This window comes from Ranitomeya imitator, chromosome 2 (genome assembly GCF_032444005.1).
Source record: "Ranitomeya imitator isolate aRanImi1 chromosome 2, aRanImi1.pri, whole genome shotgun sequence".
Taxonomy (NCBI): domain Eukaryota; kingdom Metazoa; phylum Chordata; class Amphibia; order Anura; family Dendrobatidae; genus Ranitomeya; species Ranitomeya imitator.
In genome coordinates this window covers 103,668,823-103,813,001 of record NC_091283.1, presented here as the reverse complement: position 1 = coordinate 103,813,001, position 144,179 = coordinate 103,668,823, and the positions used below count along the sequence as shown (strand labels likewise).

The 144,179-nt window shown below is 45.6% G+C and overlaps 2 protein-coding genes across 2 annotated transcripts; both read right to left on the bottom strand.

Annotated features, from left to right (window-relative positions):
* Nucleotides 1-62,576: 62,576 nt before the first annotated feature.
* On the bottom strand, nt 62,577-66,009 carry SLC25A5 (solute carrier family 25 member 5). The gene is made up of 4 exons (XM_069747093.1): nt 65,721-66,009; nt 63,676-64,162; nt 63,460-63,600; nt 62,577-63,087 (listed from the first exon to the last, which is right to left on the bottom strand). The coding sequence occupies exons 1-4, from the start codon at nt 65,829-65,831 to the stop codon at nt 62,930-62,932; spliced, it is 897 nt and encodes a 298-aa protein (XP_069603194.1). The 5' UTR covers nt 65,832-66,009; the 3' UTR covers nt 62,577-62,929.
* Nucleotides 66,010-75,139: 9,130 nt separating this feature from the next.
* SLC25A43 (solute carrier family 25 member 43) lies at nt 75,140-134,305 on the bottom strand. Its single transcript, XM_069747092.1, has 5 exons — nt 133,927-134,305; nt 112,413-112,654; nt 96,401-96,573; nt 79,638-79,772; nt 75,140-77,911 (listed from the first exon to the last, which is right to left on the bottom strand). Exons 1-5 carry the CDS (start codon nt 134,196-134,198, stop codon nt 77,705-77,707), a joined length of 1,029 nt encoding a protein of 342 aa, XP_069603193.1. The 5' UTR covers nt 134,199-134,305; the 3' UTR covers nt 75,140-77,704.
* Between the last annotated feature and the right edge of the window lie 9,874 nt (nt 134,306-144,179).

Sequence of the window (144,179 nt, the reverse complement as noted above, 5' to 3'; positions counted from 1 at the left end):
TGCGCGGTCGGAAAAAGCGGTCTGTCAGGAGCAAAAAATGTGACATGTAGCGTTTTTTGCTCCCGACGGTCCGCCAAAGCACGACACATCCGTCGCAATGCGTCGTCAATACAAGTCTATGGGGAAAAAACGCATCCTGCAAGCACTTTTGCAGGATGCGTTTTTTCTGCAAAACGACGCATTGTGACGGATTGCAGTTAACGCTAGTGTGAAAGTAGCCTTATATCTCAGGTCAGTTAAAATACGTATTGGCTGTCATTAAGGGGTTAAAAACATTTTATTGGTTGTAAAGAACTGAAAATGGTCATATGTTGAATTTTCAACATTAAGAGGTCAAATCTACAGAAATCAAAAGCTTTTTAGTATTAACAGGTCAAGTTTCATGTTGACAAAGAACCCTTCTTTGGTATCATCTTTACAATTCCTGCATCCATTGAACTTGAACAATATCACCCATGAGTTTATGTGAAAAACGCAAATGACATCTTTATGACACTTAAATCCATTGTACATAATAATTTAGAACATGGTGTATATCTGGCAAATAAAAGATGTGATAGGGAACTGCAGATTGGCAAAATCTAGTCAATCCTAGTCCAATGTCCATAATAGGGGGAATAGTAAGAATAGCCTCTCTAAGGGCCTTTGTGCTCTCGATGGACATCATCTAGGATAGGTGACTACTGACTACAAAAACGCCATAAATTGTGGGCTTTTGAGAACGTGTACGAAGTAATGGAGCAGAGTGTGATCTGTCAAGTTTACCGTTAACAACAAGGTTGAAATCCCTATACCAGATAAGATGTTTGTAATGTAAAAGTTCTAATAGAGAGAAAATGTTGGAAAATAAGCTAATAAGGTCCTAGTAGAGTAGGGTCACACGAGAATATAATAAATCATTCCGAGTTTCATCAAGAAAAGTGGGAGGATTTTTTTTCTCATTTGTCAGTCTGTATACAATCTGTTTTTTTCATCAGCAGCTATTAATCGCTTACATTTTCCCCATGTTACACAATTGCAATATATCCATAAAAACGGATGCTATACTGTGGTTACATATTGCATCCATTTTTTTCACACACCCATAGACTTGAAAGGGCGAGTCTTATCCAATTTACAGAATAAACTAGTGCATGCTGTGATTTTTTTCACAATCAGATTAAGTCAGTTAAAAAAAAAAATTGCTCATCTGCACTGCCCTGTGGATTAACATTGGTTCAAGTTCTATCCATTTTTTCCACGGATAGCACTCGAACTGAAAATACAGTATCGTAAATGAGCTCTAAGGCCTCATTTAGATGATCGTGTTGTTTTCGAGGGTTTTTCATAGATTCAGCACGTACTCATTATAATCTACAGGTACTTCTCACAAAATTAGAATATCATCAAAAATGTAATTTATTTCAGTTCTTCAATACAAAAGTGAAACTCATATATTATATAGAACCATCCAGGGCCGGCGTCAGCACCCGGCACTCCGGGCAAATGCCGGGGCCTTGGGAAGAAAGGGGGGCCCACTAGCAGCTGGGAGAGCAGAGCAGGAGATAACATGCTCTCTCCGCCCACAAAGTCACTGCTGGCTGCGTTCTCTTAACCCCTATGTGCCAGCTCTGACTCAAGCATCTTCTCACTCAGTCAGTGCAGCCAGGCAGGCACATAGGGGTTAAGAGAAGGCAGCCAGCGTGACTGTTTGTGGGCGGAGAGAGCAGTTCTCTGCTCTGGCCCCTGGCTGGCTGCAGACAGTGCTGCTGAGCTGAACTTATCAGGAAGATTCCGGAGGAGCTAGTCCTACCAGAGTGCAAAGGTATCCAGCAATAATTGCAGTTGGTCCTGTGGCTTAGTCTGCTGCTGTCTGTCTCTGTTGCCTAAAAATGTGGGTGATGTCTGGAGGAGCAGCTGGTGGGGTGCAGCCTGCAGCCACCCAGCTCTCCCAGAACCCCAGAATACATGCATGCTGCACCAAACCTGCACCAGTGGGGTAGGAAGAAGCTTAACCCCTTCCCATCTGTATGAAGGTTATTGCTAAACCTTAAATATAACAATCTGACCCGCATAAATGGGGTTAACCAGATGCCAGGAGGAAGGGGAGCTGCTGCCATGTGGGCTGTAGGTTGGGGCCCCGTGGCCCCATGCTGGTGACTGGAGGGACTCTGCCCAGTGCTGGCATGTGGGTGATTTCTGCTCCGGAGTCTCAGCTTCTCTCCTCCAGGTCACACTGTGCAGTCACAGCAACATTGGTTGTGTCTGTCCAGGTCCCAGCAGCTGCCACTGCTCCCACCAAGGACATGGCATCACTTAACCCTTCCCCTGCAGCCACCGGCAACAAATCCACATTATTCCTTGATTAAATCAGGTTCCAACCCAATAGAGGAGCAGACATTTCCTGCTGCCATTAGGGTCCGGGAGGGGGTGACATTGGCTGCCCTGCTACTCTGTAGTGGGGGGTGACAAGTGTAACATGGGGTAACGATGAAGGAGAAATGCACAGGATAATAGTGAGAGCGACAGAGGGCAGTGTATGGTATGGAGCAGTCACGGGTGGGCTGCAGGATCCCCCCATACTGTACATGATTGCTCGGGACAGGGAGGCGTTTAATGACCTTCTAATGACGGGGCACTAATTGGGTCATTAGGGTTTGTGGAAAGGATTCAGCATCAGGTCCCTCATTAATGCCCGAGCGATGTTACTTTGTAGCACAGATCTGTTAGGGCCGCAAAACCAAACAACGTTGTTTATGTAGAAAAGTCTTTGTTTCATAGAAAAACTCAAAACAGAAAAGATTTTCTGATACAACAACGCCCTGCTCACGACACTGCACAGCACCTCTCCTATATATATACACTGCACAGCACCTTTCCCCCTGTATATATACACTGCACAGCACCTTTCCTCCTGTATGTATACATTGCACAGCACCTCTCCTGTATATATACACTGCACAGCACCTTTCCTCCTGTATATATACACTGCACAGTACCACTCCTCCTGTCCTGTATATATACACTGCAGAATTTACAATAGCTGTCACTCATGTAAGAAGTGAAATCTGGCATTGTACTATACATTTCTCTGCCATATCTGTGCATCATAAATCGGGTATGTGTTAAAGGGGGGGGCCCACTGAGACTCTTTCGCCCGGGGCCCTCAAAAACCTGGAGCCGGCCCTGGAACCATCACAAACAGAGTGATCTATTTCAAGTGTTTATTTGTGTTAATGTTGATGATTATGGCTTACAGCCAATGAAAACCTAAAAGTCATTATCTCAGTAAATTAGAAAACTTTAAAACACCAGCTTGAAAAATGATTTTAAAATCTGAAATGTTGGCCTACTGATATGTATGTTCAGTAAATGTACTCAATACTTGGTTGGGCTCCTTTTGCATCAGTTACTGCATCAATGCGGCGTGGTATGGAAGCGATCAGCCAGTGGCACTGCTGAGGTGTTATGGAAGCCCAGGTTGCTTTGATAGCAGCCTTCAGCTCGTCTGCATTGTTGGGTCTGGTGTCTCTCATCTTCCTCTTGACAATACTCCATAGTTTCTCTATGGGGTTAAGGTCAGGCGAGTTTGCTGGCCAATCAAGCACAGTGATACTCTTGTTCTTAAACCAGGTATTGGTACTTTTGGCAGTGTGGACAGGTACCAAGTCCTGCTGGAGAATTAAATTTCCATCTCCAAAAAGCTTGTTGGCAGAGGGAAGCACAAAGTGCTCTAAAATTACCTGGTAGATGGTGTTGCTGACTTTGGTCTTGATAAAACACAGTGGACCTACACCAGCAGATGACATGGCTCCCCAAACCATCAGATTGTGGAAACTTCACACTAGACCTCAGGCAGCTTGGATTGTGGCCTCTCCACTCTTCCTCCAGACTCTGGGACCTTGATTTCCAAATGAAATGCAAAATTTACTTTCATCTGAAAACAACGCCTTGGACCACGGAGCAACAGTCCAGTCCTTTTTGTCCTTGGCCCAGGTAAGACGCTTCTGACGTTGTCTATTGGTCATGAGTGGCTTGACACAAGGAATGCGACACTTGTAGCCCATGTCCTGGATACGTCTGTGTGTGGTGGCTCTTGAAGCAATGACTCCAGCAGCTGTCCACTTCTTGTGAATCTCCCCCCAATTTTTTAATGGCCTTTTCTTAACAATCCTTTCATGGCTGCAGTTATCCCGGTTGCTTGTGCACCTTTTTCTTAAGCAGACTGAGATCTTGTCCAGGCGCGACTTCAGGAAGATGGCCACCGGAGGCAGCGCTTAAGTAGATTGAGAGCTCGTTCGGGCACAGCTTCAGGAAAATGGCCTCTGTGAAAGCAATGCATTCTGCTCTTCCTCACTGCCGACATCGGGACCACAGCATTGCACCACTTTGGCCACCACCAGCTTCGGCTTCCTGAAAAAGGGACCCTGCCTCTTTTGATCTCAATCCACCATCTCATTAATCACCTGGTAAGCTACATTCGGACTATAAGATGCACCCCCATTTCCTCAAAAGGTTTTTTGGGGGAAATGTTCTGTCCCCACATGAGGCAAACGGAGGTGTTGTTGACTAATAAGGGTTGTGAGAGAAAGAATCGTACCTTCAGTATTTTCCTCGATATGAGGCAGACAGGACCAATGCTGCTCAGCGTCCGGAGAGATGATGCACACCAGGGATTGTGCAATCCAGACTTGTTTATTTGGAAATCTGGACATACAGCGTATAACTGGTAATACAGTACTTTCTCCAGAAATGCAGGTGTAGACCAGGTACAGTAAGATGCAACACCGAGTATGACTGCAAGTGTGAGCAACAAAAGGTCGAAAGACTGATGCCTTCCTAAGCCCGGTTCAAGAGCGTCCTCTCACAACAGAATAAAAGTGAAACTGAAATGGCTGCCAGAGGAAGGGAAGACTTGACCCCTGAACCGGCAGTGAAAGACATGCCCATAAGAATAAATGAATAACAAGCTGCCATACGGAAAAAGGCCATTGGGTGGCAGCAGAGTAAAATATAACAACATACATAGAAACTGAAGAACATACATGGAACAGCATTCTCCCCATCTGAAATTCTGTAAGGGATTTCACTATATTAATGTCCTTGAAATAAAGTCCAACAACCTAGAAAATGAAACCAAACATGCATGCAATGCAATAACAACAACTTTAAACAAGATAAGACATTAATTTAAGTGAGTTCCTGAGATAATCCAAAGGAAAACCCATCTTCTGATCACTAGGCCAAACTATCTCTGACCCAACTGCAATCCAATGGGCAAGTAGTAGAGCAGTGTTCTGTTTATAGTTTATCCTACCTGAATGTCCTCAGTAGAGAGGGGTTTTTGGCAGACGTGCCAACCATGACAGTCTTTGTCTCCATGTGAATTGTGATAAGACCTCGCAATGTGGACTAATCTTGCAATAGTCTTGACAACTTTCATCCAATTGGAGAAGCATTCAAAGCACCTGTAACTGAGGGTGGAGGTTGGTTTAGCGTTCCTGGCCAGAGCACTGACCTCGGAGCGGACTTCTGGATCATCATCCGGATCCTGGATGTTGAAGACTTCCTGGAAACATTCACTTCCCTTCTGTTCCAGCAGAAACTTTGGACCTGAAAGCCAAGAAGAGTTAGCGAAAGAATTGATAGACATAGGTCTAGTGGCATGATCGGCTGGATTAAGTTCAGATGGCATATAGTGCCACTATTCAGGTTTGGAAGACCCTCTTATTCTCTCAATGCGGCTACTGACGTACACATAGAAGCACCTTGTTTGGTTGTAGATGTAACCTAAGACAACTTTACTGTCACTGTAGTATTGTACATCACCTATATGAGTGTCCAGCTCATGCTGAATAAAGTCTGCAAGTTCTACTGCAAGCACAGCCCCACAGAGTTCCAGCCTGGGAATAGTGTGGTCAGGCTTGGGAGCCAACTTAGCCATGCCGAAAACAAAACCAACGTGATCTTGATTGTCGGATCCCGTCACCTTCAGGTAGGCAACAGCTGCAATGGCCTCCGTGGATGCATAGGAAGAAAACATGTTCCGTCTTAGTGCTAGCAGCAAGTGAGATTCCAGCGTAGCATCTCGGTATATGGATTTTATCCAAGGCACACAAAAACTGCTTCCAGGTTTCCCATTTTGGCTCCTTATCAGGAGGTAGAGGGGCATCCCAGTCCTTGACGGTTTCAGAAAGCTGTCTCAGAAGGGATTTACCTTGTATGGTAATTGGTGCCACGAATCCCAGTGGGTCATATAGGCTATTTACCACTGACAGGACACCACGTTTAGTGAATGGTTTGTCTGCAGAGTTGATTTGGAAACCGAAGGTGTCAGCTGACAGGTTCCACCTCAGGCCTAAGCTTCTCTGCACAGGCGGACGGTCTGGTCCTAGGTCTATGTCCTTGAATCCAGGTGCATGGTCACTTGACTCAAAGGCTCTCATGACAGCCAGGCTGTTTGAAGCAATTTTGTGCAGTCTAAGCTTAGCTCGGTACAGCATATGTTGGGTCCTTTTAAGTAGGTCGATTGCCGCTTCTTCTGTGGGTAGAGATTTTATTCCATCATCTACGTAGAAGTCTTTCTCTACAAAGTCTCTGGTGTCTGTTCAATACTCAGACTCTCCTTCTAGTGCGGTTCTCCGCAGGCCATATGTTGCCACTGCGGTTGAAGGGCTGTTCCCGAATACGTGTACCCGCATACGATACTCCACCATCTCTTTGCTAGGGTCATTGTCCTTGTACCACAGGAACCTGAGCAAATTCCTGTGGTCCTCTGACTATGAAACAGTGGAACATCTGTTCAATGTCGGCGGTGATGGCAAAGGGCTCTTTCCTGAACCTCATCAACACTCCTACTAGGTTGTTTGTCAGATTAGGACCTGTGAGGACATCATTGAGAGATACGCCTTGATGTTTGGCGCTTGAATCAAAAACAACTCTAATTTGTTTAGGCTTCTTCGGGTGATATACTCCAAATGAGGGTAGGTACCAGCACTCCTCCTTTTCCTTTAAGGGAGGTTGTTATGGAATATTTTGCCCATAAAGGTGACAATGTGTTCTTTCATCTATGGTTTATTGCTTAATCTGCGCTGGAGAGAGTTGAATCTGGACAAGGCTTGTTCACGATTGTTCGGGAGCCTTACCCTGGTAGCTCGGAAGGGTAGGGGAAAAACCCAGTGATTAGTCTCGTCCTTAAGGAACTCATTGTCCATTATCCTGACAAATTCCTTGTCTTCCATAGACGGGGCTACTTTGTTGTTATCCTTAGTGGTATGAAACACCAATCTTCCCAGGTTGTCTGCATAGGGAGAAGGGATAACATCAGGCAGCTGTACAGGATCTGGAGGCTTTTCCTTCACCTCATAGTGATGAGGACATGGTTTGCAAAAAGTAGTGCGCCCATCTCGGCGTACGTAGGTCTTAAAGGAATGGACTCCTGTTCGGTCCAAGCATACATTTCCTATGACTACCCACCGCAAGTCAAGTCTCTGGGCATAGGGGGCATAGTCAGGACCATTACACTGTTTGTTGACTTTATGTATCCTCAAATTATCTTTGCCGAGCAAAAGTAGGATTTCAGCATCTGTGTCCAAAGGTGGGATAATGCTGGCTAGGTGCCTTAAGTGTGGTTGGTGGAAAGCAGCTTCCGGGGTAGGGATCTCATCCCTTTGGTCTGGTATTTGATCACATTCGATTAGCATAGGTAGGGGTATTTCTACGTCTCCATTGACAGGAGAAGCAATGAAACCTTGTGCTCTTCTGCCGCTAGTCTCTATGCGCCCGAGCAAGTATTCAGAGTGTAGGGTGTTGCTGGTCCCTTGGTTCCAAAGAACTTAGGTCCAGCTAGAGATCGATTGCTCTGATCGTCAATGATGGCATACATTTTTACTGCCTTCTCTGGTTGCCCTTCTGGATAAACTCTGATTAGGCATATCCTGACACAGCATTTAGCAGTTTGATTCTCCCCACATACCTCTGAGCATGAGCAGGAAACAGCTGTGGTGGACTTGGCGTGATTCTGTGGCTCGCCGCCATGGCTTGTAGAGGGACTAGAGGTAACTACGACTGCTTGATTGCTGGTGGCTGAGGCTGGGTGCAAGGCTGATGGGTGTCTGTCGCTGTGACACTCTTCACACTTAATGGCAGATTTACAGTCCTTGGCCATGTGTTCTGATGAAGCGCAGCACTTGAAACATACCCCAAGTTCGCTGAGGATTTTCTTGCGCTCCTGCATGGTTTTCGACCTGAAGCCTCTACATTTGTTCACTGAGTGTGGTCTTTTGTGAATGGGACACTCACGATTGAAAGACTTATCCCTCGACGGGATAGAGTACTGCTTATCGACAAGTACTGCAGGTGATGGCAGGTTAGTCTTTCTGACACTTACACTGTTTCTCGAGTCCTTGTGTCTATGTGCGACGCTTTCATACCTTGATGAAGGTGTTGCTGGAGCTGCAGTGTTAGACTCCAGGAAGTCGAGGCTAGGGTCGTTCCTCATTTGGGCTTGTTCGTCAATGAACTTGCAGAACTGAGTGAACGGAGGAAAGGTGACGTCATGTGACCTTTTATACCTGGAGACGCACACTGCCCACTTCTCTTGCAGACTCTGTGGCAGCTTTGAAATGATTGGGTTCACCCCATGGGCAGTGTCCAGGTAGCACAGTCCAGACAGACGAGGGTCTCTTTTAGCAAGATCCAGCTCCATAAGCAGGTCACTTAAGTCCAGAAGCTTGTGGGCTTTTTTAAGGTTGATCCTTGGAACATTCTGCAGTCTCTTGAATAGGGACTTTTCTATGGCTTCAGCGCTACTGTAGGTTCTTTCAAGTCTCTGCCAGGCCGCAGCGAGACCTGCTTCAGCCTGCCCCACATAGACAGTCCTAAGACTCTTGATACGGTTTGTGGATTCAGGACTCAACCATTTTACCATGAGGTTGAGCTCCTGCTCAGCGGATAGGTTGAGATCAGCAATGGCGGCATTGAAGGTTGCTTTCCAGGCTCTGTAGTTCTCTGCACGGTCATCAAATTTTGAGAGGCTAGTGCTGATTAGCTCCCTGCTTACCATGAACCTGGCAAACTCGGACATGTCTGATCCTTCACTCCTTGTTACCGTAGTAGCTTGTGGTGCCCCTCGGGCGTATAAGCTGTGTGGCGTGAAAGGGTGAACTGTTCCTGGGTAAAATGATGTTGCTGCAGTGTTGAGCTGTGGTTTAACCTCTGGAGATTCCGATGACTGCTGCTTGAACTGTGGAGGCAGGCTGGAGTGTGCCTTGCGATGATGACTGCTCCTGAGGGGGTGCGTCACGGCGTTGGTCTTGGGTCTCCGTAGGGGCTGTGGGCGATACTGGCACCATAGGTTGGGCTGACTTGGACGTTTCCGCAATGTTGGGTTGAACGTCACTGGAGAAGGTGTGCGCTGTAGGTATCTGTTTCTGCACGTAGTCTCTGGTACGAACAGCTGGGTCATCTTCTTCCTGTGGTGGCAGGCAAATCGGGTCGCGGTTTTGCTTCAATGCTTGCTCGAGTAGTTTTACTTTGGCTAATGCGATTTCTTCCTCCATTTCTGTTTGAAGAATCTTTGCTCGAGCCTCTGCTTCTGCTTTCTTTTCTGTGTATGAACGTCTTAGTTTGGATCGCTCCGCATTTAAACGGGCCTCTAAAATTCTGTCGCTGAGGGCTGAAGTTCTTGAGCAGGATGATTTGTATGACCGAACAGAGTGTTTAGATGAGGCTGACCTGTGCGATCTAGTTTATTGCAGATGGGCGATACGAAGCTCCGCTTTATCTTTGGCGTCTTGCACGGCGGCGTCCCTTTCTCTGTCTGTGGAATCTGCCTTGCTTAGGGCTTCGTCGATTTTAGAGTCTTTTAGGAAGGCCGCGTACTTTGCGGACAGTCTCTTGCATCTGCCGTGGGCCATGTACTGTAAACTCACTGCATCATCTTTGCGGTGTTGGATGCTTGACATGAGGGAGATGACTCGTTCCCATAGGTCATCCAGGTTGTCATTGAACTCATCCCTTGTGGAATGGTAATTCTCGAGGACCTTTAATGTTGGCTTGATGGAGCGTACAGGTCGTGCATCTGGGTCTGCTGCAGAAGCGGGCTCTGCTTCCTGGTGTTCATAATGGACCGTATCAGATTGTATTTGCTCTGTTTCAGCATTAGGGAACTGCGTAAGGTCCTTTTCGGCCATTTTGATTTAAGGTGCACTGTCTCTTTAAGAAACTGAACTTTTGAATTGGGGGCTGGAAATCATGGTGCAGCCTAGTTGCGACCCCCTGATAAGATTCCCAATGTGCTTTTGGAGAATTGTGGGGTTCTGCAGTCCGACAATCTGCAGCGATGTGGTATAATAAACAGAGAATCTTTATATACAATGCGGTCTGAAGTGACACTGCAGGAGATTTCTTAGCAGAGCAGGGCTGCAGTATGTGAGCAGGCAGAGCGTGGGCACATGGATAGGGATATAAGGATGCTCTTGAACCGGGCTTAGGAAGGCAACAGTCTTTCGACTGTTCTGTCCCCACATGAGGCGAATGGAGGTGTCGTTGACTAATAAGGGTTGTGAGAGAAAGAATCGTACCTTCAGTATTTTCCTCGATATGAGGCAGACAGGACCAATGCTGCTCTGCGTCCGAAGAGATGATGTACACCAGGGATTGTGCAATCCAGACTTGTTTATTTGGAAATCTGGACATACAGCGTATAACTGGTACTTTACTGGTACTGGTACTTTCTCCAGAAATGCAGGTGTAGGCCAGATACAGTAAGATGTAGCACCAAGTATGACTGCAAGTGTGAGCAACAAAAGGTCGAAAGACTGTTGCCTTCCTAAGGCCAGTTCAAGAGCGTCCTCTCACAACAGAATGAAACTGAAACTGAAATGGCTGCCAGAGGAAGAGAAGACTTGACCTCTGAACCGGAAGTGGAAGACATGCCCATAAGAATAAATGAATAACAAGTTGCCATACGGAAAAGGGCCATTGGGTGGCAGCAGAGTAAAATATAATAACATACATAGAAACTGAAGAACATACATGGAACAGCACAGGAAAAAAGTGCATCTTATAGTTGGAAAAATACGGTACCTTAATTTAATTGCTGCTTTGATATTCAGTATCTATCTAAAACCATTTTTTTATATAAATATATCTCACTGGGAGTGTGCCGCCATCTTGTAGATGGCTCAGCTTGTAATGAACTGAGCTGCACTATGCATGCTTCTAATGCGCATGTGCAGGCATGAGGGCCAAAAGCAGGAGGTGCGCTGAATGATTGATGTGGAGTCCTGTGGTTTAAACTTTATTAGTATTGTTTTTACTTTCTTTTCATGCTGCCTCCATGTCACATTGTTCTCTTACCTAATCAGTATAAGAAATGCTGTCAGAGCAGTGTGACATACAAACAGAGTGAAAACTGTGCTAATAACGTAAAATCACATGTAATGATGCTGCCTGGTGTAGTAGAAAGGCAGCCTAAGGGGGCGCTAACGGGAGTGCAGGGAGAGAAAGGAATGAGGCACGCAGTGCAAACAGGACCTGAACTAGGCTGGTCACGTGATCACTGCATGGACGATGGAGGCGGAGCTACAGTGCGAGAACGGAGGGTGTGCAAGAAACGCAGGACACAGAGTACTAAGACAGAGACGTGGTCAAAGGACAGGCCGGGGGTCGGGAGCCAGACGGGAGTGAGGTACCAAGGGGCAAAACAGCAAATTAGTCAGAGACAAGCCAAGAGGTCAGAAAGCCAGGACAGACAGAGAAGTACCAAACAGAAACCAGGGGCAGTAGTCAGGGGACAAACCGGGTCATACACAGCAAGGCACACACGCACAGAGGCACAACGATTACAGGAGAATTACCTGGGTCAGCTATCTCAAACCAGGCAGACGGAAGTATAACTGACTCAGAACTCAGGAACCACGAGCATTAAATAGCTGCCCCAGAACCAAAGAGAGGCGAACTAATTTAACCCAGACCTGACCAGTACGGAGCCAGAACCAGCCAATCCAGAGTCATGACATCACAGCCCTGAAAGTCATCTCTCCTCTAAGCAGTGACACTAACTGATTTTTTTTTAAATAATTTCCTCTTTTTAATGATGCTTCATTTGAGATTCTCAGTGAATGTGTTAGAAGACGAATACCCGGCTTGCACGGACGTCAATTGCGGGGTGATGTTGGTCTCTGTACACCAGCTATTCATCTTATATCACATGCACTAACAGTGCGCTCTGGTGTCAGCTCCTTACTGCTGATCTGAGCCAGTGAGAGTGTGACGCCCAGGAGACCGGGATACCCAGCACCGGACCAATGGAGTCTGTCTCTTGAGGGGGATGTCACGGGTGGCTTGACCCGGTGCTGTGGCCTCAGGCAATGCACAGTGTAAGGGGTATCATGAGGGGACAGGCACTTACTTGATCAGCAGCAGGTTCTCCCAGCGGTGACGATCCCGATCCTGGATAGATGGCTATTGTCCAAATGAAAGACTGAGGCACTGAAACGTTTAACCAGTTTACTTTAGCATAAAAGGATTTACAACCAGTCCTGTCACCGGAGTCTGTATGGGAACTCTGAGTTACTTTGACCCTGCCGGGGTCTTCGCCTCTTATTGTGCGCAATTTCTGTGTGGCCCTGCTGCTGTATGTGAACTGGCTGCCGGCCCAATCTGTCCCCTCCGGGTCCTGGTTCGACGGGCAACCCGAGTCCTTTTATCGGTTTACCCCCTCTGGGAGTACCGCTGAACTCTGTGTCTGTTGCTGCGTCCGGCCCTAGTGAAGCTGATATCACCTCACGTTTTTCCGGTTGCTGTATTATATATAATGAATACAGCCAGGGCTGCCACTAGAAATTTCGGGGCCCCATACTGGCAAAAGTTTCGGGGCCCCCTTGAAATTCCGCCCAGGCTCCACCCCAGCCCCGCCTCCAGGCTCCACCCCACGAACTGTCCACAGTCCCACCACTCTCTCTTGGAAAATCTCCACTTCTCACCTATCACACATTGACAGTTCCCATCACCAGATCACACATATAGCCGGCAGCTTTTGTTTTGGCCAAAAGATCTTTTAAGACGCCACCACAACAAGGTAGACACTTTTGGCCGGGCCCTACTCTACTGTAACCTACTAAATATTTGTTAAAATATGCAATACAATTTAGGTATATTTTTATTTATTTTTCAATTTTTAAAATGACCTATAATACTACATACAAGGAACAAATACCACAACACTATGACCAGATGACATATTACCACCACAGTGATCGAATAATATAAAATACAAGGAACAAATACCGCTACACCATGACCAGACCACATATTACCTCCACATCATGACCAGACCACATATTACCAACAATGACTGAATACTACAATACTGATCAGTAATACAAAAAAAACCCACAATACTATCACCATCAGTGCCATTATGCACAGGAGATCTGTAATTAGTAAGCAGTGTCTGTGTACAGGTAATACAGTGATCACTGGTGACATTACACACAGGAGCTCTGTATATAATGTATAGATAATACAGTGATCACTGGTGACATTGTACACAGGACCTCTGTATATAGTATACAGTGTATAGTGTAAGTGTATAGGTAACACTGACTCACCAGTGACGTCTCTAGGTGAAGTCCTTCATCTTTCATCCAGCACAGACCGCCATCACTTTATCCAGCCAGGACTCGTCTCTGCAGGAAATAAAACAGTTATCTCGAGTTCCGCTTGTAGAACACATTACTTAATTTTCCCAACTTCTACATTACACCACATGAAGAAGGCAACATAGTATCACTCTACACAGTAACAGGACCGCCCCCCCCCATTTAAAACAGTATACTCAAAAAATAAAATAAATACATCACTGCAATAATAATATCCCTTAATTAGCCCCTATGGTAATATTCGCCATCCTGGCCACCGTGTGTCTCATTTCAGGCTCCAGCCATATGTTCTCTCATCCTGCCCTCATGAGTATCCATTCTACCCCATATGATCTCCCCATCCTGCCCCATCTGTCTCCATCGTATCCATCCTGCCCCATCTGTTTCCAATCCTGCACCATCTCTGTCCAGCACTCTGCCCCATCTCTGTCCAGCACTCTGCCCCATCTCTGTCCAGCACTCTGCCCCATCTCTGTCCAGCACTCTGCCCCATCTCTGTCCAGCACTCTGCCCCATCTCTGTCCAGCACTCTGCCCCATCTCTGTCCAGCACTCTGCCCAGCACTCTGCCCCATCTCTGTCCAGCACTCTGCCCCATCTCTGTCCAGCACTCTGCCCCATCTCTGTCCAGCACTCTGCCCCATCTCTGTCCAGCACTCTGCCCCATCTCTGTCCAGCACTCTGCCCCATCTCTGTCCAGCACTCTGCCCATCTCTGTCCAGCACTCTGCCCCGTGTCCAGCCCAGCTTTCTGCCCCCCATGTGTCCAGCTTTCTGCCCCCCATGTGTCCAGCTTTCTGCCCCGCCCCCCCCTGTCCAGCTTTCTTCCCCCCCCCCCGTGTCCAGCTTTCTGCCCCCCCCGTGTCCAGCTTTCTGCCCCCCCGTGTCCAGCTTTCTGCCCCCCCCGTGTCCAGCTTTCTGCCCCCCCGTGTCCAGCTTTCTGCCCCCCCCCGTGTCCAGCTTTACTGCCCCCTCTGTGTCCAGCTTTACTGCCCCCTGTGTCCAGATTTACTGCCCCGTGTCCAGATTTACTGCCCCCTCTGTGTCCAGATTTACTGCCCCGTGTCCAGGTTTACTGCCCCCTCTGTGTCCAGATTTACTGCCCCCTCTGTGTCCAGATTTACTGCCCCCTCTGTGTCCAGATTTACTGCCCCCTCTGTGTCCAGATTTACTGCCCCCTCTGTGTCCAGATTTACTGCCCCCTCTGTGTCCAGATTTACTGCCCCCTCCGTGTCCAGATTTACTGCCCCCTCCGTGTCCAGATTTACTGCCCCCTCTGTGTCCAGATTTACTGCCCCCTCTGTGTCCAGCTTTACTGCCCCCTCTGTGTCCAGCTTTACTGCCCCCTGTGTCCAGCTTTACTGCCCCCTCTGTGTCCAGCCTTCTGCCCCCCCTGTGTCCAGCTTTACTGCCCCCCTGTGTCCAGCCTTCTGCCCCCCCGTGTCCAGCCTTCTGCCCCCCGTGTCCAGCTTTACTGCCCTTCTGTGTCCAGCGGCCTTCTGCCCCCCCCCCGTGTCCAGCTTTACTGCCCCCGTGTCCAGCGGCCTTCTGCCCCCTCTGTGTCCAGCTGCCTTCTGCCCCCTCTGTGTCCAGCTGCCTTCTGCCCCCTCTGTGTCCAGCTGCCTTCTGCCCCCTCTGTGTCCAGCTGCCTTCTGCCCCCTCTGTGTCCAGCTGCCTTCTGCCCCGTGTCCAGCTGCCTTCTGCCCCCCTGTGTCCAGCTGCCTTCTGCCCCCCTGTGTCCAGCTGCCTTCTGCCCCCTCTGTGTCCAGCTGCCTTCTGCCCCATCTGTGTCCAGCTGCCTTCTGCCCCCCTGTGTCCAGCTGCCTTCTGCCCCCTCTGTGTCCAGCTGCCTTCTGCCCCCCTGTGTCCAGCTGCCTTCTGCCCCCTCTGTGTCCAGCTGCCTTCTGCCCCCCTGTGTCCAGCTTTACTGCCCCCCTGTGTCCAGCTGCCTTCTGCCCCCTCTGTGTCCAGCTGCCTTCTGCCCCCCTGTGTCCAGCTGCCTTCTGCCCCCGTGTCCAGCTGCCTTCTGCCCCATCTGTGTCCAGCTGCCTTCTGCCCCCGTGTCCAGCTGCCTTCTGCCCCATCTGTGTCCGGCTGCCTTCTGCCCCATCTGTGTCCAGCTGCCTTCTGCCCCCCTGTGTCCAGCTGCCTTCTGCCCCCTCTGTGTCCAGCTGCCTTCTGCCCCCCTGTGTCCAGCTGCCTTCTGCCCCCTCTGTGTCCAGCTGCCTTCTGCCCCCCTGTGTCCAGCTTTACTGCCCCCCTGTGTCCAGCTGCCTTCTGCCCCCGTGTCCAGCTGCCTTCTGCCCCCTCTGTGTCCAGCTGCCTTCTGCCCCCCTGTGTCCAGCTGCCTTCTGCCCCCCTGTGTCCAGCGGCCTTCTGCCCCCTCTGTGTCCAGCGGCCTTCTGCCCCCCTGTGTCCAGCTGCCTTCTGCCCCCCTGTGTCCAGCGGCCTTCTGCCCCCCTGTGTCCAGCGGCCTTCTGCCCCCTCTGTGTCCAGCGGCCTTCTGCCCCCTCTGTGTCCAGCCTTCTGCCCAAACCCCCCCCCCCCCCGATCGCCGCTCTCCGCTCTTAATAGAAAAAAAAAAAAGTTCTACTTACCTGCCGCGCTCCTCTCTCCACGCAGCTGCACTGTGCACTCGCCGGCGACTGACAATGACGTCAGACGCCGGCGACCTGCACGCTGCGGCTGGCGGCTGTTAACTATTGACGTGCGGGCGCGGGCCCGCATGTCAATAGCGTACAGCTGCAGCGCCGGCCGCCGCTAAGGGCCCGGTTCAGCCTGCGGCTGCCGGTAGGGGCCCGGTGAGCAGGTAAGAGGGGGCCCGATGCGGGCCCCCTCTGCTCACCGGGCCCCTTACGCCAGTCACGGCTGTAATGCCCTGATGGCGGCCCTGAATACAGCCACGGATCCGGTATCCGTCTTTGCGCCTGTTCTGGGTAGTGATTAATGCTACCCGGTTCTCACAATGTCCTTTTTCTCTATCCCTCTTCTCCTCAGGCCGGTGATTTAGGCCTGGTAACAGTCACAGGGCTGTTAGAGATTCAATTGTATGACCTCTCACTATCAGCTCCTTAGCCCAACTGCCATTTCTTCTCTCAGACCAGAATGGATCAAGGGGAGTCTCTGGAGCTCCCCCTTCTGGCCGGAGGTGGTAGTGCAGTCTTGCTATTTTAGTATTTGTACTTACTGTCAGTAACTATTTTTGTGGCAAATACCCCTAGGGGTGCCACATTCCCCCTTAGTTAAGAACAGTACTCCGGGACTGTGGGACAATAACATTTTGAAATAACAATTAATATGTACAGAGTCTTAAAAATGAAAAGTTACAAAAACCACTCAAGGAAACAAAAATAGAGTTCTGTAAAAAGTCACTTCAAATAGCGTCCATTAATACAGTTCTATCCTTGAAGGTATTAGGAAAGGCACTGTACTTAGTGTCCAGGAATTTAGTTCCATTTTTCCAACGGAGTTATCAATATAAAGTCTAAAGAAAGTTCAAAAAGAGCAAAAAGCAAAGTTCAAAAAGCAGTCTTTCCGGAGCTTTGATTTAGTGCCTCCGGGCTGATAAAAAGTTCAAGAATATGCAATAAGTTCATACAGACAAGTCTCTGTAGGCACTGGGCTTAAACGTTGCAGACTGATAACAATGACTATACTACATTTTCTGTTTAACTATATATGGCATAACATATATACAATTCACATTATGAGCTTTATAGTTGGTAATCTGCATACCTGGCCGGTAATTGGCCCTGGGTACTACGCTGTGATCTACGTAATAGCGGTATCTCTTCATGTGGTGTACTACTGTCTACTGCGGATGTAGTATCTGCCCGCTCTGCTAAAGATAATTCCATGACTATGGAGTTGGCAAGTCCACCGTGAATGAGATTACTCTGATCAGGAATCTGTTCTTCCTGGCCTGGAACCTCCTGTAGTACGGGGTCAGCCTCTTCCTGTCTTGGGACTTCTGGTATTGGGTTCGGTGTTGGGTAAAAGGCCACCATGGGAACCACTACTGCACCATGGTATGTTAGTAGGGTTTTGGGAAAGTCTCCTATACAGGTGTGATACATTTCCTCTTCTTTTTCCTTTACTGGTTGAACCTGTATGGGTTGAATAACTTCTGGTTCTGGCTGGACAACTTCTGGCTCTTTCAATGCTTCCGGACACAATTTAAGATTGTCTCTTGACACTAGTACAGATGTTAAGCCTCCGTTTTTGCTAATGAGACACATTTTAGGATTATCCATTCTTGTTGGTAAAACTGTGTAGGGTACGGCTTCCCACTGATTGTCTAGTTTATTGGTTCGACGATTTCTCTTGAGCACTTGGTCACCCGGTCTTAATGGGGTCGCTAGAGCATTCTGGTTGAAAGTTCGCTCTTGTCTTTCTCTAGTTTGCTGAAGGCTTCTTTCCACACTCTCTTGCACTTGGCGATACTGCTTTTGCCGTATGATATCCCAATTGGAGTCTTGAACTTCTGCGTCTGGTTTCAGAATTCCCATTTCTAGATCGATTGGTAATTGGCCGGGTCTTGCACGCATAAGGTAAGCTGGGGTGCAGTTGGTGGAGCTCACCGGGACATGATTATACAGATCCACCAAGTCAGGCAATTTCTCTGGCCATTGATTCCTATCTGTCTCAGGTAAAGTCTTTAGTAGGTCTATTACAATATGGTTCATCTTCTCGCATAAGCCGTTTGTTTGTGGATGATAGGCCGTCGTCCGGATCTTTTTGCAACCATACATATTACAGAATTCTCTGAAGATCTCTGATTCAAAGGCTGTACCTTGGTCAGTGAGAACCTGTTCCGGATATCCATGGGGTCTACAAAAGTACGTTTGGAACGCTTTGGCTGCTGTTTTTGCTGTCAGATCTTTTACGGGTACTATTACCAAGAAACGTGAATAATGGTCCACGATGGTCAAGGCATAGACATAGCCGGACCGGCTTGGTGTCAACTTCACGTGGTCCATGGCTACAAGTTCAAGTGGTTGTTTGGTGATTATGGGCTGCAGTGGTGCTCTTTGGTTCTTTTGATCGTTTCTTCTGAGGTTGCACGGGCCACAATTTCTGCACCACTGTTCGATTGATTTTCTCATCCCGACCCAATAAAATCTTTCTCTTAGAAGTACTTCTAACTTTTTCCAACCGAAGTGACCAGCACCATTATGGTAAGCTTCGAGGACCATCTTCACATCTTGTTTAGGCACAATAATCTGCCAAACCAATTCATGTGTTTTCGGATTGGTGTATCTTCTACAGAGCTTCCCTTGATACAGGAACATTTTGCCTCTCTCTTTCCAGAGTTGATGCGTCTCTTCTGGGGCATCCTCATCGGGATATGCACTTTGCTCAGTCAACAGTTCCTTCACCAACTTCACAGCTGGATTGCTGTCTTGGGTGTCAGCCCATCTATGGTGTGCTAACGGATTAAAATTCACCTCTTGTTGTTTCTGATAGGTACTTGACTGATGATGTTTTCCCTTGGGACGATGGAAGGCTGGTAGTTCAATTTCTTCAAGCTCCCCCGTTTCCTCTTCTACATCTCTCAAGTGTGGCATCCGGGATAGGGCATCGGCATTTCCATTCTTGCGACCTGCTCGATACTTGATTATGAAGTTGTAATTAGATAACCGGGCTATCCATCACTGTTCTAACGCACCTAATTTGGCTGTGTCCAGGTGGGTCAACGGATTGTTGTCAGTATAGACAATAAATTCTGCAGCGGCCAGATAGTGCTTGAAACGCTCCGTCACAGCCCAAACTACTGCCAGTAGTTCCAATTTGAAGGAGCTGTAATTTTCTGAATTTCTTTCAGTAGGCCGGAGCTTTCTACTTGCAAAGGCGATGACTTTCTCCCGACCTTCTTGCTTTTGTGACAGCACCGCTCCTAGCCCCACATTACTGGCATCGGTGTAGAGGATGAAAGGTTGATGGTAATCTGGGTATGCCAGAACCTCTTCTCCGGTTAGTGCCTTCTTTAGTTGTTCAAAGGAGTCTTCCCTTTCGTCGTTCCACTGAAAAGGAGGGTTTCGGTTTGAAGGTTTCTTCGTCTCTTATTACCCCGGCCTGTTTCATTTCCCTCAGCATATCTTTTGCACATTGATAGTGAGCGGGCGGTATGGGTCTATATCTTTCTTTTATTGGGGGATGGTCACCTGTGGGGATTGTGTGTTCTACCCCTTCTATCCGTCCGAAGTCCAATGGGTGTTTACTGAAGACTTGTTCATATTCCGTCACTAGCCTATACACCCCTTGTTTTTGATGGGTAGGTGTTGAATTTATGCCCACGTGTAGCTGTTGGCACCAATCCTCCATTTCTCCATCTGAGCCATTGCCTTCCACCTGACAGGTTGGTTCTAAGGGCTCAATGGTTGTGATGGCATTGTTGTCAACAGTATATAGCTTTGCCATTGTAGCATACCTTGGCAAAGTGACCTCTTCCTCTCCACAGTTCAAAAGTCGTACCGGCACTCGTCCCCGGTGTACCTCGACTATCCCTCGTGCTGTGAGTATAGTGGGCCTGCTGTCGGTGTACACTGGTTCTATTAAGGCTTGATAATCTCGTCCCTTAGTACCAATGGCTGCTCTACACCATACCAGCATTTCTGTTTTTGGTGGGATTACAATAGACGTTGGATCACTTACCCTCACACTGCCGATTTCTCCACCTGCAACTTCTACCTGTTGCCTTAACATCAATACTTTTATTTCCCTCCGGAGAACTCTCTGCTGGCAGGATTGGGCAGTTTCAGCAATTTGCTGTAAGACAGAAATGACTTCGGAAAAGCAGTTCTCTAACACATTCATTCCTATCAATACAGTTGGTTCACAGTTCCGCCGGTCAACATCAACAACAATTATACCCTGTTTCTTCAGTTCTACTTTACCAATCTTTATGGTCATCTCCCTGAATCCTAGTTTCGGTACCAACTTACCATTACTGGCCCATATATCTAGTTCAACATCAGAGGGCCCTTTATCAATATCTGCATCAGCCCAGTACCTCTTATAAAGGATATACGGTATAGATGAAATCTGGGAACCTGTGTCCAGCAAAGCGTTGAGGGGAATTCCGTCCAGCACGATAGGGATAATGGGTCGTCCTCCGATGTACCTGTCGTGCCAGGGTGTTGGGCCTTGAAAGTTCATTCCTGCGAAGCGGCCCGCATTCCCAGGGGATTCCCGTTTAAATCACAATCTCGTGCAAAGTGGCCTGGCTGCTGGCAACGGCGGCAAATGGGCTGTCCATCCGGTTGGTAGCGGTCGCGGGGTCGTCCTCTCCATGTCGGGTATCTCCGGGGTCTCATCCATGGAACATCCTCTCTACAGTTTGCCAACTCCATCTTGTGTCCTCTCATCTCCTGCATGGTTTTAGCCATTGAAGCAACAACATCAGCTAAAGAGTCAAGCTTTTGTTGAAGAGCCTCATTAGTACTGGGCCCCAGGGGCTTAGCAATGGCCCCAGACATAGCTGATGTCACTGGCACTCCCTGTTGTTGAGGTGCCTCTGCCATGGGTTGCGCAGGATCCTGATCCCGAGGTGCCTCTGCCAGCTGGAGACGTATAGCGCTCTCCTTTAATTGGGCAAATGTCAATTCAGGGTTCTTAAAAACAAGCATGCTCACATGCCCCCGGTGAGAAGGGGTGTAGAGTCCCTCAATAAATTGATCTCTTAGCAGTTTATCCGCTCCGGTGTTAAAAATGGGTTCAGCCAGTGTAAGTGATTTAAGGGCTTCCTGCAGGTTTAAGGCAAAGTCTCTCACGCCCTCATTAGCTTTTTGTTTGCAATTAAAGAATCGTATTTTAGCTTTGCTGCTGGCCGTGGTTTCAAATGTAGCTTTTAATCCAGCAAATATGCGTTCAACAGTGCCTTTTAGATCAGCTGCCCATGCCGTGACTTCTCGCTTAGCATGGCCACTTAACTGCATCATCAGGAGACTAACACGCTGAACTTCACCCACAGGGAACATGTCAAAATGGGCCAGCATCTTTTCTCTGAAATCGTCAAGGGTATTAGGCTCACCTTCATACATTGGAAGCCATGGGCCACCCGGGGTATATGGCATCAGCACCGGCATGATGGGCGCCACTCCTTGCACCGCTGCGCTGCCGGACTCTCTATTGACACTCTGTCTTTCAGCTGCATTAGCGTTGCCGGGTGCTGCGGCGTCTCCGTGCTGCGACATACTGTGCCCCCTTAGTTAATCCGGACCCTTCCGGTCCTCCGCTTCCGTCGGGATAGTGTAGATTCGTTCCGCTGTGCAGCAGGATCGATTTTCCCCTTGCTCTGATGTCAGAGCGCTCAGCTTGGTGCCGCCCACAATGACACGCCCCCTGCTGCTCCCACCCACCGCGCTCTGTAATGGCGGATTCTGAAGTTTTTCAGTTAGACTGGGGCTCAGGTGATGGCGTAGCTCAATTAACAGTCTCGTGCCTAACGGTTATGAAGTGATTACCTCAGGGGATGGCGGCCATCTTTACTCCATTATAACCAATGGGGAAAAGTCACTTTCAATAGTTTTCAATGGGGAATGGATTTTTCTTTAATAAAGTCAATTTTCAAGATTTTTCATCCCAGTTTTCACAGTTTTGGGCTCCAATCACGGCACACAATACCCGGTATACGGGCTGGCTAGATCCTGTTCGTGACGCCAATTGTGACGCCCAGGAGACCGGGATACCCAGCACCGGACCAATGGAGTCTGTCTCTTGAGGGGGATGTCACGGGTGGCTTGACCCGGTGCTGTGGCCTCAGGCAATGCACAGTGTAAGGGGTATCATGAGGGGACAGGCACTTACTTGATCAGCAGCAGGTTCTCCCAGCGGTGACGATCCCGATCCTGGATAGATGGCTATTGTCCAAATGAAAGACTGAGGCACTGAAACGTTTAACCAGTTTACTTTAGCATAAAAGGATTTACAACCAGTCCTGTCACCGGAGTCTGTATGGGAACTCTGAGTTACTTTGACCCTGCCGGGGTCTTCGCCTCTTATTGTGCGCAATTTCTGTGTGGCCCTGCTGCTGTATGTGAACTGGCTGCCGGCCCAATCTGTCCCCTCCGGGTCCTGGTTCGACGGGCAACCCGAGTCCTTTTATCGGTTTACCCCCTCTGGGAGTACCGCTGAACTCTGTGTCTGTTGCTGCGTCCGGCCCTAGTGAAGCTGATATCACCTCACGTTTTTCCGGTTGCTGTATTATATATAATGAATACAGCCACGGATCCGGTATCCGTCTTTGCGCCTGTTCTGGGTAGTGATTAATGCTACCCGGTTCTCACAATGTCCTTTTTCTCTATCCCTCTTCTCCTCAGGCCGGTGATTTAGGCCTGGTAACAGTCACAGGGCTGTTAGAGATTCAATTGTATGACCTCTCACTTTCGGCTCCTTAGCCCAACTGCCATTTCTTCTCTCAGACCAGAATGGATCAAGGGGAGTCTCTGGAGCTCCCCCTTCTGGCCGGAGGTGGTAGTGCAGTCTTGCTATTTTAGTATTTGTACTTACTGTCAGTAACTATTTTTGTGGCAAATACCCCTAGGGGTGCCACAAGAGCGTGCGCTGTCATTGTGCACATTGCATAGTGCACATTGCGCAGGGGCTAGCACAGCCCTAAAATAAGTGTCACTGATGGCGCTTCGTTTCAGAGACCGCAGCCTCTGTCCACTGATGACGTTTCGTTTGAGTATCCCAAACATGTACTGGGATTCTCAAATGAAGCGTCATAAAAAGAAAGAAAAAAGCAGTTGGTATAGTTATGGAAGGATAGGGAATTTTTAATTCAAGTATATGAGAAAATAATTTACATTACGGTATTAAATAGATAGGGATTTTACGATGAAAATAAAGTTGTATTTTTGGACCATCCCTTAAAGAACCTTTAATGTCACCTATAATATGTGCAAATCCATTGAAAAATAAACTGATATATTTTCAGGTGCAAAAATTAAATAAAAAAATCCCTAAAATAATGTGTTTGCAGAAATATGCAAACCCTTAATCTAATACCTTGTTGAAGTACCCTTTGGATTTATGACAGCATTCAGTTTTTTTGGGTAGGAGTCTATCAGCATGGCACATCTAAACTTGGGCATCTCCTATGTAACGCGCCCTCTTCAGGTTATTCACAGATTTTCAAGTGGGCTTAGGTCTGGGCTCTAGCTCTGACATTCCAAAACCCTGATATTCTACTGGCAACACCATTGTTTTGTTGTTTTGGAGGTATGCTTAGGGTCAGTACTGCACTGAAAGGTGAAATTCCTCTTCATCGTCACCTTTTTATCAGAGTCCTGAAGGTTTTGTTGCAAAACTAACTTACCGTATATATGGAACTGATCATAATTCCCTCCACTTTGACCATAGCCCCAGTCCCAGTTGATGAAATACAACCCCAAAGCATAATGCTTCCTCCAACATGCTTCACTGTGGGTGTGGAGTAGTTTTGGTCATGCACAGTGTTGACTTTGCATCAATCATATCTTTTGGAATCATGGCCAAAAAGTTCAACTTTGATCCCATCAGACCATAACCCTTTTCCCCAGATGCTTGTAACAGACTTTATTTGGGTTTTGGCAAAACATAGTCAGCGTTGGATGTTTTTCTTTGAAGAAAAGGCTTCTGTCTTACCACTCTACCTCTCAGACCACAACACATATGAATAATATGAGACTTTGCTGTCAAATGCAGTGCATGAAGTTCTTGCAGCTCCTTTAATGTTGCTGTAGGCCTCTTGTCGGTTTTCCTGAACCAATTTTTTCATCTTTTCATCAATTTTTGAAGGACATCCAATTCTAAGCAATGTAAGTGTTGTGTCAAAATTAAAAAATGTCTCGATGACCATCTCCCGAGTGTTCTATAATGTATCTAATGCCTTGTAAAATTATTTTGTATCCTTCCCTGACTGATAACATTTAACAATGAGATCCTTTTGCTGTGTTGTAAGCTGTTTGCAGATCATGGCTTTTGCTGTAAAATGCAGCTAAGAAAATGTCAGGAATATCCTATTACAACAGCTAAACTTTATATGGGGATAATCAGAATCACTGTAAATGAAGGCAACTGTGTAAGGACTATTATTTGCATGAGTTTAACTGTGATTGGCTAATTCTGAGCACAACCACGTCCCCAATCATAAGAGGAAGTTTACACTTATGCACCCACATTAGTTTTGTTTTGATTTCCCCCTTCAAAATGATTTCAGTTTGTTTCTGAATGGATTTTTATAGATTATGAGTGACATTAAAGGTGGAAATAATTCTGAAATGATTCTTCTTGGTATAATTTTTTCTACATGACTAAAAATCTGGCATTTTAATTTATTTTTTAATCTTTTTTTATCGACATATTACTACACTGGTGATGCAGCGGATTTTAATTTCGTGAATTCCGATCTATGATATGTAATCCGTCCACTAGAGGTCAGGCAACCCAAACCTTAGATAGCGCTGCCTGCCCTGAAACCCAAGGTAAGGCTGATTCTAGCGCAAGCGCTTCCTGACTGCTAATCTGACCATAAATGGAAATCCAGCTGGAGACATCAGGGAGGGCGAACTATTGTCATGTGATTACTACAGTCCCGTATTTCCGTGTGACATTCACTACACTAAGGTCATATCCACCATTCGTCCTACAAGTTTCTGCAAACTTTCCACAAGACAGTTTTCCTATTAAATACATTAGTGATATGCTGTCTGCACCTTTAATAATTAATATATCATGGGTCATACACTAAAGGGTTAAACATAGCTACCAGCTGTCATTTTTCTCTAATTTATAAAAAATGTATACTTGGATTTTTAGAAATAGGATAGTGATGCCCTTTCGGATTAAAATTGTTATCCAGGGGCATAAAAGTTATTTTAACATTATGCAAATAAATATTAATTGAACTTATATACTTTAATTATGACATCTGCACTGATGTCCTGATTTCTGCCTATCTCTGAGAAATTGGGCCCTCTTTTCATGTCCCCTAACCTTTAACACCGGGGTGCACACATTGCAGTCTCAGAATCCGCACCGAGATTCCGCAGTAATTCACGCTACAATAGAAGTAAGCAGGGTTTTAATGCAGCCCCATTCGCTTAGAATTTAAAAGATCTGCTGCTGATTCAAGACTGTCTGCAAATTCTCCAATCATCCATCATGTCCGATATCTATAGGAATACAGTGGGAGATATAACTGGGAGATATATCTAACTATATGCACAACAACAGCTTCAGGTACTGCTTGTGAACCTTCAGGCTTCAGGTACCACTGGTGCAGCTTCAGAGTTCAGGTACCACTGGTGCGGCTTCAGGGTTCAGGTACCATCGGTGCAGCAACAGGGTTCAGGTACCACTGGTGCAGCTTCAGGGTTCAGGTACCGCCAGTGTGGCTTCAGGGTTCAGGTACCACTGGTGCAAGTACCGCCAGTGCAGCTTCATGGTTCAGGTACCGCCAGTGCGGGTACAGCAGTGCAGCTTCAGGGTTCAGGTACTGCCAGTGTGGCTTCAGGGTTCAGGTACCACTGGTGCAAGTACCGCCAGTGCAGCTTCACGGTTCAGGTACCGCCAGTGCGGATACAGCAGTGCAGCTTCAGGGTTCAGGTACTGCCAGTGTGGCTTCAGGCTACAGGGACCGCCAAAGTGGCTTCAGGCTACAGGGACCGCCAGGTACGGCCACAGTCTCAAAGTACAACCAGGAGTGGTTTCGGGTTTAGGCCATGGCCACATAAAGACCAAGGGTTCAGGTTCACTTTCAACTACATGGCATACTATGACGGGGCACCTGGCAACGTACAGTTGCACACACTACACAAGGAACTACAGGTGTTGCTCAGGCACCTCCCTACTGGGGAGGGTGCCATTTATACAAGGTGCCTCCCAGCCATTGGCTGGGGCAATTTCCAAACTATGTACTGCCCTTTTAAGAATAGTGAAGCGCACTCATGCACTAGTCACACCACCAGGAAGCCTGTACGGCATCACAGGAGGGAAGGGAGCAAGAGATGTGGAGGTCACCGGGCGGCTGGTGAATATGTCAGCATCCCTGCATGGAGGGGAAGGGGAACTATGTAGGGGTGCTGACATTAGTGTTACAATAATCGTGAAATGAGCGTTTTCAAGAATGCTCATTCCCGCTTATCTTGTAGTGTGGAATTAGCGGTAGTCTAGCACACAGCTATTAGTACTCCATATCTGCATGGAGCAGTTCTATCAAATTGAATTATGGTGCCACATTGGCACTTTAAGGCTGTATTGACACATAAGTACTTATTATTTTTATGCTTAAACATTTTGCTCATAAGTCTTAGTTTTTCTTGATAGATTACAAAAAATGTGAAAAGTACAGAAATAGTAGGGTCTCCATTAAGGAATATCATAATCAGTCATAGAAAGCCATAAGGTATTCACATTTTATAAGAAGTGAGGAAACTGATAGCTGATCTATTTGGCTATAACCAAGAAATAAAGTACTGCTAATAGTTGCTGAAGCTAGCAGTGGACTTCAGAGGTTGCCAGCTGTGGATCTTGCAGACTCTTTGTCATGGACTGTAGTACAATAAATCCATTAGGAATGATTACTTTTGTCTCTTTGTTTCCTTAAGAGATAGGTGGCACCAGGGGGTCTGGACAGCTGCATTTCTCTTCCTGCTCCATTAATGACTTGTATGTTGGGAGTCCACCCTCCATGGTAATGCAAAATGAGCAACTAAAGATAAGATAAACTTTGATAAAGCCATCTGCATTTGAGTGTCAGGAGAAATTGACTTTGGACTAAAGGTACCGTCACACTAGACGATATCGCTAGCGATCCGTGACGTTGCAGCGTCCTCGCTAGCGATATCGTCCAGTGTGACAGGCAGCAGCGATCAGGCCCCTGCTGTGCTGTCGCTGGTCGGGGAAGAAAGTCCAGAACTTTATTTGGTCGCTGGACTCCCCGCAGACATCGCTGAATCGGCGTGTGTGACACCGATCCAGCGATGTCTTCACTGGTAACCAGGGTAAACATCGGGTAACTAAGCGCAGGGCCGCGCTTAGTAACCCGATGTTTACCCTGGTTACCATCCTAAAAGTAAAAAAAACAAACAGTACATACTTACCTACAGCCGTCTGTCCTCCAGCGCTGTGCTCTGCTCTCCTCCTGTACTGGCTGTGAGCGCCGGTCAGCCGGAAAGCAGAGCGGTGACGTCACCGCTCTGCTTTCCGGCCGCTGTGCTCACACAGACAGTACAGGAGGAGTGCAGAGCATGTCCGATTTCAGACTGCTGATCGCATTGTTCTACAGAGATGAGCCGCCGGCCGATGTGTTAGTCAGTGGCTTTCTCATAAAGAACACAGGAGCGCTTGGCCGAGCGACACAAGCGTTCTGTACACATAAAACATAATGTCAGCAGCACATCTCCTGTCTACAAGGGAAAAAGTGCTGCCAAGAATGATGATTTTTTTTTAAACAGCTGAAATTAATTTTGTAAGGCAGGGATTTGGCCAATATCACTTTCCGCATCCCAAAACACCCTGCTACGGTACCCCTGAATGTGCTTGTGCTTTGATGGGACTTGTTTCTTATCCCTTTTCAGGCCACAAGCATTATGATGGAATGGGAACCTTAACTTCATGCAATGAATTGGGGAAACCAACAACTGTTTTAAAAAGTTACAAATATCATTAGTTGAATTGTTGGTAACATTCTGCAAAATCTGATAAATGGCATGGATTTCTTTAACTATTACTTCTGTATCAAACAGAGGCTCATATCTTGGTTTCTCTACAATCGGCATAATGATGATATTCAGTACAGTTGCAGAGTAAGAGAGTATTTCTTCTACTACTATCAATATCTCCCACTCTGGTGCCGTACCCCATGCTCCTTCCTGGTCAGATGAAATTTCCACTTAGTCCTCCAAGACCAGTTTGACATATTGTCAGTAGCCTATTCCTCATTAGCTGCCTATGAGACTCACACCTCCATAAGATCTATTTATGCCAATGCAGGTACTCACAGTCAGTGAGGAATCTTCCTTGTGTATAATAATAATAATAATAATAATAATAAAATGTGTATTAGTCACACGTGACATTGTGTGTCACTGTGACTTCCTTTCATGTCTCTGTACTCCGGCAGTTGATGGTAACAAGCCTCTGTAACAACATCCTGCACTTAAACCCTTCGATTCTTTATCACAGCACACTTTCACTTGTGGCCTGTAGCTATATAATGCTTCTTATTAGGTCAATAGCTCAACCATAACTAAACTAACATGAACTAGCTTCTTGTACAAAATTCCCAATACCTGGGCAGATACTAGCTGTTAACCCTGTCACAGCCTAACAACCTTCTGCAGAGCACAGTACATGTAAAATAACTTTTAAAACAGCAAATCCACACAATAACATTAGAGAAGTCTTCAGAGAGGACTTTGGCCAACTTCTCCACCTTTACAATTTCACACCACGAACATGCATTCTTTCTTGTTTGTTGGATGATTGCAGATCTGTTTAGACTGCATCATTCTGAGGAGATGACCATTCCTAGAAATACTCATTCCAGATTACCGGCCTATCTAAATGGGTCTGTCACTGGTTTACCACGACAGAGACAAGCCAGAAGACCGCAGTGTATGATTTCTCCTACTCCCACACTGGTTAGAAGCACCTCACCTTCATATTAAAAGGTGTAAATTTATAATAGCAGTTCAGAGGTTAATCTGCTCAGTTGAGAGCTCCTGGAAACTTTCCTGCATTAAGGCTCAGCTGTTCACTGTTAGCCTGGCTAGCACTCATTGTCAGAGATAGCCTATGCTGCACGGATGGAGGTTGTTTGTGGTTGTTATTGGAGAAGGCGTTTGGTGGATTTATCTGTGCCTGTTACAAGGTTTTGGGTGTGTGATAATTCTATTTCTTCTCCTCCTTTGGTTTAACCTCATCCTCCACTCCCCAATGCATGCCTCTGTTATATGTGTGAGTACAGTACAGACCAAAAGTTTGGACACACCTTCTCATTTAAATATTTTTCTGTATTTTCATGACTATGAAAATTGTACATTCACACTGAAGGCATCAAAACTATGAATTAACACATGTAGAATTATATACTTAACAAAAAAGTGTGAAACAACTGAAAATATGTCTTATATTCTAAGTTCTTCAAAGTAGCCACCTTTTGCTTTGATGACTGCTTTGCACACTCTTGGCATTCTCTTGATGACCTCCTAGAGATAGTCACCGGGAATGGTTTTCAATTCACAGGTGTGCCCTGTCAGGTTTAATAAGTGGAACATCTTGCCTTATAAATGGGGTTGGGACCATCAGTTGTGTTGAACAGAAGTCTGATGAATACACAGCTGATAGTCCTACTGAATAGACTGTTAGAATTTGTATTATGGCAAGAAAAAAGCAGCTAAGTAAAGAAAAAATAGAGTGGCCATCATTACTTTAAGAAATGAAGGTCAGTCAGTCTGAAAAATTGGGAAAACTTTGAAAATGTCCCCAAGTGCAGTGGCAAAAACCATCAAAAATACACCATGTTCCAAATTATTATGCAAATTATATTTTTCTCGGATTTTCCTAAATGGTCGGTGCAAATGACAGTCAGTCTAATAAAAGTCATCACCCGTTAGAATATACATTGAATTTTATTGAAGAAACCTCCCAATGATAACAGTATACTCTCCAAAATGAGTAAAAACTCAAAGTGCACTGATCCAAATTATCAGGCACAGTAGAATTTCTAAACATTTGATATGTTTTAGGGAACTGAAAATGCTCATTTGTGGAATTTGCAGCATTAGGAGGTCACATTCACTGAACAAAAAACTATTTAACTCCAAAACATCCTAACAGGCCAAGTTACATGTTAACACAGGAACCCTTCTTTGATATCACCTTCACAATTCTTGCATCCATTGAACTTGTGAGTTTTTGGAGAGTTTCTGCTTGTATTTCTTTGCATGAAGTCAGAATAGTCTCGCAGAGCTGCCGTTTTGATGTGAACTGCCTCCCACCCTCAAAGATCTTTTGCTTGATGATACTCCAAAGGTTCTCTATAGGGTTGCGGTCAGGGGAAGATGGTGGCCACACCATGGGATTATCTCCTTTCTAGCCGATAGCAGCCGATGACTCAGAGGTATTCTTTGCAGCATGAGATGGTGCATTGTCATGCATGAAGATGATTTTGCTCCTGAAGGCACGTTTCTGCTTTTTAGACCATGGAAGAAAGTTGTCAGTCAGAAACTCTATATACTTTGCAGAGGTTATTTTCAAACCTCCAGGAACCTTAACCCCTTCCCGACCCATGACGCCACGTAGGCGTCATGAAAGTCGGTGCCAATCCGACCCATGACGCCTATGTGGCGTCATGGAAAGATCGCGTCCCTGCAGATCGGGTAAAAGGGTTAACTCCCATTTCACCCGATCTGCAGGGACAGGGGGAGTGGTAGTTTAGCCCAGGGGGGGTGGCTTCACCCCCTCGTGGCTACGATCGCTCTATTTGGGTGTTGAAAGTGAAACTGCCAATCAGAGCGATTTGTAATATTTCACCTATTATAACGGGTGAAATATTACAATCCAGCCATGGCCGATGCTGCAATATCATCGGCCATGGCTGGAAATACTAATGAGGAAAGAAAAATGATTTTTTATTTTCACGGCTCTGCGTTGTAAATGTCTGTGAAGCACTTGGGGGTTCAAAGTGCTCACCACATATCTAGATAAGTTCCTTGGGGGGTCTAGTTTCTAAAATGTGGTCACTTGTGGGGGGTTTCTACTGTTTAGGCACACCAGGGGCTCTGCAAACGCAATGTGACGCCCGCAGACCATTCCATCAAAGTTTGCATTTCAAAAGTCAGTACTTCCCTTCTGAGCCCCGACATGTGCCCAAACAGTGGTTTACCCCCACACATGGGGTATCAGCGTACTCAGGAGAAACTGGACAACAACTATTGGGGTCCAATTTCTCCTGTTACCCTTGGGAAAATAAAAAATTCTGGGCTAAATAATTATTTTTGAGGAAAGAAAACGTATTTATTATTTTCACGGCTCTGCATTATAAACTTCTATGAAGCAATTGGGGGTTCAAAGTGCTCACCACACATCTAGATAAGTTCCTTTCGGGGTCTAGTTTCCAAAATGGGGTCACTTGTGGGGGGTTTCTACTGTTTAGGCACATCAGGGGCTCTGCAAACGCAACGTGACGCCCGCAGAGCATTCCATCAAAGTCTGCATTTCAAGACGTCACTACTTCACTTCCGAGCCCCAACGTGTGCCCAAACAGTGGTTTACCCCCACATATGGGGTATCACCGTACTCCGGAGAAACTGGACAACAAATATTGGGGTAAAATTTCTCCTGTTACCCTTGGGAAAATTAAAAAATTCTGGGCTAAATAATTATTTTTGAGGAAAGAAAACGTATTTATTATTTTCACGGCTCTGCATTATAAACTTCTATGAAGCACTTGGGGGTTCAAAGTGCTCACCACACATCTAGATAAGTTCCTTTCGGGGTCTAGTTTCCAAAATGGGGTCACTTGTGGGGGGTTTCTACTGTTAAGCCACATCAGGGGCTCTGCAAACGCAACGTGACGCCCACAGAGCATTCCATCAAAGTCTGCATTTCAAAACGTCACTACTTCACTTCCGAGCCTCGGCATGTGCCCAAACAGTGGTTTACCCCCACATATGGGGTATCAGCGTACTCAGGAGAAACTGGACAACAACGTATGGGGTCCAATTTCTCCTGTAACCCTTGGGAAAATAAAAAATTCTGGGCTAAATAATTATTTTTGAGGAAAGAAAACGTATTTATTATTTTCACGGCTCTGCATTATAAACTTCTATGAAGCACTTGGGGGTTCAAAGTGCTCACCACACATCTAGATAAGTTCCTTTGGGGGTCTAGTTTCCAAAATGGGGTCACTTGTGGGGGGTTTCTACTGTTAAGCCACATCAGGGGCTCTGCAAACGCAACGTGACGCCCACAGAGCATTCCATCAAAGTCTGCATTTCAAAACGTCACTACTTCACTTCCAAGCCCCGGCATGTGCCCAAACAGTGATTTACCCCCACATATGGGGTATCAGCGTACTCAGGAGAAACTGGACAACAACTTTTGGGGTCAAATTTCTCCTGTTACCCTTGGGAAAATAAAAAATTGCAGGCTAAAAGATCATTTTTGAGAAAATATTTTTTTTTTTTTATTTTCATGGCTCTGCGTTATAAACTTCTGTGAAGCACTTGGGGGTTGAAAGTCCTCACCACACATCTAGATTAGTTCCTTTGGGGGTCTAGTTTCCAAAATGGGGTCATTTCTGGGGGATCTCCAGTGTTTAGGCACACAGGGGCTCTCCAAACGTGACATGGTGTCCGCTAATGATTGGAGCTAATTTTCCATTTAAAAAGCCAAATGGCGTGCCATCCCTTCCGAGCCCTGCCGTGCGCCCAAACAGTGGTTTACCCCCACATATGGGGTATCAGTGTACTCAGGACAAACTGGACAACAATATTTGGGGTCCAATTTCTCCTATTATCCTTGGCAAAATAGGAAATTCCAGGCTAAAAAATCATTTTTGAGGAAAGAAAAATTATTTTTTATTTTCATGGCTCTGCGTTATAAACTTCTGTGAAGCACCTGGGGGTTTAAAGTGCTCAATATGCATCTAGATAAGTTCCTTGGGGGGTCTAGTTTCCAAAATGGGGTCACTTGTGGGGGAGCTCCAATGTTTAGGCACACAGGGGCTCTCCAAACGCGACATGGTGTCCGCTAACAATTGGAGCTAATTTTCCATTCAAAAAGTCAAATGGCGCGCCTTCCCTTCCGAGCCCTGCCGAGTGCCCAAACAGTGGTTTACCCCCACATATGAGGTATCGGCGTACTCGGGAGAAATTGCCCAACAAATTTTATGATCCATTTTATCCTACTGCCCATGTGAAAATGAAAAAATTGAGGCGAAGAGAATTTTTTTGTGAAAAAAAAGTACTTTTTAATTTTTACAGATCAATTTGTGAAGCACCTGAGGGTTTAAAGTGCTCACTAGGCATCTAAATAAGTTCCTTGGGGGGTCTAGTTTCCAAAATGGGGTCACTTGTGGGGGAGCGCCAATGTTTAGGCACACAGGAGCTATCCAAACGCGACATGGTGTCCGCTAACGATGGAAATAATTTTTCATTCAAAAAGTCAAATGGCGCTCCTTCCCTTCCGAGCCTTACCATGTGCCCAAACAGTGGTTTACCTCCACATGTGAAGTATCGCTGTACTCAGGAGAAATTGCCCAACACAATGGGGTCACTTGTGGGGGAGCTCCAATTTTTAGGCACACGGGTGCTCTCCAAACGTGACATGGTGTCCGCTAAAGAGTGGAGCCAATTTTTGATTCAAAAAGTCAAATGGCGCTCCTTCCCTTCCAAGCCCTGCCGTGCGCCCAAACAGTGGTTTACCCCCACATATGAGGTATCAGCATACTCAGGACAAATTGGACAACAACTTTCGTGGTTCAGTTTCTTCTTTTACCATTGGGAAAATAAAAAAATTGTTGCTAAAAGATAATTTTTGTGACTAAAAAATTAAATGTTCATTTTTTCCTTCCATGTTGCTTCTGCTGCTGTGAAGCACCTGAAGGGTTAATAAACTTCTTGAATGTGGTTTTGAGGGGTGCAGTTTTTAGAATGGTGTCACTTTTGGGTATTTTCAGCCATATAGACCCCTCAAACTGACTTCAAATGTGAGGTGGTCCCTAAAAAAAATGGTTTTGTAAATTTCGTTGTAAAAATGACAAATCGCTGGTCAAATTTTAACCCTTATAACTTCCTAACAAAAAAAAATTTTGTTTCCAAAATTGTGCTGATGTAAAGTAAACATGTGGGAAATGTTATTTATTAACTATTTTGTGTCACATATCTCTCTGGTTTAACAGAATAAAAATTCAAAATGTGAAAATTGCGAAATTTTCAAAATTTTCGCCAAATTTCCGTTTTTATCACAAATAAACGCAAAATTTATTGACCTAAATTTACCACTAACATGAAGCCCAATATGTCACGAAAAAACAATCTCAGAACCGCTAGGATCCGTTGAAGCGTTCCTGAGTTATTACCTCATAAAGGGACACTGGTCAGAATTGCAAAAACGGCAAGGTCTTTAAGGTCAAAATAGGCTGGGTCATGAAGGGGTTAAAGGGCCCCACCAGCTGTTTCCCCATGATTCTGGCCCAAAACATGACTCCTTCACCTCCTTGCTGACGTTGCAGCCTTGTTGGGACATGGTGGCCATCTACCAACCATCCACTACTCCATCCATCTGGACTATCCAGGGTTGCTCGACACTCATTAGTAAACAAGACTGAAAATTAGTCTTCACGTATGTCTAGGCCCACTGTAACCATTTCTGCTTGTGAACACTGTTTAGGGGTAGCCAAATAGTAGGTTTATGAACCAAAGCAAGCCTTTAAAGGATCCTACACCTTGAGGTTCGAGCAGCTTCAAATATCTGTTTGCTGGTTTGTAATGGTATTTTGGCAGCTGCTCTCTTAATCCGATGAACTTGCCTGGCAGAAACCTTCCTCATTGTGCCTTTATCAGCACGAACACGTCTGTGCTCATATTCAGCCACAAATCTCTTAACAGTACGATGATCACGCTTATGTTTTCGTGAAATATCTAATGTTTTCATCCCTTGACCAAGGCTTTGCACTATTTGATGCTTTTCGGCAGCAGAGAGATCCTTTTTCTTTCCCATGTTACTTGAAAACTGTGGTCTGCTTAATAATGTGGAACATCATTTTTAAGTAGTTTTCCTTTAATTAGAATCGCCTTGAAAACTAATTATCACATGTGTTTAACATTGATTTCAGTGATCCATTGAGCCCTAAGACACAATACCATCCATGAGTTTATTTGAAAAATAAAACAATTAAATCTTTATGACACTTAAATCCAATTTGCATTATAATTTGGAACACGGTGTATTTGCAGCTTTCTATAATAGGATGTGTGGGATCACGTTTGCTATTTGCAACCCTTTGATGCATGACAGCATTTCCATAAAGTACTTTCCTCTTGGTGCCAGCTCTGTATTAAAACTCCACTAACCATCTGGAAGCCAGAAAATGTCACATAATCTCTCTGGGATTGGATTATATACAGCATGGTGTGCAGTACAAATGCCCAACCAGGGGGAAATCCATGGGGAACCACAGTATTGTTGTCAGGCTACATTCACACATCCGGGTCTATTTTTATATCCGTTTAAAATCGATTTTGTTTTCACGTGTTATCCATATTGTCTGCTCTTTGCATCCATGCTGCATCTGTTTTTTTTCTCATCAGTTTTTAAAAGTTGAAGCAGGTAGACCTTCTGAGCTTGTATTTATCCATTGACTCTTACCAGTGAGAAATGGGTGAAGCTCGGATGGAACTCTCAACGACAATTTGGATGGTTTGTTTAGTGGCCACATCACAGTGATGCGACTGCTCACAAGCCAGAACACGCTGAGCGGAGAGTGAGAAGCGCTGCCTGAGACTGGCGGTAACCTTAATGACGTCACCGCCGGTCACACACAGCTGCGTTCTCAAGTTCAGTTCAGTTTGTTCCGTGTCAATGGAGGCCTTAAAGTGTGTGTGTTTTGGGCCTAAGTTGAGTACAAAAAGGGAAGGATACCTGCTGAGAGAGCAAGTGCGGCAGTCTGGGCCTAGTCAGCATCCTAGAAACACGTTGATTGGCTAACTCAGAGGCAAAAAAGTGACCAAACCTGATAACGATAAGCGGAGCCTGAACTTCTGCAGTATAATTTGGTTAATACACAGCACTCCTGGGAATGACAGGAATTCTTACACCACCTTGGGACCATTACCTTGCTTAGAAGAGGAGACCCTCTTTAAGTGCAACCTTACACCCCAAGGCCCGGATTCATCAAAGCAATTTCACCAGAATTCTGGAGTAAATCGCTTTGAAAAGTCACAAAAGTTTTGTGCAGATTTCTGCAACTTTTGTCATTTTTGAACCAGTTTCTGTTAGGTCAACAAAAATGGGTGGCAGCTGGGGTTGACGGGGACGTGGCAGGAATAAGACCCACAGTTTGTCTAATTCATGATGGGCTGTGGCGTTCCTTATGCTTGAAATCTTACTTCGGTCAAGGAGTAGAATAAGATTTCTGGCGTGGCACACATACACGCACACCACTTGTCAGGCACTCCAGATTCATTAAGAGGTGAACGCCTCTTAATGAATAAGGGGTATCTGACAACAAGATACCCATCATCAAGACCGGTGAGATAATCGCCGGCCTTCATAAATTGGGGCCCAAGTGTGTGTGTGTTGCTATAAAGCCAGTGTACTACTGAAAGTGACTGAAGCCTGATGTGCTTGTATCAGATAAAAATAAGTATTTCTTATTTTGCTACAATAAGTGTGTGTGACATTTGATAGGGACAAACCCCTGACACGCGGCATGAGTTTGTTTCTGCGGCGTGTATGTTAGTTTTACAAATTGTATTAAAATTAATGCAAGATATTTCATTTTAAGAAATGTCTGCTACATAAAACTGCCCTGCAAGACTCATTGACCTGAGCTGGTCCACTCAGAGATGTACGCGTGGACTCGAGGATGGAGCAAGTGATGGTAGAGACCCAGAAGTGTGGGAGAAGTAGAGGCCGGAGAGCTGTCCCAAAAGTGCATAGGCTATGTGCACACGTTGCAGAATAGTGTGTGGATTTTTCTGCACTGTTTTTGCAAAATCCGCAGGTAAGCCGCACTGCGGATTACCCGCGGGTTTGCTGTGGTTTTTGTGTTGATTCCACCTGCAGTTTTACACCTGCGGATTCCTATTATGGAGCAGGTGTAAACTGCTGCGGAATCCGCACAAAGAATTGACATGCTGCGGAAAAAACACCGCTGCGTTTCTGTGCGTTTTTTTCTGCAGCATGTGCACTGCGGATTTTGTTTTCCATAGGTTTACATGGTACTGTACAACGCATGGAAAACAGTTGCAGATCCACAGCGTCAAATCTGCTGCGGATCCGCAGCAAAATCCGCAACGTGTGCATATAGCCTAACGGTGATATGACGTGGTGGAGGAACTCTATTAGATTGTGTGGGCTGTGTGGGCCTCCAGCCCTGGAGGGAGTCAGCTGTGGGAGACTGCATGGGTTGTGTGAGACTTAGGCTACTTTCACACTAGCGTCGTGCACTGCACGTCGCAATGCGTTTTTTGGAGCAAAAACGCATCCTGTAAAATTGCTTAGAAACCAAAAAACATGAAGTATTTAACTCATAACTTGTTTAATAAAAAATAATATATTTATTAATACACTTACAAAAACTTATAAATAATACAACATAACTCCAGACACATAAACAAAATAATAATAAACAGAGTCAATTTGAATATTGGGAAAAAGGTGCCCTAAAATCAATGCTGCATCATGGGTATAGAGACGGGGAGCAGGTAAAAAACATTATATCACATGGATACCAAACGGAGTAAGTATAGACTACCAGTACTTCCTATATCTCCAAGCACCCGTAGGGTAAACAACATATTACTAGGTAAAGCAGAAATGCCCCATGGTCAAGTGACCCCAAAGTAATATCAGTACCTATATAAGGGAACTAGTCCCATATTGTATTCTTACCCCTTACTCCATCCATAGATGCCAGCACGCGCCCCTACGCGCGTTTCGCCCACGGCTTCCTCGGGAGATCTGAGTGACTATGGGATTATACGTCTGTTCTGCAATTGGGCAATGCAGACGTTTGTATGCTCGTGATGGTTGGTAGCAATTTTGATTAAATGTAGTGGCCTATTTGTTTTACGGACACAAAGACTTGCTAGGGAGATTTTATACAAAGTGATTGTTGCCACCCCGCATGAAACACCAAGGTTGGGCAGGCTGTGGCATAGAATATCCTCCCCAAAGACCCTCTGCATTACTGTAGGATGGGCGAGAGACACCGGACACACGGCATACTCATGGAATATAGCGCTGCCCCCCAGCATTGGTAGAGGACTGCTTAAAAGTGAATGTAAATGAATGTTCTGCAGCTTTTAGTATGACCTGCAACACCAAGATTATTGTGCCAGTCTGAGTGTTTGGAAGCAACAAGTGATCATCAGCGATCTGCAGGCATTCTTCGACCACATTCACACATTCAGTATTTAGGCTGGTTTCACATTTGCGTTTAAAAATGCAGCATTTTAAACGCAAACGCATCTGGTGAAAAAAACGCGTTTAAACGCTGCGTTTTTTAGACGCATGCGTTTTTGCATGTTTTAATACAAACGCGGCGTTTTGACGCATTTACATGCGTTTTTTCCAGCGTTTGCATTTTTGAAACGCATGATGAGAAGTGTGTGACAGCTGCCAATCATCAAAATCAACAAGAAAACCCACTATAAACAGAAATAGCTAGGGTTAGGGTTAGGGTTAGGATCCCTAGTAACCCTAGGGATCCTAACCCTAACCCTAACCCAAACCCTAAGGGATCCTAACCCTAACCCAAACCCTAACCCTAAGGGATCCTAACCCTAACCCTAAGGGATCCTAACTCTAACCCTAACCCTAAGGGATCCTAACCCTAACCCAAACCCTAACCCTAAGGGATCCTAACCCTAAGGGATCCTAACCCTAACCCTAAGGGATCCTAACCCTAACCCAAACCCTAGGGATCCTAACCTTAACCCAAACCCTAGGGATCCTAACCCTAACCCTTAGGGTTAGGATCCCTTGGGTTAGGGTTAGGATCCCTTATGGTTAGGGTTAGGATCCCTTATGGTTAGGGTTAGGGTTAGGATTCCTTATGGTTAGGGTTAGGGTTGGGGGTTGGCTTATCAGTGTGTATTCTTGTGTTTTTCGTTTAAAAACGCATGTGCTTAAAAACGCATGCGTTTACATAGACAGCAATACTTTTTTTGCCACAAAAAAAGCCGCTAGAAATTACTACATGTTGCATTTCTGCAACCAAACGCATGCATAGAAACGACGCATGCGTTGTCAAAACGCGGCAAAACGCATGCAAAAAATGCATGCGTTTTTAATGTTAAGTATAGGGAAAAAAAGCATGCTTTTTTTGCGCAAAAACGCAGCGGCAAAAAACGCAAATGTGAAACCAGCCTAAGTCAGTATTTTACATCAGTAAGGTGAAAAATGCAGAAGTGGTGCATATGTTTCTATTATACTTTTCCTCTGATTGTTCCACTCCTGGTTTTGGCTTAAAGATACTGATGTAAAATACTGACCAAATACTGACCATGTGAACGTGGCCTGACAAGTGACTTTAGAGTTTCGTGACCTGTGAGTAAGTGCTTGGCTTGTGCCTACAGGACTACTTATAGAAGTGATCGTTGTAGCAACAGATATATATCAATAATCTAGTTGTATTGTTACAATTACATAATGTGCATGGCTGCCTCCAATATAAGCATAAAACTCCCTTGGTGGTTTCAAAGAGTTTTAAGAATTGTGTATTTTGTGCAAAATGTCAATATCAGCGTGTGAATAACGTGTGGCATAAATGTGATATAGGCCATCACACTGGTCATTGCCTTTCAGAACATGTATAATATTTGCCTTTTCTGACGATATAGTGAATGATTACAAGTTACAACATCTGTTTCATGATCTGCCAAACGCTTGTGAAGCCGCAGCATTGTGTAGAGCGCGGACATCTTTTGGAACTGCTGCCCTGAGTTCACACTGGTAAAGCAAATTCTGAGAAGGAATGTTAACACTCGGTGAGAACTTTTCGGCTGTCCAAGGGTTAAAGTACAGGTTACGACAGCCTGGAACAGCTTGTTACAGCCTGGACTGCTGGGTGTGCATGACCTTGTGGAATTGTCCCAACCTTCAGGTGGAGCTGTAAGGCTGCCATCACACTAGCAGTATTTGGTCAGTATTTTACATCAGTATTTATAAGCCAAAACCAGGAGTGGGTGGTAAATACAGAAGTGGTGCATATGTTTCTATTATACTTTTCCTCTAATTGTTCCACTCCTGGTTTTGGCTTACAAATACTGAGGTAAAATACTGACCAAATACTGCCAGTGTGACGCCGGCCTAAGACTCCTTCAAGAACCTTGTGGTACTTAGGCTGCAGTGGGACTACGAATCCTAGAAACCCCTGACTGCCACCATGAACCACAGGGTATCCATCATGTAGCCTGTAGTGGGGTGTGATATCTTTTGTAAATTCGTACTTTCACTTCCAAACACTTATTGTTTATGATGAATTGTGGGAGCCTGGGAATGAGCTTGGAAGTGAAATAAAATATACAATCACACTGCGAAACGTAGACATGCAGCCTGCACATATGATTCCATAACCGATGAAGTCTGGCTCAGAGAATATCACTTGTAACGTTATTTGCTAGATTGCGACTAACCTTTTTGGTACTTAATGCAGTTGATCTGCTGCAGTTCTGCAGAATATGTCACCATCTTTATGCTGCCCCATTTGAGTCCATACAACAGAGGGACAGAAACCTTGATTTCAGTGCTGGGTCACTTATTGGGCTGTAGTTTTGATAAATACTGTGTTATCTGCTTCACTTCTGATAATCTATGTTATTGACTGAAAGCTATATGCTAAACTGTGCATGTACAGAGACCTGTGAAAGGCCAAAGCTGATGAGTATCGAATACTACGTAGATGAAGCTAGTCATTTAGAAGACTAGCAGAGCTGCAGCAGATATGACAGAATTTTATCAAAACAACAGCAAGAAGCTGTTATGTTTGCTAATGACAGGTGTTATGAAGGCAATCCAGAAACACAGTGTGCTTAGCGATCAGAGCGCACACAGTGATCTGACAAATACCCAAAAATACAAGAACGAGCTCTGAGACGTGGAAACTCTGTAGACTGCACACCTGATCCTATCCTAAACACAACTAAAAGCGGCTGTGGATTGCGCCTAACAACTACCTAGGCAACTCGGCACAGCCTAAGAAACTAGCTAGCCTGAAGATAGAAAAATAGGCCTGACTTGCCCCAGAGAAATTCCCCAAAGGAAAAGGCAGCCCCCCACATATAATGACTGTGAGTAAGATGAAAAGACAAAACGTAGGGATGAAATAGATTCAGCAAAGTGGGGCCCGATATTCTAGGACAGAGCGAGGACAGTAAAGCGAACTTTGCAGTCTACAAAAAACCCTAAAGCAAAACCACGCAAAGGGGGCAAAAAAAAACCACCGTGCCGAACTAACGGCACGGCGGTACACCCTTTGCGTCTCAGAGCTTCCAGCAAAACAAAAGACAAGCTGGACAGAAAAAAAGCAACAAAAAAGCAAAAAGCACTTAGCTATACAGAGCAGCAGGTCACAGGAACAATCAGGAGAAGCTCAGATCCAACACTGAAACATTGACAAGGAGCAAGGATAGCAGCATCAGGCGGAGTTAAGTAATGAAGCAGTTAACGAGCTCACCAGAACACCTGAGGGAGGAAGCTCAGAAGCTGCAGTACCACTTGTGACCACAGGAGTGAATACAGCCACAGAATTCACAACAGTACCCCCCCCTTGAGGAGGGGTCACCGAACCCTCACCAGAGCCCCCAGGCCGACCAGGATGAGCCGCATGAAAGGCACGAACAAGATCGGAAGCATGAACATCAGAGGCAAAAACCCAGGAATTATCTTCCTGAGCATAACCCTTCCATTTAACCAGATACTGGAGTTTCCGTCTAGAAACACGAGAATCCAAAATCTTCTCCACAATATACTCCAATTCCCCCTCCACCAAAACCGGGGCAGGAGGCTCAACAGATGGAACCATAGGTGCCACGTATCTCCGCAACAACGACCTATGGAATACATTATGTATGGAAAAGGAGTCTGGGAGGGTCAAACGAAAAGACACAGGATTGAGAACCTCAGAAATCCTATACGGACCAATAAAAAGAGGTTTAAATTTAGGAGAGGAAACCTTCATAGGAATATGACGAGAAGATAACCAAACCAGATCCCCAACACGAAGTCGGGGACCCACACGGCGTCTGCGATTAGCGAAAAGTTGAGCTTTCTCCTGGGACAAGATCAAATTGTCCACTACCTGAGTCCAGATCTGCTGCAACCTATCCACCACAGAATCCACACCAGGACAGTCCGAAGACTCAACCTGTCCTGAAGAGAAACGAGGATGGAACCCAGAATTGCAAAAAAATGGAGAAACCAAGGTAGCCGAGCTGGCCCGATTATTAAGGGCGAACTCAGCCAACGGCAAAAAGGACACCCAATCATCCTGGTCTGCAGAAACAAAACATCTCAGATATGTTTCCAAGGTCTGATTGGTTCGTTCGGTCTGGCCATTAGTCTGAGGATGGAAAGCCGAGGAAAAGGATAGGTCAATGCCCATCCTACCACAAAAGGCTCGCCAAAACCTTGAAACAAACTGGGAACCTCTGTCAGAAACAATATTCTCAGGAATGCCATGCAACCGAACCACATGCTGAAAGAACAAAGGTACCAAATCAGAGGAGGAAGGCAATTTAGCCAAGGGCACCAGATGGACCATTTTAGAAAAGCGATCACAGACCACCCAAATGACTGACATCTTTTGAGAAACGGGAAGGTCAGAAATGAAATCCATCGAAATATGTGTCCAAGGCCTCTTTGGGACCGGCAAGGGCAAAAGCAACCCACTGGCACGAGAACAGCAGGGCTTAGCCCTAGCACAAATCCCACAGGACTGCACAAAAGTACGTACATCCCGTGACAGAGATGGCCACCAGAAGGATCTAGCCACTAACTCTCTGGTACCATAGATTCCAGGATGACCAGCCAACACCGAACAATGAAGTTCAGAGATAAGTTTATTAGTCCACCTATCAGGGACGAACAGTTTCTCTGCTGGACAACGATCAGGTTTATTCGCCTGAAATTTTTGCAGCACCCGCCGCAAATCAGGGGAGATGGCAGACACAATGACTCCTTCCTTGAGGATACCCGCTGGCTCAGATAAACCCGGAGAGTCGGGCACAAAACTCCTAGACAGAGCATCCGCCTTCACATTTTTAGAGCCCGGAAGGTACGAAATCACAAAGTCGAAGCGGGCAAAAAATAACGACCAACGGGCCTGTCTAGGATTCAAGCGCTTGGCAGACTCGAGATAAGTCAAGTTCTTATGATCAGTCAATACCACCACGCGATGCTTAGCTCCTTCAAGCCAATGACGCCACTCCTCGAATGCCCACTTCATGGCCAGCAACTCTCGATTGCCCACATCATAATTACGCTCAGCGGGCGAAAACTTCCTGGAAAAGAAAGCACATGGTTTCATCACTGAGCAATCAGAACCTCTCTGTGACAAAACCGCCCCTGCTCCAATCTCAGAAGCATCAACCTCGACCTGGAACGGAAGAGAAACATCTGGCTGACACAACACAGGGGCAGAACAAAAACGACGCTTCAACTCCTGAAAAGCTTCCACAGCAGCAGAAGACCAATTAACCAAATCAGCACCCTTCTTGGTCAAATCGGTCAATGGTTTGGCAATGCTAGAAAAATTACAGATGAAGCGACGATAAAAATTAGCAAAGCCCAGGAACTTTTGCAGACTTTTCAGAGATGTCGGCTGAATCCAATCCTGGATGGCTTGGACCTTAACTGGATCCATCTCGATAGTAGAAGGGGTAAAGATGAACCCCAAAAATGAAACTTTCTGCACACCGAAGAGACACTTTGATCCCTTCACAAACAAAGAGTTAGCACGCAGGACCTGAAAAACCATTCTGACCTGCTTCACATGAGACTCCCAATCATCTGAGAAGATCAAAATGTCATCCAAGTAAACAATCAGGAATTTATCCAGATACTCACGGAAGATGTCATGCATAAAAGACTGAAACACAGATGGAGCATTGGCAAGTCCGAACGGCATCACTAGATACTCAAAATGACCCTCGGGCGTATTGAATGCAGTTTTCCATTCATCTCCTTGCCTGATTCTCACCAGATTACACGCACCACGAAGATCTATCTTAGTGAACCAACTAGCCCCCTTAATCCGAGCAAACAAGTCAGATAACAATGGCAAGGGATACTGAAATTTAACAGTGATCTTATTAAGAAGGCGGTAATCAATACACGGTCTCAGCGAACCATCCTTCTTGGCTACAAAGAAGAACTCTGCTCCCAGTGGTGATGACGATGGGCGAATATGTCCCTTCTCCAGGGATTCCTTCACATAACTGCGCATAGCGGCGTGTTCGGGCACGGATAAATTAAATAATCGACCTTTAGGGAATTTACTACCAGGAATCAAATTGATAGCACAATCACAATCCCTATGCGGAGGTAGAGCATCGGACTTGGGCTCTTCAAATACATCCTGATAATCAGACAAGAACTCTGGGACCTCAGAAGGGGTGGATGACGAAATCGACAAAAATGGAACATCACCATGTACCCCCTGACAACCCCAGCTGGATACCGACATGGAATTCCAATCCAATACTGGATTATGGGTTTGTAGCCATGGCAACCCCAACACGACCACATCATGCAGATTATGCAACACCAGAAAGCGAATAACTTCCTGATGTGCAGGAGCCATGCACATGGTCAGCTGGGCCCAGTATTGAGGTTTATTCTTGGCCAAAAGTGTAGCATCAATTCCTCTCAATGGAATAGGACACCGCAAAGGCTCCAAGAAAAACCCACAACGTTTAGCATAATCCAAATCCATCAGATTCAGGGCAGCGCCCGAATCCACAAACGCCATGACAGAAAACGACGACAAAGAGCATATCAAGGTAATGGACAGAAGGAATTTGGACTGTACAGTACCAATGACGGCAGACCTAGCGGACCGCTTAGTGCGCTTAGGACAATCAGAAATAGCATGAGTGGAATCACCACAGTAGAAACACAGACCATTCAGACGTCTGTATTCCTGCCGTTCAACTCTAGTCATAGTCCTATCGCACTGCATAGGCTCAGGTTTAACCTCAGGCAGTACCGCCAAATGGTGCACAGATTTACGCTCGCGCAAGCGTCGACCGATCTGAATGGCCAAAGACAAAGACTCATTCAAACCAGCAGGCATAGGAAATCCCACCATGACATCCTTAAGAGCCTCAGAGAGACCCTTTCTGAACAAAGCTGCCAGCGCAGATTCATTCCACTGAGTGAGTACTGACCATTTCCTAAATTTCTGACAATATACTTCTATATCATCCTGACCCTGGCACAAAGCCAGCAAATTTTTCTCAGCCTGATCCACTGAATTAGGCTCATCGTACAGCAATCCGAGCGCCAGGAAAAACGCATCGACACTACTCAATGCAGGGTCTCCTGGCGCAAGAGAAAATGCCCAGTCTTGAGGGTCGCCGCGCAAAAAAGAAATAATAATCAAAACCTGTTGAATAGGATTACCAGAAGAATGAGGTTTCAAGGCCAGAAATAGCTTACAATTATTTTTGAAACTTAGAAACTTAGTTCTATCTCCAAAAAACAAATCAGGAATAGGAATTCTTGGTTCTAACATAGATTTCTGATCAATAGTATCTTGAATTTTTTGTACATTTATAACGAGATTATCCATTGAAGAGCACAGACCCTGAATATCCATGTCCACACCTGTGTCCAGAATCACCCAAATGTCTAGGGGAAAAAAAAAAAGTGAACACAGAGCAGAAAAAAAAAAAAAAAAAAAATGATGTCAGAACTTTTTCTTTCCCTCTATTGAGAATCATTAGTTTGGCTCCTTGTACTGTTATGTTTGCTAATGACAGGTGTTATGAAGGCAATCCAGAAACACAGTGTGCTTAGCGATCAGAGCGCACACAGTGATCTGACAAATACCCAAAAATACAAGAACGAGCTCTGAGACGTGGAAACTCTGTAGACTGCACACCTGATCCTATCCTAAACACAACTAAAAGCGGCTGTGGATTGCGCCTAACAACTACCTAGGCAACTCGGCACAGCCTAAGAAACTAGCTAGCCTGAAGATAGAAAAATAGGCCTGACTTGCCCCAGAGAAATTCCCCAAAGGAAAAGGCAGCCCCCCACATATAATGACTGTGAGTAAGATGAAAAGACAAAACGTAGGGATGAAATAGATTCAGCAAAGTGGGGCCCGATATTCTAGGACAGAGCGAGGACAGTAAAGCGAACTTTGCAGTCTACAAAAAACCCTAAAGCAAAACCACGCAAAGGGGGCAAAAAAAACCCACCGTGCCGAACTAACGGCACGGCGGTACACCCTTTGCGTCTCAGAGCTTCCAGCAAAACAAAAGACAAGCTGGACAGAAAAAAAGCAACAAAAAAGCAAAAAGCACTTAGCTATACAGAGCAGCAGGTCACAGGAACAATCAGGAGAAGCTCAGATCCAACACTGAAACATTGACAAGGAGCAAGGATAGCAGCATCAGGCGGAGTTAAGTAATGAAGCAGTTAACGAGCTCACCAGAACACCTGAGGGAGGAAGCTCAGAAGCTGCAGTACCACTTGTGACCACAGGAGTGAATTCAGCCACAGAATTCACAACAGAAGCCCAGTAAGTGACAGAGCTTTAGGTTAAGTTCACGAGAGTACACACAAAAAAAAATCTGATTATCAACCATAAAAAACGGACGGATATTGTTATCTATGTGGCATTTGTTTTTATACAACATTGAATAAATGTTACAAGATCAAAAACTGTGTTTCCTATATTAAGAATTACAACGTATCTATAAAAATCAGATGCTATATGGATAATCTGATTATTTTACCCATAGATTGGAAAAGGCAAGTCTCATCCAAAATACGGAAGAGAATAGTGCACACTGCCATTTTATTCACGTGGACGGTTAGTCACCTGTACAGCAGAATAGAAGGCCCCTTCACATTAAGCGACGCTGCAGCGATACCGACAACGATCCGGATCGCTGCAGCGTCGCTGTTTGGTCGCTGGAGAGCTGTCACACAGACCGCTCTCCAGCGACCAACGATGCCGGTAACCAGGGTAAACATTGGGTAACTAAGCGCAGGGCCGCGCTTAGTAACCCGATGTTTACCCTGGTTACCATCCTAAAAGTAAAAAAAACAAACAGTACATACTTACCTAACGCTGTCTGTCCTCCAGCGCTGTGCTCTGCACTCCTCCTGTACTGGCTGTGAGCACAGCGGCCGGAAAGCAGAGCGGTGACGTCACCACTCTGCTTTCCGGCTGACCGACGCTCACAGCCAGTACAGGAGGAGTGCAGAGAAGCAGAGCGCCGGGGACAGACAGCGGTAGGTAAGTATGTAGTGTTTGTTTTTTTAACTTTTAGGATGGTAACCAGGGTAAACATCGGGTTACTAAGCGCGGCCCTGCGCTTAGTTACCCGATGTTTACCCTGGTTACCAGTGAAGACATCGCTGGATCGGTGTCACACACGCCGATCCAGCGATGTCCACGGGAGTCCAGCGACGAAATAAAGTTCTGGACTTTCTTAAGCGACCAACGATCTCCCAGCAGGGGCCTGATCGTTGGTCGCTGTCACACATAACGATTTTATTAACGATATCGTTGCTACGTCACAAAAAGCAACGATATCGTTAACAATATCGTTATGTGTGAAGGTACCTTTAATGAGATTGGTCCAAGTGCTGTCTGTGTGATGTCAGTTTTTTCCATGAACGTCACTCAGACTAAAGATATAGCCGTGTGACTGTAGCCCTAGAATCAGGGAGGGTCTCTGTACTTACTATATGCTGCTATCAGATGAGGCCGCATAAACCTGGTGACCTGGTCTTTTATAGCTTTGCCTTCTCAAAGTCACTCTCAGTTATGGAACCAACAATAGAATTTTTTTTACTGTTAATATATTTTTGGCATTCGTATTATCCTTCACTGCAATATTCTTCTCATTTACTACTTTAGCTAGTCTTTAGCAGCTTTTATTGAAAACCACATAGCTCATAAACGCAAATTTTGTGCTTTAAGAGAGGCGAAGTTCACACCACGCGCTGGTCCTTGCTCAGAACCTTATGGGTTGTTTTTGTTTGGACCCCAGAAAAGGGTTATTTTTCAGGTATTGGATGGAAGCCCCTGACGGAGTGCTGCGCGGGATCCAGGACTTAGGCTAGGTTCAGATTGCGTTAGGTCAATCCGTTTAGCGCTAAGCGCTAGCAGGATTGCGCTAACGCAATGTCTTTTTCGGGGTCGCGTTTAACGTCCCCGCTCTCGCAGATCCCCGATCTGCGAGAGCGGGGAACGGACCTCGGGCAAGCAGCGTTCAAGGCGCGTCACAAAACACCGGCACATCGTTAGCGCGTGCCGAAGATGGCACGCTCTAGTGATGCGCGTTCCCATTGCTGCCAATGGGCGCGCTAACGGACGCGTTGCACGGCGTTAATTTCGCCGTGCAACGCTGTTCGTTAGCGCGGTCCCATTAACGCAATCTAAACCTAGCCTTAGTATGAACCTAATAGTTGTGTAAATGTCTTCCATTGTTGCATTTTGTTCTCTTTTTACTTGTCATGTAACCCTTAGAGTAAGATGATCATTTTTGGGCTTTCTCTCCATAGAAATAACTTAGTTTGTTTGTCATCCCTTTAAACAATTCCCATTTTTTTCCTTGTGCTTTTATTTAGGAGGAATTCCTGTTCCTGCATACAGACTGGAGGGATGCCCTTAGCTTAGAAAAGATAACCCTTTGAAAATATGTTTTATTTGGGGCATAGGCTCCTCTTTCTTCCATCTAAAATCAAAAGTGATCGCAGATTTTTTCTAAATTTTTCATGTATTCTCTGAGTTAGACCTAGTATTATAAAGTTTGCTTAATCAATATCTAGCATAACGAGAAATTCTTTAGATGGTGAATAGTAGGTCCATGCACAAAGGTTGCAGCACTTGTGAGTTAACTACAAAAGTCACGACTGCTGACGTGCCAATAAAGCTGCGTTCTTGGAAGCCGCAGTCGCGTTCATAGGTAACCACATTCCTGGCAGCCTGAGTTTTCACAAGGAGATCTCACAAATTGTTGACCTTCTTTAGGAGTTGTTCACATCATGTTCTTGTCCTTCCGTCAGGTGATCAGCCTGAATTTCCAAAAGACGATATTCACAAGGAACCACAGTTCAATGAGATAAACAGAGTTCATCTGACACCACAGTATCAAAATCACAAACGGAGTCCACAGATTATAGGTTGGAAGGACAAGATAAGGCATTAACTAGACAACCTGCTCGCCTGGTAAAGTTGTGAGAAAGCACTATTCTTGGAATAACTCGGAAACATGGGTCCAGCTGCTGCAGCTCGCAGATCCAACCATGCTGCACAGCTGACGTCTCAAAGCATGAAAATGTCCAGAGACGGCTATAGAATCAGAAATGTGTAATCGCTACGTGTTTCGAAGTCCAACTGGCGTCTTCGTCAGGAGAACCACAAGTCAGGAGTTCATTCTCAGATGGGCCCAAGGACATAGGCTACTATCTACAGTGCTGTTCACCATTATTGGCACCTCTTCAGTTTTTTATAGACTGTACAATATCTTCAGAAATAAATGTAAATGTACCAAAGTTATATCCTCCGGATTTCTTAATTAGTGCTCCAAAGTAATACAACAATAAAACACTATATTTCAAGTTATATGTTGCAATTTCAAAGAAGAAACAGAATAAACAGCATGTGCAGCAATAAAGGCACCCCTAGTTAATACTTGGTTACACAACCTTTGACATTCATGACAGCCTCCAAACGTTTCTTGTAGCCATCTATAAGCTTCTTGCACTTCTCAGCTGGTATTTTCTCCCACTCTTCCTTTGTAGTTTGTTCAAGCTTTGTAGATTGTAAGCTCTCACGAGCAGGGTCGTCTTATTTTGCTTTAATTATTGTATTGTTAACGTTGTTACTTATGACTTTTGTGTTTGAAACTGTTAAACTGTAAAGCGCTGCTGAATATGTTGGCGCTATATAAATAAAGATTATTATTATTATTATTGAATGTTTGCAGGGTTCTTTTTCACATTGGCAGATTTCAGCTCAGCCCAAAGATTTTCAATGGGATTGAGGTCAGCTCATTGCTGGCCATTTTAAAACAGTCCATATTATCTTTTTGTACCATTCCTGTGTACTTTTGGATGAGTGCTTTGGGTATTTGTATTGCTGGAGGACCCCTGATCTTCGTCTCCAACCAAGTTTTCCTACACTGGGTTAGACATTTTGCTCTAAATCTCTTAATAATTATCTAATTTCATGATTCCTGTGATATGGTCAAGGCCTCCAGTACCAGACGTAGCAAAGCAACCCAACAGCATTATGGATCCTCCACCATACTTAACTTAAGTTTAATTGTGCCATCTGTAAACAAACTGTTGCTTTGCATTGCCAAAAAGCTCTATTTTTGTTTCATCTGTTCACACAACATTTTCCCAGAAGGATTTTGATTTGTCAAGGTTCTCTTCGGCAAAGATCAGTTGTTGCTTTTTATGTCTTTTCTTCAGCAATGGTTTCTTCCTTGGCCTTTGCCCATAAAGCTCTGCTTGGTTTAGCGTGCGGCGTATGGTAGTTGTTGAAACCACGACCCCAGACTGTTCCAGGTTGGCCTTAAGGTCTTTGGATGTTTGACGTGATGTTTATTTCCACCATTCGCACCAACCTATGAAGACATCTCTTGTCAATTTTCCTCTTTCCCCCAAGTCCAAGGAGTTTCTTGGTGGTCCGATGCTTGGCAAACTTCTTAATAACATTGCGTACTGTTGAAACAGGGATACCAAAGTTTTTGGAGATGGCCTTATACTCTTATACCCTTTGGAAGTCTTGTGCTTGCTAATAGTAGCAGTTCTGATGTCCTCAGACAACTACTTTGCCGTCACAATTGTGGCAAAGGAAAAAGGCCTACCATGCAGTTTTTTAAAATATTGAAGTAATCATTCATTGACTAATTCATGTCAGATGGGCACTGACAATCAATATCAGTTGATTCTCATTGGTGATTTACCACAGTGAGTCAAAATGTGTTTCCATACTAATTTAATATAGAGGGTGCCAATACCAGTGACTCCGCAAACTTTAGGTTTTTCATTTTTTCCCTCCCATTGTTTTTTTGTTTTAAATTATTGCTCATCATTTGCTCTTTTGTATTTAACACAAGTGCTCTATACTAAAAAACTGTTTCACTTGATTCATTTTTTCTCAGGAGATATTCCCCATTATGTTACTTACACTTCATGGGTGCCAATAACGATGAGCAAGACTGCAGTAGTGTCATATACCTGTACCTACTAGTGTGCACAGTCACCAAGCAATGGTGCAGTATGCTGTGCTCCAATATCTCTGCTATATTTAGTCAGATTTATAAAGCCTGGTATTGTATGTTCCAGTCTAAAAAAAAGAAGATTGTTGCAGTAAATTGTGCCAAATTTTGTACAAGGTGCATGCACTTTTGGATAGTCCTAGAGTTAGAAAATGAAATCTACCCCTCCTATGAGCCTTTGCAGATTTGCACCAAAATGTGCATCATTTCATGGTGTAAAGCTTAATAATGATAGTTGGGCATGCTTTGCCGAGACATTTTGCCCATTTTTACGATGTTTGGCAAGCTTAGTGAATAAATCGAAAATTTTACACAATTTGAGACCATTACTACCTTTTGTATAATTTATAATTTTTTGAGAGCTCAGTTTTGTTTTTCCAAAAGTGTATAATCTCTTTGTGGTAAGAACCTTCCCTTTTGCAGTCTGGTTCATGAGATTATCCCACCAAAATCAGGTCTGTTGGTTCCATCTGACGCAGTACGTAGAGATTTTATTCCCGAGAAGCATTGCTTGGGAGCACAGTGTGGTGGCACAAGATGCACAACAGATTGTTTCAATCCACTATATGTTTAGGTAAAGGTCATTCCAGGTAGGCAGGGGAATGTCCACTTTGGCCACGTTGCAAGTCGGTTTTCCACCATGAGCGTTCATTACATATCGATAAGGTTTTGTGGGTTGAACTAATATTACTGAGAATGAGACAATGAACTTTCTGAGATACAGATACATAGATTATCTCACAAATGGCCTCCTCCACCATGAGAGCAGGAATACACAACCTGGCAGAAGTAAGCTCCAGCAGAGCGGACGTTGGGTTTGTGACATTGTGTAATACGTGAGATGCACAGCTACAGTGATCATTAGGATTCTGTGCTCCTCCAGGAATTAAGAAACTTATAAAAATGTACTTTTCAAAGTCTAAACTTGTCAAGTAGCAAAAAAAAATGAAACCAGTCCCAGTAGCTCATTTACATGTAGTATTCTGGGATGTGTCTTCCAAGCAAGATGTCCTCAAACTTGTCGTGAAGGGCAGGCTGCTCCTGTATACTGCTATCTGGTTGAAACCTGCCCCTGGCCGGAGGCGGCTTGTAGAACAGGTCTATTCATCCAGAAATAGCAAGAAAGCAGCAGCAGTAAGGGCACAAAGTGGGCTTATTCTAGACATTAGCCCCCCGAGGGTCAGTATGAGCTTTCATGTCAGGAGGACACGCCTGAGTGATCTTTCACTTCTGCATTACACGTCATAGTTTGCTGCGTTAGCGATTAATAGAAATATTGCAGAATGAAGTGGGTATGATCAGGGCTGCACTTTGGCACATGACCACGTGTGACGTGAACGAGCCTCCTTACCACAGCAGGCACACGCCCCGAGATTGTGACATTCATGAGAAATTCATCATTGACACTAGAATTTACATCCAGAAACGGAAACGCCGATGATCTCTATTCTACATAGATCTCATGTATGAACACAAGTGCAGAATACATAATAATTCACGACTATTATTATCACTGGATACTTTGTGGACTAAAAGAGAAAACATAACTTTTCCTCATAGTTTGCTTCACCTATGTGCCGCATAGCTATTCGATTAATACATAATACACTTTGTATTTCGCTGTAGGCCGGAGTAACACGAGCGTATGTTGTCTTCTGCCACAGAATTGGGGCCGAATATGCAAGTGACACTCGGTTCAAACTCTGCTACAAGCACGAGGCGAGTGTCAGCGCACTATGCTCCGATCCTCTCGTATGCGAGAATCACAGCACAGGTGCCAAGGAAACTGAGAAAGTAAGATGCCTCCATTGCCGGCATCCTCAGTAATCGGACTGTACTCGGATGACATCCATAGTAATCAGACGGCACTCGGATGGCATCCGCAGTAACCAGACTGCACTCGGAAGTCATCCGAGTGCAGTGGGATTTCACACGCACCCATAGACTTGTACTATCAATCCAATTTTCGGTTTCACTTGTAGTATGCTGAGATTGTTCTCTCATATCAAATCGGCATGAGCAAATAATTGCCGACGTGATCCCCCCATAAATTAACACTAGGCAGAGTGCTACACTATATTTTATGGCATAGCACTCGACTGAGTTATACACTCATGTGAGCACCCCCATATAGTCGGGGTATAATACTGCCTCAATACACCTCAGGCTACAATGATACAAGTGTTAGACTTGCCAAAGTACAATCTTAAACTTAAGAGGAATCTGACGCCAGATTTTGGCTACCCCATTTCAGAGCATTATAATGTTGGGTTAGACACCCTGATCCAGTGATGTGTCACTTACTTTGCCGATTGCGGCAGTTTTGATTATAACTTGGTTTATTTGCTGAAGATCTAGCAGTTCTCTGAATTCTGAGCTGTGTATCAGGCTATATGCACATGTTGCAGAATTGCATGCGTTTTCCCGCTAAACACTAGCGTTTTGCGATCTGTCGCTTGGAAAAGTGACTGACAGGTTGGTCACACTTGTCAAGCATAGTGCTTGACAAGTGTGACCAACTTTCTACTATTGATGCTGCATCAATAGTAAAAGATAGAATATTAAAAATAAAAAAAACAATTATTCTCACCTTCTGACGGTCCCCGATCTCCTCAGCGGCGCTCCCGGTGGCTTCCGTTTCCAGGGATGCATTGCACAAAGGACCTTTCTGTCGTCACGGTCACGGTCAACTCTATCACATCCTATTGAGAAACATGATTAGCAATCGAGCCTCCTGATGAGCCAGTGAGGCGAAACGCGTAGAGGCTAAAGCAGACAACAGGCGCGCGGCAGTTCATCTGAACGATGAGTATCAAATATTGAAGGCTTAATGGGCTCTAGCTCCTGCAGTACATCATATACTTAAAACGCATTAATAAGCTCTGAAATGTGCTGTTTACCATTTTATGTATGGACTATTGTATGAACTGTGTGAAGGGCACTGGAGCTGTAGTCAATGCCAGTGTGGACAGTTATGCTAGGCAATCTTGCTAAAGAGCTGAGAAATAATCGACCAACTGTATCTGAAATACATGGTTCACTATCTTATGTATATACAATTCGACTAACTGGGTACAACAGTGATTTTTGCACTAGAGCTGGGGCCAAGTATATCGCTAATATTCATGTTAGTTATTTTTTGCTTAAGTATATCCAAAATCAAGGATACGCTAAAAATTCTGCTACCGAGACGCCTAAGTCACATGTTCTCCTGTTGTTTTTAAACATGCACAGTGTGGAGTTTAGGGCTCCCTAGAGATAGGAATGGTCTATGTATAGTGTATAGGGGTACCTTCAGTACAATTTTGTCTGGGTAGCAGGACCCTGTGGGTATTATCAGGGTTCATCTAGGGACCCCAGGGTCAGCCATCGCGGGGCGGGGGCACCACAACGCTTCCCCTAGGGTGCCTACCCCCGCAGTTAGGCAGCTGTTCAGCATAGACTCTTCCCCCCACTTTAGTTTGTTCATGGTGTGTTGTTTTTCGTTTTTTTGGTGAGCCATTGGTTGTTGGCTTTTTAGATGTATATTTAATAAAATTTGTCCTTTTAGGGTAATCCATGATTACATAGACCGTGACGTCATCCCTGGTCCTTCACGCAATGCATCCCTGGGAACGGAAGCGGCTGCGTGCACCGCTGAGAGCTGGGAGGACTCCGGGGGCCATCAGAAGGTAAGTATATCAATGTTTTTTATTTTAATTATTTTTTTTTAACAGAAATATGGTTCCCAAGGGCCTAGAGGAGAGACTCCTTTCCTCCAGACCCGGGTACCACCGCACATGATCCGCTTACTTCCCGCATGGTGGGCATAACCCCATGCGGAAAGTAAGCCGATCAATGCATTCCTATGTGTGCAGAATCGCTGCAATTCCGCACAAAGAATGAGCATGTTGCGTATTTTTTCGCTATACGATTCTGCCGCGGAAAAAATATGCATTAGCACAGCATTGCGGAATCCCATTGAATTTAATGGGCTGTATTGTGCATGTGTTTTCACGGTGAAAAGAATGTGGCAAAAACACATTCAATCTGCAACGTGTACACCTCCTTACCCTCCCATATCACTGATTGACATTTTTCAAGGTACACTGCATAGGCAGAAATCTGCCAATCGGTGGAGGGCATTGTTGGACTATCTGGCAGCAGGCCAGGTAGTTCTCTAGTGATAATGTCCTGCTGATAAAGTACTGATTTTTACAAAAACTACACTAGGCAGCATTGGATGGCCTCATTCATGTGCTTGTGTTCTATCTGTATTCTTCACGTATAGAACAGGTACTCAGCATACATTATTTCGGCTTTGCGGGGAAGCGCTGATGATTTGACGCGTCTCCCGGGCAACTGGCCATGTAATTACAATTTGCAGCCATGTGCCCTTGTGGCGCAAGCACTGAGCACCACTCCCTGTGTCGCAGCAACATGATGCGCTCTCAGCCTCCGGGTCATTACCTTTTTCCTGTTTGGGATCCATTATAAAAACACTCCCAACATGTGCTTTAGTACCGCCTGACAAACCACAGGCAGCAGTGAAACGCGCATCGAGGCTTTCGCCCACATAAATACCCTGATGACAAAAGGTATCCTCATTGTATTTTAATATGTCAGTTGATTTATTAGGATATCTTCTGTTCCTGTATTTTCCAGCATAGAAATTATATGCATTTTGTTATCAATATTATACTGTATATAGTGACTATATAAGTTTGCGGTATTTCTAGTATTATTCTCTGCATGTTTAGCTTACTGACCAATTTCTTGGTCTGCCTTTTTTTCTTTCTTGATATATGATGTGCACTGTCTGATTGTATTCATATTAAACAATAATAAATATATAGTTATTTTAGTATTTGTAGTGGTTGTTGGTTTCCCCTTCTTCAAATGTAGATGTATACATATCTTGTTAATAAAGAGACTTTACTATACTGTATATGACGAGTTATCAACACTTCACATCCCCATTATAGTCAATGCCTTTGTTTTTTTGGTGGACCGTAAATTCGTGCAAAAATCACAATGACCAAGACAAGTCTAAGTCTGTGGAAATCACAGACAGCACACAGATGGCATCAGTGTATCATCGATGTGCTGCCCATGATTAACAATGGAAAGGAGAATCTTTGTAATCTATTTATCCATAGGTGAAATATCACTGATGACGCACTGACCCAAAACACTGATGACACTTGTACCATTTTTTGCATATGTGAAGATTCTGGCGTCTGAATGAGGCCTAAACAAAGCATACAAATATCAATAAGGTCGGTTTCACACGTCAGTGGCTCCAGTACGTGTGGTGACAGTTTCCTCACGTACCGGAGCCACTGACACACGTAGACACATTCAAATCAATGCATCTGTGCAGATGTCATTGATTTTTTGCGGACCGTGTCTCCGTGTGCCAAACACGGAGACATGTCAGTGTTCGTGGAAGCGCACGGATTACACGGACCCATTAAAGTCAATGGGTCCATGTAAAACACGTACCGCACACGGACGCTGTCCGTGTGCCGTGCAGGAGACAGCGCTACAGTAAGCGCTGTCTCCCCCACTGGTGCTGAAGCCGCCATTCATATCTTCTCTGCAGCAGCGTTTGCTGTAGAGAAGATATGAATAATCCTTTTTTTTTTTTTTTTTGTTTCTCGTGTTTAAAATAAAGGTCCATGTCCCCACCCCCTGTGCGCCCGCCCGCTGTTCTTAAAATACTCACCCGGCTCCCTCGCTGGCTGGCGCTGCTTCCTGTCCTGGCCGCACCTTCTACTGTATGAGCGGTCACGTGGGGCCGCTCATTTACAGTGATGAATATGCGGCTCCACCCCTATGGGAGGTGGAGCCGCATATTCATGACTATAATCGGCGGCCCCACGTGACCGCTCATACAGTAGAAGGTGTGGCCAGGACATGAAGCAGCTCTAGCCAGCGAGGGAGCCGGGTGAGTATTTTAAGAACAGCGGGCGGGGGTGGGAGGGGGTTGGGGACATGGACCTTTCTTTTAAACACAAGAAACGCTGCTGCAGAGAAGATATGAATCGCGGCTTCAGCACCAGATGCAGGGGTCAGCGCTAAACTTTAGCGCTGTCTCCTGCACGGTGCGTGTGGTACCCAGTGGGCACACGGGCGGCACATGTGTGCCACACTGATGTGCCACAGAAACGCACGGGCACACGGACAATACCGATACCGATTTTTCCGGTACCGGAATTATCTGGACGTGTGGGACTGCCCTGAGGAAGGGTGAGGATCAAAACGTCCTTCTAGAGAACCACAACAACAGCTCTGGAATATTTAGTGTGACCATAACGCTAAGGCCACGTGCACGCGTTCAGTATTTGTTGAGTATTTTACCTCTGTATTTGTATGACAAAACCAGGAGTGGAACAATCAGAGGGAAAGTATAATAGAAACATATGCATCACTTCTGTATTTATCACCCACTCCTGGTTTTGGCTTACAAATACTGAGGTAAAAAACTCACCAAATACTCAACATGTGCACATGGTCTAATGACTGCCATAAAATTCTACAATTCCACTAAAAGGTTATAAGTTTAGTTGCTGGCAGCTTCTTAAATTGATTGCCATGGGCAGCATGGTGGCTCAATGGGTAGCACTGTAGCATTGCAGCGCTGGTGTCCTGGGTTCAAGGAGTTGTATACTCTCCTTGTGTTTGCGTGGGTTTCCCCCTGGTTCTCCAGTTTCCTTCAACGCTAGAGACATACTGATAGGGAATCTAGATTGTGAGCCCCAATGGGGACAGTGATGATATCTGTAAAGCTCCGTGGACTATGATGGCGCTATGTAACGCCAGTCTCACACGTCCAGATATTTCAGGTACGGGAAGAAACGGTCCCGGAGCTATCCGCGTGTGCACATAGGCCATCCATGTGCTATCCGTGTTTATCGCCGGTGTGCTGTGTATTGAAACAATTTGTTTAAATTTTAACCCTATGAGTTTAAAAGAAAGCACACGGACGGCATCCGTGTGCGGTACGTGTTTACATGCACCCATTGACTTTAATGGGTCCGTGCGCTCCCACGAACACTGACATGTCTCCATGTTTTGCACACGGTCCGTGAAAACACGCTGACATCTGCATAGACCCATTCTAATGTGTCTCCGTGTGTCAGTGTCTCCGGTGTGTCACCACACGTACCGGAGCCACTGACGTGTGAAACCGACCTAAGCGAATAAAATAAATGAGCCCTGCTGCTGTACTTAGCTTTATTAATAGAATGAATGAACAGACTGTTCATTGGTCCCAGCGCCCAAATCATGGATTTTCAGGTGGAACAACTGGCTCTATCGTACAAGTATTGGGCATGTTTGATACCTGTGCAATATTCGGGTAAAAAACAATTCACCCAAAACGTATAAAGCTCCATTACAAGCACAGCCTGACCCTGTAAGGCTGTGTGCACACGTTGTGGAATGGGGTGCAGAATTTTCTGCACAAAATCTGCATCTCCTAGTAGAAACCGCAGGTGCAGATTTGCCGTGGTTTTTATGCAGAATTGATGCGGATTTCACCCCTGTGGATTTCTATAATGGAAGGGTGCAGAAACGCTGCAGATCCGCACAAAAGAACATGCACTTCTATTAAATCAGCAGCATTTCCGCGCTTTTTTCCCCCCATTGATTTACATTGTACTGTAAATCACAGTGCGGATCTGCGTTTCTGTGCGGAAAAATCCGCTGCGGATCCGCACTAAATCCGCATTGTGTACACATAGTCTAAGCCTTTGCATCTAGTGGTAGTTTGTCTATAATGAATGATTCCACTATTAATCAAACCTTTGTAGAAAAAAGCAGCTTTTTAATAAGCTGGCATCTCTAGGCATTTGCAGTAATGACATTCTGCTCGCGAACAAGCTTATGGTGTGACCCTCATTTTGGAGGCGTTCTCTCTGCACAGAAAAATCTGCTTCACGTGGAGGAGCGAGCCGACAGTACGTGCAGCTGATCGGATTGCTGCAGTGGGTCATGTGGCGTACGCTGCAGAGGTTTCCTCAAGGTTTGTCTGGCACTGAAGAGTTAACAGGCGACGTCTTACTTCCGGGGCTACCACCTTCTAGGCCAATAAGAAGGAGACTCGCCCTCAATGGTGTCTGTGTGCTTTTTAGAGGTCATATCCTACTCTGTGCTGTCCGCAAGGTGCAGGCCTAGACGTGCAGAAAACTGGAGGCCTCAGCAAGTTTCACTTTACAAGTACTGACGTGGTCTCCTTCCTTCCGCATTCTTTCCTATACTCTATTTTCAGATTGGAATATTATTTTTTTTATTACATTAAACTTGGGAATTATTACTTCCCAACACAAACTAGGCTTTCTCTGCATTTGGGTGATCTAGTCAGGAAAAGATCATTTGAACACGTTTCTTCAGATTGATCTAGACTAGTGGTGAGCGAATGTACTCGTTCCTCAGGTTTTCCCGAGCACGCTAGGGTGGGCTCCGAGTATTTGTGACTGCTCTGAGATTTAGTTTTCGTCACAGCAGCTGCATGATTTGCAGCTACTACCCAGCCTGAGTACATTTGGGGGTTGCCTGATTGCTAGGGAATCCCCACATGTATTCAAGCTTTCTAACAGCCGCAAATCATGCAGCTAAGGCGAAGAAAACTATATCTCTGAGAAGTCACAAATACTCAGGAGACCAACCAAGCAACGGCTATACTCACTCATCACCAATCTACACAGGTGTTTGAGTATTCGCCATATGTTCCTTTCTAGAGTATTTGTACTTTCTAGCATCACAAATAAGCATTTAGACCTGTCAAATAATGCAGAAAGCCTTAAAATAAAGCTGGGCACAAGAAGTGTGAAGTAACCATTAGACCTGCATGTCACCTTGCAGATCTAGGGTGGTAGATGGGTTGTAACATGCTAAAATGTCAGTCATGGTCACAGACACATTAAGGTCCTATTCACACAGCTGTGTTAAATACATTCCTATTTTAGGCCACAATCACACATTCAGTATTTGGTCAGTATTTTACCTCAGTAAGCCAAAACCAGGAGTGGGTGATAAATCCAGAAGTGGTGATGTTGTTTCTATTATACTTTTCCTCCAATTGTAAACCAAAAGCAGGAGTGGGATGAATAGTGAACATGCGAACATGACCTATGGTCTATGAACAATTCTCAAATGTGGGAAAAAAAAAAAAAATCCAAATTTGGTCCAATTTGCAACATGGAAATGTCTGAAAAAAAAAAAAGTGCCTCCAAAGACAGTGACACATGCACCAAAAACAGACGAAAATTTGACCTCTTTGCATACAAAAACCCCCCAACATTTTATATATGATTTCAGGCCACTCGTTCACTTTACATAGAAATAAAAAACAAAAGGGCTAGTAAGACGTAGGAGAAAGCCCAATATTGCAATCTGCTTGCCCTGTGCATTTCAGTACCACACCAGCATTTGCATTGCTCTTTAGATGTTATTTCCCCCAGACAGCCCATAATCTTCACATCACGGGTTTGCATGTTGACAGACACATCCATCTGCTGGTGAGATCTGATCACTGAGGCTGTTGGGCGCTTACATAAGTATGCCTGGTATTCAGAACAGACGTATCCCTGGCCAAGGAGCCAGGACAGCTATGGGAAGCCTCACATTTACAGCTTAGCAGCTTGTTAACAAGCCACAACACCGGCTCCAGTGTCCATCACCCTGGATAAGCTTACAGCCCTGGAATACCAAGGTCACATAAACTGCTACATTAGTTATGTGACCAGGATTAACCACAGTCCATAAAGCAGGAACACAACTTCAGTCCTCAAGGGCCACCAACAGCATGTTTGCAGGATTTCATTAGCATTGCACAAGGTGTTGGAATCATTACATGTGCAATACTAAGGAAATCCTGAAAACAAGCAGTTGTGGCCTTTGAGGACTGGAGGAGTTGTGCATCCCTGCCATAAAGTATCAGACTCCACAGGAATGGAGGGGGTTAAAGCAATCATTTCATCTTACACAGGTAAAGTTGGAAAGTGCTTGTAACAACCAGGAAGTTTGCAGTTTAGCTTGATAAAACGCCCACTGATTCTTTATTGTATTGTGCACCTCTTGTTGCCTAGTTTACCCAACCACCTCCACAGTTGTGGTCAATCTTACTATGCAAGGAGTGCACTTGGGAAAAAAATATATATAAGATAAGCAGTCATAAAAAAAAAGGAGTTAACTTGGACCAAAAAAAAAAGCCAAGTTACAAAAAGCACCTGAAATCATACATTTTGCATAAAGGCAAAGATCTGACATTTAAGGTGCTTGTATAATAGCACAATTAATTATTTGCTGGCTTAGAACACTACTATCAAGAACGGGTTAGCCCACTGGCCAGGACAGGACCACAAAGCCCGAAACAAACATATAGGCTGGATCTCAGCAAAATGCATCATTGCAAAGTTACGTTGAAGAGTAACAGTTAAATTTGTATTTAATTAATAGTACACAAAATAAGCAGCTTTAATATATTTTATGAGAAAATCTGGTTCCCCTGATGAATATTAAAGTTGCTTATTGTCGAGTACTATTGATTTATGAAATAAAAACGAGTTCCACATTAAATACCATGTGCTGACTATACCTGAAGATGGTCCACATCACATCCCACCCCAGGTGGTAGAGATGACACTGGTAGATTAGAAACAGGTTTTAAGTTTCTATTTTTATTAACCCAAGGCAAAAATGTTTCTATATATTTGGAGCTCTGCTTAATATCTACAGTCATTAAACACAAGAAACTGTCCCATATTTTTTATTTCTTCCAACCTAAGTTACTTAAAAACATGAATGATCGAAATAAAAAAAATAAAGGAGCATTGAGTCCCATCAGGTCATACCATCTACTGCCATAGGCGCACTACAGATTGTTTGCTGCAGGCTCCACTGGAAGTGCAGGGCATAAGGGAATGATTTATGTTAATATGGAAAGTGGTGAGATCAAATTGGTTCCCAAACATTAACCAGCAAGATAACCAGTTACAATTTATAAATAAAAAGGTGTTTGACAAAAACAAAAATGTATAAAGTCCATGAACGCTTGGGGTATGTTACATTTTACAGCATGCCAGGTCATAGACATCAGGACACATTTAGATGTATTTCTTCATCTCATCGTACAAGACTAGCACAAAAGCACCACCCATTCCTCTCAGGACGTTGGACCATGCACCCTTGAAGAATGCCTTTGAACCTTCATCACGTGCAATCTTCCTCCAGCAGTCCATTGTGCCGGTGTACATGATCTCAGCTGCAAGGAAGAAGAAAAAAAAAAAAAGTTACTGATCTGCAAATTAAACCTTTATAAACATTCAAAACAAACTCCCCTAGATTACAAAAGGAACTATCCAACAAAGTACTAATCCATTGCTTACAATCTGCCAAGTACAGCCTTAGGCCTATATCAGTCCATAGTCTGAGAGCAATGCCTGGGCTGATGGCAAATTTTCTGACCAGATCTTACAGCTTCAGATGCATATGAGACTGACAAGTTCAGGTCAGGAGATCTGGGGCAAGTCCAGGCAATGAGGTCCATATATAGTCTGAACAAGGCCTTACAAGTGTCAAAGAGGGAAGGATTTGCCCAAACCAGGTGAACAAAATGAAGAAGCGCTGCCCTTACCTCCTTTCCTTCCTGACTGCATCATCATACGACGACGGACAGTGTCGAATGGGTAGGAGGCGAAACCGGCTACTGCTGTTACAGTCTGGGCAATCATCCAGCTGACGATGATGTGTGTGTTCTTAGGATCTGGAAGCATACCTGAAGGAAGAAGGGTTCAATGTTTAGTCTAGAGACATAGCTTCACCTTCTACTCTCATGCTGCTCAAACCTCACCTTTAGCGGTGTCATAGATGCCAAAGTAAGCAGCTCTGTAAATGATGATGCCCTGGACAGACACATTGAAGCCCTGGTACAAGCCTTTAAGCCCATCGGATCTGAAGATCTTCACCAAGCAATCGCCAAGACCATTGAATTCTCTATCGGCACCAGCTTTGCCAACATCGGCAGCTAGACGGGTTCTGGCAAAGTCAAGTGGGTAGACGAAGCATAGAGAGGTTGCCCCAGCGGCACCACCAGATGCCAGGTTTCCAGCAAAGTAACGCCAGAACTGGGTCCTCTTGTCAACACCATCCAGGAAGATCTTCTTGTACTTGTCTTTGAAAGCGAAGTTCAGGGCCTGGGTTGGGAAGTATCTGATCACGTTGGCAAGGTTACCACGCCAGAAGGACAAGAAGCCTTGTTCTTTGGGGATACGGACAACGCAGTCCATGATTCCTTTGTATTGCTTGTCAGCGGTGATCTGTTTGCTGGCATGTTGGACCTACAAGACAGAACTCGAGTTAGACACTTGTACGATCCTTGTCCAGCCTCACCTGGTAATGACAGGATGTAGACCCTGCAATATACCCAATAGCAACCAGAACGCCGAGGGGTTGTCCGCCTGTGGGGGACAATATTTCTATTCTCAGGCATTTTAGATCGGATACTGAACTGAAGGAAACACTTTGCACCATTCATCTTCTCGAACGACTTCCATTACTGGCTGCAGATACCAGACGCAGGGAGTGAAGAAGTCTTATGTCTGGACATTAATGCTGAACAGGAAAAGGGACAAATCACTACAAAGACCCTCATCGACATGCAGAGATGGACATCCCCTCTAAGCAGCAATACGGCATATTAAGGGTGGCGGTGTGAGCCCCCAATACAAGGGTGTGTGTCCCCCACCTGGCTGATGTTTCTAGGTGTCACTAGTCTAACAGGGTTTGGCACAAAATATTTTGTCTTTGGAGTTTCCAGTTATGGAGCCGAGTGTAAGTAAGGCTATGTGCACACGTAGGAAATGTGCTGCAGAATTTTCTGCACTAAATCTGCATCTCCTGGCAGAATCTGCAGGTGCGTTTTTTATGCAGTTTTTGTGCAGATTTTACCACTGTGGATTTCTATTATGGAGGGGTGCAAAAACGCTGCAAAACTGCACAAAAGTAGTGACATGCACTTTGAAATCTGCAGCGTTTCTGCACAGCTTTTTTTCACAATGATTTCAATTGTACTGTAAATCACAGTGCAGTTCTGGAGCGTTTCTGCACTAAATCTGCATCGTGTGCACTTACCCTAAAGGAACTTGGGTGCGGTCCTCCAGGTGAGGGCATGACCTACAGACACTGTTTCTAGATGAATGTACACTTCCACAGACATTCAATGCATGGATAAGTCTGCTCATGATTACCAGCGCTCCCTAATAAATCTTTATTAACCCCCTCCCCCCCTTATAAGCCACGTGCTGCCGGCCGGCGCCCCCCAGCTGAGACGCCAGCCTGGCCCGCTGTGCTGACGTCACTCATTGTGCCGGCAGCGGACACGTGGTACAGAAGGGGCGGGGCCGGGAGAATCCCGGGAAGTCGTTACACAACCTCCATCTGGAAGGACAAGTGAGGAGGCCGCCGCCATCCGGGCCGGGCGTGCGGTCCTGTGCAGTGAGGCGCCGGGGTCCGCGGCTCCGAGCTCTGCGGGGCGCGCAGTGACGAGGCGGATTACCGCTGATCCGCGATGATCACTGCTCTCCTTGCCGCGACCTTGCTCACAGCGGAAGTGGCGCACTGCGATCACATAAGCTGCAGTCACGAGAGGCCGAATCAATCAGTGACCGTCATCCGTAGGGTAGGCCCATAACCCCCGTCATCCGTAGGCCCATAACCCCCGTCATCCGTAGGCCCATAACCCCCGTCACCCCGCCAGTCAAGGGCACACGGGAGCACCAGGGCCGCAGTCACACCACCGGCCTCCTGCAGCCTCCCGGGCACCACCGGCCGCGTACCGCGCAGCCCCGCCACACCGCGGACACACCGGCGCAGCGCCCGCTCCCGGGACGTCCTTACTTGCAGCAGCAGCTTGACTCTCTCAATGGGCGCCACAGCAGTCTTAGAGATGGCAGCGGCCACACCGCCGGCCAAGAAATCCTTGGCGAAGGAGACGGCTGCGTCGGTCATGGTGATCGCTGGATGGGGAGGCGAGTGCTCTAGTTGCTGAGCTTCCGCGGGCTGGGGAGGATGCCGACGAAATGGCCGGCTTATATAGCGCGCAATGCTCTGGTGGGGGCGGGGGAACGCGCGCTCTCGCCGCTGATTGGTCGGAGCTGGAGGGGGGGCCGAAGAGCAGAGCCGGGATTGGAATGTGAGCTAGTGCGGCGCCCGCGCAGCTGGGAGGAGAGCGGGGGAGGGGCCGCCGGCCGGGGCTGGGAGCTGTGACGTAGGGGGAGGGAGCGAGTTGCTAGGTGACGACGTTAATGTGTAGCGAGCCCCCCCGCCCCCAGTCATAACGTAGTAGTAACCATGGAGCGGCCTCAGATGTGGAGGGGAAACTTGTGAATGGAGCGCGGGGCTCAGCGTAGTCATCCGGCACTCCGGAGTCATGTGGGGTCTCCAGGGCCCTACCGCTCAGCGGCACAGCCCCCACTCGGGTCACATCTCACCCCAATAATCTACTCACCCCAATCGTGTCACATCTCACCCAATCATCTGTCCCCCTCACCTCAATGTCACATAGCACCCCAATCATCTGTCCCCTCACCCCCAATCATCTGTCCCCTCACCCCCAATCATGTCACATCTCACCCCAATCATGTCCCCTCACCCCAATAATCTGTACTCACCCCAATAATCTGTACTCACCCCAATCATGTCACATCTCACCCCAATAATCTGTACTCACCCCAATCATGTCCCCTCACCCCAATAATCTGTACTCACCCCAATCATCTGTCCCCTCACCCCCAATCATCTGTCCCCTCACCCCCAATCATGTCACATCTCACCCCAATCATGTCCCCTCACCCCAATAATCTGTACTCACCCCAATCATGTCACATCTCACCCCAATAATCTGTACTCACCCCAATCATGTCACATCTCACCCCAATAATCTGTACTCACCCCAATCATGTCACATCTCACCCCAATAATCTGTACTCACCCCAATCATGTCACATCTCACCCCAATAATCTGTACTCACCCCAATCATGTCCCCTCACCCCAATAATCTGTACTCACCCCAATCATCTGTCCCCTCACCCCCAATCATCTGTCCCCTCACCCCCAATCATGTCACATCTCACCCCAATCATGTCCCCTCACCCCAATAATCTGTACTCACCCCAATCATGTCACATCTCACCCCAATAATCTGTACTCACCCCAATCATGTCACATCTCACCCCAATAATCTGTACTCACCCCAATCATGTCACATCTCACCCCAATAATCTGTACTCACCCCAATCATGTCACATCTCACCCCAATAATCTGTACTCACCCCAATCATGTCCCCTCACCCCAATAATCTGTATTCACCCCAATCGTGTCGCATCTCACCCCAATAATCTGTACTCACCCCAATCATGTCACATCTCACCCCAATAATCTGTACTCACCCCAATCATGTCCCCTCACCCCAATAATCTGTATTCACCCCAATCGTGTCACGTCACCCCAATCATGTAATATAGTTCTATATCATTACCGCTACACCAGCAGTACAGTGATGAAATATCAGGGACACAGAGGTGGCTGTACACAGACCATTATCACCACCATACAAGGCTCAGCGCCTCGGCCCCACCACAGCCTCTGCAATCACCGCACAGTGACTGAACTCTATTACTACACTATTATCATGTAACCCCGAGTCCAGTATCACGAGCACACAGTGACATGCAGGGCCGTGGAGTCGGTATAAAATGGACCGACTCCTAATATATATATATATTTATTTTATATATACTATCGCCAGTTGGGACTTCCGGCCGCTGGCCCCAAATCCCGTAAGGCACCGCAGCAGCGTCACTTGCGCAGGCGATGTTCGTAGCCGCAAGGCGCTAAACATACACGGATGTTAATTTCACCGCACTCCCGATGCGAAAGCATCAGGCCTATTTCTAGTATATAATAACATTGGGTACAGTAGTACAATGCAGGATGTGCTACAAATGTTTTCAGAAGAATTTGGGAAAGTTTTGAAATGTCCTATAAATGTCTGCTCTGTTACTGATCTCAAGATCTTAGCTTTTACTTGAGAAAGATGAATCTGTGCTGCACGTTATGTACATGCTCAGTAGTGACCAGTGCTGTGGAGTCATAGGTGAGATGAATCTGTGCTGCACTTTATGTACATGCTCAGTAGTGACCAGTGCTGTGGAGTCATAGGTGAGATGAATCTGTGCTGCACTTTATGTATATGCTCAGTAGTGACCAGTGCTGTGGTGTCATAGGTGAGATGAATCTGTGCTGCACTTTATGTACATGCTCAGTAGTGACCCGTGCTGTGGAATCATAGGTGAGATGAATCTGTGCTGCACTTTATGTATATGCTCAGTAGTGACCAGTGCTGTGGTGTCATAGGTGAGATGAATCTGTGATGCACTTTATGTACATGCTCAGTAGTGACCAGTGCTGTGGTGTCATAGGTGAGATGAATCTGTGCTGCACTTTATGTACAGGCTCAGTAGTGACCCGTGCTGTGGAATCATAGGTGAGATGAATCTGTGCTGCACTTTATGTACATGTTCAGTAGTGATCAGTGCTGTGGAGTCATAGGTGAGATGAATCTGTGCTGCACTTTATGTACAGGCTCAGTAGTGACCCGTGCTGTGGAATCATAGGTGAGATGAATCTGTGCTGCACTTTATGTATATGCTCAGTAGTGACCAGTGCTGTGGTGTCATAGGTGAGATGAATCTGTGCTGCACTTTATGTACATGCTCAGTAGTGACCCGTGCTGTGGAGTCATAGGTAAGATGAATCTGTGCTGCACTTTATGTACAGGCTCAGTAGTGACCCGTGCTGTGGAATCATAGGTGAGATGAATCTGTGCTGCACTTTATGTATATGCTCAGTAGTGACCAGTGCTGTGGAGTCAAAGGTGAGATGAATCTGTGCTGCACTTTATGTATATGCTCAGTAGTGACCAATGCTATGGGGTCGTAGATGAGATGAATCTGTGCTGCACTTTATGTACAGTGCCTACAAGTAGTATTCAACCCCCTGCAGATTTAGCAGGTTTAATAAGATGCAAATAAGTTAGAGCCTTCAAACAAGAGCAGGATTTGTTAACAGATGCATAAATCTTACAAACCAAAAAGTTTTGTTGCTCAGTTAAATTTTTATAAATTTTAAACATAAAAGTGTGGGTCAATTATTATTCAACCCCTAGGTTTAATATTTTGTGGAATAACCTTTGTTTGCAATTACAGCTAATAATCGTCTTTTATACGACCTGATCAGGTCTCTGGAGTTATCTTGGCCCACTCCTCCATGCAGATCTTCTCCAAGTTATCTACGTTCTTTGGGTGTCTCATGTGGACTTTAATCTTGAGCTCCTTCCACAAGTTTTCAATTGGGTTAAGGTCAGGAGACTGACTAGGCCATTGCAACACCTTGATTTTTTGCCTCTTGAACCAGGCCTTGGTTTTCTTGGCTGTGTGCTTTGGGTCGTTGTCTTGTTGGAAGATGAAATGACGACCCATCTTAAGATCCTTGATGGAGGAGCGGAGGTTCTTGGCCAAAATCTCCAGGTAGGCCGTGCTATCCATCTTCCCATGGATGCGGACCAGATGGCCAGGCCCCTTGGCTGAGAAACAGCCCCACAGCATGATGCTGCCACCACCATGCTTGACTGTAGGGATGGTATTCTTGGGGTCATATGCAGTGCCATCCAGTCTCCAAACGTCACGTGTGTGGTTGGCACCAAAGATCTCGATCTTGGTCTCATCAGACCAGAGAACCTTGAACCAGTCAGTCTCAGAGTCCTCCAAGTGATCATGAGCAAACTGTAGACGAGCCTTGACATGACGCTTTGAAAGTAAAGGTACCTTACGGGCTCGTCTGGAACGGAGACCATTGCGGTGGAGTACGTTACTTATGGTATTGACTGAAACCAATGTCCCCACTGCCATGAGATCTTCCCGGAGCTCCTTCCTTGTTGTCCTTGGGTTAGCCTTGACTCTTCGGACAAGCCTGGCCTCGGCACGGCAGGAAACTTTCAAAGGCTGTCCAGGCCGTGGAAGGCTAACAGTAGTTCCATAAGCCTTCCACTTCCGGATGATGCTCCCAACAGTGGAGACAGGTAGGCCCAACTCCTTGGAAAGGGTTTTATACCCCTTGCCAGCCTTGTGACCCTCCACGATCTTGTCTCTGATGGCCTTGGAATGCTCCTTTGTCTTTCCCATGTTGACCATGTATGAGTGCTGTTCACAAGTTTGGGGAGGGTCTTAAATAGTCAGAAAAGGCTGGAAAAAGAGATAATTAATCCAAACATGTGAAGCTCATTGTTCTTTGTGCCTGAACTACTTCTTAATACTTTAGGGGAACCAAACAGAATTCTGGTGGGTTGAGGGATTGAATAATAAATGACCCTCTGAAAAGACTTTTCGCAATTTTTTAAAAAAATAAACAAAGAAATAACATTCTTTTTTGCTGCAATGCATTTCACACTTCCAGGCTGATCTACAGTCCAAATGTCACAATGCCAAGTTAATTCCAAATGTGTAAACCTGCTATATCTGCAGGGGGTTGAATACTACTTGTAGGCACTGTACATGCTCAGCAGTGACCAGTGCTGTGGAGTCAAAGGTGAGATGAATCTGTGCTGCACTTTATGTACATGCTCAGTAGTGACCCGTGCTGTGGAATCATAGGTGAGATGAATCTGTGCTGCACTTTATGTACATGCTCAGTAGTGACCCGTGCTGTGGAATCATAGGCGAGATGAATCTGTGCTGCACTTTATGTACATGCTCAGTAGTGACCAGTGCTGTGGAGTCATAGGTGAGATGAATCTGTGCTGCACTTTATGTACATGCTCAGTAGTGACCCGTGCTGTGGAATCATAGGTGAGATGAATCTGTGCTGCACTTTATGTACATGCTCAGTAGTGACCAGTGCTGTGGAGTCATAGGTGAGATGAATCTGTGCTGCACTTTATGTACATGCTCAGTAGTGACCAGTGCTGTGGAGTCATAGGTGAGATGAATCTGTGCTGCACTTTATGTACATGCTCAGTAGTGACCAGTGCTGTGGGGTCATAGGTGAGATGAATCTATGCTGTACTATATGTATATTCTCAGTAGTGACCAGTGCTGTGGGGTCATAGGTGAGATGAATCTGTGCTGCACTTTATGTACATGCTCAGTAGTGACCAGTGCTGTGGGGTCACAAATTGAGGTTTGGCTTACAGACTCCACTGCCCTGGTGACATGTTGGGCAGGCACCAGTGCTGAGGCCGGTCGGTGATTCTAGTACAGGTAAATCCTCAGTCTCACACATGACGCAGTTGAGTCGTTCACTTTTACCATCTGACCCACATTGCTATGAACACTCTTTAGTTCCTCACTAACTAGCGTCCTTCTCTCATGCCACATATGTCCTTGACAGTAGAGGTGTTCAAGATAGTAACAGTGCTCCACATGATATCAATGCTGTGAATGTGAACATCTGAGTCTCGCAATCTCGGTTTAGGTCTGCAGACCCATGGCCGCCCTGGAAATCACAGCCCATATGTGGATTGTGAATATCAGATGTGTGAATAGTTATTATCTCACTGACTAATAGCAGTAATAAAATAAGGTTGCGGTCCTGCCTGTATGTAATCTAGTACGATCACATTTCACTTGATTTGTTGCGGTCAGCAACTGCTCAAAATTTGTAGAAGCTATGCCTTGTCCCTTAGGCTAGGTTCCCATTGCGTTAATGGGACAGCGCTAACGGACAGCATTGCACGGCGAAATTAACGCCGTGCAATGGGTCCATTAGCGCACCCATTGACAGCAATGTTATTTGTTTTTGTAGAGCATCGCTAGCGCAAGCCATTTTCGGCACGCGCTAGCGATGTGCCGTTCTTTTGTGACTTCGGGGATCTGCGCTAGCGGGGACGGTGAACGCGGCCCCTAAATAAACATTGCGTTAGCGCAAGCCACTAGCGCTATGCGCTTAACAGATTGCCCTAACGCAATGGGAACCTAGCCTTAGGCCCTAACTCTTATGGCCAACGCAAAAAATCTCCAGGCCAGTGTCTTAGAACTCATTCAAATGTCAGTGATTTTTCTGAATTTCACCAGCTTTTTTTTTTAAATTATTTTCATCAATAATTTTCTCCTCTGAAAAAATAAAGTGCAAATCTCCCATCTACTACAATGTTAAGAACAGCCAGCACACAGATTGCATGAGGAAGGCACTGCACCGTCAGTGATTTTTCATGGATCCACAGACTTGTCTGTTTTTGATCTGAGTCACAGATTGAAATTCCCCATACATGTCTCCGTATGACCAAACAGATATGTGATCAGCCCTATAGAGCAGTGGTCCCCAACTCCAGGCCTCAAGGGCCGCCAACAGTGCAGGTTTTCAGGATTTCCTTAGTATTGCACAGGGGTTGGAATCATCACCTGTGCAGATGATCACATTACCACAGATGCAATACTAAAGAAATCCTGAAAACCTGCACTGTTGGCGGCCCTCGAGGCCCGGAGTTGGGGACCCCTGCTATAGACTATAGTGCCTACGTATTCGGTCCGTGAAAAATACAGGACACATACGTCATTCACCAACATCTGAATCAATCTTTTCCACCTTTAGGGTAGAGCGCGGTTGTGTAACCCTGGCTGCAATGGAGCTAGTAAGGACTTTATTCCTACTATGTAGCTTTAGCACTTAGCAGCAGGTAGTTGCCGACTAGCTGTCCCGCTGTGCGCCGATGTCTCCCGACTCAGAGCAGTCATGGACCACAACTGCCAGCGAGTCTCCCGCTTCCTGTGAGGTCACGTCATCGGAACAGCTACTTCTCTTCCACTCTGACAACAGGGCGTTGCTGGCAACGTTTTGTTAATTGATTGCATTAGCTCAGTGTACCTATGCTATGTCTTGTAAAAAAAAAAAGAAAGGTAAAAAAACCTTTTTTTTTTTTTGGTTCTTTGTTCAAAAAGCCAACACTTCATTTTTCTTTATACCAAATGTATTTTTTGTGTGACCCCGATGAAAGGCCTAGTCTATTTGCACACAAGTAAGTGCACATTTGACATTTTTTTGCACAATAGCCTTTGCAGTTTTATTACTTGGGATTTTTTTTTTGAGGGACCTATGCATTCTCATAGATTGACTTGTGCAGTTGCCCTCTATCAGAAATATTAAATACTAAACTTCTCAGAATTCCTTGCTTCCTTTTTTCCCCTCAAATAACCTACATATAAAAAAAAAGTTATTACCTGGCCAAAGCAAAGCTACATTTTCTGAGAAAGTGACATGTCAGAGTAAGTAGTTGAGATCGACTCAAAGCTTTAGGTTTTATGGTCTATCCTTACACTCCCTCAATATTTATATATAAACGCCAACTAATCCACAAAATAGCTCTGCTTCTGTGACTTGCCAGGGAACCTATGCACTGTGCAGACCACCGCTGATCCCACCGTTCTCAAACACTGATTTATAAGCCATCATACCCATAAGGGTTTGTGCACAAGTATCTGTGAGGGCTGCAGATTTTTCCGCAGTGGATTTGATAAATCCGCAGTGCAAAACCACTGCGGTTTTTCCTGCGGATTTATCACGGTTTCTATTGCGGATTCCGCTGCGGGTTTACACCTGCAGTTTTCTATTGGAGCAGGTGTAAACCCGCAGTGGAATCCACACAAAGAATTGACATGCTGCAGAAAATAAAACGCTGCGTTTCCACGCATTTTTTTCCTCATGTGCACTGCAAATTTAGTTTCCCATAGGTTTACATTGTACTGTAAACGCATGGGAAACCGCTGCGGACCCGCAGCTGTGGATGCGCAGCAAAATCCGCAGCGTGTGCACATACCCTTAGGCTCACATTGTCTGAACCCATGGGCGTCAGCAGGCTCATCCAGCAGTCTAATGTGTACGGGGCCTACTGTCTCTTTCCCGCCAGATAATCTTAGAGGACACAAAGGATCCTGCATATCCGAATTCAGCCTGAATCTTTCTATGCGCTTTTATGTTGCCCAATAGCCAAATGAAAGATTTTTCCAGATATTAGAACAAAAAAAATTTTCACCCATGAACAAAAAAAATTCTATAAAAAAAAAAAAAAAAAATGGTTGCCCAGCCTCTCTAAAACTTGAATTGTCAGGTTAAGTGACTGTAAAGTTAAAAGTAAAAGCCACAAAAGAATTAAAAAAAAAAATCTTCAAAAAATTCAAGCATTAACAGCAAAAAACAGCAGCAGTATTTACCTATGTATTTTGTACCTGTGTTGCCGCCATCTTTATGGGTTTGCTGCAGACTGAGATTAGTTCTGAGACCTGGGCAGGTAAATACTGTTCCCCATTTTTTGCTGTCATTGTTGGCCTTGTAAAGTAGGGAGTCTGTCCCAATGAGGTGCACTTAAGGTACCTTCACACTGAGCAACTTTAGAACGATAGCGATCCGTGACGTTGCAGCGTCCTGGATAGCGATAGCGTTGTGTTTGACACACAACAGCGATCAGGATCCCACTGTGACATCGCTGGTCGGAGCTAGAAGGCCAGAACTTTATTTCGTCGCTGGATCACCCACTGTCATCGCTGGATCGGCGTGTGTGACGCCGATCCAGCGGTGTTCACTTGTAACCAGAGTAAACATCGGGTTTCTAAGCGCAGGGCGGCGGCTAAGTAACCCGATGTTTACCCTGGTTACCCGGGGACTTCGGCATCGTTGGTCGCTGGAGAGCTGTCTGTGTGACAGCTCTCCAGCGACCACACAACGACTTACCAACGATCACGGCCAGGTCGTATCGCTGGTCGTGACCGTTGGTAAATCGTTTAGTGTAACGGTACCTTTAGTACTGTACAGCCCACCTACTCTCGTAATATGGGCGTCACTAAAAAAAAAAAAAGACTAATCCAGACACTGTGCATTACCTGTGTGTGACCAGCATCCTATACAAGCCTTTTCGTGCAATATGAATACTAAGCAATCCCCCCTCCATGAACTGGTAGGCTGTGAGTGGTTAGATCATCAGTATTTCGCACCTGTGTTGCCACCATCTTTACTACATGGGTTTACTGCATTCGTTCTGAGACCTGGGCAGGTAAATACTGTTAATAAGTGACCACATTTGGGATAAAACGTGTTGGTGTAATTATTGCTCAGACATTCACTCGTTCAACAAAAACTACTTTAATGTGTGTATGGCCACCAATTGGAAATGGAAGATGTGATCTGACCGGTTGCTCTGGGCAATGACATTTAGCACTATATCCAACATCCCCAAACCTTTGTTTTCCTTTACATAGAATACAATCTGGATATTATTGAAAATAATTTAATTCTCTTATTTACATAACACAATCAAAGATATAGGGAACATATACAATTTGTACATTAATTGGCAATTTTAACATACAAAAGTATTCTTACGGCAAATGTAGACTAGTCTCAGCTCAAACACACAATAAGAGTGGCTTCACACGACCATATCAACAACTATCGGTTTCATCCAGAAAGCTCAGACTATCTCTCCCTCTTGTCTGCCGTATACAGGTTTATTTTTGCAGCAGCTATTAATCATTTACATGACCATTTATAGATTCCCATCTTACAGAATTGCAATGTATCCAAAAAAAAATTTGTGTTAGACTGTGGCCCCGGATTTTTTCTGTGCACCCATGGTTTCAATAGGAGAGCCTCAACCGACACATGGAAGAAACTAGGGCATGCTGCAATTTTTTTTCCGCATGCAGATTTGGTCAGTGAAAAATTGCTGACCTGCCTCATTGTTATCCTTAGTGCTGTCCGTTTTTTTTTTTTTTAAACACTCGGACCGAAAATACGGTCGTGTGAACGAGCCCCAAGTTTATACACAGTATACAAGATGTACAATGGAGAACACAGATTAGCAAAGGACAAATACAGAATGTGGCCATAGTGGGAAACACTATACATCCCCGAGAGTACCGGACACGTGCAATTGGGACGTCCATGGCAGAGGTGATAGAGTAGTGCCAAGTGCGGCAGTGAAACCCACCAGCAGGTATATTCACAGATCTCTGCTTGGTGCAGAAAAGATGTCCGTATGATGGCTGCTCCAGGACATCACACTATGTCAGATAAATCTGGGTGTAATAAGGCCACTCCTTCAGATTATTCCATGTAATACCAGGCTCTGCTAGAGCAACAGTCTATTGTGGATCATAAAGATGGGTGGGATACAAGTGGTGAAGTCCTCCTCACCCACCACAATGCCCTATCAGAAGTGGAAGAGTAATTAAACCGATTTGTATTTATAGAATGTTACTGCACACATTAGCCCATGTTCACATTCAGAATATTTCATGTGCCTTCATCCAGAATTTTTTTGCCTTTGTTTAAAAGTACTTAAATGGACATATCTGAAGCAGTGACAGGTTCTCTTTTGAGTAAATGCTGGTTTTCTCCATAAAATATAAATTCTTAGCCATCTTTGTAGCTGCATTGTCCTCAAAATATATGAATACATTTGATACTATGAAAACTATCATACAGTTGTCAATTTATTCATACATTTCAAAGAGGAAAAACAGAGGAACAGCTTAATGCAGGGTTCTAAAACAGAGGCTCCAGAATTGTGATTTAATTAAAAAAACTAAAAATGTACTGAAATAGACAGGACAGCAGAGTCTATGTAGCCACGTGTACAGTAAGGTTGTCTGGATACACATGATGAGAGCATTATACTGCCTCTGTACAAATCTCTAGTTAGACCGCACATGGAGTACTGTGTCCAGTTTTGGGCACCAGTGCTCAGGAAGGATATAATGGAACTAGAGAGAGTACAAAGGAGGGCAACAAAATTAATAAAGGGATGGGAGAACTACAATACCCAGATAGATTAGCGAAATTAGGATTATTTAGTCTAGAAAAAAGACGACTGAGGGGAGATCTAATAACCATGTATAAGTATATAAGGGGACAATACAAATATCTCGCTGAGGATCTGTTTATACCAAGGAAAGTGACGGGCACAAGGGGGCATTCTTTGCGTCTGGAGGAGAGAAGGTTTTTCCACCAACATAGAAGAGGATTCTTTACTGTTAGGGCGGTGAGAATCTGGAATTGCTTGCCTGAGGAGGTGGTGATGGCGAACTCAGTCGAGGGGTTCAAGAGAGGCCTGGATGTCTTCCTGGAGCAGAACAATATTGTATCATACAATTATTAGGTTCTGTAGAAGGACGTAGATCTGGGGATTTATTATGATGGAATATAGGCTGAACTGGATGGACAAATGTCTTTTTTCGGCCTTACTATGTTACTATGTTGGGAAGTAACGGCAGCTCAGTCTACAACAAACTTCTGGATGCTTAAATTAGTCTACACTACAGCAAGTGGTTTTATAATCTGACATATAGAAAGTGGCATCCTTTTTTATTTTCTAATATACCTGTACAGCTATATAAATTTAGGCTGCATTCACACAGGTGTTGGGAGAGGTTTGAGGTTAGTGAATATCTTTACAGCCGTGACAGTTTTGGTTTATGGCTTTTTTTTTCTGGTCCATAGTTGTTTTTTTAATCAGCAAGTTCTGGGTAAGGGGTTTTTTCTCCACAGACTTCTATAGTTTTTTTTTAATGGCTTAAAGTGCCTTTTCTTGGCCTAAATGGGCTCTGTAGGATTAAAAAAAACATACCATGGTTCTTTGTGACGTACAGTACCTGATCATTGCATTACTAAAAACACACAAATTGGAAATTAACTTGCACATAAACCGTTCCAATTAAGAGTGCAGTCTTACAATATTTTTATACATAGAATTACTGACGTACACATTAGTACAAATTTAACGCCACTCCAGAAATAAATATATTTAGCGTTTTTCATGGTTTCTCCCAACTGAACTCAACTTTTAAGAGATGGATTCCGGTTTGTAAGATTTTTTTGTTTTAAAAACTTGCGCAGCTCTTCCAGCTCTCGGGGTCCAAGGCTCTGGTCCACCCCTGGCATAAGCTGGTTACTTAATGGGGAAACCGTGTAACCATTTTTATAGAGAAAGAACCGCTTGCTGCACTCAAAAATGGTGAACATCAAACCGAAATAAGGAACAACCTGTCAATAAAAAGAAAAGCGGGTATTAGTGGAGAACACAAAAATGATGCTGCAAAAAATAACACAAAAGAATAGAATTCTGCCTTTACAAATGCAATCAATCTTCATCCTATTGGAAGATGACAAAAATTGGAAATTGGGCATTGTGATTTATAGGACCAGTATCTTGTGAGGTTATTAGTTTAATAAAGCAGATACTGGAACACAGAACGCTATTGTGTGCCTGGATGCTCAAACAAAGTGAATAGGAAAGGAGATGTAGGCTATGGACGAAGAGTAAACTCACTGCATTTTTCATCACTATTTTTCACCTTCTGCACATTCAAAAACTGAAATCCAGCATCTTCTAACTTGGCCAATAAATAAACACTTCTCAATCCATATCCAAAATGGAAATAATGTGGCTCTCCACAGATAATCATTTTGCAGACTATCAAATAAAACTGCAAAAATGCTCATTTTTTTACACTCTAGCCAACAATATCCATCAAAAGGGATTAACTGGGATCATTGTATTTTTTTCCTTACTGAGCCAAGAACTAGGCAGGTAGTCAATAACTACCTGCCTGTGATGCCCAGCGCCGATCTCTGCAGGCTCTAAGCTCCTGCCGGCGTTCCTGATCTTGACATAGTAGCTGCTTCTCATCCATTCTGCTCTGTTGCCAGGCCATGGCTGCCAATGCCATGCCAATTGTCACCAGGCTCCCCGCTGCATAACTGCAGGGAGCTGGCTGTTAACCTGCTGATGTCTGCAGTGGCGTCCTGTCGACAGAGCAGCCAGGAGCAGGAGGAAGCGCAGCTATGTTGACATGAAGCATCAGGATCTATGGTAGGAGTAGCCATCGCTTTGAGCAGGTGCCAGGCAGAATAGGCATGTAGGTAGCAACAACCTGCCTGTTAGTACCTCGCCCGATAGGAAAAAATAAAAATAGTCCAATAAAATGGGAATAACGCTTTAAAAAGTAATTTCACCCAAGTGCAGCGTTCATTTATGGTGTGACTGACAGTCTTTAGACAAGCTAATAAGTGAAACAATTGATCGTAGAAACAGTAATAGAAGATTATTGGTCAGTGTAAGTTTACATTACACAGGAACAAAAGTACCTAGGAGGCTCATGCCCGATAATTTGCCAGTTTAAACAGGCTGCCAATCACCCAATGAATGAGCAAAATGTTCATGTGTCGTGAATCTTTAAGCTCAATGAGAATATCATGGTTTTCTGCAGCACACGTCCGGTTTACATAGGACTGCCATGATGATTTCTATGTGCACAGAAGATGCCATTCGGCTTGTACATAACCAATCGACAGTGTGGCGGCCGGTGCAAAACGCACCCTTAAAGTAAACCTAGCCATCACATGGACTAGAACAGATAGATTATACCAAACATATGGGGATTATCCCTTTCTGAACAATTCCTTATTTTTAGTAGGAAGGAGTTCCTTCACAATAGCCTGATCACAAAGTTCTCCTCTGCAGTGACCAAAAGTTTTCAGCTGTAATGTGGGAAAACCAAATACCCCAACATATAGTGTGAGGGTTGTATACTTATAGGACACAGATTCCAAAGACATACTGATAGGAATTCTAGATTGTGAGCCCAATCGGGGACAGTGATGATAATGTGTGCAAACTGTAAAGCGCTGCGGAATATGTTAGCGCTATATAAAAATAAAGATTATTATTATTATTATTATAAGAAACAATTAAACTTGAAAAGTTTACCTTAACCAGATTTGCAGTCAGACCACTCCAAAGACTACTCACACCTTTTGTTTTCACAATCTGTCTAAAGCAATCAAGCACACCATTGAAGTGGACATCCACTCCCCCACAATGAGGAAGGACCTGGCTTTGTGCCTATGATAACAAAGAGATAATTATATTTACATTGCTGAAAAACAAAAGCTAGGATCAATGCAAACACTGCAGTAATAGTATTGGTCATCTTTAAACTTTATGGACCCAGCTGATGAGGGGCAGTGGAAGTAAAATTTGGTGCTTTTAATCTGCAAGATAATAGTTAACAAGCATAGTTAAAAAAAAGGCTGTATCCTGATAACGTCACCATGTAAACAGGCTGCTGATCGGTCACATGAAGGAGCAAAACCCTTGTTCAGAAGGAGAAATTCTCTCTGTATGCGGCACAATGTCCTGTGCAACCAGGACTTGTGCTGCCAAGAACTATGGCAGACTATGTGCACCGAGCCATCTAGTATAGATCATCAATGTGCGCATTGTTTACTGCGTGTGAACAGGCAATTAAACAACCGCCGGTCAGTACAGAAGCTGACCAATTGCCAGTCATATCGAGCTGCCGGTTGGTCCCGCAGATGCTTACAGTGAATTCAACATACCTAAAATTACTGAAGACTTTATTTCATAGAAAAATTAAAAATGGAAAATAAGATAGATATGTGCAAAGCAACACGTTTTGAACGTACAGCAACGTTCTTTGTCAGAGCTAATAAAATCTTCAGAAATTTTACGAGGAGCTGGAAATATTTCTCTTCCCGTTTTCTTCCATGTTCAACACGCAAGGTCGGGTCTTGATTTCTGTGCAGACTGGAGCATTACAACGGGTGAGCTGGCAACTTTTTAAAATTCCTAAATAATAACTTCCAAAATCTAGGCTAGACTAATGCAAATCTGATTGATAAAAATGGGAACAAATTAAGAAAAGGAGAGGTAGTATAAACTAAAAGCTTTATCCAACTTCTTTCTTACTATTTCCTAATTGCAAAAAAAAAAAAAATGATGTCTGATGTTCCTTCGCTGTCTGTGGAATTAAAGCATTTCCATGATTAACAAATGCAAGATGCAATTATATATACAGTAGATGGGACGCCGATCAATTAAGGAAGGACAGCATTTGAGCAATGGAAAATACTAAAAATGACATGAAAGTAGTGTCCTGTTGGCATTATTTTAAACATTATAGAAAATATTGGACTGTTTGGAAAATAGCAATTAAAAAAAAAAAATCATGAGGACTAATACATTTACAAGATAATCATGAACGAGCATTGTTAAAAACACTTGTTTCACAATTATCTTGCCGTGTAAACAGGCTGCTGATCGATCTCTCGACAAACAAGCAAAACCGCTCACAGTGAAGTCACCTTTTGTGCAGTGCAGAAAAATAAAAAAAATCGTAATTCTCATCGTCCTGTGTAAATAGGGCATGCACTGCTGAGAACATGGCAGCCTTTGCGTGGGCATTTAAAGGATCGGCAGTCCGTAGAAGCTTACAAATCTGCAGTGGTATCATACTGCCGGTCAGTCTGTGTAAACGGACCTAAAGTTTGCTGTATTCATGAGACAAGCTCTGATCTCCTGCCCCTCTGACCACTGCCACCTCATCAATACCTCCTGGCTAATGTGTACAGGCAACTAGGGCAGCATCTAAAGTCCCCGTATACAGGAACACTCTGATCACCCCGATATTACAGTTATCCTTGAGAGCCACTACTAGCCAAGTCTTGTATAAAAGGGAGAACTAAAGTATCGGCAATTAAAATTCAGGAGCCAAGGTCCTTCTCCACAGACATCATCTGTCACGGGAGCGTTGAGGACCATAATACTCCTTAAATGGTCGGCCGATCCTACCGGTTGGGCAGTCTAACGTGTATGGGAACCTTAACATTTCCACTTTATGTCAATGCAAACATTCAATCAAAACTGTTTTGGAAAAATTAAAACCACTTAAAAAGAATCTGTTGTGGTCAAAGCACACTTATGTTAAGTGTTTGTGGCTTAAGCGGGTATTCCCATGTTATACATTTCTGGCATAGCCGGTGTGATTCTGTCTGTGGGTCCCAGCATCTATTTAGAATGGAGCCTTGTGGCGTACCACTGTCCAGTGATAGCTGACCTCGCATGTAAGGAAGTTTTTACACGGAGTTTTTTTGTAGCAGAAGATCTCCAAAAACCATGTCTGAATTGAAGTTTCTGCTCTGTAAACTAAAAAAGTATGAACCCCAGGGCACCCTTCATTGATTAGCATGGAAGTTCTGAGTATTGCTTGAGCGTGCATCTCTCCAATTACAGTGGGGCGCTACTGGATGAGGTCTCTTTGGCCATAACCCACATCCCATTGATCAGCCATAACTGTACTAGGTGAGAAAAACCCTATAAAATATTTGTATACACCAGTGCCCACTTGTTAATATATCTGATTCATCAGTTATTCGTTATTGGACTGAACCAATATATAAGAATGAGCGAGGGTGCATTTACACTGCATGATCATTGGGAAGAAGTGCTCCTGGGAAAGCTCAGTTACTAATAATTGTCCAGTGTAAACAGGCTGCCGGTCACCAGACAAATGAGCAAAAATACAATTAAGCTTACTTAGAAATCATTATCTGCAGCACATCACCTGTGCGGTGGAGAACAATGCACCTTATATGCACAGAACAATCGTTCTCGGCACATCGGAAGCATGGTCCGTCTTTCTCGGCAGGCTAATAAATGACCGCGGGTCAACACTGTAAACAAGCCCCGACTTAACATTTTTCACATAATACATGAAGCCTGATGAAGGAATACAGATTGTACATAAATATAATGCTGCACAGAGCTCTGCCCCAATGTACTTTCTCTAGCTTCTATGGGAATACCTCATTCTTCTACTACACCCAGAACAGGTAATTCCTGTTTACACCCAGCAGGGCACAGTTACACACACAGGCCTCCATAACAACCTCCGAAGTTCTAGAGTCAGCAGAAAAGTAGAACCATTGTGATTAGATTTAGCTTTATAAACCATAGGCCAAGCCATGATCAGTTCTCGGAGCAGAAAACGATCCTACATTTCCTGTGCTATTGTCACCATACCAGTTTGCTAATGGAAGAGTACAACAGATATTTCACAGATCTAACATGGGCCTTGATTGCCCAAAGACTCAATGATGGTTCTCAAAACCCCAGCTGATCTTGAGGTAGGACATACAGATCGGGGGATTAACAATACAAGCCATCATCAGAAGCATGTTCAGTAAAGGCCTGGTCACAAAAGTGGTGAAAAAAGGCTCCCATATACATCAGGCTAACGTCAGCCAAACCCACCAATATCAATGGATTTGGTAGAGAAGGGGTATGATCATTCACCCCCACTCCAATAGATGAATGTTGGGGGAGAGAAGCATCCAGCATGCCCTTTTTCAGATGGCAGATCCTCTTGATCTCTTGAGGTATGCCACCAAAATAGATGTTTGACAGTGGTTCACCGATAGAGAACAAACACAGGAGCGCTCCAGTGACGGGACAGTGGGAAGAGATAACTGCCAAATGATCAGCTAAACCACAGTATGGATGACAGCTATAGACTGCTGCACGTCCCCAAATTGGGTGGGCCTGAGTACCTGGCAGACACAGGCAGAGGAGGCCCCCAGTGAAAGAACAATATATGGGCCCTTTGCAGTCCAATAGCTTATAATAATACACACTTTCACATGCTTTGCAGGTGGCAGTGGCCCTTTTACCTCTTGATCCCCTTGCACCAATGGAATGTCTGCCCTTGGCACGAGTAGACATATAGGTTGGTCTGGGCAATCAGCAGATACCTGGTAAGCCATATGGGTGCAAGTGGCGACAACTGGCTTTGACAGTGTGTGTTTGAGGAAGACATGCTGTAATTTTGAGGCAGGAGAAAACGGCATTTTTCAATTTCAGATCAAAGCAGGCCCTTGATCATTATTGGAAGCCATTGAGTAGCTTGGATGGACGTGAAATTAGCAGACAAACTGAGGCTATATAGATAATATGACAAAATAGAGGCACAGTAATAAAATACAACTATGCACCTAGAAGGTTAATATTTTTCATGTCTGAAGATCATATATATTTAGGGTGTGGCTTGAAGCCTGCGATGAGAATTCATTCCAAGCGGTCAATCACTGAAGGGTTGTCTGTGCAAACCTGTCTGTAGGTACAGAAGCGGAGTGGCCACTGCCTCATTGTATGCATTCATAAAGCTATGTTTGCAGGAGATAACACAGATGGACCAACTCTGTTCTGTATCAGATGCCCATAAACCTTTAAGGCCAGGTTCACACTTTGTGTATATGGGGCCATATGTGTAAACAAAGTTGCAGAGCTCCTGCATCTCAGGGTATGTGCACACGTCAGGATTTCTTGCAGAAATTTTCCTGACAAAAACCGGACATTTTTGCCAGAAATCCACATGCGTTTTTTTCATGCGTTTTTGGTGCGTTTTTTCCCAAATGCGTAGAATAGCAGGAAAAACGCAGAAAATCCGCAAAATTAATGAACATGCTGTTTTTATTACCACGATGCGTTTTTTGCGTGGAAAAAAAAACGCATCATGTGCACAAAAATTGCAGAATGCATTCTAAATGATAACATGCATATGTCTGCGGTTTCTAATGCGGTTTTATCGCGTATTTATCACAAAAAAACATGGAAAAAAAACACGAAAAAACCTGAACGTGTCCACATACCCTCAAATCCATTAATATTTACCACAATGTGTTTTACGGAGGGGGGAGGGGGGGGCGGGTTGGGATATCTATCCATCTCAAACACGTAGAGGAGGCTGGGAAATTTGCATCATGGGTGTCCAAACTTTTGCATCGGTCTATTTTCCTTTTTGAAATGTAAAAGACAATATATAGGTTTTTGTTTGCCTAAAATACAAAAGGAAGGGTGTCATCTGTAACTTTAGGCCTTTTAGAAATCATTTCATCTTTAACTTGCTCAACTTTTCACAACAGTAATTTTGGCCAGGGGTGCCCAAACTTTTACGTGTGCGTATAAAATATTGCAACAATACAATGTCAGCAGTCTAAAACTACAGATTTAGGGTTGTTACTGAAGTGAATGGCTACAATCCAAATAGAAAAAAGGTCCAAAACAGAAATTGACATGCTGCAGATTTAAAAATGCAAAGAAAGCCAGATTACACACAGATTTCTGAGAACGAAAAAAAGAATATGCAGCAGCGGGTTAGACTACTTTCACACTTCTGTCTTTTTAGATCAGTCACAATGCGTCGTTTTGGGGAAAAAAAAAACATCCTGCAGGATGCATTTTTTTCACATAGACTTGTATTGCCGACGGATCGCGACGTATGGACTCACGTCGCGTCCGTCGTGCACTGGATGCGTCGGTATTTGGTGGACTGTTTTTTCGTACGTTGTGTCCTGCACTTTAAACTGCGCATGCCCAGCCGGAACTCCACCCCCTCCTCCCTGGGAGTTTACTATGGGCAGCAGACGCGTTGAAACACTGCGTCCACTGCCCACGTTGTGCAGAAAATCACCACTGTCCGTCGGTACATTGCCTTTCGACCCCGCTGCATCTCCACATACCAGAATTTACGCAGGACAGGTTGTATCCTCGGCTGTTACATAGCATGCCACCACACTTTAATCCTAGGACCATGTATGGCATGGATGTTGCATTTTTTGGCTATTAGCGGTGGATACCGACATATTGGGGTCGAGTTCTTTGCGGCCTGTATAGGCATGTTTTGCAGGATAGTACATCTGATTAGGTGCATCTAGGGCAGGATATGTGTTTACCGTTAACCGATTGTACTATGGGACTGTCATTTATTGTGGGATATGGTGGGTGTAGGGATTTTGATTTTAAATGTTTTTAACATGTCTTTTGAGGTGTTTAATAAAGGTGTTTTGCTATATGGAGTTACCAATTGTCTCTATATTTGGGGTTGTGCATACCATTTTTAGTCTACCCTTTCTCTTTTCCTTTGCTATGTTCTACATGTAGACTAGGTATTGCACCCCTTGATGGTGACTGTGATATAATATATTGGTGCGCCCCTCTCTATCTTTACTCAGCTGCAGCCACGATACAAGACTGGAGCGGCGCTGCAGGCGGAGGAAAGTTTTGATGGGTATGTATTTTCCTGCATGCACTATGTGCACATTACCGAAGGCTAGTGTAAGCTGCAGTAACAAAACAAAACGCCGGAGTGCTTCTTGAAGCATTTGGGCAGCTTTAGAAAAATAATAATTTGTAGAAAATGTATTTAATTGTTGTAGATCGGATGGTTACAGTGCAGCTTATGAACCCAATACACATTTTTATTAATTCTTTGCATTCCACCTCCATCGACTTTGCAATACTTTAGCCGGGTTGTAAGGTTCATGCTGACACGGTGTGATCAAAGGTGAACATGACTTCTTTTAGCTGCAGAGAAACCACCTACAACTTCTACAGAGACAAGACTAATAATATCTTTGTAAAAGTCAAGGCTCAGTCAGATGGAGCGGCCAGACCTGTGAATGATATATATGGAGGCATGCATACACACACTGCAGCACACACTTAACAGAAATCTTAATCCTATAGCATGTACAGATTGCTTGAGAATCGCGGCAATTCGAGGGATACTAGCCCATGTAGACTGGAGTGCTTCTTGCAGTTCCTGGAAATTTGGTAAGTTGCGATGACTAAGTTCACATTGCGGTCAGCTGTACTTTTCTGGCTTCTGCCTGAAAAAGGGGATTAAAAAATGCACCTACGGATCCATTCACTAAAATGAGACAAAATGGACTCCGTTCGCTCTGCTTTCTGGCATGGTTAGCCTGCCTACTTTCAGAGATTCAGCCGGAAGCCCTGGACATCCGACATGGTAAAAGATGGAGTGGATTCTACTAGTAGTATTCATGATGTGTTGAAAGAGTGCGCCTTGAGACTTTTTAGGAAAATTATTTAGGAAAATGACTTACAGACATTGATAACAGACTAATCGCTCATCTCACCAAGTACAGCACATGCCCAAATTACAGTATTACTGTGCATCTTCCAGCACATACCCCTATTACTGCCTATGAATGCTGGTCATTTCTGTAATCACTGATTTATTTGGCAGGAGTGGTGATCCGTACATAGACTGTCATGGCCAAAGTCCAGACTGGTTTACATTCCCAGGAGGCTCGTGTGAAATTTTATAGCTTCTGCTCAATGTTTGTAAATGGTTTCACTCATCACAAGGATTTCTCACCAATGAGCCACACAGTCCCAAATATAACATGCAATATCCAAGATGGGTACTCACCTTAAAAGTACGTACACAAAAGAAGCATTAAAAAAAAAAAAAAAAAAAAAACTGCAGGATTTTTCTTTAAAAAAAAAACAAACAACACAGAAATAAAGGAAAGGTGAAAAAATCCTAAACTAAATTAACATGGTAAACTGCACGTCAATTAACTAAAATTAAGGGGTTGTACACTACTAGGACAACTCCTTAATTAAAATGTTTGGTGCCGTTAAAATAATATAGCCTGTGCTCACCTCCCGTGCTGGCTCTGTTCCTGCAGGGTCAGCCCTCGCGGTCCCGGGACTCACATGCAGTTGTTGTGACACGTGTGCCCAGTGCCCAATCAGCGCTGGCATCACTGTCCTCGCCTTCGGACAAATCGAACATGAAGAGGAAGTCCAGGATCAGCTGATCTTAGGCTTCCTCTTCGTACTCTAATCAACATCACTGATTGGGAGCCAGTGTCACAATAACAGCATGGGAGCGTGAGCGCTGACACCATGGGAGCGTGAGTGCTGACACCACGGGAACGGCGCTGGCACGGGAGGAGACTGTTTTTTTTTTATTTTGTGGAGGCCAAGCGCGGGGTATGCAGAGAAGTTGTCCAAGTAGCGGACAACTTGTCCAAGTAGTGGACAACTTCTTGAATTGTCCTGCAGTGATGACCGGCCAACTTAGCGCATATGTGACTACACTGATCGATTGTATACAGCGGCCAAGTGTGCAGGGTCAGCACGCCCTGGATGCATAAATAATGTAGCGGTGTCCTCTTCTCTCTGATCTCCATCATCCGGCTCTTTAGCCCTTATCTTGCTGGGAATTGCAGTTTCTCCAAACATCTGGAGAGTCACATGGAGGCCACGGCGCTAGAGGATTCTAGTTCATGGATGCGCAACACCCACAGAAGGGAAAGGGGGCACAGATCGTTTTTAGTTCCAAGCATGTAAAACTTTACTCTCTACAAATGGTCTTCACTATTTGCTTCCCTGCAGGCCAAAGTGTCATCCACAAAGACATCAGTACAAATACGCAGAACATGCTCCCCCTCCATAACAGATTTCCTTATATTGCAATGTTTGGAGCACACTCCGCATACCCCTGCAGCGTCGCCATTATGTATACGCACCTGTATGTTATATGGAGGCACTGGGTGGTCTCATGGGAGTTTCAGCATACATAAACAGCAATACCCTGCACAAGTGTTCAGCGAGGTCTTAACACAGGGATTAAAATAAGTTTGCCATGCAAAACGTTTACATAATATTTGTATCTTTAAATTCTTTTCCTTTGTACCAATCACTTCCTCTGAGCCTCTGTTTATTTCACTACTAACCAGATATAGATCTGGACATGCACATATGGGTAAGGTGGGTGCCAAAGTGAGATCACCTCCACAGCACAAGAACAAGGAGCACTGGCTGTAAGGTCCAGGAACAGCTGTCAAGGGCACTGGGAATGACAGCGTTCCTTTCCACCAGCCCCATCTAGTGGCCAACTAGTGCTCTACGCCAAGCTGTGATGTCACCTTAGGGGCAGTCAGGGATTAGAGAATTCCCTGAGCTGAAGCCCTGAAGTCACAGCGACATCCTGTGTCCTCTGACATTTACTGCTCGTGCAAAAGTCATAGGAACGAAGTAATGCCTGCATCTACCGCATGTATTACAGACCAGATATTAGATAATAACACACCATCACTTCATACCAGGTGGCTATATTCCATCTCAATTCATGGAGCAATAAAAAGTTTAAAATTCGTGTAATAGCAAAAAGCTACAGAGGGAGAAATGATTGTCTGGACCCTAGAAAGGTATCAGGGTAATGAAGAGAAGGATAAGAGATCCAGGCTATGTTCATATGTGGCTTTTTTTGTTTTGATTTTTAGCAGGCAACACCTGCTCTATTGGCAGTAAAATTTGCTTAAAAAAAAGGCAGGTTTTACTTAGATTTTGTTGCACTCTTTGCTGCATGTTTGTCAGGGAATATTTGTCTCTTGTGCATGCTGGTAAAGTTTAGTCCCCACCAAAAAAAAACAAAAAATAGCAAAACCTGATACAAATCCTGGTATCATGTTTTGCTGTGGTTTTTTTTTTGGATAGTGCAAAAATGCTATCCACGGCTTTCAATGGGTGAAAAACGCTGAAAAAAGTGACATGCTGCAAAACAGTATTGCACAAAATACTGAAGAGAAAAAAAATATATCAAGTTGTGTGCATGAGATTTCTGAAATCTCAGACTTTGCTGGTACTGTAAGGGTATGTGCACACGTTCAGGTTTTTTCGCTTTTTTTGCGATAAAAACGCATTAGAAACTGCAGACATATGCATCCTATTATTTAGATTGCATTCTGCAATTTTTGTGCACATAATGCGTTTTTTTTCGCGAAAAAAGCATTGCGGTAAAAAAAAAAAAAAAGCATCATGTTCATTCATTTTGTGGATTTTCTGCGTTTTTCCCGCGATTCTATGCATTTGGGAAAAAAGGCACAAAAAAAAAAAAAAAAACACACCAAAAACGCGTCAAAAACGCATGAAAAAAATGCGAAAAAAAAAAAAACACATCCGGATTTCTGGCAGAAATGTCCGGTTTTTGTCAGGAAAAGTTCTGCCAGAAATCCTGACGTGTGCACATAGCCTAAGACACAGGTGAAAATTTGCTTATAACAAAAACTTCAATGAAAAAAGTACAACGTGTGAACACGGCCTTATTCTTTTCTTGCTGATTTGCAGCAGATCTAAATCTACAGCATGCCAATTTTTTCATATTTCACCCATATTTCATACTAAGGAGTGGGTAAAAATCTGCACCAAACAAAAAAAGAAATGTCAAAACGGGTCTATTTTTACGCATTTTTTTTCTGCTAAGAGATGCTGCAAATACTTAACATGTGCACATATCCTTAACCCCTTCATGACCCAGCCTATTTTGACCTTAATGACCTGGCCGTTTTTTGTAATTCTGACCAGTGTCCCTTTATGAGGTAATAACTCAGGAACGCTTCAACGGATCCTAGCGGTTCTGAGACTGTTTTTTCGTGACATATTGGGCTTCATGTTAGTGGTAAATTTTTGCGTTTATTTGTGAAAAAAAAAATGGAAATTTGGCTAAAATTTTGAAAATTTTCCAATTTTCAAATTTTGAATTTTTATTCTGTTAAGCGAGAGAGTTATGTGACACAATATAGTTAATAAATAACATTTCCCACATGTCTACTTTACATCAGCACAATTTTGGAAACAAAATTCTTTTTTGCTAGGAAAAAATAGATAAAAAAATAAATAAATAAAATAAATAAAATAAAATAAAAAAAAAATAGATAAAAAAAAAAAAAAATTTGACCAGCGATTTCTCATTTTTACAGCAAAATTTACAAAACCTTTTTTTTAGGGACCACCTCACATTTGAAGTCAGTTTGAGGGGTCTATATGGCTGAAAATACCCAAAAGTGACACCATTCTAAAAACTGCACCCCTCAAGGTGCACAAAACCACATTCAAGAAGTTTATTAACCCTTCAGGTACTTCACAGGAGCAGAAGCAACATGGAAGGAAAAAATGAACATTTAACTTTTTAGTCAAAAAATGATGTTTTAGCAACAATTTTTTTATTTTCCCAATGGTAAAAGGAGAAACTGAACCACGAAAGTTATTGTACAATTTGTCCTGAGTACGCTGATAACTCATATGTGGGGGTAAACCACTGTTTGGGCGCACGGCAGGGCTTGGAAGGGAATGAGCGCCATTTGACTTTTTCAATGAAAAATTGGCTCCAATCTTTGGCAGACACCATGTCACGTGTGGAGAGCCCCTGTGTACCTAAACATTGGAGCTCCCCCACATGTGACCTCATTTTGGAAACTAGACCCCCCAAGGAACTTATCTAGATGCATAGTGAGCACTTTGAACCCCCAGGTGCTTCACAAATTGATCCTTAACAATGAAAAAGTACTTTTTTCACAAAAAATTTATTTTAGCCTCAATTTGTTCATTTCCACATGGGCAACAGGATAAAATGGATCCTAAAATGTGTTGGGCAATTTCTCCTGAGTACACCAATACCTCACATGTGGGGGTAAACCACTCTTTGGGCACACGGTAGGGCTCAGAAGGGAAGGAGCGCCATTTGACTTTTTCAATGAAAAATTTGCTCCAATCGTTTGCTGACACCATGTCGCTTTTGGAGAGCCCCTGTGTGCCTAAACATTGGAGCTTCTCCACATGTGACCCCATTTTGGAAACTAGACCTCCCAAGGAACTAATCTAGATGTGTGGTGACCACTTTAAACCCTCAAGTGCTTCACAGACGTTTACAACGCAGAGCCGTGAAAATAAAAAATCATTTTTCTTTCCTCAAAAATGATGTTTTAGCAAGCAATTTTTTATTTTCACAAGGGTAACAGGAGAAATTGGACCCCAATAGTTGTTGCCGAGTTTGTCCTGAGTACACTGATACCCAATATGTGGGGTGTAAACCACTGTTTGGGCGCACGTCGGGGCTCGGAAGGGAAGTAGTGACTTTTGAAATGCAGACTTTGAAGGAATGCTCTGCGGGCGTCACGTTGCGTTTGCAGAGCCCCTGATGTGCCTAAACAGTAGAAACCCCCCACAAGTTACCCCTCTTTGGAAACTAGACCCCCCAGGGAACTGATCTAGATATGTGGTGAGCACTTTGAATCCCCAAGTGCTTCACAGAAGTTTACAGAATCATTTTTCTTTCCTCAAAAATTATGTTTTAGCAAGCAATTTTTTATTTTCACAAGGGTAACAGGAGAAATTGGACCCCAATAATTGTTGCCCAGTTTGTCCTGAGTATGCTGGTACCCCATATGTGGGGGTAAACCACTGTTTGGGCGCACGTCGGGGCTCGGAAGCGAGGGAGCACCATTTGACTTTTTGAATGCAAGATTGACTGGAATCAATGGTGGCGCCATGTTGCGTTTGGAGACCCCTGATGTGCCGTAACAGTGGAAACCCCTCAATTCTAACTCCAACACACCCCTAAACCTTATCCCAACTGTAGCCGTAACCCTAATCACAACCCTAACCCCAACACATCCCCAAACCACAACCCTAACCCTAACCACAGCCTAATCTTAACCCTATTTCCAACCCTAGCCCTAATTCCAACCCTAAGGCTATGTGCCCATGTTGCGGATTCGTGTGAGATTTTTCCGCACCATTTTTTAAAAATCCGCAGGTAAAAGGCACTGCATTTTACCTGCGGATTTACTGCGGATTTCCAGAGTTTTTTGTGCGGATTTCACCTGTGGATTCCCATTGAGGAACAGGTGTAAAACGCTGCGGAATCCTCACAAAGAATTGACATGCTGCGGAAAATACAACACAGCGTTTCCGCGCGGTATTTTCCGCACCATGGGCACAGCGGATTTGGTTTTCCATAGGTTTACATGGTACTGTAAACCTGATGGAAAACTGCTACGAATCTGCAGCAGCCAATCCGCTGCGGATCCGCAGCCAAATCTGCTGCTGATCCACAGCCAAATCCGCACCGTGTGCACAAAGCCTAATTCTAACCCTAACCCTAGCCGTAACCCAAACCCAAATATCCGTTCGCTTTTTTGACAGATGTAAGGGCATTCTGAACCTCCGATCTAATTATCGTTTTTAGCTCCGATGCAAAATCGGGGGTCTCTTCACACAATAACCGTTGAATACATGATTTACAAAGCTTTTTGTTCCAGGCTACCGGCAAAGCTTTGTTACAGGTGGGGCAGGATTTATTTTTATTTTTCTCCAACCTCTTCTTTCTCTATTAAGGGCGAAGAAGGAAGCCCATTATAAAATATGAACTTTCTCGGAGGTCACTCACCATTCAGACGTGGACGTAGGTACCGATTCTGGAGGAGGGCCCGGGTCTGGTAGAGGAAACTCTTGAGGAGGAGAGTTGGTCACTGCAGCAGATCTGCTGCGCTGCGTGGAATGGCTGCTGGACCCACTTCTCCTGGTACTCTTAGGGTCTGTCTTCTTATGGTGCTGCTGCCTCGGCTGCAGTTCCGGTTCTTGTTGTAGATCGCTGTCCTCCATGTTTCCAGGGAGATAGTGCGACAACTATGTGTGCACTATCTCCCTATTTGAATCTGGCGCTACCAACGGTGTTCACCGCACTTCCGGCTCCTACGTCACATCTTCCGGGGAGAAAAGAGCTACCGCGCATGCGCGTGGAAATGACCCGGAAGTTCTGCCGCATTTCCGGAGTGGCGGCCATCTTTGTACACCCGGAGCGTGCGCTTGTCGGCACAGGAGCTCCGGGTGTCTCAGCGCCCCTTCCTCTCCTGAGAGTGGCAGCGATTCTCCCCCCGCACACCCTGAAGAACCCCTCGGTTTCAGCGATGGCGGCTTCTGGTGCCGGACGAGCCGCGGCAGGAGCCTCCTTGCTGCCGGAACCCGACTGTCTGGTCCCAGTCCCATGATACGGCGTCTTCTTACAGGTACCACCGAAAAGAGGTTCCCCGTAAGGGACAGGAAACCAACTGATGCGAGGGAGAGGTACCGCCCTTTTATCTGTAGGTTTCCTGTCCCTAAAGGGCGGATCCCCTCTCTCTGTAGTGCTGTCATGGGAGACCGAGAAAACAAGTTATATTATACTCACCCAGGGGTGGTCCCGATGCGGTCCGATGGGCGTCGCAGTCCGGGTCCGGCACCTCTCATCTTCTTACGAAGTCGTTTTCTTCCTTGCTTTAGTCGCGGCTCCTGCGCAGGCGTACCGATTTGCCCTATTGAGGGCGCTGGGCCTCTCTGACCTTTCCTGGCACCTGCGCACTGCAGTACTTTGCTTTGCCCTCAACAGGGCAAATCAGTACGTCTGCGCCGGAGCCGCAACAGAAGCAAGGAAGATGGGAGGCGCCGGAGAGGACCGCCTCTGGGTGAGTATAATATAACCTCTTTTTCTCAAATTTCAGGTTACATCGGGGACTTATCTACAGCATTACAGAATGCTGTAGATAAGCCCCTAATGGCGGTGGCCGCAGTTTATTGCGGCAAAATGAGGTGACAGATTCCCTTTAACAACATTTCCCACATGTCTACTTTACATCAGAACAATTTTGGAAAATTTTCTTAGGAAGTTGTAAGGGTTAAAAGTTCACCATTGATTTCTCATTTTTCCAACAAAATTAGCTATTTTTTTTTAACCCCATCACGACCCCAGCTTTTTTTGGTTTTGCATGCTCGTTTTTCGCTCCCCTCCTTCCAGAGCCATAACTTTTTATTTTTTCCATCAATATGGCCATGTGAGGGATTTTTTTGTTTTTGCGGGACAAGTTGTACTTTTGAACGACATCATCATCAAGTGCGGTGAAATTGCAAAAAAAGAAAAAAAGTGCAATCCCACACTTGTTTTTTTGCTAGGTTCAATAAATTCTAAAACTGACCTCCTGCTATTATGATTCACCAGGTCATTATGAGTTCATAGACACCAAACATGTCTAGGTTATCTTTTTTATCTAAGTGGTAAAAAAAAAAAATCCGCAATTTTCCGATACACGTAGCGCTTATTTTTTGCGTGCCGAGCTGACTGTTTTAATGTTACCATTTTGGTGCAGATAGCTTCTTTTGAACGCCTGTTACTGCATTTTAATGCAATGTCGCGACAACCAAAAAAAACGTAATTCTGGGGTTTCAAAATTTTTTAATCGCTATGCCGTTTAGCGATCAGGTTAATCCTTTTTTTATTGATAGATCGGGCAATTCTGAACGAGGTGATATCAAATATGTGTAGGTTTGATTTTTTTATGGTTTTATTTTGAATGGGGCGAAAGGGGGGGTGATTTAAACTTTTATATTTTTTTTTCATATTTTACATTTGTTTTTTATTTTTTATTTTTATTTTGCTATGCTTTAATGGCCTCCAAGGAGACTAGAAGTTGGCACAACTTAATCGGCTCAGTTACACAGAGGCGATGATCAGATCAGCTCTATGTAGGAGAATTACAGCATTGTAAAAACTTTGCACAAGAAAGAAGAAGAATGCGGCACTCATCCAGGTTGCGAAGTGAATATCTTTAATCTGTCTTTAATCCATGTGCAGACTTTTCTGTACATGGACCCGTGGAAGCACTAATTGTGCGAAATGGCCGTCGTCCAGCTCACTCTCCCCGCACCCTCGTCGTCTCCGCTTGTCTTTTATGAAAAGTCTGTACATGGATTAAAGACAGATTAAAGATATTCACTTCGCAACCTGGGTGAGTGCCGCATTCTTCTACTTTCTTGAGCAAAGTTTTACTGTGCTGTCATGGCTTTTTATGCTGAGCACCACGCTCCAGTACTGCATGGATACCGCACGCTGTGGGTGTAAAGAGGTGTATTTGATTCAGCACTCCCAATACTGCATTGTTGAGTCCTGGTGCCGTTTGTCTTTCAGAATTTTCCAAGAATTACAGCATTGCTATGAGCGCCGGCAACAGTGTAGCGCTCTCAGCAATCTGGCATCAACAACCATAGAGGTTTGCAGGAGACCTCTGGTTGTCATGCCGACGCACCGATGACCCCTGATCATGTGACGCAGGTCACCAATGCACGCATTTCTGGCCGAATGGCTGGAAGTGCTTTTTAAATGCCGCAGTCAGAGTTTGACAGCGGCATTTAACTAATTAATAGGTGCAGACAGATCGAGATTCCGTCCGCGCCTATTGCGGACAGATCGAGATTCCGTCCGCGCCTATTGCGGACACATGCCAGCTGTTTAAAACAGCTGACATGTCCCAACTTTGAGGTGGGCTTACCACCGGAGCCCGCATCAAAGCAGGGGATACTGCCATCAGACGTACTATTCCATCCGACAGCAGAAAGGGGTTAAATACCAAAAAATATAAAATTTGTTAGGTTCCCTTTTAAAAAAAAAAAAAAACGTCACCCCCAATATCGAAGGTGATCTAAACCCACCGGCATCAGGGGCTTATCTACAGCATTACAGAATTCTGTAGAGAAGCCCCTGATGCCGGTGGGCTTAGCCCATCTTCGATTTTGGGAGTGACAGGTTCCATTTAAGCCCTAACAGAGAAAAAAAATAATAATAAATATATTGTATATAAAGCATATCCCCCATATAAAATCATCCAGATGACACCACTAATTGTAATCCAGTAAAAATCTATGTCATTACATATATCACGTAACTTAGCTATTGTACCTTTTGGTCTTTGGAGGCTTGTATGATGAAGGGAGATTCATTACCATTGAAGGTTTTTAGGTGGACTGTGAATAAATCTACATACATAAGGGGGAATACACAGATTACACCTCGCCAGTCACTAGGGGAGAGGATATTACTGCCACTCTTGACACCCAGACACAATAAGACCCTGCGCCTATGCTTGGTCTGCACAGTCCTGTTCTGACAGACTCCCTTTAACTATGGCGTTGGGCAGACTTCGGCCAACATTTGTCCTACCTGTTTTCTGGACTGAAAATGTTTCTTTCACAAGTTGAAGAAATGAACTTACCTGCATTTTTCTCTTGACAGTTTCAAAAGGAAAAGACATCGTCTGTGCCACTCCAGCGGCAAGGCATCCATTCACAAAGTTCTGAGCGGCAGATAAACGTACACTGGGCTCCTTCCAAATCTTATCCAAGCTGATATTCATGAAGAAAAGTCCGGCTGAAAACGGAACAGCTCCTACAACAATCATTTGACATGCTTTTACTGCGGCAAGTACAAAATACACATAAAAAGACAATGCAGTAAAATTCTCGATTGGTAGTAATGATATTACCACTCTAAGGGTACCGTCACACTAAAACGACGCTGCAGCGATACGACAACGATGTCGATCGCTGCAGCGTCGCTGTGTGGTCACTGGAGAGCTGTCACACAGACCGCTCTCCAGCGACCAACGATTCCGAAGTCCCCTGGTAACCAGGGTAAACATCGGGTTACTAAGCGCAGGGCCGCGCTTAGTAACCCGAGGTTTACCCTGGTTACCAGCGTAAACGTAAAAAACCAAACATTACATATTTACCTTCCTTGTCTGTCCTCCGGCGCTGTGCTTTCCTCTGCACTGTCAGCGCCGGTCAGCCGTAAAGCAGAGCGGTGAAGTCACCGCTGTGCTTTCCGGCTGGCCGGCGCTCACAGCCAGTGCAGAGAAGCACAGCGCTGGAGGACAGACACAGAAGGTAAGTATATCCTTACGATCTCGCTGTGTGACACGCTACTGCGATCAGGGACCCCGCTGAGAATCGTACGTCGTAGCAGATCGTCTGAAACTTTATTTCGTCGCTGGATCTCCCGCTGACATCTCTGAATCGGCGTGTGTGCGCAGATTCAGCGATGTCTTCACTGGTAACCAGGGTAAACATTGGGTTACTAAGCGCAGGGCCGCACTTAGTAACCCGATGTTTACCCTGGTTACCAGCGTAAACGTAAAAAAAACAAATACTACATACTTACATTCCGTGTCTGCCCTCCGGCGCTCTGCTTCTCTGCACTGGCTGTGAGCGCCGGCCAGCCAGAAAGCACAGCGGTGACATCACCGCTCTGCTTTACGGCTGACCGGCGCTGAAAGTGCAGAGGAAAGCACAGCGCCGGAGGACAGACACGGAAGGTAAGTATGTAATGTTTGTTTTTTTTACGTTTACGCTGGTAACCAGGGTAAACATCGGGTTACTAAGCGCGGCCCTGCGCTTAGTAACCCAATGTTTACCCTGGTTACCCCAGGGGACTTCGGGATCGTTGGTCGCTGGAGAGCGGTCTGTGTGACAGCTCTCCAGCGACCAAACAGCGACGCTGCAGCGATCGACATCGTTGTCGTATCGCTGCAGCGTCATTTCAGTGTGACGGTACCCTAAGAGTTTCAGTAATCCTTGGGGCTTACACATCATGGGTGCTACACAGATACGATTTTTGGAGTTTACCCTATACGTTTTGCACTGTGTATTAGGAGCAGAGTACCCCTTTGACATCATCTTGTCAGTCGCAGGTGGGCTCAAACAATTTTCCCTCCGTGTGTAGCTTCAGTAGCATAAATTATTACTTTTAGAGCATTGCTGCATAGTTGTTGTAGATCGACCACAATGTATGTAGATCTACTCATTTAATACTATAAGCAAGCTGAAAATATACGGTATGTTATAGAAAGAGGACAAAGTTTCTTCAGAGTGCCATCTGTTTTTTTTTATTGTATGTGAAAAAAAACAAAAAACAAAAAAAAACACGAAGAAATATACCTATCTACACAGGGGAACAATTTGAAAAACATTTTCTGTTGAGTTAGGTTTTTGAGCTGATTTATACTAAAATTGGCATGCTGATTCCAAAAATGTAGTCAGTTTTTTTCTAGCACGCCAAGTTTTTGCTACACAACTTACCTGCCAGAGAAGCACAATTGCACTGATATCTGTAATAAGACTTGTTATCTGATTACAATTCGACTCATATAGAGCTACGTGGCAACTTGTAAGAGTAGTCACAACTTTATCATGCCTATTTATTATATATTTCATTTTTTGTTCATATTTGTACTATTTAATAAAAAAAAAACACTTTTTATGTACAGTAGTTTACATAGTTTTGAGAAGACAAAAATCCTATAGTTCAAAAACTTGACGTGATAGAGAAAAACTGAGATCATTTCTGGATTCAGCATCCAAAAATTAATTAAGAACAGTTGTCTGACCTAACTCTTAAAAAATTGTGTTCCTCAGTGTAATGCATAAAAAAAAATAAATTCGGAAGTCTTCCAAGTACTGTCTAATTTTATTCACAGACCCACAGACTTGCATTGAAAATATTGATCCTTGATTCGACACCAGGATTAATGAGACAAGTTTCAATGCGGACCACTGTATCCAAAGAGGCAAACATATACAGTACAGACCAAAAGTTTGGACACACCTTCTCATTTAAAGATTTTTCTGTATTTTCATGACTATGAAAATTGTACATTCACACTGAAGGCATCAAAACTATGAATTAACACATGTGGAATTATATACTTAACAAAAAAGTGTGAAACAACTGAAAATATGTCTTATATTCTAGGTTCTTCAAAGTAGCCACCTTTTGCTTTGATGACTGCTTTGCACACTCTTGGCATTCTCTTGATGAGCTTCAGGAGGTAGTCACCGGGAATGGTTTTCACTTCACAGGTGTGCCCTGTCAGGTTTAATAAGTGGGATTTCTTGCCTTATAAATGGGGTTGGGACCATCAGTTGTGTTGAGCAGAAGTCTGGTAGATACACAGCTGTTAGTCCTACTGAATAGACTGTTAGAATTTGTATTATGGCAAGAAAAAAGCAGCTAAGTAAAGAAAAACGAGTGACCATCATTACTTTAAGAAATGAAGGTCAGTCAGACCGAAAAATTGGGAGTCACCAGCCTCAGAAATTGCAGGTTAACATCAGCTCAGATTAGAGACCAGGTCAATGCCACACAAAGTTCTAAACAAATCGTACGCAATTGTCAGAGGGATTATTCATATACAGCTCACAGATATCCACCCTATATTAAAAATATCAACCTTTATTTAAACCTTAATAAATATAAACAACACACCAAACACCACAAGAAAGGAAAAGAACCAGGGGTGTGCCTACCCCTACACTGGCCTAACTTCACCTACCTATTTGCGGAGGTTGGCACCCTAAAACCTGCGCAGTGGCGCCCCCGCTCCTCGATGGCTCTCCCTGCTCACCCTATTGGGCCCTATAGTGGCAGGGGGTGAGGAAGATGATGAATAAGCTGGTGAGAAAGAAGAAGAGGTATGTATGCAGTATTTATCTAAATAGATGTATAAATTGGTAGTGAAATAACTTAGATTGGTACTTTGATGAAAAAACTAGATTGAAATTGTAGTTATTCTCAGGAAGCTTAGCTAATATGGTTTAATACAATGGCTAAACTAATATCCTAATAGAGCTACTAGACTATAGTTGTAGATGCCTAAACACTATATAATCAGTTCTACTCTATAATCGATTTATTCAAATAGGAATCTCTTTGTTGTACTGGATGTGACAGGACACCTATAAGATATTCTTTATAAGAAGATAATTATACTTTTACTACCCCCTAGCAAATCCTAGTATAAAGGGTGATTTTAGAATGTATATAGAAGAAAATGTTCTACATATCCTGCTCTGTCCAATATGTACAGAAAAAAACAGAGTAACTACACCCTACCAATCTAGATTTATCTCAATTATAGTGATATTAGTACACATATGTAGGCCTACATATACTAATATCACTATAATTGAGATACATCTAGGCCTACATATGTGTACTAATATCACTATAATTGAGATACATCTAGATTGGTAGGGTGTAGTTACTCTGTTTTTTTCTGTACATATTGGACAGAGCAGGATATGTAGAACATTTTCTTCTATATACATTCTAAAATCACCCTTTATACTAGGATTTGCTAGGGGGTAGTAAAAGTATAATTATCTTCTTATAAAGAATATCTTATAGGTGTCCTGTCACATCCAGTACAACAAAGAGATTCCTATTTGAATAAATCGATTATAGAGTAGAACTGATTATATAGTGTTTAGGCATCTACAACTATAGTCTAGTAGCTCTATTAGGATATTAGTTTAGCCATTGTATTAAACCATATTAGCTAAGCTTCCTGAGAATAACTACAATTTCAATCTAGTTTTTTCATCAAAGTACCAATCTAAGTTATTTCACTACCAATTTATACATCTATTTAGATAAATACTGCATACATACCTCTTTTTCTTTCTCACCAGCTTATTCATCATCTTCCTCACCCCCTGCCACTATAGGGCCCAATAGGGTGAGCAGGGAGAGCCGTCGAGGAGCGGGGGCGCCACTGCGCAGGTTTTAGGGTGCCAACCTCCGCAAATAGGTAGGTGAAGTTAGGCCAGTGTAGGGGTAGGCACACCCCTGGTTCTTTTCCTTTCTTGTGGTGTTTGGTGTGTTGTTTATATTTATTAAGGTTTAAATAAAGGTTGATATTTTTAATATAGGGTGGATATCTGTGAGCCACACAAAGTTCTAGCAGCAGACACATCTCTACAACAACTAAAGGTACCGTCACATTAAGCGACGCTGCAGTGATCTAGACAACGATGTTGATCGCTGCAGCGTCACTGTTTGGTCGCTGGAGAGCTGTCACACAGACAGCTCTCCAGCGACCAACGATGCCGAAGTCCCCGGGTAACCAGGGTAAACATCGGGTTACTAAGCGCAGGGCCGCGCTTAGTAACCCGATGTTTACCCTGGTTACCATTGTAAAAGTTAAAAAAAACAAAAAAAAACAAAACACTACATACTTACATTTCGGTGTCTGGTCACGTCCCTCGCCTTCAGCTTCCCGCACTGACTGAGCGCCAGCCGTAAAGCACAGCGGTGACGTCACCGCTGTGCTTTGCTTTATGGCCGGCCGGCGCTCACAGTCAGTGCGGGAAGCTGAAGGCGAGGGACATGACCAGACACCGGAATGTAAGTATGTAGTGTTTTTTTTTTTTACTTTTACAATGGTAACCAGGGTAAACATCGGGTTACTAAGCGCGGCCCTGCGCTTAGTAACCTGATGTTTACCCTAGTTACCAGTGAAGACATCGCTGAATTGGCGTCACACACGCCGATTCAGCGATGTCAGCGGGAGATCCAGTGACGAAATAAAGTCCTGGACTTTCCCCAGTGACCAACGATCTCCCAGCAGGAGCCTGATCGTTGGTCGCTGTCACGCATAACGATTTCGTTAACGATATCGTTGCTACGTCACAAAAAGCAACAATATCGTTAACGATATCGTTATGTGTGACGGTACCTTTAGGCCGGGATCACACATGTGAGAAACACGTCTATGTCTCGCATGTGAAATCCAAGCTCTGGAGCCGGCACTCCACAGAGGAGCGTGTGGCCGCATAGCAACACATGGAGCCGCACGCTCCGCTCTGGAGTGCCGGCGCCAGAGCTTGGATTTCACATGCGAGACACGGACATGTTTCTCGCATGTGTGATCCTGGCCTTAAGAGGAGACTTTGTGCAGCAGGCCTTCATGGTAAAATAGCTGCTAGGAAACCACTGGTAAGGACAGGCAACAAGCAGAAGAGACTTGTTTGGGTTAAAGAACACAAGGAATGGACATTAGACCAGTGGAAATATGTGCTTTGGTCTGAGGAGTCCAAATTTGAGATCTTTGGTTCCAACCACCGTGTCTTTGTGCGACGCAGAAAAGTTGAACAGATAGATTCTACATGCCTGGTTCCCACCGTGAAGCATGGAGGAGGAGGATGTTTGATGGTGTGGGGATGCTTTGCTGGCGACACTGCTGGGTATTTATTCAAAATTGAAGGCATACTGAACCAGCATGGCTACCACAGCATCTTGCAGCGGCATGCTATTTCATCCGGTTTGCGTTTAGTTGGACCATCATTTATTTTTCAACAGGACAATGACCCCAAACACACCTCCAGGCTGTGCAAGGGCTATTTGACCAAGAAGGAGAGTGATGGGGTACTACGCCAGATGACCTGGCCTCCACAGTCACCAGACCTGAACCCAATCGAGATGGTTTGGGGTAAGCTGGACCACAGAGTGAAGGCAAAAGGGCCAACAAGTGCTAAGCATCTCTGGGAACTCCTTCAAGATTGTTGGAAGACCATTCCCGGTGACTACCTCTTGAAAATCATCAAGAGAATGCCAAGAGTGTGCAAAGCAGTCATCAAAGCAAAAGGTGGCTACTTTGAAGAACCTAGAATATAAGACATAAAAAATAGAATTATTCTTACCGTTAATTCGGTTTCTAGGAACCTTCCACGACGGCATATGGAGGTTGTCTCTTTGCCCTAATGGGGAACAGGAAACACAGAGAGGTTTAAAAGGACCTCCCACCTCCCAGTGACTTACAACTGAAACCATAGCACCGGTTTACCTTCTGAATCCCAGAACTAGTCCAGGAATATGTATCGGGTGGGAAATTAGTGCCGTCGTGGAAGGTTCCTAGAAACCGAATTAACGGTAAGAATAATTATATTTTCTCTAGTCACCTTCCACGACGGCATATGGAGGAATACCAACTAATTTGGCACTAGGGAGGGACAACGGCCTGGAGAACTTTACGGCCGAAGACTAAGTCCTTATTGGACAATACATCTAATCTGTAATGTTTAGAGAAGGTATGAAGTGAAGACCACGTTGCTGCCCTGCAGATCTGCTCTGGGGATGCACCTGCTCTTTCTGCCCAGGAGACTGACGTAGATCTTGTTGAATGGGCCTTGATCCCTACTGGAGGTATTTTGTTTTGAGCAAGGTAGGCTTCCGTTATAGCCTTTTTGATCCATGTAGCAATGGTATTTTTAGCTACATTTTTACCCTTATTTTGCCCAGAGAGATGGACAAAGAGGTTATGATCGATTCTGAAAGCATGGGTCTGATCTAAGTATTGCAGCAGAATACGTCGGACATCCAGAGTGTTAAATCTTCTTTCTTCCGAATTTGCAGGATTATGGCAAAAGGTCGGTAGAACAATCTCTTGGGAACGATGAAAGTCAGAGACTACCTTCGGAAGAAAAGAAGGATCTAGACGAAGTACTATTGAGTCATCTCTCACTAGAAGATACGGCTCTCTTATAGATAAGGCTTGTAGTTCACCCACTCTTCTAGCCGAAGTTATGGCTACCAAAAACACAGTTTTATAGGCAAGATTTTGAAGAGAGCAGGAGGACAAAGGTTCAAAAGGCGGGCCTGTAAGACCTTGGAGCACCACATTAAGATCCCATGGGGGAACTATGATCTGTTTTCTAGGATTCATCCTAGTTGCTGATGTTAAGAACCTTTTGATCCAGCGATCACCTGCTAGATCTTGATCAAAAAAGGAACTAAGTGCCGAGACCTGGACCTTGAGAGTACTGGGTCTAAGACCCATTTCTAAGCCTTTTTGTAAAAAATCTAAAATGTTAGGTATATTGGGCTTGAGAGGGTCTGGAAGGTTAGACAAACAAAACGACAAAAATTTTTCCAGATTTTGTTGTAGATGGCGTTGGTTACTGGCTTTCTCGATTTTTGGAGAGTAGCTATGACAGGGTCCGATAGTCCTTTTGCTTTCAAGACTTGGGCTTCAGTAACCACGCCGCTAAGTTCCATTTCTGAGGGTCTGCGTGGAGAATAGGACCCTGAGAGAGGAGATTGTTTTTTAGAGGTAACATTACCGGTCCATCCACTTGTAGTTGGATGATCAAGTTGAACCAACTTCTTTTGGGCCAAAAAGGAGCTATCAGGATAGTCGGGGTCCCTTCTATTCGTATCTTCCTTAGAACCTTTGCAAGGATTGGGATTGGCGGAAATGCATAGGCAAGCTGGAAGTGCCAATCTTGGACTAGGGCATCCACTCCTCTGGGATTGCCTCTTGGGTTCAAGGAAAAAAAAGGTTTTGACTTTTGCGTTCTGGTGAGAGGCAAAGAGGTCGACCTCTGGAAGACCCCACTTTTGTACTAGCATGTTGAACGTTTGAAGATCCAGGCTCCATTCGCCAGGAAGAATGTCCTGGCGACTCAGGTAGTCTGCTTGAAAATTTGCAGTCCCTTTTAGGTGAATTGCCGTCAGGGACAGTAAGTGTTTTTCGGCCCAATAAAAAATTCGAGCGGAGATCTTTTTCAGACTGAGGAATTTTGTACTGCCCTGGTGCTTGATATGAGCCTCCGTGGTCATATTGTCCGAATAGATCTGGACATGTTGACCAGAAATCTGACGGCTTGCTGCTAACAGGGCCTCTTCCACAGCTTTGAGCTCTCTGAAATTTGACGATTTCTCGCTGATTGACTGGTTCCAAAGACCTTGGTAAGGAACGTGATTTATTATGGCTCCCCAGCCCCTCCTGCTGGCATCTGTCTTGATCGTGGTTAGCGGAAGCTGAATCCAGCTCACACCCTTCAGGAGGTTTCTGGAATTCATCCACCATGTTAAGGATGCTTTCACTCGACCGGGTGTGTGAATCCTTTTTGTTAGAGTGCCAGGTCGACCATCCCACCTGTCCAGAATGTGGGTTTGGAGAATTCTCGAGTGAGCTTGAGCCCAAGCCACCGATTGTATGCAGGCTGTCATGGAGCCTAAGAGAGACATTCCTTCTCGAAGAGTAGGAAATCTCGTCTCCTTGAATCTTCTGACTTTTGCTACTAATGATAGCCTGTGATCGTCTGGGAGAAAGGACATCTGTTTTGTTGAGTCCAGAACTACACCCAAGAACTTTCTGGTTTTTGAGGGTTGAAGCTGAGACTTCTTCATGTTTGGAATCCAACCCAGAGACTTCAATATCTCCAAAGTGGTTGACACATGGGACATCAGGGTCATCTCGGTGGGGGCTACTATCAGGAGATCGTCCAGGTAGGGCACTATACAGACACCTTGACTCCGGATAAATGACACTGCCTCTGCCATGATCTTGGAGAATACTCTTGGTGCTGAGGAAATGCCGAAGGGAAGGACTCCAAACTGATAGTGCTCCACTCGATGACTCCCCTGTATCGCAAACCTGAGGTATTTTCTGTGTCTCGGGTGGATAGGAATGTGAAAATATGCATCCTTTAGGTCGATGGTTGCCATAAAGGAGTGATGTCCTATCATAGGAATTGCAGATCTTACTGACTCCATCTTGAACTTGCGATATTTCACATGTTGGTTTAGACCTTTTAGGTTTATAATAATTCGTACATCCCCTGAGGGTTTGGGTACTAAGAATAGCCGGGAATAATGTCCTTTTCCCTGTTCCAGATGTGGAACTGGGGAGATCACATTTGATTCCATAAGATCCCTGAGACCCAATGTCAACAAATTGTGATCTCTTGAGGTCGGAAGGGTAGTAACTTTTAGACCCTGAGGGGGGGGGGGGGAAGGTATTAACTCGATCAATAGGCCCTCCTTGATGACATTGAGGACCCAGTGGGAACTGGTGATATTTTCCCACTGACCCACATATTTTGAGAGTCTCCCCCTACCGGGTCGGAGTCATTGCTTGTCCTGTTGGGACTGTTGCTGCTGCTGCTGGGGGACAAAAATATTTTTCCCTCTACCCTTTGCGTAACTCCACCTGCCGGTTTTGCCTTTCCCTCTTGCTTGAGGGGGCTGAGACTGTGGGGCACGAAAAAACCGTTTCCTCGGTTGTTTTTGCTCCGGGAGTGCCTTTTTCTTGTCAGTAGCCTTGTCAAGAATATCGTCTAAGGCCGGGCCGAAAACATAATCTCCCTTAAAGGGTATAGCACACAACTTGGCCTTTGAGATGATATCACCGCTCCATATTTTAAGCCAGAGGGCTCTTCTAGCAGAGTTGGAGAGTACAAGAGATCTGGCGGCCACTCTAACGGATTCTAGAGAAGCGTCAGCCAGAAACCCAGAGGCTCTATGCAGGATGGGAAGTGAATCTAATAATTCACCTTCTTGGGGTACCCTGAGATATATGAGACTCTAATTTCTCCAACCAGCAGGAGAGGGCCCTGGCAACACAAGTGGAAGCGACATTGGCCTTAAGGATAGACGTAGAAGTTTCCCAAGACTTTTTAGGAGGCTTTCAATCTTTCTGTCCATAGGATCCTTTAATTGAGAGGAATCCTCAAAAGGGAGTGCTGTTCTTTTGGCGACTCTAGCCACCTGCACATCAACTTTAGGAATGTCCAATTTGATCGTTTCACCCTCTAGAGGAAATCTATGCTTCATCTCTGAAGGGGTACTGAGGCGTTTCTCAGGCTGTTCTCATTCCTGATCAATCATACTAACAATGTTAGCGTGCACCGGGAACCCCACTCTCTTCTCCGATCTGAGCCCACCAAACATCTGATCCTGTATGGACTGTGGTTCATATTTCTCTTCTAGGCCCATAGTATTACGGACAGCAGATACTAGATCCTCAATGTAATCTGAGGAAAAGAGGTATTTCCTGACCTCAGCTTTAGGTGATACAGGATCTTCCCAGCCCACAGAAGAAGTATGGGAGAGGTCTGAATCAGAGTCCGATTCAACCACCTGAATTTTTCTCTTTTTAGCTGGGGAATGTGGTGGCGGAGGTGGAGGAGTAAAAGCTGCTAACGAAGATTGCACTTCCTGTTTTACTAAGGAGCGAATGTCATCCAGCAGAGATGGTTGCTCAGCTTTTACAATCCTGTCAGTACATGGCTGGCAGAGCTTTTTGTCCCAGTTAGGAGGGAATTTAGTAGAACAGACTGGGCACTTCTTTTTAATAGCGGCTTTAGGGGCAGACTTTTCTCCCTGAAACGGAAAGGGAGAGAGGAGTGAGGACACTAAACCCCCTATAGGTACTACCTCCCGGATCCTATCCCTGCAAAACACTCACTGTAGCAGGGGTAGCGCTGGCCTCCGCAGACGCAGGGCACAAGGAACCATCCATACTGGGGAAATAGCCTTACCTCAGTGGTGGTTCAGCAGGGTTTAAGAACGCTGTCCTGCACCTGCCTCCAGCAATCAAGAGTTCCCCCTCCCCCTCCAGGATCCATGTGAGGGGACGCCATTAGTCCGACACGCCGGCTGGCGATCCTGGAAGAACCGGCTTCCAGAGGTATGAAGGACCGGAAGTGACGCGCGAGACCGCCGACGTCACATCCGGAACGCCGAGCCGTCGATGGAGGGGGAGAACACCGGGCAGCTCATGGAGGAGCCCGGCGAGGGATCCCAGGCCTGCTTTGCCCTCGTGGGGGCGCGGGAAGGCCGGGAGGGGGTCCCGAGGCACCTGCAAGCAGGACGACTGGAGCAGCAAAAGGAGGAGGCGGAACGCGACCACAGCTGCCCGGCTCTGACAGGCAAAGCCTGCATAAAGGTACCGCAGTCGCCGGCCACTACAGCACCTGGAGACCTCTCCCTGTCCCATGGGGAACAGGAAAGACATTGGCAGGTGGGAGGTCCTTTTAAACCTCTCTGTGTTTCCTGTTCCCCATTAGGGCAAAGAGACAACCTCCATATGCCGTCGTGGAAGGTGACTAGAGAAAAAAGTGTGAAACAACTGAAATTAAGTATATAATTCCACATGTGTTAATTCATAGTTTTGATGCCTTCAGTGTGAATGTACAATTTTCATAGTCATGAAAATACAGAAAAATCTTTAAATGAGAAGGTGTCTCCAAACTTTTGGTCTGTACTGTACATATAAACAAACACACGAAAACAATGGTCCTGATTCATATAGAGCAGTGTTCCCCAACTCCGGTCCTCAAGAGCCACCAACAGGTCTTGTTTTCAGGATTTCCTTAGTATTGCACAAGTGATTGAATGCTTGCCTGTCCAGGTGATGCAATTATCACCTGTGCAATACTAAGGAAACCCTGAAAACAAGACCTGTTGGTGGCTCTTGAGGACCGGAGTTGGGGAACACTGATCTAGACAGACGACTTTCTTGCTAGTTGTCAGACACTCTGGATGCATGCCTCTTAATGAATCAGAAGCATCTGAAGAGTGGTGTGCACTTTGGTGCATCACGCCAGAAATGTTACTCCTGTTCCTTATTGTAAGGAACGGCACAGCTCGTCATGAACTAAACAAGCTTCCTTCCTCGCCATCACCGAAACCTGGCTCACCCCTTCTGACACAGCCTCTCCTGCTGCACTTTCGTATGGTGGCTTCCACCTTTCTCACACTCTCTGCCCCAGCAGCAAACATGGCAGAGGAGTTGGTTTTCTCCTGTCAGATACCTACTCCTTCACCCCAATTCCACTGCCACCCTCCCTTCCTTTGAGGTGCACTCTGTGCGCATCTACTCCCCCTCCAACTGGCTGTCATCTACCGCCCCCAGGGCCAGCCAACACCTTCTTTGACCACTTCACCACCTGGCTACTTCATTTCCTTTCCGCGGACATCCCCACTATCATCATGGGTGACTTCAACATCCCCATTGACACTTCCCTCTCAGGTGCCACTAAACTTCTATCTCTCACTTACTCCTTCGGCCTCACTCAATGGTCTTCTACAGCCACCCACAAAGATGGCCACACACTCGACCTCATCTTCACTCGCCTCTGCTCCCTATCTAACCTCCTAACTCACCTCTTCCTCTCTCTGACCACAAACTACTCACATTCTCTTCCCTCTCCACTCCATGTCTACAATCCCCACCCCACAAACTTTCACACCCTCGCAGAAATCTTAAACACCTTGACCTACACTCATTCTCTGAATCCCTCCTCCCTCTCACAGATATAAGTTCCTTACACAATGCGGATGACATTGCTGCTCTATATAACACCACAATAGCTGTAGCTTTGGAATCTGCTACCCCACTTACACATACCAAAGCTCGCAAAATCAACAGACAGCCCTGGCACACCAACCTGACCAAAGAACTGAGGCGAGCTTCCAGGGCTGCTGAGCGCAGATGGAAAAGATCCCACTCCAACGAGCACTTCATTGCATTCAAACAGTCCCTCACTACTTTCAAGACCACACTCGCCACAGCTAAACAAACCTACTTCTCATCACTCATATCCTCCCTGTCTCACAACCCTAAACAGTTATTCAACACCTTCAATTCTCTCCTCTGTCCCACAGCATCTCCTCCCTCCCCACTCATCTCAGCTGAAGACTTTGCCTCATTTTTCAAGCAGAAGATTGATAACATCAGAGACAGTTTTGGTCAACAACCCCCAGAGCCCTTCCTCCCGACTTCCCAGCCCTCCACCTCCAAAACCAACTTCTCCACCATTACAGAAGATCGACTTTCCACTCTACTCTCAAGATCACATCTCACCACCTGTGCACTTGACCCGATCCCATCCCACTTCATCCCAAACCTCACCACAGTCTTCATCCCAACCCTAACCCATCTCTTCAACCTATCACTAACTTGTGTTTTCCCCTCAAGCTTTAAACATGCCTTTATCACACCTATCCTCAAAAAGCCCTCTCTTGACCCATCCTCTGTATCTAGCTATCACCCTATATCACTTCTCCCCTATGCCTCCAAGCTACTGGAACAAAACGTCAACCTTGAACTGTCCTCCCATTTCTCTTCTTGCTCCCTCTTCGACCGCTTACAATCTGGCTTCCGGTCACACCACTCCACTGAAACTGCCCTAACTAAGGTCACCAATGACCTCTTAACCGCCAAGAGCAAGCTACACTACTCTGTCCTCCTCCTCCTGGACCTGTCGGCTGCCTTTGACATAGTGGACCATTCCCTATTATTACAGACCCCCTCATCCCTTGGCATCAGACTTGTCCCTATCCTGGATCTCATCATGCCTAACAGACCGGACATTCAGCGTCTCCCACTCACACACCACCTCCTCACCTCACATCTGTCGAGGTGTCCCACAAGGTTCAGTCCTAGGGCCCCTGCTCTTTTCCATTTACACCTTTGGCCTGGGACAGCTCATAGAATCTCATGGCTTTCAGTATCACCTCTATGCTGATGACACACAGATCTAAATCTCTGGACCAGATATCACCACCCTACTAACCAGAATCCCTCAATGTCTGTCCGCTATTTCATCCTTCTTCTCCACTAGATTTCTGAAACTTAACATGGACAAAACAGAATGCATCATCTTTCCCCCCCCATCAAACCTATCCATTACAGTAAATGGCTGCCTACTCTCCCCAGCCCCACAAGCTCGCTGCCTCGGGGTAATCCTTGACGCTGATCTCTCCTTCAAACCACATATCCAAGCCCTTGCCACTTCCTGCCGATTTCAACTCAAAAATATTTCACGAATCCGTTCATTCCTTAACCAAGAATCTGCAAAACCCTAGTCCATGCCCTCATCATCTCGCGCCTCGACTACTGTAACCTCCTGCTCTGTGGCCTCCCCTCGAACACTCTCGCACCCCTCCAATCTATTCTAATCTCTGCTGCCCGACTAATCCACCTGTCCCCCCACGCTATTCCCCAGCCTCTCTCCTCTGTCAATGCCTTCACTGGCTCCCCATTGCCCAAAGACTCCAGTACAAAACCCTAACCATGACATACAAAGCCATCCACAACCTGTCCCCTCCATACATCTGTGACCTTGTCTCCCGGTACAAGATCTCCTTCTCTACTCCCCTCTTATCTACTCTTCCCACAATCGTATACAAGATTTATCTTGCGTATCCCCCCTACTCTGGAACTCTCTACCACAACACATCAGACTCTCGCCTACCATCGAAACCTTCAAAAAGAGCCTTGAAGACCCACCTCTTCCGACAAGCCTATAACCTGCAGTAACCACCGATCGACCAAACCGCTGCTTGACCAGCTCTACCCTCGCCTACTGTATTCTCACCCATCCCTTGTAGATTGTGAGCCTTCGCGGGCAGGGTCCTCTCGTCTCCTGTACCAGTTATGACATGTATTGTATTGTACTTGTTTTTATTATGTATACCCCCCTTACATGTAAAGCACCATGGAATAAATGGCGCTATAACAAATATTATTATTATTAATAATAAGCTGTGGTCCCTTGCCCCCATCCATTTTGGCACAGCTGGGAGAACCTGGCATGTAAACACTAAGGCTACTTTCACACTAGTGTTGGTACGGGCCCGTCGCAGTGCGTCGGGCCGACGTACCGACGCATGCTGTGAAGTAAAGTCACAACGGGGGCAGCGGATGCAGTTTTACAACGCATCCGCTGCCCCATTGTAAGGTCCGGGGAGGAGGGGGCGGAGTTCCGGCCGCGCATGCGCGGTTGGAAAAAGCGGACCCGACGGACAAAAAAAAACGTTGCAAGCAACGTTTTTGTCCCGATGGACTGCAAAAACACGTTGCATGCGTTGCACGACGGATGCAACGTGTGGCAATGCGTCGCTAATGAAAGTCTATGGAGAAAAAAAACGTATCCTGCAGGCAGCTTTGCAGGATGCGTTTTTCTTCAAAACAACGCATTGTGACGTGCGTCGAACGACGCTAGTGTGAAAGTAGCCTTAAAGTCACAGAATTTGCGAATTTACAAAGGCATTTCACACCAGAATTCTGATGAACTTTTGAGCAGATTGCACAATTGAAAGCTATCCTGCTGTAATAAATCAGGGTCATTATATATTAGAATGTTGTGCAATAATCTGGTTAGCCTCAATGCACAGTGTGGATGCCCATATGTATGCCATATTACTGGTGCATGCACATGGCATTGCCATGTCAGACTTCTACAAGTCTGATCATGATAAATGCTTAAAGGGACTCTGTCACCTGAATTTGGAGGGAACAATCTTCAGCCATAGGGGCGGGTTTTTTGGGTGTTTGATTCACCCTTTCCTTACCCGCTGGCTGCAATATTGGATTGAAGTTCATTCTCTGTCCTCCATAGTACACGCCTGCGCAAGGCAAGATTGCCTTGTGCAGGCATGTACTACATATGACAGAGAATGAACTTCAATCCAATACTGCAGACAGCATGCAGCCGGCGGGTAAGGAAAGGGTGAATCAAACACCCGAAAACCCCAACCCTATGGTTGAAGATTTGTCACCTGAATTTGGAGGGAACGAGTCCCTTTAAAGAGAATGGATCTCAGCTGTGAAACGGCAATAATAATCATCAAAGCATGGTAGATCAGCTTTTACATCTTACCAAGAATTGAGAGGGACACCCCTCGATATAGAGAGCGGAATCCTTCCTGATAATACACACAACATAGAGCATGAATTATGCCTCTGTACACGGGTTCCATGCTGTTCTGCACAATAAGACGAGTCTTGATGACATCAGTCGGGTAGATTACAACAGCCGCCAACATTCCGGCCACGCTCCCAGCCACAATAGCTTGCCATTGTGCGATCTGCCCAAAGTCATCCATGAACAGTGCAGTTAACCTAGACAAAAAAAAAAAGTTACGTTGAGTCGTATGCTCACATTTATATGCACATGTATTTGCAGCAGACATTACTGCCCCTAAAATGTTTCTCTTCGTAGGAAAAGAGCTGCGTAAGGTAAAAGTTTATTCTTGTACTCATCTGAATAGGTGAAAAATGTTGGAAAAAAAAAAAAGCTGAAAGAATGGACGTGCTAAAGATTTCAAACTGCTTTCAACCTGTAAGAAGATAATAAGCATGTACATGGAATTTCAGAAATCTCATTCAATTTGCTGGTATAGCAAAATGCTGCACTTTTCATGGCAAAACTAAAAAACCATGCAACATCTGAACAAGCCCTTATAGTTTATACTCTTACAAGAATTCAATGTTCCTGGAAGCAGCTTTAGGAAACTGATCAATCCTAGTTAGGCCCCATTCACACCACTGAGTTTTATGAAATGTTCTATCCATTTTTGTGGATAAATAATGTCCCTTTTAGGCTATGTTCACACGTTCCTGATTTCCCTCCTTTTTTTTCAGGACTAAAAACCGCAGCTCTTGGCAGAAAACGCAGGTCCTTTTTTTGGTGCTTTTTTGGTGCGTTTTTTGATGCGTTTTTTGATGCAGTTTTCTATGCAGAGTCTGTGTGTTTTCTAGGAAGTTTTTTAGGGTTAAAATGGCTGAAAATACCCTAACCCTACCCCTATTCTAACCTTAGTGGAAAAAAAATTTTTTTTTAATTTTTTTATTGTCCCTACCTATGGGGGTGACAAAGGGGGGGGGGGGTCATTTACTATTATTTTTATTTTGATCACTGAGATATAACCTATCTCAGTGATCAAAATGCACTGTGGAACGAATCTGCCGGCCGGCAGATTCGGCGGGCGCACTGCGCATGCGCCCGCCATTTTGCAAGATGGCGGCGCCCAGGGAGAAGACGGCCGGACGGACACCGGGAGGCCCGGTAAGTATAAGGGGGGGAGATGAGGGCACGGGGGGGGGCGTCGGAGCAAGGGAGGGGTGGCATCGGAGCATGGGGGGGTGGGATTGGAGCACGGGGGGCAGCCACACTGCAGCGGTTCTGCACCACAAACCGCAGTAAAACCCGCAGATATATTTTTCATCTGCGGGTTTTACTGCGGGTTTGACCTCACAATGGAGGTCAATGGGTGCAGAACCGCTGCAGTTCCGCAAAAAGAAGTGACATGGTACTTCTTTTTTACCGCGGCTATTCAGCGCGGCTTTTTCCGCGATTTTCCGCAATGTGGGCACAGCAGTTCCTGTTTTCCATAGGGTACATTGTAATGTACCCTGCATGGAAAACAGCTGCGGACCCGCAGCGGGAAAATCGCGGCGATTCCGCATGAAAAAAAGGATGGTGTGAACATGGCCTTATAGTCTATAAACTTTTTCACATTTTTTAAAATTACAGACAGCAGCATTTAAGTGGGACAATCTGGAGGAGGACGTATTTACTTGTACATCGTCCTCAATGCACCCGGACATGAATGCAAGGTGTCGATGGGATACCATGGGGGCCAAACGAAGGGCCCATCACCGATATCTTGGTGCTCTTATGAAGCCCAGCCATTGAGCTTTAGAGGAGAGTGGGGCTTCCAGTGCAGCATCCTAAGGCTATGTGCACACATAGCGGATTAGCCTTAGGAATTTCTGGTGCGGATTCTGCATGTCTTCGCAGAAAACGCAGCTGCGGATTTGTCGCGTTTTTTGTGCGGTTCTGCGGATTCTCAGCATTTTTTTTACCCCTTCGGATTTCTATAATGAAACTGGTACAAAAATGCTGCAGATCTGCAAAAAAGAAGTGACATGCTACTTCTTTTAATCCGCAGCGTTACCGCATGGAATTTTCCGCACCATCTGCACAGAGATTTTTTTTTTCTCATTGATTTACATTGTACTGTAAATCAATTGCGGATCTGCAGCGTTTCTGCACCGCAAAAAACGCTGCAGATCCGCAGAAAATCCGCAACGTGTGCACATACCCTTCGAACGCTATTAACCTGCAGATTAACCCCATATCCGCAGGTGTAACGGGGGTCTACCAAGCTGGGGTACCTCTTTCAGTACCACCCTCATATTTCAGTAGGTCCACTCTGCTTTGGCTGGGGTCTGAATGAAGGACGCTGGCTGGAATTGCTTGGTTACATGGGCGCATATAAAAGATCACTGCTTCTCCACGTATTTCCAGTCTGACAACACTTTACTCACAGGACACAGAATATCACACAGATACAGAGGGCAGGCCAATAGACAAGCCGCAGGCCAGACATACATTACAATAGCCGCAGCCTGCCGATATTTACTGTGGGAATTACAAAGGTGGGGGGGGCGGACAAAAGGGGAATATCGTGTCCCCTCTGCCCAGGGGCGTAGGCTGTGGGCTGATGCATTAGGGACATGCATCTCACATGGAACCTATTATACATACATATAACTGTACAACATATTCTGGGTGCTGAGTGGTTCCGTAACACAGCTCCCCTTTTCAGCGACGCGATCGGCATACACAGTCTGATCCTTAACGGATTGGTTCGGGGATGACCGAAGTTTATGAGGTTGGTACAAATTCCGTTTGTCGACTTAGTCCATCGGCGTTACCGTTTTGATTGCCGGGTCTGTAGTGGATGGTGAAGTCCAGAGGTTGTAGGGCTGAACTCCCTCGCAGCAATCTGGCGTTGTCTCCGGAGACCCGATTAAGCCAGACTAGGGGATTATGGTACGTTAGGAGGGAAAACTGTCGTCCATACAAATATGGTGGCAACTTTTTTGAGTGCCCATACTACCGCCAGGCATTACTTCTTGATGGCCGCATAGCTTACTTCACGGGGCAGTAGTTTCCGACTCAGGTAAGCTACCGCGTGTTCTTGGCCGTCCGGCCCAACTTAGCTCAGTACTGCCCCCAAACCAAACATAGAAGAGTCTGTGTGAACAAGGAAACGTTTAGTTGGATTGGGTGCGGCCAATACAGGGGTATTGGTGAGGGCGTCCTTTAGTTGGCGGAAGTCTTCCTCACACTCTGGGGTCCAGGTTACCTGGCGGGGTTGGTTCTTACGGGTCAGATCAGTGAGGGGCTTGGCCACGCTGCTGTAATTGGGAACGAATTTCCTGTAATACCCTGCTGTCCCTCGAAATGCCATGACCTGGGTTTTAGTGCGTGGGGTGGGCCATTTGGCTATGGCCTCAATCTTGGCTGGTTCTGGTCGCTGTTTCCCACTTCCCACCCAATGCCCTAAATACTGAACCTCTACTTTGCCCACGTGACACTTGTTTGGGTTCAGGGTGATTCCGGCCTTGTGGATCCTGTCCAATACTATCTCTAGGTGATTTAGATGCTCTTCCCATGTCGCACTGTAGATGGCGATGTCGTCCAGGTAGGCACAAGCATAGTCCTGGAGACCATCCAGAAGCCGGTCAGCCAGCCTCTGGAAGGTCGCCTGGGCATTCTTCATCCCGAATGGCATAACTCGAAACTGGAATAAGCCGAACAGGGTGACAAATGCCGACTTGGGAATAGCGTCAGGACTAAGGGGAATCTGCCAGTAGCCTTTGCATATAATCGATAGTGGTCAAATACTTTGCTTCCGCCAGCCGGTCTAACAACTCATCCACACGCGGCACGGGATATGCATCCGTCACTGTTTTCTCATTGAGCTTACAATAGTCTACACAAAACCGTGTAGTCCAATCCTTCTTGGGCACTAACACTACAGGGGATGCCCAGGGACTGACTCTTCAATGACCCCTAAACGCAACATCTCTTGTATCTCTTGTCGCATCCCCTCTCGTACAGACTCAAAGACGCGAAAGGGGTTTTGTCGCAGGGGGGGTCTGATCCTGGGTCTCAACCTTGTGTTGTGCTAGGCGAGTGTACCCTGGTCTCCCCAAAAACATCCTCTGTCGCTGCCTCAACAACTCCTCCGCCTGCTGTCTCTCCCGGGGGCCTAGGTCTTCACCCAAGTGTACCTGGTCCCATGTTTTAAACTGAGTCCTTTCCCCTAAGACATCCGGCAAGGGAAGTCCGGCTAAATTCTCTGCTTCAGGTGCACAGATGGCCACTACCTCTTCAGGGCGCTCCCGGTAGGGCTTCAGTATATTCATGTGGAACATGCGGATAACCCTGGGGTCGTCACAATCGGCGACATTATAGGTGGTGTCGGCTATTTTCCTCACTACCTGATAGAGCCCACTAGGCAGAACAAGTTCCAAGCTGCATGGCAGGGGCCCTAACACCAGGACCTTCTGTCCTATTTCCAAGGTGCGCTCTCTGGCCCTCCGATCGTACCATACGTGCTCTCGCCGCTGGGTCACCTGCGTGTTCTCACGTACAGCCTGGGTCAGCACCTGTAGGCGGTCCCGGAATTCCAGCACATAGGGTACAATAGGTACCCCTTCTATGATGCCCTCCCCTTCCCAGTGTTCTAGCACTAAGTCTAAGGGTTCCCTTACCAGTCTCCCGTATACCAGCTCGAACAGGGAGAACCCCGTGGATTCTTGGTGCACCTCCCCATAGGCAGACAGGAGGTGTGGCAAGAATTTCTCCAAGTCCCGGTAGGTCCTGGTAAAAGTCCCAGTGAGTTGTTTTAACGTCCCGTTAAAGCGTTCACACAACCCATTGGTTTGCCGGTGGTACAGGGCGCTTCTAATGGACTTTACGCCGCACAGCTTCCACAGTCGGTCACCTCTTCTGTAAACTGGGTACGCTGGTCCGAGATAATCTCCCGGGGAAATCCAACCCGTGAGAAAACCTGGAGCAGGGCAGCCGCCACCATCTCTGCCAGTATGTTAGGTAACGCAACCGCCTCTGGATACCGTGTGGCATAATCTACCACTGTCAATATATACCTTTTCCCTGACGGAATGGGTTTGGCTAACGGCCCTATCAGATCGACCGCTACTCAGCTAATTGGTTCCTCCACAATTGGGAGGGGGCGTAATTTGGCCTTGCATCGATCTCCCCTCTTGCCAATGCGCTGGCAACTGTCACAGGTCTGGCAGTACTGACGAACATCATAGGTTTTCCCCGGCCAAAAGAAGTTTCGTGTCAGACGATGCCTGGTGCGACTGACACCAAAGTGCCCTGCCAAGGGTATGTCATGAGAGATTCGCAGTAACTCCTGCCTATACTTCTTGGGAACTACCAGCTGTCGTTTTATAGTGGGGCTCGTCCCTGTTTGGTGCTGCTCTGTGATCCGGAAGAGGAGTGCATCCATACAAACTGTTCCCCTTCCAGTACCCCTCTCCCCTCCTGTGCCTTCCCGCGATATCCCTCCAATGAAGGATCCTCAAGTAACTCCCTCTTAAATTCATCTGGGGTGGCCAAAGAAATGCGTCTGGCTATGGGAATACGTGTAGAGCTGAGATGTCTTACCTGGGCCTCCTCCGAGTGTGATTCCCCCTGCGCAGCTCGAGCTTGTCTCCGGGTGATCACAGGATATGTCTCAGCCAGAGGGGCAACCGAGAAGGCAGACAATATGGGCCCCAAGTCAGTTCCCAGCAAGACGTCTGCAGGCAAATTCTCCATCAAGCCGACCTCAACAAGGCTATCCCCAACTCCCCAGTTCAGGTGAATCCTGGCAGTGATGTATAGCTCCCCCTGCTACACGGACTGCCACTGTCCGGTCCGTCTTCTCTTGATCCCGGACAAGATGAGGCTTCACAAGGGTCAAAGTTGCCCCGTAATCTCTTAGTCTCTGCATACGTTTCCCATTAACCCACACGACCTGTCGATGCCGTTGTCGATTATCTGACCCGGGCTGCCTGCACGGGGTCTACTTCATGCAGCACTTCCTCCATCTCTTCCACCCCTTGGTTAGTCGTAGCCCCCAATGCAGTGTCAGCTTCGCCTTGGTAGCAGTGTACAGCAGCGCGGCTGAAGGTAACTGTTCCCGCCTTTGGCCACTGGGTATGCGGAGTCCGGTTGGTACATTGTCTTTGCAGGTGGCCCAGCTGACGGCAGGTGTGGCATCGCACCCCAGGGGAACTGTGGTAGGCCGGGTTTCTAGCTGGTCCCCCTACAATCTTCGGTGCTTTGGGGCCCTCCAGGTCCATGGGCGGACCCCTAGTGACCATCTTTGATCCGGACAACTGAGGCCTCCAGGCATCATGATGTTCATCGGCCAGACGAGCGGCTTCCTCAAGAGTCGTTGGCCGCCTGTCCCGAAGCCATTCCTGTGTCTCGGGGGTTAGTCCATTAAATGTTCTAACAAGAAGAGCTGGAGGACGTCCTCCTTAGTGGTTGCTTGGCTCCCTTGTACCCACTGTAGCAGTGACTGCCGTAATTTACAGGCCCATTCAGCGTGGGTATCGGTTACGCGTTTTATAAGTCCCAATAACTCCAAAAGATAACGCTAAGCGAAGCAAAAATAGAAATCATATAAACTTTATTAATTACCAAGATAAAAACATGTATACCATCCATATAAAATAGGGGAAAACCAAAGTGCAGGAACAACCGGCGGGTATGGCTAGAAAAGTGGCAAAATGGATAGAGATAGAGTTACCTCCAAAGTATCAATATCACTTTAATGAATATAAACACCTGCTGAAAAATCATGTATATATAACTCACAATTCACCTGACGCGGCAGCTGACAGCGATCATGCACTACATGGATCCAAAAAGTGCATGTGTATCATAACATTTAGTATAGCCACAAATGTGCAAAATCGCAAGATATATAGGTTAAAATATAAGGTGCTAGATTACCGCCATCCACAGCGTCAGGGAATATGACCATGTAACCACAGTGTATACAAGAAGGAACATAATTACCTAATGGAAGCCACCAGCCAGGGACCCACGACACGCATTTTGCTAAGGAAAGCTTCGTCCAGGGGTTTTATAAGTCCGCGGAACTTTTGGCGGTACGCCTCTGGTGTCAGCGCATACCAGGCCAAGATCACTTCTTTGATCCGCTCATAGTCCATACAGTCCTCATCAGGTACCGTGCGATAGGCGTCCGCTGCCCGGCCTGTCAGCTTGCTGGCCAGAATCTGAACCTGTTCCTCCGGCTTCACTTGATGAAGGGCACACTGCCTCTCAAAGTCCTGCAGAAAGCCATCAATGTCTTCCTCTGCCTCCCCCAACTGCCGGAAGGCATCATACTGGATCTTTTTGTGGCTTACTGTTGAAGGTACCTGGTCGGAGGAAAGAGCTCCCCCTGCTCGCTGACTCTCCTCTCTGCCATCTCCATCTTGGCCAGCTCTATCCTGGCCCGCTCGGCCATCTTTTCCTTCAGATCAGTATGCACATCAGCCATCACCTCTCGTATGATCTCTACTGCAGGGTTTGGGCCATAGAACGCCAGTTTGTTCTTTACCTCCCTCTGGAATTCAGTCTCCTCCACGTTCACATTGGGGGGCACTGCACTGTCGTGTTCCATGATGGCTGCTATCAAATCCGCTTTTGTTTTGTTGCTGGCGATCAACCCTCGGGCTTCCACCAGATCTTTTAATGTAGTCCTCTAACTTCTGGTAGTTGTTTTCCATTCATTCCTATCCTCCTGTAGAAGGTGTATCATATCCCGCTGTCTGACACCAGTGTAACGGGGTCTACCAAGCTGGGGTACCTCTTTCAGTACCACCCAGTGTTTCAGGAGGTCCACTCTGCTTTGGCTGGAGTCTGAATGAAGGACGCTGGCTGGAATTGCTTGGTTACATGGGTGCATATAAAAGATCACTGCTTCTCCACGTATTTCCAGTCTGACAACACTTTACTCACAGGACACAGAATATCACACAGATACAGAGGGCAGGCCAATAGAAAAGCAGCAGGCCAGACATACATTACAATAGCTGCAGGTGGCCGGAGCCTGCCGATATTTACTGTGGGAATTACAAAGGTGGGGGGCGGACAAAAGGGGATTATCGTGTCCCCTCTGCCCAGGGGCGCAGCCTGTGGGCTGATGCATTAGGGACATGCATCTCACATGGAACCTATTATACATACATATAACTGCACAACATATTCTGGGTGCTGAGTGGTTCCGTAACACGTAACAGCAGGTTAATACCAATTTGTGACATGACAAGTTCCTTCTAAATACTTCAATAAGAAGATTGAAACAGCTGCACTCACCGGATGGATCTTACTAAATATCCTGCACGTGCTACAATAAAGAAATATTTTATTTGTAAATGCAGAAGTTTCAATCTTTTGTATTGTATTTATGTGATGATCGGCTTAATCACTTCACAGACTCCTAACAATGCTGCATCAGCTGGTACGAGTGTAGCAGTGCCGACTTTCCCTATAGACTGGCTCTTGCGGTTTCAGAGACTTCGCTTTAGGCCGGGGTCACACTTGCGAGTGCAATGTGAGAAACTTGCATCGATACCCGACACTGCTGCCGGCACTCGAGACCGGAGTGTGCGGCTGCATGTATTTCTATGCAGCTGAATGCTCCGGTCCGAACCGCTGGTGGCAGTGCCGGGTATTGATGCGAGTTTCTCGCATTACACATGCAAGTGTCACCCCGGCCTTATCGTGCATGTTACACTGGAGGCCAATTCACACAGTGCAGTACATGCATTGTGGCTTACAATTAAGTGGACGGTGCTGCAGTTGGGAAGTCTCCTCGCTGCTAGCACACCTACACATACTAATGGGGATAAAAGGCAAAGCTGAGTGGGTGCATTAGGGGCATGGGATGGTGACTAGTTCCCAATGCAGCTCCGTCTACTTGACTGTAAATTGCCACAAGTGATCATTATAAACATACAGTAATGGCGGCACGCCACTGATTTAGTAACCTAATCTTACTGGTAGTTTCCTTTTAAGATGACAAACATATGCGCTTCATGTAGGGCTCAGTGTCAGTGATGCCTCATAAGACACAGCAGAGCTCAGGTTTGCAGGACAGGGAGGTGTTGTGAGCTCTGGTCCTCCCTTCCTGGCACAGAGGGCTGCCCTACAGTAATGGTACCGTTACACTAAACGATTTACCAACGATACGACCTGGCCGTGATCGTTGGTAAATCGTTGTGTGGTCGCTGGGGACCTGTCACACAGACAGCTCTCTCCAGCGCCCAACGATCCGGGGAACAACTTCGGCATCGTTGAAACTGTCTTCAACGATGCCGAAGTCCCCGGGTAACCAGGGTAAACATTGGGTTACTAAGTGCAGGGCCGCGGTTAGTAACCCGATATTTACCCTGGTTACCATTGTAAAAGTAAAAAAAAAAAAAAAAAAAAAAAAAAAAAAACACTACATACTTACATTCCGATGTCTGTCACGTCCCCCGGCGTCAGCTTCCCTGCACTGTGTAAGCGCCGGCCGTAAAGCAAAGCTGTGACGTCACCGCTCTGCTTTACGGCCGGCGCTGACAGTCAGTGCGGGAAGCTGACGCCGGGGGATGTGACAGACATCGGAATGTAAGTATGTAGTGTTTTTTTTTTTTTTAACTTTTACAATAGTAACCAGGGTAAATATCGGGTTACTAAGCGCGGCCCTGCGCTTAGTAACCCGATGTTTACCCTGGTTACCAGTGAACACATCGCTGGATCGGCGTCACACACACCGATTCAGCGATGACGGCGGGTGATCAGCGACCAAAAAAAAAGGTCCTGATCATTCCCAGCGACCAACGATCTCCCAGCAGGGGCCTGATCGTTGGTCGCTGTCACGCATAACGATTTCGTTAACAATATCGTTGCTACGTTACAAAAAGCAACGATATGGTTAACAAAATCGTTATGTGTGAAGGTACCTTTACCCAAGAGCATGGAGGAAAAACAGAACTGACAGTGATGAGCACATGCTCAGCCAGCCAGTTTACAATAGTAATAGTGTTATCAAAATATTCACAACACTAATACTAAGGCTATGTGCACACGCTGCGGAATTGTGTGCGGATTTTTCACACTGATTTTGATAAATCCGCAGGGCAAAAAACACTGCGTTTTTCCTGCGGATTTACCGCGGTTTTTGTGTGGATTCTACTGCGGTTTTACACCTGCGGTTTTCTATTATGGAGCAGCTGTAAAACCGCTGTGGAATCCGCACAAAGAATTGACATGCTGTGGAAAATAAACCGCTGCATTTCCGCGCGTTTTTTTCCGCAGCATGTGCACAGCGGTTTTTATTTTCCATAGGTTTACAAGGTACTGTACACCACATGGAAAACTACTGCGGATCCGCAGTAAAAACCGAAACGTGTGAACATGGCCTTAGTCCTCCACTACAGATCTCTTCCCCCAACAAAAAGTAAAACAGAGACCCCCAACAATATATAGGGGGGGGGGGGGTGTATGTTGTTAAGGCTGAAAACTATATTCTAAATGTGTAAGGCCGGCGTCACACAGCGTATAAAAATACAGTCCGTAATTTACGGCCGTAATACGCAGAAAAGTCCCCAAAATAGTGGTCCGTATCTCCTCTGTAGGCAGGGTGTGTCAGCGTATTTTGCGCATGGCATCCTCCGTATGTAATCCGTATGGCATCCGTACTGCGAGATTTTCTCGCAGGCTTGCAAAACCGACATACGGATATACAAGGGATCCATGTTCTCCAAAAATCATAAAAACACACATATATATATACACACACGTGTGTGTATAGTGTGTGTGTGTGTGTGTGTGTGTGTGTGTGTGTGTGTGTGTGTGTGTGTGTGTGTGTGTGTGTGTGTGTGTGTGTGTGTGTGTGTGTGTGTACGGTGGGGCAAAAAAGTATTTAGTCAGTTAGCAATAGTGCCAGTTCCACCACTTAAAAAGATGAGAGGCGTCTGTAATTTACATCATAGGTAGACCTCAACTATGGGAGACAAACTGAGAAAAAAAAAAAAAATGCAGAAAATCACATTGTCTGTTTTTTTAACAATTTATTTGCATATTATGGTGGAAAATAAGTATTTGGTCAGAAACAAACAATCAAGATTTCTGGCTCTCACAGACCTGTAACTTCTTCTTTAAGAGTCTCCTCTTTCCTCCACTCATTACCTGTAGTAATGGCACCTGTTTAAACTTGTTATCAGTATAAAAAGACACCTGTGCACGCCCTCAAACAGTCTGACTCCAAACTCCACTATGGTGAAGACCAAAGAGCTGTCAAAGGACACCAGAAACAAAATTGTAGCCCTGCACCAGGCTGGGAAGACTGAATCTGCAATAGCCAACCAGCTTGGAGTGAAGAAATCAACAGTGGGAGCAATAATTAGAAAATGGAAAACATACAAGACCACTGATAATCTCCCTCGATCTGGGGCTCCACGCAAAATCCCACCCCGTGGGGTCAGAATGATCACAAGAACGGTGAGCAAAAATCCCAGAACCACGCGGGGGGACCTAGTGAATGAACTGCAGAGAGCTGGGACCAATGTAACAAGGCCTACCATAAGTAACACACTACGCCACCATGGACTCAGATCCTGCAGTGGCAGACGTGTCCCACTGCTTAAAGGGAACCTGTCACCCCGTTTTTTGAGATTGAGCTATAAATACTGTTAAATAGGGCCTGCGCTGTGCGTTACTATAGTGTATGTAGTGTACCCTGATTCCCCATGTATGCTGAGAAATACATTACCAAAGTCGCCGTTTTCGCCTGTCAATCAGGCTGGTCTGGTCAGGTGGGCGTGTTCACAGCGCTCTTTTCTTCCCCAGCTTTCCGTTGGTGGCGTAGTGGTGTGCGCATGTCCAGAGTTCCGACTTCCCTGCGCCCACGTGAAGACACAGCGCGCGATCTGCGCTGTAATCCCTTGCATCGGTGGGGGCGGCCATCTTCCTGGGGCCGCGCGTGCGCAGATGGAGTGCTCTGCTGCACGGGGCTTCAGGAAAATGGCCGCGGGATGCCGCGCGTGCGCATTAGAGATCGCGGCGGCCATTTTCCCAAAGCCGAGATGCAAACTCGGCTTTGGGAAAATGGCCGCCGCGATCTCTAATGCGCACGCGCGGCATCCCGCGGCCATTTTCCTGAAGCCCCGTGCAGCAGAGCACTCCATCTGCGCACGCGCGGCCCCAGGAAGATGGCCGCCCCCACCGATGCAAGGGATTACAGCGCAGATCGTGCGCTGTGTCTTCACGTGGGCGCAGGGAAGTCGGAACTCTGGACATGCGCACACCACTACGCCACCAACGGAAAGCTGGGGAAGAAAAGAGCGCTGTGAACACGCCCACCTGACCAGACCAGCCTGATTGACAGGCGAAAACGGCGACTTTGGTAATGTATTTCTCAGCATACATGGGGAATCAGGGTACACTACATACACTATAGTAACGCACAGCGCAGGCCATATTTAACAGTATTTATAGCTCAATCTCAAAAAACGGGGTGACAGGTTCCCTTTAAGCCAGTACATGTCCGGGCACGTCTGAAGTTTGCTAGAGAGCATTTGGATGATCCAGAGGAGTTTCGGGAGAATGTCCTATGGTCTGATGAAACCAAACTGGAACTGTTTGGTAGAAACACAACTTGTCGTGTTTGGAGGAAAAAGAATACCGAGTTGCATCCATCAAACACCATACCTACTGTAAAGCATGGTGGTGGAAACATCATGCATTGGGGCTGTTTCTCTGCAAAGGGGCCAGGACGACTGATCCGGGTACATGAAAGAATGAATGGGGCCATGTATCGTGAGATTTTGAGTGCAAACCTCCTTCCATCAGCACGGGCATTGAAGATGAAACGTGGCTGGGTCTTTCAACATGACAATGATCCAAAGCACACCGCCAGGGCAACGAAGGAGTGGCTTCGTAAGAAGCATTTCAAGGTCCTGGAGTGGCCTAGCCAGTCTCCAGATCTCAACCCTATAGAAAACCTTTGGAGGGAGTTGAAAGTCCGTGTTGCCAAGCGAAAAGCCAAAAACATCACTGCTCTAGAGGAGATCTGCATGGAGGAATGGGCCAACATACCAACAACAGTGTGTGGCAACCTTGTGAAGACTTACAGAAAACGTTTGACCTCTGTCATTGCCAACAAAGGATATATTACAAAGTATTGAGATGAAATTTTGTTTCTGACCAAATACTTATTTTCCACCATAATATGCAAATAAAATGTTAAAAAAACAGACAATGTGATTTTCTGGATTTTTTTTTTCTCAGTTTGTCTCCCATAGTTGAGGTCTACCTATGATGTAAATTACAGACGCCTCTCATCTTTTTAAGTGGTGGAACTTGCACTATTGCTGACTGACTAAATACTTTTTTGCCCCACTGTATGTAAATATGTAAATATATATATATATATATATTTATATTTCATCCATCGCGAGATAGCAAAGCCGGCAATTGGATTACCGGCTTTAAAGCTATCTCCTTCCTAAACCCGACATGATATGAGACATGGTTTACATACAGTAAACCATCTAATATCCCCATTTTTTTGCATATTCCACACTACTAATGTTAGTAGTGTGTATGTGCAAAATTTGGGCGCTCTATTAAAATAAAGGGTTAAATGGCGGAAAAAATTGGCGTGGGCTCCCGCGCAATTTTCTCCGCCAGAGTAGTAAAGCCAGTGACTGAGGACAGATATTAATAGGCTGGAGAGGGTCCATGGTTATTGCCCCCATCCCCAGCTAAAAACATCTGCCCCCAGCCACCCCAGAAAAGGCACATCTGGAAGATGCGCCCATTCTGGCACTTGGCCACTCTCTTCCCATTCCTGTGTAGCGGTGGGATATGGGGTAATGAAGGGTTAATGTCACCTTGCTATTGTAAGGTGACATTAAGCCAGATTAATAATGGAGAGGCGTCAATTCTGACACCTATCCATTATTAATCCAATTGTTTGCAAGGGTTAAAAAAAACACATTATTAAAAAGTATTTTAATAAAATAAACACACAGGTTGTTTTAATATTTTATTGCTCTCTCAATCCACCTGAAGACCCTCGCTCTGTAACAAAGGAAAAATAAAAAAATAGAATTATTCTTACCGTTAATTCGGTTTCTAGGAGCCTTCCACGACAGTCACAGGAGGTTGTCTCCATACCCTAATGGGGGACAGGAAGCACAAGAGGTTAAAAACCCTTCCCACCTCCCATTAACCAATGACTTACAACTGAACCCATAGCACCGGTTACCTTTAGGTTCTCAGAATAAATATCCAAGAACATCGGGAGGGAATTAATGCTGTCGTGGAAGGCTCCTAGAAACCGAATTAACGGTAAGAAAAATTCTATTTTCTCTAGCAGCCTTCCACGACAGCCACAGGAGGAATACCAACCAATTCTGTATTTAGGGAGGGACCACAGCCTGAAGAACCTTTCGGCCAAAAGGCAAGATCCCGGTTGGACCAGAAGTCCAATCTATAATGCTTAGTAAATGTGTGTAGAGAAGACAATGTTGCAGCCCTGCAAATCTGCTCTGTTGAAGCACCAGCCCTTTCAGCCCAAGAGACGGAAGTAGATCTGGTGGAATGAGCCTTTAGGCCCGCAGGAATCGCAATATTCTGAGCTAGGTATGCTTCAGTAATGGCCTTCTTTATCCAGTTGGCAATGGTACTCTTCACTACCTTCTTGCCCTTGTTTCGGCCAGATAGATGAACAAAGAGATTTTTGTCAATTCTGAAGGATTTGGTTTGTTCCAAGTAGTATAACACTATATGCCGTACATCCAATGTATGAAATCTGTGTTCTTCCGGATTTGAAGGATTGTGACAGAACGATGGAAGGACTATATCCTGTGATCGATGAAATTCTGACACTACCTTCGGAAGAAAACATGGATCTGGTCAGAACACAATGGAATCATCTCTTATAGTAAGATAAGGTTCTCTAATTGAAAGGGCTTGTATTTCCCCCACTCGTCTTGCAGTAGAAATTGCAACTAAGAAGGCAGTCTTGCAGGATAGAAGCTGTGAGGAACAAGATGATAACGGCTCAAATGGTGGAGCCGTAAGGCCCTTTAGAACTATGTTTAAGTCCCATGATGGTACAACGATTTGTTTTCTTGGACAATGCCTTGATGCTGCGACCATAAACCTTTTTATCCAACGGTGACCTGCAAGGTCTTGGTCGAAGACAGAGCTCAAAGCTGATACTTGAACTTTTAAGGTACTTGGCTTCAGCCCCAACTCCAATCCTCTTTGTAGAAAATCTAATATTTGTGCGATATTAGGATGGAAAGGGTCAGGATTATGAGGATGACACCACGAGGAGAATCTCTTCCAAATTTTGCTATATATAGCATTGGTGACAGGCTTTCTAGACTTTTGTAAGGTAGAAATTACTGACTCTGAAAGACCTTTAGCTTTTAGTACCTGGGCTTCAATAGCCAGGCTGCCAGCTTGAACTTTTGCGGCTCCGGATGATAAAAGGGGCCCTGGCAGAGTAGATCCTCTGATAGAAAGATTGGACCATCCACCTTCAGTTCTCTGATGAGGTGATACCAGCTTCTCTTTGGCCATGCCAGAGCTACTAGAATTGTCTGGACTTGATCGTCTCGGATCTTCCGGAGGGTTTTGCAAGCAACGGTATTGGAGGAAACACATATGCTAGATGGAACCTCCATGTATGAGCAAAGGCGTCTACTCCCTGAGACCTGTCCTTGGGGTCTAAAGAGAAGTAGTTCTCGACCTGTGCATTCCGGCTTGACGCTAGAAGATCTATGTCGGGAAGTCCCCATCTGTCTGTCAACATTCTGAAAACATCCGCCTTCAGGCTCCATTCTCCTGGATGCAAATCGTGACGACTTAGGAGATCCGCATGAGTATTTACTGACCCTTTGAGGTGTATTGCTGATAGAGAGAGATGTTTCTCTGCCCAGCAAAGAATTCTGTTTGATATTGTTTTCAATTGATTGAACTTTGGACTCCCCTGGTGTTTTAGATGCGCTACAGTCGTCATATTGTCTGAGTAGACTCTGACATGTTGACCTATGATGAGACTGCTGGCGGCCAGAAGGGCCCTCTCCACTGCCATCAATTCTCTGAAGTTAGAGGACCTGGAGCTTTCTTTCCGATTCCAGAGACCCTGGAATGGGATTTGCGAGACAACTGCTCCCCAACCTCTTTGACTGGCATCTGTTGTCACCGTCACCAGCGGATCTTGTATCCAGTCTACTCCTTTTAGCAGGTTTTTTTGCATCGCCCACCAGGTTAACGAGGCTTTTACCTTCCCTGGAGTGTACACTCTTCTGTTCAGGAAATTTGGATTTCCGTTCCAGTTTCCTAGGATGTGTGCCTGCAGTACTCTGGAGTGGCTTTGAGCCCACTGGACTGATTGTATACAGGCCGTCATCGACCCCAGAAGAGACATTGCAGTCCGCAGAGTCGGAGACCGTTGTTTCTTGAAGTCTAGGACCTTGAATATCAGGTTCCTCTGGTAGGAAAGATTTTTGATTTCCCGAGTCCAAAAGGACTCCGAGGAATTTTATCACCTTTGATGGTAATAGTTGAGACTTGCTTAGATTGGGTTATCCAACCCAAAAGCTGTAAGATATTCAGAGTTTTGGAAATTCTCTGAGAATTTCGGCGGAAGGACCAATTATTAAAAGGTCGTCTAAGTACGGCACTATAGCGACGTCTTGGTTCCTGATGTGAGCTACAGCTTCCGCCATGACTCTGGAGAAAACCCTTGGGGCCGAGGAGATCCCGAAGGGGAGAACATTGTATTGGAAATGTAGGATTTTTTATTGAAGTGGACCGCAAATCTTAGGTATTTCCTGTGGCGAGGATGCATTGGAATATGGAAATAGGCATCCTTGAGGTCTATTGTTGCCATATAGGAATGAAGAGCTATTAGAGGGATGGCTGTCTTTACTGACTCCATTTTAAATTTGCAGTAAGTTATGTATTTCTTGAGAGCTTTTAGATTTATCATAATCCGAGCCTGCCCAGAAGGCTTTTTTACCATGAAGATACGGGAATAGTGTCCTTTCCCTTGCTCGTCTACCGGGACCACGGAAATAGCTCTCGAGTCTAGTAAGTCCTGTATTCCTGCCATCATCAGTTTTTGAGTCTCCCGAGATGACGGGGAGGTGACTCTTAAAATCCTGGGAGGAGGCGCATCAAACTCTAGCAGAAGACCCTGTTGGATGACACTCACTACCCAAGGGCTGGAGATATTCTGCCAACTGTGAACGAAGTTCGAAAGCCTCCCCCCTACCGGATCGGAGTCATTGTTTTTCTTGTTGTGTTTGTTGGGGAATAAGGATGTTTTTAGGTTTCCCCTTGGCATAACTCCACCTCCCAGTTTTCCCTTTCCCTTTACCCTGGGAGGGCTGGGGCTGGGAGGGTCGAAAAAACCGCTTCCTGGGAGGTCTTTGTTCAGGAAGAGTTTTCTTTCTGTCCGTGGCTTTTTCCAGGATGTCATCTAATGAGGGCCCAAACACATAGTCACCCTTAAAGGGAATGGAACAAAGTTTTATCTTTGAAGTGACGTCCCCACTCCACATTTTTAGCCAGAGAGCTCTTCTGGCTGAATTTGTCTGGACTAGAGATCTGGCGGCCACACGGATGGATTCCAGTGAGGCGTCTGCAAGGAACCCAGTTGCTCTATGTAAAATAGGCAAGGAGTACAACACTTCTCTCGGGGTACCCTGAGAGATGTGGTTTTCTAGCTCTTCTATCCAGCGGAAGAGAGAGCGGGCCACGCAGGTGGATGCAATATTAAATCTGAGGGCCGAGGTAGAAGTTTCCCAGGATTTTTTGAGAAGGCTCTCAATTTTCCTATCTAAGGGGTCCTTTAACTGGGAAGAATCCTCAAACGGCAGAGCCGTCTTCTTAGCCACTCTTGCCACCTGAACATCTATTTTGGGGATGTTCCATTTGATTGAATCCTCATCTAGAGGAAACCGATTGTTAAAGTCTGAAGGAGTAGTTAGCCGTTTCTCAGGCAGTTCCCACTCATTATTGATCATGTCTATGATCCTTTTATGCACGGGAAACCCAGGTTGTTTTCGGTATGTATACCGAATAATTCGTCTTGTATAGACTGAGGAACTGGTTCCTCTTTTAGCCCCATAGTATTCCTCACTGCAGACACTAATTCCTCAATGTATTCAGAGGAGAAAAGATATTTTCTAATTTCCGCAGATTTATGGGGTAACATCTTCCCATTTGACTGAAGATGATGTATAAGACCCTTCAGACTCTGACCCGGAATATTCCTGGATTTTCCTCTTTTTGGGAAGTGATGGACCAGGTGAGGACGGTGGTGGTGGTGGAGGGGGGCGAGTGTGGCCAAAGAGGTTTGGACCTCTTGTCTAACCAGGGAGCGAATTTCTTCAATTAATGAAGGGTGTTCCACCCGGACTACTTTATCCGTACAAGGTTGGCACAACTTTTTCTCCCAATTTAAGGGCATTTTCACATTACAGGTAGCGCATTTGCGTTTAGTAACGGTTCTAGGACCAGGCTTGACTCCCTGAAATGAGAGAGGAAGCGGTGTAAGAAGGTATACTTAAAACTACCTTTAAACGGGACCCATCTCTGCCGCACTTACTGAGGCTTGAGGAGCGCTGGGCTCTGCAGCTGCAGGGCAAGACGAATCCATACTTACAGCAGGCTTACCTGAGACGTCTTCGCAGCTTATATAGAAAATAAGACTGCACCAGCGTGTGGCAATTAGCCGCCCCTCCCCCTCTGCGGTCCTAGGCAGGCGTGCGAGGGTGCAGCGTGCATCACACGCCGTTCGGTAGTCCATAACGCTGGACAGGATATCGCTCCTATGCAGAAGCGACGACCCGGAAGTAGAGCACCACGTGACTTCCGGGTCGCCGAACAGCGCGCACAGGAGGGGGAGACACTGGAGAGCCCAGGGAGGCCTCCAGGATGGGCTCACCGGTCCGCTTTATCCCCCAAGAGGACGCAGGAGGACCGGGAATGCGGTCCCGAATCCAGAAGAGACGGGAGCATAACGGAGGAGGAAGCCCTGAGGGCCCTACCACCAATGCCCGGCAAGAAATATAAAAGGTACAACTGCAGAGCCGGCCACGCAGCGCACCAGGAACCTCTCCATGCCCATGGGGGACAGGAAAGACACTGGTTAATGGGAGGTGGGAGGGGTTTTTAACCTCTTGTGCTTCCTGTCCCCCATTAGGGTATGGAGACAACCTCCTGTGGCTGTCGTGGAAGGCTCCTAGAAACCGAATTAACGGTAAGAATAATTCTATTTTTTTATTTTTTCCTTTGTTACAGAGCGAGGGTCTTCAGGTGGATTGAGAGAGCAATAAAATATTAAAACAACCTGTGTGTTTATTTTATTAAAATACTTTTTAATAATGTGTTTTTTTTAACCCTTGCAAACAGTTGGATTAATAATGGATAGCGGATAGGTGTCAGAATTGACGCCTCTCCATTATTAATCTGGCTTAGTGTCACCTTACAATAGCAAGGTGACATTAACCCTTCATTACCCCATATCCCACCGCTACACGGGAATGGGAAGAGAGTTGGCCAAGCGCCAGAATAGGTGCATCTTCCAGATGTGCCTTTTCTGGGGTGGCTGGGGCCCAATAACCATGGACCCTCTCCAGCCTATTAATATCTGCCCTCAGTCACTGGCTTTACTACTCTGGCGGAGAAAATTGCGCGGGAGCCCACGCCAATTTTTTCCGCCATTTAACCCTTTATTTTAATAGCTAGAGCGCCCAAATTTTGCACACACACACACACTAACATTAGTAGTGTAGAATATGCAAAAAAATGGGGATATGAGATGGTTTACTGTATGTAAACCATGTCTCATATCATGTTGGGTTTAGGAAGGAGATAGCAAAGCCGGGAATTGAATTACCGGCTTTAAAGCCATCTAGCGCTGGATGAAAATATATCTATTCTATGTGTACACATTTATTCTACCTATCCTATTCTAACCTGTCAGTGTGATTTTACTGTACACCGCACTGAATTACCGGCTTTTCTATAGAACACCGCTGCGTATTTCTCGCAAGTCACACTGCTGGTCCGTGTGTAATCCGTATTTTTATAGACTTTCATTGTATTTTTTGCTCAATACGGTGACAAACACAGCATGCTGCGATTTTCTACTGCCGTAGAAGCCCGTTTAATACGGATCAGTAAAATACGGCTGATAGGAGCTGGGGCATAGAGAATCATTGTACCGTATGCAATCCGTATTTTCAGCACCTCTCTTACGTCCGTAAAACACGGTAGTGTGAGGCCGGCCTAACAGTCCATGAGCCCAAATCTAAGGGACAGTCAGGGGGCAGCAGCAGCAATCCCACCCCGAGCACGATGAAGATGATAGTGTTACAAATACTGCATGGTGTCAAATATAAAGAAGGCAGCCCTCCAAGACAGTAAAGGATACAACACCAGGGGTACTTCAGTGACCTATCACAAAGGATAATAGAGTACATCCACTTTTTGTACACTTTACTTCGAGTGCTGCCTGCAGTCTTTATATACTGGACCTCAGGCCGCTGCACAAGGTCTGCACCCAGCACTCCATGGTGCGGCACTGAGTAATCTACCATATAGAGGAAAAGACTGAGCTCTTAGGGTATGTGTCCACGGGCCATATTACATCCGGAATAGCTGCGGATTGAACGCTGCGTGGAGCCGCAGCGTTCAATCCGCAGCGTTCAGATGTTACAGCATAGTGGAGGGGATTTTATGAAATCCCGTCTCCACTATGCGTGGTAACACGCATCCGGCGGCCCTGCGATTCCGGCGCGTCTTTTTAGATCGCAGCATGTCCGTTTACCTTGCGGTGACGCTGCGCCGCCGCAAGGTAAAACACAGGGCCCTATGTGTGGTGTGCGGAGATTCCGGATGTGTGCAATGAACACATCCAACATCATCGCGTCTCCAGAAGGGGGCGGAGCGAGTTTTCCGCTCTGCCCAAAGCGCCTGCCATTCTGAACGTGGACACGTACCCTTAAACTGGCAGCATCTACTGCCCTATGTGTCCCATCAGCCTGCTGTATAATGACATCAGGACCAGCTGGCGCGCATCACGGCAAAGCAGGAGACAACCAAGTGAAGGCCACGATCACACCTTCAGTACTCATAAGCCAAAACTGGCGACATGCTTCTATTATACTTTTCCTCTGATTGTTCCTCTCCTGAGGTAAGACTGATGTAGAAACCTGGCCAAATAATCAACGTGTGCACGTGGGCTAACAGCGATGTGGAGGCCATGGCGGCGTCACCCTAACAGCGAGGCCGTGGCGGCGTCACCCTAACAGCGAGGCCGTGGTCCTCTCATAGCAGGACTGCGTCAGGCTATATGGCCACGTACACATGTATCGGGTGATACATTCTCATCACACAGGCCATATACAGAAGCACAGGCGGATGTGGGACAACACGCAGCCCCCAGTCTGTGCCCCCAGTAACGTGAGGAGCATGCGCACCCTACCCTTACCTGTGGTAGGCGGACAGCTGCACGGCGCTGTAGGGGAACAGGCGCACACAGGCGGTCAGGTTACCCTTCCAGAAAGCCTTCATGCCCTCCGCCCCGTGCAGCACCGGGAAGGCGCGCAGGAAGCCCTGCTTGGAGTGGAAAGTCCCCACCTGTGTGAGAATCTTCACCACGTCCAGAGGAGCAGTGGCGGAGCGGCTCAGCACCCCCGCCAGCCCCACACACAGCGTGCTCTGCCAGCCGGTGAGCCGGGAGTCCCGCTTTAAGGTCGCCATATGCCTTGTACGTAGAAGCCGCTGTCAGCAGCTCCGACACATGACCGCTCTCACCAGCAGGCGGCACATACTGCACAGTGCACAACATCAGCTGTCAGCGCCGCCTCAGACGCAAGTGTCTGATTGGCTGCCAGCAGTTCGGAGTTCTCTTCGCTATCATTGGACAACGAAATGAGCCCCGCCCCTTGTGGTTCCCGAACCAATCACACATGACGCTATCATTGTATCAATGGCAGGTAACTCGCGCCGAGCGCTGTTACGTTCGGTGACGTTCTGCTGTGCGGTGTACGTGCGTCCTGTGCTGGTCAGCTGCGGCCAAGCGGACTCGGCAGTGGCACTACTGGTGGTCAGGACACAGGTCCGGCCGCGCTGCTGCATAGTGAGGGCGCTCGCAATCCATCCACAAGGCACCGCGACAAGGCAGAAACAATTGGATTCTTGCGACTTGTCACATTACTTTGCAGGTGGCAATGCGACTCCAATCACCTTACAATGCGATGTAGCAGCGGCATTAGGGTCTTTGTTCTCACGACCTGTGTTGCAGTACTGTCTACACAATACCTCGGGTTTGCGTTTCACCATCGCATGTAATGATTCTCTCACGTTGCGACCTCCTGCGACAGGGACTGACGCGACTATTGCTTCCTAATGTGTTGCATATTCTGTCACTGGCTGCATGTTGCCCACATCTCACTTCCATAGATTTCACTGCAAATCACGTGACTTACGCCTGCAATTTGCTATTTCATTGACCTTATTACACTTGGACCCGTGCAGCAGAAATCTGTGTGAGCCGCTCACATTTATGCCTCAGGTCACCTGTAGCCGTCCAGCGTCACCCCATCCTGGCCGTGTCACCTGTAGCCATACGGCGTCACCCCACCCTGGCCGTGTCACCTGTAGCCATCCGGCGTCACCCCATCCTGGCCGTGTCACCTGTAGCCATACGGCGTCACCCCACCCTGGCCGTGTCACCTGTAGCCATCCGGCGTCACCCCATCCTGGCCGTGTCACCTGTAGCCATCCGGCGTCACCCCATCCTGGCCGTGTCACCTGTAGCCATCCGGCGTCACCCCATCCTGGCCGTGTCACCTGTAGCCATCCGGCGTCACCCCATCCTGGCCGTGTCACCTGTAGCCATCCGGCGTCACCCCATCCTGGCCGTGTCACCTGTAGCCATCCGGCGTCACCCCATCCTGGCCGTGTCACCTGTAGCCATCCGGCGTCACCCCATTCTGGCCGTGTCACCTGTAGCCATCCGGCGTCACCCCATTCTGGCCGTGTCACCTGTAGCCGTCCATCACCCCGTCCTGGCCGTGTCACCTGTAGCCGTCCATCACCCCGTCCTGGCCGTGTCACCTGTAGCCATCCGGCGTCACCCCATCCTGGCCGTGTCACCTGTAGCCGTCCATCACCCCATCCTGGCCGTGTCACCTGTAGCCATCCACCACCCCATCCTGGCCGTGTCACCTGTAGCCATCCGGCGTCACCCCATCCTGGCCGTGTCACCTGTAGCCGTCCACCACCCCATCCTGGCCGGTCACCTGTAGCCATCCGGCGTCACCCCATCCTGGCCGTGTCACCTGTAGCCATCCATCACCCTGTCCTGGCCGTGTCAGCTGTAGCCATCCGACGTCACCCCATCCTGGCCGAGTCACCTGTAGCCATCCACCACCCCATCCTGGCCGTGTCACCTGTAGCCATCCACCACCCCATCCTGGCCGTGTCACCTGTAGCCATCCGGCGTCACCCCATCCTGGCTGTGTCACCTGTAGCCATCTGGCGTCACCCCATCCTGGCTGTGTCACCTGTAGCCGCTCATCACCCCATCCTGGCCGTGTCACCTGTAGCCGTCCGTCACCCCATCCTGGCCATTTACAGACATGTCACCTGTACCCGTCCGTTACCCCTTCCTGGCCGAGTCACCTGTAGCCGTCCGTCACCCCATGCTGGCTGTCAACCTGTAGCAGTCCATCACCCCATCCTGGCCGTGTCACCTGTAGCCGTCCATCACCCCATCTTGGCCGTGTCACCTGTAGCCGTCCGTCACCCCATGCTGGCCGTGTCAACCTGTAGCAGTCCATCACCCCGTCCTGGCTGTGTCACCTGTAGCCGTCCATCACCTCATCTTGGCCGTGTCACCTGTAGCCGTCCATCACCCCGTCCTGGCCATGTTACAGACATAGTAACATAGTTAGTAAGGCCGAAAAAAGACATTTGTCCATCCAGTTCAGCCTATATTCCATCATAATAAATCCCCAGATCTGAGTCCTTCTACAGAACCTAATAATTGTATGATACAATATTGTTCTGCTCCAGGAAGACATCCAGGCCTCTCTTGAACCCCTCGACTGAGTTCGCCATCACCACCTCCTCAGGCAAGCAATTCCAGATTCTCACTGCCCTAACAGTAAAGAATCCTCTTCTATGTTGGTGGAAAAACCTTCTCTCCTCCAGACGCAAAGAATGCCCCCTTGTGCCCGTCACCTTCCTTGGTATAAACAGATCCTCAGCGAAATATTTGTATTGTCCCCTTATATACTTATACATGGTTATTAGATCGCCCCTCAGTCGTCTTTTTTCTAGACTAAATAATCCTAATTTCGCTAATCTATCTGGGTATTGTAGTTCTCCCATCCCCTTTATTAATTTTGTTGCCCTCCTTTGTACTCTCTCTAGTTCCATTATATCCTTCCTGAGCACCGGTGCCCAAAACTGGACACAGTACTCCATGTGCGGTCTAACTAGGGATTTTTACAGAGGCAGTATAATGCTCTCATCATGTGTATCCAGACCTCTTTTAATGCACCCCATGATCCTGTTTGCCTTGGCAGCTGCTGCCTGGCACTGGCTGCTCCAGGTAAGTTTATCATTAACTAGGATCCCCAAGTCCTTCTCCCTGTCAGATTTACCCAGTGGTTTCCCGTTCAGTGTGTAATGGTGACATTGATTCCCTCTTCCCATGTGTATAACCTTACATTTATCATTGTTAAACCTCATCTGCCACCTTTCAGTCCAAGTTTCCAACTTATCCAGATCCATCTGTAGCAGAATACTATCTTCTCTTGTATTAACTGCTTTACATAGTTTTGTATCATCTGCAAATATTGATATTTTACTGTGTAAACATTCTACCAGATCATTAATGAATATGTTGAAGAGAACAGGTCCCAATACCGACCCCTGCGGTACCCCACTGGTCACAGCGACCCAGTTAGAGACTATACCATTTATAACCACCCTCTGCTTTCTATCACTAAGCCAGTTACTAACCCATTTACACACAATTTCCCCCAGACCAAGCATTCTCATTTTGTGTACCAACCTCTTGTGCGGCACGGTATCAAACGCTTTGGAAAAATCGAGATATACCACGTCCAATGACTCACCGTGGTCCAGCCTATAGCTTACCTCTTCATAAAAACTGATTAGATTGGTTTGACAGGAGCGATTCCTCATAAACCCATGCTGATATGCAGTTAAACAGTTATTCTCATTGAGATATTGAGACATGTCACCTGTAACTGTCCGTTACCCCATCCTGGCCGTGTCACCTGTAAGCCGTCCATCACCCCGTCCTAGCTGTGTCACCTGTAGCCATCCGTCACCCTGTTCGGGCCATGTTATACACGTCACCTGTACCCGTCCGTTACCCCGTCCTGGCCGTGTAACACACATGTTGTTACCTGTACCGGTCTGTCACCCCGTCCTGGCCATGTCACACATGTTGTTATCTGTACCCGTTCATCACAACCACCCTGTCTCGCCTTACCCCTATAAAGCAGAAAATGCCGCACTCGGTGTCTTGTGAGAGCAGCCGGCAGCGCTGATGCTGACTGTTAGGGCTCATTCTCACATGCGAGAAACTCAGATGAGTCTCGCATGGTAATACCTGGCAATGCACCCGGCACTCAGGTGCAAAGCGTGCGGCCGTGTAGCAATAATCTTTTTTTTTTTATTTTTTTTTATAATCTTTTTTATTTTTATATAGCGCTAACATATTCCGCAGCGCTTTACAGTTTGCACACATTATCATCACTGTCCCTGATGGGGCTCACAATCTAGAATCCCTATCAGTATGTCTTTGGAATGTGGGAGGAAACCGGAGTGCCCGGAGGAAACCCACGCAAACACGGAGAGAACATACAAACTCTTTGCAGATGTTGTCCTGGGTGGGATTAGAACCCAGGACCCCAGCGCTGCAAGGCTGCAGTGCTAACCACTGCGCCACCGTGCTGCCCATACATGCAATACATGCAGCCGCACGCTCCGCTCCTGAGTGCTGGGTGCAGTGCCGGGTATTGACATGTTAGACTCATCTGAGTTTCTCACATGTGAGAATAAGCCCTTAGCAGTAGCATAGCTACCGGGGGGTAGAGGGTGCCGTCGCCCCGGGCCCGGTGCTCAGAGGGGGCCCACCCGGAGCTATGCCACCGTAAATGTATCGGCGCGCGCAGCGCGCCGATACAGTTACCTTCTGCGCCAGAGCAGGGAGAATTCATCTCCCTGCTCTGCCGCCGGCTGCTATGGGTGTTATGAAAGGCAATTCAGTACTACAATGGACATAGCGGTCAGAGCACATACAGTGATCTGACAATAACCCAAAATCATAGAACGAGCTCTGAGACGTGGGAACTCTGCAGACCGCAATCCCTAATCCTCTCCAAACAACACTAGAGGCAGCCGTGGATTGCGCCTAACTCTGCCTATGCAACTCGGCACAGCCTGAGAAACTAACTAGCCTGAAGATAGAAAATAAGCCTACCTTGCCTCAGAGAAATACCCCAAAGGAAAAGGCAGCCCCCCACATATAATGACTGTGAGTTAAGATGAAAAGACAAACGTAGAGATGAAATAGATTCAGCAAAGTGAGGCCCGACTTTCTTAACAGATCGAGGATAGAAAAGGTAACTTTGCGGTCTACACAAAACCCTAAAGAAAACCACGCAAAGGGGGCAAAAAGACCCTCCGTACCGAACTAACGGCACGGAGGTACACCCTTTGCGTCCCAGAGCTTCCAGCAACAAATTAGACAAGCTGGACAGAAAAACAGCAAACAAATAGCAAAGAAGAACTTAGCTATGCAGAGCAGCAGGCCACAGGAATGATCCAGGGAAAAGCAAGTCCAACACTGGAACATTGACAGGAAGCGAGGATCAAAGCATTAGGTGGAGTTAAGTAGAGAAGCACCTAACGACCTCACCAGATCACCTGAGGGAGGAAACTCAGAAGCCGCTGTACCACTTCCCTCCACCAACAGAAGCTCACAGAGAGAATCAGCCGAAGTACCACTTGTGACCACAGGAGGGAGCTCTGCCACAGAATTCACAACAGTACCCCCCCCTTGAGGAGGGGTCACCGAATCCTCACCAGAGCCCCCAGGCCGACCAGGATGAGCCACATGAAAGGCACGAACAAGATCGGGAGCATGGACATCAGAGGCAAAAACCCAGGAATTATCTTCCTGAGCATAACCCTTCCATTTAACCATTTCTAGAAACACGAGAATCCAAAATCTTCTCCACAATATACTCCAATTCCCCCTCCACCAAAACCGGGGCAGGAGGATCAACAGATGGAACCATAGGTGCCACGTATCTCCGCAACAATGACCTATGGAATACGTTATGTATGGAAAAAGAATCTGGAAGGGTCAGACGAAAAGACACAGGATTAAGAACCTCAGAAATCCTATACGGACCAATGAAACGAGGTTTAAACTTAGGAGAGGAAACCTTCATAGGAATATGACGAGAAGATAACCAAACCAGATCCCCAACACGAAGTCGGGGACCCACACGGCGTCTGCGATTAGCGAAACGTTGAGCCTTCTCCTGGGACAAGGTCAAATTGTCCACTACATGAGTCCAAATCTGCTGCAACCTGTCCACCACAGTATCCACACCAGGACAGTCCGAAGACTCAACCTGTCCTGAAGAGAAACGAGGATGGAACCCAGAATTGCAGAAAAATGGCGAAACCAAGGTAGCCGAGCTGGCCCGATTATTAAGGGCGAACTCAGCCAAAGGCAAAAAGGACACCCAGTCATCCTGATCGGCAGAAACAAAGCATCTCAGATATGTTTCCAAGGTCTGATTGGTTCGTTCGGTCTGGCCATTAGTCTGAGGATGGAAAGCCGAGGAAAAAGACAAGTCAATGCCCATCCTACCACAAAAGGCTCGCCAAAACCTTGAAACAAACTGGGAACCTCTGTCAGAAACGATATTCTCTGGAATGCCATGTAAACGAACCACATGCTGGAAGAACAATGGCACCAAATCAGAGGAGGAAGGCAATTTAGACAAGGGTACCAGATGGACCATCTTAGAAAAGCGATCACAGACCACCCAAATGACTGACATCTTTTGAGAAACGGGAAGATCAGAAATAAAATCCATAGAGATATGTGTCCAAGGCCTCTTCGGGACCGGCAAGGGCAAAAGCAACCCACTGGCACGAGAACAGCAGGGCTTAGCCCGAGCACAAATCCCACAGGACTGCACAAAAACACGCACATCCCGCGACAGAGATGGCCACCAAAAGGATCTAGCCACCAACTCTCTGGTACCAAAGATTCCAGGATGACCAGCCAACACCGAACAATGAACCTCAGAGATAACTTTATTGGTCCACCTATCAGGGACAAACAGTCTCTCCGCTGGACAACGATCAGGTTTATTAGCCTGAAATTTTTGCAGCACCCGCCGCAAATCAGGGGAGATGGCAGACACAATTACTCCTTCCTTGAGGATACCCGCCGGCTCAGACAAACCCGGAGAGTTGGGCACAAAACTCCTAGACAGAGCATCCGCCTCCACATTTTTAGAGCCCGGAAGGTACGAAATCACAAAGTCAAAACGGGCAAAAAACAGCGACCAACGAGCCTGTCTAGGATTCAACCGCTTAGCAGACTCAAGATAAGTCAAGTTCTTATGATCAGTCAATACCACCACGCGATGCTTAGCTCCTTCAAGCCAATGACGCCACTCCTCGAATGCCCACTTCATGGCCAGCAACTCTCGGTTGCCCACATCATAATTTCGCTCAGCAGGCGAAAACTTCCTGGAAAAAAAAGCGCATGGTTTCATCACTGAGCAATCAGAACCTCTCTGCGACAAAACAGCCCCTGCTCCAATCTCAGAAGCATCAACCTCGACCTGGAACGGAAGAGAAACATCTGGTTGACACAACACAGGGGCAGAAGAAAAACGACGCTTCAACTCTTGAAAAGCTTCCACAGCAGCAGAAGACCAATTAACCAAATCAGCACCCTTCTTGGTCAAATCGGTCAATGGTTTGGCAATACTAGAAAAATTGCAGATGAAGCGACGATAAAAATTAGCAAAGCCCAGGAACTTTTGCAGACTTTTCAGAGATGTCGGCTGAGTCCAATCATGGATGGCTTGGACCTTAACAGGATCCATCTCGATAGTAGAAGGGGAAAAGATGAACCCCAAAAATGAAACCTTCTGCACACCAAAGAGACACTTTGATCCCTTCACAAACAAAGAATTAGCACGCAGGACCTGAAAAACTGTTCTGACCTGCTTCACATGAGACTCCCAATCATCCGAGAAGATCAAAATGTCATCCAAGTACACAATCAGGAATTTATCCAGGTACTCTCGGAAGATGTCATGCATAAAGGACTGAAACACTGATGGAGCATTGGCAAGTCCGAATGGCATCACTAGATACTCAAAATGACCCTCGGGCGTATTAAATGCAGTTTTCCATTCATCTCCTCGCCTGATTCGCACCAGATTATACGCACCACGAAGATCTATCTTGGTGAACCAACTAGCCCCCTTAATCCGAGCAAACAAATCAGATAACAATGGCAAGGGGTACTGAAATTTAACCGTGATCTTATTTAGAAGGCGGTAATCTATACATGGTCTCAGCGAACCATCCTTCTTGGCTACAAAAAAGAACCCTGCTCCTAATGGTGACGATGACGGGCGAATATGCCCCTTCTCCAGGGATTCCTTCACATAACTGCGCATAGCGGCGTGCTCAGGCACGGATAAATTAAACAGTCGACCTTTTGGGAATTTACTACCAGGAATCAAATTGATAGCACAATCACAATCCCTATGCGGAGGTAGGACATCAGACTTGGGCTCATCAAATACATCCCGGTAATCAGACAAGAACTCTGGAACCTCAGAAGGGGTGGATGACGAAATTGACAGAAATGGAACATCACCATGTACCCCCTGACAACCCCAGCTGGACACCGACATGGATTTCCAATCTAATACTGGATTATGGGCTTGTAGCCATGGCAACCCCAACACGACCACATCATGCAGATTATGCAACACCAGAAAGCGAATAACCTCCTGATGTGCAGGAGCCATGCACATGGTCAGCTGGGTCCAGTATTGAGGCTTATTCTTGGCCAAAGGCGTGGCATCAATTCCTCTCAATGGAATAGGACACTGCAAGGGCTCCAAGAGAAACCCACAACGCTTAGCATACTCCAAGTCCATCAAATTCAGGGCAGCGCCTGAATCCACAAATGCCATGACAGAATTCGATGACAAAGAGCAGATCAAGGTAACGGAAATTTTGACTGTACCGTACCAATGGTGGCAGACCTAGCGAACCGCTTAGTGCGCTTAGGACAATCAGAGATAGCATGAGTGGAATCACCACAGTAGAAACACAGCCCATTCAGACGTCTGTGTTCTTGCCGTTTAACTCTGGTCAAAGTCCTATCGCACTGCATAGGCTCAGGTTTAACCCTGCTGTTCTGTTTAGATTTCACATACACCTGTACTGTTCCCGGTCATTTTTGACCGTCCTTATAAAATAATCATTTTTAGCTAATCTAAGTGGTTTTTTTAAACAGTTTTTGCACTATTATATTGCTTGTGAAGATGGTTGTTCAAATACCAGAAAAAAAAAATAAATACAAAGCTTGTTTTATATTTTTTTTATATCCAAAAGGGAACATGGTATTTTTTCGATTTTTGTAAAAATTGATTATTTTTGCAGATAAAAAAAAAATCTTGATCTAAATGTTAACTATAAGTAATAATATCAAACATTATGTAGATATACTTTTTTCAAAGGCAAAAAAAAAAAAAGCTTTTTTCTCTATAAAATGGCAAAAAACGTTGTTTTTTATACACTTATACTGTTCCCAGTCATTTTTGACCGGACCTAACAAAGTTGTGATTTGTACCTAATTCAAGTGTTATTTGATTACCTGTTGCATTGTTTTACTGTATGTGAACATGGTTTTCAATAATCAGATGAAAAATTAAATCAAAAACTTTTATTTTTTGAATCAAATAAATTAACATTTTTTGCAATATTTGCTTCATATTGCACATAAAAACTTTTCTTTATTCTAAACTATATACAAACTTTTCAAAAAAAAAAAAAGGTTTTTTGTCAAAAACAAATGATAAATGCGATCAATGTATTACTTGCATTGATCACATGTATAATTTACATGACGCTTGCACAAGTATTTTGCACATTTGCAACACATAATATTAGATTTATGGTTACTGGACGTTGGACAGAATGAGCATCTTTTTCGCTTGCAGCTGGTTGCGATGGTGGAAGCCGTTTCAGTATCAGTGGTGGTCGAAGCTGTTGGCTCGCCGTCTCCACCATGCTCTCGAATTTGTCGGGCCACTTTTTCTGCACTCTCATTTCTTGGATTTCGTGGCCGTGTTTTTACATATGGATTAGTGAGAGACTTCCCCAATTCCTCAATAAAAAGCCGTCGTTTGTGTAATTTTTTTTCTTGCCATTTGGGGTTTATTTCCCGCCACAATACAAAGGCATTATAGGCAGATACATCGATCAGGTTGTAAAAGAGAATCATAGGCCACCTATTTGTTTTTCTTTTACATGTATACGTGCCTACAAGCTGGTCTAATGTGTCAACAGCACCTTTAGTGGCGTTATAGTGAAGAATCATGTCTGGCTTTCTGTCATCTCTCTCACTTATTTTTGCAT

What these genes read in the sequence shown, in the direction of transcription:
- SLC25A5 (XM_069747093.1), bottom strand. Translation starts at nt 65,831, where the DNA reads ATGACCGACGCAGCCGTCTCCTTCGCCAAGGATTTCTTGGCCGGCGGT. An exon ending in GAGTCAAGCTGCTGCTGCAA is followed by an intron (nt 64,163 to 65,720) that starts GTAAGGACGTCC and finishes TCTGTCTTGTAG; the next exon opens with GTCCAACATGCCAGCAAACA. An exon ending in CATCTATGACACCGCTAAAG is followed by an intron (nt 63,601 to 63,675) that starts GTGAGGTTTGAG and finishes TTCTTCCTTCAG; the next exon opens with GTATGCTTCCAGATCCTAAG.
- SLC25A43 (XM_069747092.1), bottom strand. Translation starts at nt 134,198, where the DNA reads ATGGCGACCTTAAAGCGGGACTCCCGGCTCACCGGCTGGCAGAGCACG. An exon ending in CAGCTGTCCGCCTACCACAG is followed by an intron (nt 112,655 to 133,926) that starts GTAAGGGTAGGG and finishes TTTTTTGTCTAG; the next exon opens with GTTAACTGCACTGTTCATGG. An exon ending in GGTGTCCCTCTCAATTCTTG is followed by an intron (nt 96,574 to 112,412) that starts GTAAGATGTAAA and finishes TGATTGTTGTAG; the next exon opens with GAGCTGTTCCGTTTTCAGCC.